General features: G+C 48.2%; 6 protein-coding genes and 1 pseudogene across 14 annotated transcripts in view; 3 read left to right on the forward strand and 4 right to left on the reverse strand.

Moving 5' to 3' along the window:
• Window positions 1-1,109: 1,109 nt before the first annotated feature.
• On the reverse strand, window positions 1,110-6,605 carry Hapln2 (hyaluronan and proteoglycan link protein 2). Of its 3 annotated transcripts, none has more exons than XM_090339850.1 (7): window positions 6,482-6,605; window positions 5,887-5,964; window positions 3,355-3,465; window positions 2,573-2,926; window positions 2,297-2,413; window positions 2,007-2,189; window positions 1,110-1,607 (listed from the first exon to the last, which is right to left on the reverse strand). In XM_090339850.1, the coding sequence occupies exons 3-7, from the start codon at window positions 3,443-3,445 to the stop codon at window positions 1,324-1,326; spliced, it is 1,029 nt and encodes a 342-aa protein (XP_090195976.1). In that variant the 5' UTR covers window positions 3,446-3,465; window positions 5,887-5,964; window positions 6,482-6,605; the 3' UTR covers window positions 1,110-1,323. The 3 variants fall into 3 exon arrangements, with proteins under 3 accessions (XP_090195976.1, XP_090195975.1, XP_090195977.1); XM_090339849.1 differs by having other exon boundaries at window positions 5,887-5,988; XM_090339851.1 differs by lacking the exon at window positions 5,887-5,964.
• Window positions 6,606-17,880: 11,275 nt separating this feature from the next.
• On the forward strand, window positions 17,881-23,237 carry Gpatch4 (G-patch domain containing 4). 3 transcript variants are annotated; one of them, XM_090340729.1, is made up of 7 exons: window positions 17,881-18,008; window positions 18,855-18,928; window positions 19,027-19,119; window positions 19,216-19,302; window positions 21,211-21,302; window positions 21,751-21,801; window positions 21,995-23,237. In XM_090340729.1, exons 1-7 carry the CDS (start codon window positions 17,930-17,932, stop codon window positions 22,821-22,823), a joined length of 1,305 nt encoding a protein of 434 aa, XP_090196855.1. In that variant the 5' UTR covers window positions 17,881-17,929; the 3' UTR covers window positions 22,824-23,237. The 3 variants fall into 3 exon arrangements, with proteins under 3 accessions (XP_090196855.1, XP_090196856.1, XP_090196857.1); XM_090340730.1 differs by lacking the exon at window positions 19,216-19,302 and having other exon boundaries at window positions 21,995-23,236; XM_090340731.1 differs by lacking the exon at window positions 18,855-18,928 and having other exon boundaries at window positions 17,905-18,008; window positions 21,995-23,234.
• Window positions 23,238-23,941: 704 nt separating this feature from the next.
• Naxe (NAD(P)HX epimerase) lies at window positions 23,942-26,194 on the reverse strand. The gene is made up of 6 exons (XM_090340732.1): window positions 25,973-26,194; window positions 25,782-25,890; window positions 25,539-25,649; window positions 25,343-25,456; window positions 24,520-24,667; window positions 23,942-24,195 (listed from the first exon to the last, which is right to left on the reverse strand). Exons 1-6 carry the CDS (start codon window positions 26,152-26,154, stop codon window positions 23,993-23,995), a joined length of 867 nt encoding a protein of 288 aa, XP_090196858.1. The 5' UTR covers window positions 26,155-26,194; the 3' UTR covers window positions 23,942-23,992.
• A 1,751-nt stretch (window positions 26,195-27,945) lies between these two features.
• On the reverse strand, window positions 27,946-36,788 carry Ttc24 (tetratricopeptide repeat domain 24). Its single transcript, XM_090341627.1, has 11 exons — window positions 36,734-36,788; window positions 32,576-33,276; window positions 32,201-32,404; window positions 31,169-31,297; window positions 30,893-31,005; window positions 30,471-30,569; window positions 29,335-29,408; window positions 29,097-29,188; window positions 28,425-28,521; window positions 28,137-28,292; window positions 27,946-28,066 (listed from the first exon to the last, which is right to left on the reverse strand). Exons 2-11 carry the CDS (start codon window positions 33,270-33,272, stop codon window positions 27,985-27,987), a joined length of 1,743 nt encoding a protein of 580 aa, XP_090197753.1. The 5' UTR covers window positions 33,273-33,276; window positions 36,734-36,788; the 3' UTR covers window positions 27,946-27,984.
• Window positions 36,789-42,603: 5,815 nt separating this feature from the next.
• LOC150058114 (prefoldin subunit 4-like) lies at window positions 42,604-43,232 on the reverse strand (annotated as a pseudogene).
• Window positions 43,233-44,124: 892 nt separating this feature from the next.
• Window positions 44,125-86,722, forward strand: Iqgap3 (IQ motif containing GTPase activating protein 3). Its single transcript, XM_090340733.1, has 37 exons — window positions 44,125-44,204; window positions 46,027-46,183; window positions 47,137-47,214; window positions 48,259-48,335; window positions 48,957-49,024; window positions 49,109-49,222; window positions 49,377-49,555; window positions 50,264-50,342; window positions 52,022-52,185; window positions 53,487-53,574; window positions 55,370-55,533; window positions 59,631-59,788; window positions 61,570-61,691; window positions 61,848-62,011; window positions 64,104-64,194; window positions 64,624-64,791; window positions 64,880-65,019; window positions 65,108-65,278; window positions 69,697-69,780; window positions 69,900-69,971; window positions 70,064-70,133; window positions 73,457-73,665; window positions 75,150-75,302; window positions 75,569-75,732; window positions 76,100-76,324; window positions 77,041-77,181; window positions 78,107-78,191; window positions 78,534-78,766; window positions 79,286-79,418; window positions 79,501-79,603; window positions 80,097-80,220; window positions 82,220-82,307; window positions 83,072-83,284; window positions 83,977-84,143; window positions 84,446-84,547; window positions 85,121-85,229; window positions 86,181-86,722. The coding sequence occupies exons 1-37, from the start codon at window positions 44,140-44,142 to the stop codon at window positions 86,292-86,294; spliced, it is 4,836 nt and encodes a 1,611-aa protein (XP_090196859.1). The 5' UTR covers window positions 44,125-44,139; the 3' UTR covers window positions 86,295-86,722.
• Window positions 86,723-104,820: 18,098 nt separating this feature from the next.
• The window catches only part of Mef2d (myocyte enhancer factor 2D), a 34,556-nt gene continuing 29,997 nt past the window's right edge, over window positions 104,821-109,379 (forward strand). For 4 of the 5 annotated variants that reach the window (XM_090340737.1, XM_090340735.1, XM_090340739.1 and 1 more), the window contains exon 1: window positions 104,821-105,154. The gene's annotated coding sequence lies outside the window, so the exon portion shown is untranslated. Of the gene's footprint in view, window positions 105,155-105,276; window positions 105,386-109,379 lie in introns of those variants that run through there. The other variant, XM_090340736.1, reaches the window with a different exon arrangement.

The following is a 109,379-nucleotide window of genomic DNA, read 5'->3' on the forward strand; positions in this document are numbered from 1 at the left end:
ATACACAGGAAAAGCTGGAAGTGGCTTTCTGTCCAAAAAAAAAAATTCTGAACAGCTGTATAATACATTTCAAGCTAAGTGTAGAAATGTTTACAAAACTAAGCTAGGTTAGTTGTTTTGCTGTTGTTCTTGTTTGTTTTTTCCAGTTCTGGGGCTTGAACTACAGGCCAGGGCACTGTCACTAAGCTTCTTTTGCTCAAGGCTTGCACTCTACCACTTTAGTCACAGCACCACTTCCGGCTTTTCCTGAGGAATCAAACCCAGGGCTTCATGCACACTAGGTAAGTACTCTACTATTAAGCCACATTTTTTTGGCCCTAGTTTAATTTTTTTTTTTTGGCCAGTCCTGGGGACTGAACTCAGGGCCTGAGCACTGTCCAGTGCTCTACCACTAAAACCACAGCACTACTTCCAGCTTTTCTATATATGTGATACAGAGGAATTGAACCCAGGTCCTCAAGCGCGCTGGCAAGCACTCTACCACTAGGCCAAACTCATGGCCTCTAGTTTATTATTGGAGAAAGTGTTTTATGAATGCAGAGTGATCTACATGCCCAGTGTTATGTGGTTTTTGTTTGGTTTGGTTTTGGGTGGGTATTGGGGGTTGGACTCAGGGCTTTAAACTCTCACTTGGCACATTTCCCCCCCAGTTCTGGGGCTTGACCTCTGTCCCTGAGCTTCTTTTACTCAAGGCTAGTGCTCTACCACTTGAGGCATATTTCCATTTCTGACTTTTTTTGATAATTTGTTGACAGTAGTCTCAGGGGTTTTCCTGCCCACACTGGCTTTGAACTGTGATCCTCGGATCACAACCTCCTGAGTAAGCAGGAGCTCCCGGCGCCACCACACCTGTCTTTTAAAACGTTTAGAGCTGTGGCATAGGTGTTAGGCAGGGCTCACGCTGCAGGCAGGGCGGGAAGCTGTGGAGCGTTCTGGGCATGCGTGAACTAGAGCACTCACAGGAGGGCTGCGGCGCCCCCGCGTGGCGCCCGGCGCAACCACAACCCGGATTCTCCAGCGCGGGCTCGCGCGCCGGCCGCCCGCCTTTTCAAATCCCAGAACCGCCCCAAGCCAACCACCAACAAAGCAACCAACACAAAAGGGCCTCACGTTGTTTATTGCTGTCCACCGAGGTCAGTTCATGCTCCCGGATGTTCCACAGGTCCCGCGCGCGCCGCTCCTCCTGCGCGGGGCCCGCAGGGGTCCGCGGCGCGCAGCCGCCGCTGGGGAGGCCAATCTGGGATCCCCAGAGACGACCCCACCACCACCACCACCGCAACTCCCGAGGTTTGTCTGGCGCGCTGGAGGGGGTACGGCGGCCCCCTACTTCTCGGCGTAACAGTAGGTCCCGTAGGCGGCCTGCTGAGGCTGCGGGAAGCCGAAGCTGCGCACCCCGGGGTCCGGGAGGCCCCCGCAGCGCGGCCGCGGCGTGGTGATGGGGAAGCGCACGCTGCCGTCCGCCAGCCACCCCCCGTCGCACTGGTCCAGGCCAGAGAACTTCCAGGCGGCGTACAGGTGCCCGACCTTGGCCACCGCGGCTCCTCGCCGACGGCACGCGTCGTGGGCTTCAGGAAGCGTCAGCCGCCCGGGCACGAAGAACACTTGGCCTAGAGACGACCCGAGCGCGCCCCTGAGGGCCGAGACCAGAGAGGGGCAGCCGCGGGAGGAGGGGAGCGGGGATCGCGGAGCACCGGGCTGAGCTTGGGCGGCGGCGGCGTGGGAAGGACGAGGCAATGGGGTGCACGTGGGTTTGGGTAGCAGGTGGGTGGACGGATAGAAGGGGCGATGGCAGGGGTTCGAGGCGTGGCTCAGGTGGTAGAGCACCAGCCCAAAAGCGAAAGTGTCGGGTACTGAGTTCAAGCCCCAGGACCGACTGAGGGAAGAGAGAGGGCGGTGCTTTGGGAGAGACCGGCGAGTCGGCCCCCATCTCTCGCCCCCCTCCCAGACTCCCTCTCCACCTCCTCCCCTACTTTTAAGACGAGCCCCCAGCCCAGGTCTTGGCTCACCGGCCAGCGCGGAGGTGAAGCAGAAGGCGTCGTAGCGGTCCCGCCTGCGGTCGCGGGGTCCGTAGCTGCGGATGCCGGGCCGCCCTCGGCCGCCGCACGGAGCGCGCGCCGTGAGCACCGGGTAGCGCACGGAGCCGTCCAGCAGCCAGCCCGCGTTGCACCAGTCCAGCCCGTCCGTCCATGCTGCGGGAGGGAGCCGGAGGAGGCGGGCGGGAGAGCGGCGGCTGAGGACCCGGCCTCAAGCTTCCCCGCGGCACGCGGGCTGGGGCTCCCGGGGCTGGGCCGCTCACCCTGGTACAGCTGGCCGTAGGTGGCCAGGCGTCCGTCCTGCTCCTCGCAAGCTTGCTTCGCCTCGAAGTAGTTGAAGTGATACCGGCCCCGGCTGGGCTGGTAGGGGAACACCACGCCTGCGGGACGGCGGGGAGCTTGGGGAGGGGCGCGGGCGCAGCGGGGCCGGGGCCGGGGCGAGTTTGGGGACGGGTGTAAGCGCAGGCGCGCGCGGGCGGGGCGGGGCGGGGAAGGAGCCAGGCCCGGGAGGGCTTGGGGACCGGCGCGGCCGGGCTCACCCTCCAGGCGCAGGCTCAGCGCCACGCTCTCGTCCTCGATGCCGTTGACGAGCTCGCAGCGGTACCGGCCCTCATCTTCCAGGCGCACGCCGGCGATCACCAGGGAGGCATCCAGCCGGTGCCCCCTGCGCATCCTGGCGCGACCTCCCAGAGGCCCATAGCCGCGGGCGTGCAGGCCGTTGGTGATGAGGATCAGCGTTTCCCGGAGCTCCCCGGGCTCTACTTTGCTCCAGCGCACCTTGTAGCTGGGAGGCGAGGCGCCCAGGACGCAGGGCAGCGTGGCCGTGGCCCCACGACGAGAGTGAATGACCTCGTGGATGGGGGACAGGAGGTAGTGGGGGCCCGGGTGGGGTGCTGAGCAGAGGGGCCACAGTGGCAGGAACCCCCAGATCTTCACTGCCCCCGCGTGCCCACCCAGATCTTGCTCCCCTAGCTGCTTGTGTGTATGTGCTGGTCCTGGGATTTGAACTCAGAGCCAGGCCCTGTCCCTGAGCCTTTTTTGCTCAAAGCCAGCACTCCACTACTTGAGCCACATTTCCATTTCCAGCTATTTTGTTTTGGTTTGGTTTATGTACCAGCTGGGGCTTGAACTCAAGGCCTTCAACTAACACTTGGCTTTTTGGCTCAAGACTGGCACACCTCCACTTCCCCTCTTGGCTCCCCCAAACTTCTCCTTCCACTCAGTACAGGCTCTCCTTCCCAGTATACCACCAACAGCTGTCCCCACTGTTGGAGCCTCTTCCCTAGTAGGCTCCAGGTTCTGAATCGGGCTGGGCTCTTACCTGGGTTTCCCAGGGCTGTGTGGAAGATAGTTAAGACCCAAGGGAGAAGAAAGCGGCAGGGTGCAGATAGCGTGAGTGAGCCTAGCATCATGCAGAGTCAGCCAGCACTGTCTGCAGGGTACAAAGAATGGGCACTCCTTAAAATCAAATGAATAAGAGAGATGAGGAAAGAGCAAAGTTGAGGATTTCTAGAGAAATCTGTCCAACTTATAGTCAAAGGGTCAGGAAAATGGCCTGGTGAGAACAGAAGGTAAAGGTGCGGAGAGGAAGTAATGAATAACCTCAGCCCCTCTGCACTAAATGCCCTCAACTACTAGATGGTGATTTATCTACTCCTCTCCCTACAGTTATCTCACCCCAGGTGTTACCTCCCAGGACTGCCATCACAATGTCACTGTCATTTCCTGTCTGAGTGTTCCCCCAATACCCTTTCTCCATCCCAAAGCCAGAAACAGTACCTCCTCAGGGCCCTAAGAATCCAATCCAACCTCCTAACCACAGCTTTCAAAGCACCACTGGTCCAGTCTCTCCCCCCACACAGTCAACAACCCCATGTCGCCCCTCCCCACCTCACTCTGCCCTGGGCTCCAGAAGGGGAAGACTGATGACAGGTCTCCCAAACCGTCCAAGGGCAAGCTCACTTTCTGTTCACAAGAGTGGGCTTTACTCTCACCTCCTCTGGGAAACCATTCCTCGTCTCTGTTTGCCACCATGTAATGCACTGTGGTCTACTAGACTGGACCGGGGGACTGCTTTTCCCCCTTAGAAGTTCTTTTTTGGACATGCAAACTGAATTTTGAAAGTAACCCATGCAGACTATATTATTGAGATATTCTAGAAATTATAAAGTATGAACCATAAAGCTATTTCTGGAAAGTATTTCAAGGTAGGCGCTTGTAATCCTAGCTAATCAGGAAGCTGAGCTCCAAACGTTTCAGTTCAAAGCCAGCCCTGGTTAAATTTATCTTTAAATAAATATCAAAGAAGCTGGAAGTTGAGCTGTGGCTCGAGTGATAGAGTGCTAGCCTTGAGTGAAGAAGCACAGCTACAGCACTCAGACCTGGAATTCAAGCACCAACACACACACACACACACACACACACACACACACACACACACACACACACACACACACACACACACACACACACAAGTTTCAAGGGCAATAATCTATTCTGGCAGTTGATTCCCCTCCCTATTTTACTGTATTATCATCTTGACTTTTAAAAATATTGGACTGAAAAACCCCTTAAGCCAGTTTATTCTTCATATCCCATCCCTCCACGTACAAATTGTATGAATTTGAACAAGTCACTTAACATTTCTCTCCTCATCAGTAAAATGTGTATAATGGCATGCTGCCTGCACTGAGTAGCTGCAAGAATTAAACTAACAGTATACATATAAAACACTTAAGATAATGCAGACCAAGTGCTAGGTCTGTGTTAGCTGTTATCTCTAGATCTAGCATAGTTCCTAGCACACAACAGGAGCTAATGTGTGTTCATCTTTATGAAGGAACTCATATTGAAGCATTATGGGAGAAGACAAAGAGTACTGGGAGAAAGAAACTTCTCTATAGAGTAGACAGAAATCTAAGGAGCTGAGCTTCATCTTGCAATAGGAGAAACAGGAGCTAGGTAACAGAACTTTCCAGTGGTTAAAAGGAAAGTGCCTAGGAGATATCATGAGAGCGAAGTACTTCTTTACTGGAAAACGTCATAAATAAAAGTGATCATGAGGGCTGAGATTGAGTCAGGGACCAACCACAATGACAGCAAGCATGAACGTGTTTGAATGTACTGGACACTGCTCTGAGCATTCTTTTGTGTGTGTCCATAGTGGGGCTAGAACTCAGGGCCTGAAGCTCTTGCTAAGATTTTTCCACTCAAGGCTGCATTTCACTTGAGCTCCACTTTACAACCATTTGCTGGTTAGTTGGAGATATCAATCTCTCTAGTTAGTCTGGGCTGCCTTCAAACTTTTTTTTTTTTTTGCTGGTCATGGGGGTTAACTCAAGGCCTGGATATTGTCCCTGAGCTTCTTTTGCACAGGATAGCACTCTACCACTTAAGCTATAGTGCCACTTCTGACTTTTTCTGTGTATGTGGTACTGAGGAATCAAACCCAGGGCTTTATGCATGCCAGGCAAGTACTCTGCCATTCAGCCATATTCCCAGCCTGCTTTCAAACCTTGATCTTCAGATTTCAACCTCCTGATTAGCAAGAATTAAAGGCATAAGCCCTGCTGCCCTGCATTAAATCTAGTATATTTACTCTTCCTAGCCTTCCTGTGAAGTAGGAACTAATAAATCCTTTGTGACATCCTGAAACAAAGGCCCACACATTTCAGGAGACTTTGTCTTAGTCATACACCTAGTGAAAAGGCAGGATCTACTGAGATATGAGCCCAGATCTCACAGGCTGAAACTCAATGACTAATTTAAATGACTATTTCAAAACAGGTACACAAATACCATCCTCAGAGCCCTTACAGAAAATGACACAGTAACCAGCAGCTCTGTCACCTACCTTTTAGAAGCTGGTCTCTTTCCAGGGATGAAGGGAGCAATATTTAGCAGCTTTCTGTCTTGCTTAAGGAAGAGGTTCCTGGTAAAGATGTTTTCTGAATTCCTGGGAGTTAAAAGCACCTTAATCCCTGAGTCTTGAGCACTTGGTCAATGTGATTGCTCCTTTTATAGCTTTCCTGTGTCTAGCAATGTAGCTAGGTATCAAGATCTGTGGCCTCTCCCCATCCCCATTATCAAGCCACTAAGCCAGACCCATATTCAGCCCTGTGATTTTTATCTGTAGAGTTCAGTGTCCTGGGACCAAGAGGGAATGTGAGGGGAGCCATGAAGGAAATGGAGAAAAGGAGGGAGGTGGCCCAGGACTGGTCCCCTAGAAGAGAGCAGAAAGCAGGTGCCTATGGCTTCTGGATTCTCTTAGATGGAAGCGGAGTGGATTGGTTGTTCAGTATGAGAGGGACAGCAATGAAGATGGCAATAAGCTATATGAAAGTGGCTAAAGATCCACAGCTGCCAAACTCCAACGACCTTTACATTTCCATGTGGGCCCTCATCTCAGGGGCACCTGTGTCTCTCCTGCCCCCCAATAAGGTCCTCACCTCTGACTTCCGGTGCCTGGATGCGCATTGCCGTTGGGAAGAGGCTCACAAGGTGGAGAATTTCAGAACTTCCAGTTGCCTCAAGGAACCTGACCCCTTCTGCCCATCCCCTCTGTCCGCCTGTCTGTCTGTCTTTCCTTCTCTGTCCCCTCCCCATCGGAAGCACAATTTCCCATTGTCTCTGTTTTTTTCTCCTATTGTTGAATAACAGGGCCCCTTTCTTTATCTTGTGGGTAATGGCAATGAAATGTCAACAGCTGGGGATGTGGGATGCAGGACAGGCTGGCACATACCACCGGAAAAAGATGGGGGGAGGGTGGGCGCAGGGCAGGAATGGACAACCAAGGGAAAGAAAATGGGAGGAAGGGGAGAGAACAGATGGCAGGAAGGTTGAAATGGAGCCCCCCTCCAAACTGTAAGACTCTTAAAGAGTTTTGTGAGGCCAAGAGAATGGTCTGGCTTCGTGGAGGGCAGAGGGAATGGCTGCTTCTGTTATAGGAAAGATGGAAATTGTCCTCAGGGAAGGGACATGGAGATTTCTGAGGATGGAGGGACTTTGAAAGGTTCTAAAAGATTGGTGTTTTTTTTTTTTTTTTGCCAGTCCTGGGCTTGAGCTCAGGGCCTGAGCACTGTTCTTGGACTTTCTCAAGGCTAGAGCTCTACCACTTGAGCCTCAGCACCACTTCTGGCTTTTTTTGGTGTATGTGGTACTGAGGAATTGAACCTGGGTATTCATGCCTGCTAGGCAAGCACTCTACCACTAGGCAAAACTCCCAGCCCCAGATTGGTGATCTTATTTGCTCTCTAGTTTCCTGCCTCTTCCTTGAACAGACTCACTCCCTTGCAAAGAAATTCACTTTCTCTAAAGTCTTTCTTGCTAGCTTGACTTGTGTACATAACTCAATGAATTTTTTTCTTCTTATTCTTTTTTTTTTTTTTTGGTTGGTCCTGGGGCTTGGACTCTGTGCCTGGGTGTTGTCCCTGAGCTCTTCAGCTCAAGGCTACTGCCCTACCCCTTGAGCCACAGCGCCACTTTTGGTTTTCTAGTCCTTAACTGGAGATAAGTCTCACAGACTTTACTGGCCTGGCTGGCTTTGAACCTCTATCCTCAGATCTCAGCCTCCTGAGTAGCTAGGATTGATAGGCATGAGCCACCGTGCCCAGCTAATGATATTTTGGGGGTCAGTCACAGGGTTTGAACTCATGGCCTAGGCACTGTGCCTGAGCTCTTTTGCTCAAGGCTATCACTCTACCACTTTGAGCCACGGTGCCACTTGCAAGTTTTTGGTGATTAATTGGATATGAGAGTCTCACAGACTTCCCTTCCTGGGGCTGGCTTGAAACTACCATCATTGGATCTCAGCCCCCTTAGTAGCTAGGATTACAGGTATGAGCCACCGCACCTGGCTTCAATGATTTTTTTAATCCTGTGTATACACCAAATATGCAGGTGATTTACATCTAGACATGGAACATTTTTTTTTTCTAGTCCCAGGGCTTGAATTCAAGGCCTGAACACTGTCCTTGGGCTTTCCTTAAGGCTAGAGCTCTGCCACTTGAGCCACAGCATCACTTCTGGCTTTTTCTATGTATGTGGTACCAAGGAATCAAATCTGGGTCTTCATGCATGTTAGGCAAGCACTCTAGGCCAATCTCCCAGCCCTAGAACATTCTTAACAATTCAGAATAATCCCAAGTTTTTGTTTGCTACCAACACAGATTGACTTCTCATTTGTCCCCATAAGTAGTCATTTAAAAATGTGTGGAAGGTTGGACTTTGTAGTACTCATCTGTAATCTCAGCTACCCTGGAGGTGGAAACAGAAGGATCTCAAATTCAAGACCAATCTGACAAAGGTAGCAGGGAGACTGTCTCAAAAACATAAAAGGGCTGATGGCATAGTTCAAGTGGTAGATGCTTACCTAGAATGCAAAAAGCCCTGGATTTATTCTCCAAAACTGCCAAAAATAAACATAAAAAGACAACAACACAAAATTTAGAGCTTTAAACTCCTTAACCATTTTCTCTTCTCTACATCAGAGCTTTGAATTTTAGAATTATAAACCATCTCAATGAGGTGTGGAGAGGTGCTCAGAATGTACTGGATTGCAGCATTGACTGAATGAAGGAGATGGGAGAGAGATGGTTTGTATCAAATACCGTTAAGTCAAATCTGAACATTTTTCTGCTTTATCCCCAGTTTTCCTCTGTCCCTCTTCATGACCAAGTTTGATAAATCCCAGGTTTTTCACTTGGGCCATACCCAATAACAAGGACCCACACCAACTATATTTTTCTGGGGTTAGATTGGCTAGCTTCCTGTTTGTAAGTCTTTCCCTCCCTCAAGAACTGCTCTCACTAGAGAGGACAAATAGTCTGCTGTCTCTTTGACAGGGACACCCTGATCCAGTGCATCTGATTGGCTTCTTCCCAACTCAAACAGAGGGAAGGGAGGAGATCATATAATGGCTGGGTTGGCCTCTTCTCTCCTAAATCATTTCTGAAAGGTGATTTGAGATTCTCTGGCATATGAAGCCCTGAGGGCTGAATGTGGCAAGCAGGAAGGCCTATTTACTTGATACAAAAGGAACCTTATGAGGATGAATGAGCAATGAACAAATTGGAGTAACTTAGAATAGTCTAATTTTACTTTGCTCAAGGCTACCTTTCAGGCTGTTTCCTCCAAGACTGTGGAGTAAGGCTCTCCAGAGTAAGACTGTCTCTGGCTAGGTACTGGTAGCTTACACCTGTAATCCTTGCTACTCAGCTCTGGCAGAAGTCTGACTCTTATCACCAATTAACTACGAGAAAAAGAAAGCTGGAAGTGGAGTTGTGGATCAAGTGGTAAAGTGCTAGCCTTGAGTGAACTGTCCAAGAGCCAATGGCCTGGCCCTGAGGTCAAGCTCCAGTAACAGCTCTCCCCCACAAAAAAAAGTGGGTTAGTGGATGATGCTTGAAACCCATCACCCTCAAACTAGCCATACCCTCTAAAAAACAAGCAGGTCTCATGGGAGGGAGGAAAGACGGGGAGGAAGAAAGGAGGCAAGGCAGAAAGAGAAGGAAGGGAGAGAAAGGAAAAAAATTGAAGGGCTGGGAATTTGGCCTGGTGGTGGAGTGTTTGCCTGGCATGCACAAAGACCTGGGTTCGATTCCTTGGTACCATATACATAGAGAAAAGCTGGAAGTGGTGCTGTGGCTCAAGGGTAGAACTCTAGCCTTGAGAAAAGTCCAAGGACAGTGCTCAGGCCCTGAGTTCAAGCCTCAAAACTGGCAAAAAAAAAAAAAGGGTTGCCACTTGCAATCCTAGCTACCTAAGAGGCTGGGTGTGAGGATCACAGTTCAAAGCCAACCCAAGCAGATGAAGCTGAGTCTGTCTTCAAATAACCAGCAAAAGTCAGAAGTGGAGATGTGATTCAAGAGGTAGAGTACTAGCCTTACGCAAAAAAGCTAAAGAAAAACACAAAGGCTCTGAGTTCTGTAATATCCCAGTCACTTTGGGGTCCTTGAACCACCCACCAATAGAGTCGCTAGCACTCAGTGAGCTGAGGTAGGCCTCCGTTTAATAGCAGCCCAGCAACTACTCTCCACCTTCAGGGCTGATAGAGAGCAGCTGCCACCCTCAATGGGGCTGAGCTTTTAAAGGTAAACACCACACGCAGGTGGTGGTCACTGGATGACGTCACCTTAAGACGCCCATAGTTAATAACCACAGGATGAGACCACACGCAGGTGTCATAACAACTCGAGGGTGGTCGAGCAGGTTAAGCAGTTTTACAAAAACAAAAGCCTGCCAGGTTATTACAAGTTCAAGCCTCATTGCCTGAACACACACACACAAACCCCATAAGTTGTTTACTCTCCCAGGGAATGCATCTGTAGTCATAGGATGTTTGATAAATTATCTGCAGCTAACAAAGGTGTGGCAGTTAAAGAGTACAAATTGCTAAAATGTGAGAGTTTTATTGCCTCACAGATAAATTAACCACAAACGTATTTTGGTTTTGTTTTGGAAAGTTAAGCTGTGTCCTATCTAAATTAATAATCTTATTTCAATACTTGGGTTTTTTTTTGTGGGTCATGGGGCTTGAACTCTGGACCCGGGCATTGTCCCTGAGCTCTTCAGCTCAAGGCTTCTGTCCTACCCCTAAGCTACAGCCCCACTTCTGGTTTTCCAGTGATTAACTAGAGGTAAGAGTCTCACACTTAGTGCCCAGGCTGGCTTTGAACCACAATCCTCAGATCACAGCCTCCAGAGTAGGATTATAGGTGTGAGCCACTGCACTCAGCTCAATACTCCTTTTCTTGTTGGCAGTATAAATCCTTGCTCCTCTTTTGTCTTCTTGTTGGTTCTTAAGTATAACAAATAACTCCAATTATTTTTCCACTTGTTTCCTGGGGTGAATGGCAGCACAGGAGCACTCTCACAGAACCTTCCCCCCCCCCCCCCCCGACAGGACCACCCCGCTTCTGGTGGTACTGAGTTTCGAGGGAGACTACAATTCTCTCTTAGGGCCACTTTGTATCACCAACAGTACGCACCAGAGGAAGTGGCCGAAATCAACAAGGTCCGGTGCCTTCTTGTAGTTCAGGACATCCTTTGCTGGCTGCTGCCCAGGGGTCACCAGTCCGATGTAACATCCCAGCCACTTTGGGGGGCAGCTCCTGAATCCCCCAGCGATAGAGTCACCAGCACTCAAGTGAATCGAGCTAGGAGTTATCTTAATAGCAGCACAGCAGCTACCCTACATTTTGGGCTCATAGAGAGCAGCCCTGAGCTTTTAAAGGTAAACACATGGTGATCATAACTACACACAGGTGGTCGTCATCATATGACGTCACCTTACGATGCCCACATTCAGCCTCAAGGATGGGACCACATGCAGGTGGTCTAGCAGGTTAAGCATTTTTACAAAACAGAAAGAGGGGCTGGGAGTTTGGCCTAGCGGTAGAGTGCTTGCCTAGCATGCATGAAGACCTGGGTTCAATTCCTTGGTACCACATACATAGAAAAAAGCCGGAAGTGGTGCTGAGACTCTAGTGGCAGAGTGTTAGCCTTACAGAAGCCGAAGGACAATGTTCAGGCCCTGAGTCCAAGCCCCAGAACTGGCAAAAAAAAAAAGAAAAGAAACAATTTGGCAACTAAGCTTGCCAGATTATTACAGTAGCTCTGTAGTTCTATTAGTAGACACATTTGTGCCTCCTCCAGGGAGCCTTCCTACTGGAAGGTGAGCAGCCTCTCGCCTGCCAGTACTAGGCATTCAGAACGGTCTGTGGAAGTTGCTTTCTTATTTTTTATTTTATTTTTTTTTTGTGGGTCATGGTGCTTGGCCTAGGCACTGTCCCTGAGCTCTTCAGCTCAAGACTATCACCCTACCCTTGAGCCAAGCCCCACTTCCCATTTTCTAGAGGTTAATTGGAGATAAGAGTCTCAGGTCCTTTTGTGCCCAGGCTGGCTTTGAACCTTGATCCTCAGATCTCAGCCTCCCGAGTAGCTAGGATTACAGGTGTGAGCCACCTCGCCCTGCTGCTTTCCAATTTCTTAACCAAAATGCATGGCATAGTGGCTCAGGTCAGATCCAGAAATTTAATAATGGCTGAAGTAGAACCATTAGGGAGAGCTGGGGATGTGGCTTAGCATTACAATATTTACCCAACATGCCTGAGCCTCTGAATTTAATTCCCAACACCACTAAAAGGAAGAAATAGTAGTTCCTGGGGAATGAGAGGAATTACATTATTTTTTTTTTTTTTGTCGGTTGTGGGACATGAACTCTGGGCCTGGGTGTTGTCCTTGAGCTCTTCAGCTCAAGCCCTACTCCTTGACCCACAGTGCCACTTCTGGTTTTCTGGTTGTTAACTGGAGATGAGTCACACAGACTTTAGTACCCAGGCTGGCTTTGAACCGAGATCCTCAGATCTTAGCCTCGTGAGTAGCTAGGATTACAGGTGTGAACCACTGTGCCTGGTGGAATTACATTATTGTTCAATTAGGATTAGCTAATTCTGGGTTTGTTTTTTTTTTAACACTTAAAGCTGCTGTGAACAGGACCACTGAAGCTTGGGCTGCTATCTGCCTGCAATTAAACTGACTCCTAGCGCCGTTCACTGAGTGCTGGCGACTCTATTATTGGGAGGGCTCGGGGACCCAAAAATGGCTGGGATCTTACAGTTAGCTGCTGTATGCATGCTTTTTTATGAACAGATTAAATGGAACATGACTTTTCTGTTTTTGTTGTTTTTACCAATCCTGTAGCTTTTTTTTTTTTCCACTTCTAAACTTTTCTGTTTATGTGAAACCCAGGGCTTCATGCATGCTAAGTGCATGAACTGTAACACTGGAACAACCTAGCAGGCTTAGCTGCCAAATTGTTCATTTTTATAAAAATGCTTAACCTGTTCCACCACCTGTGTGTGGTCCGATCCTCGAGGTTATTGACTACTGGCATGTTGTAAGGTGACGACCACCTGCGTGTGGTGTTTACCTCTAAAAGCTCAACTCCAGTAAGGTTGGAGCTGCTCTCTATCAGCCTGAAGGAGTAGCCACTGCATTGCTATTAAAATAACTCCTAGCTCAGTTCACTGAGTGCTGGTGACTATTGCCAAAATGGCTGGAATATTATACCCTGTATATCACCTTAATAATAATTTTAAAAATTACAAAATTTAATGATCCCTTGAAATTCAGCCAACCTCTGTGATTTGATTGTGCTGTCTTTAGTTCTTCTCCAGCCACCTAAAATACATTGGGTGCTTTCCCAAGATAGGCACTGCTAATCTTTGGTGCTGTTTGTAGTCTTGATGTTCCTCTTTTCAGATGCAAATAATGAAAAAGTAGTGTCTATTATTCAGCAAGTAGCTGGCAGATTTGAGATTTATACCTAGAGACTCCACCTGTAGGGACTGCAGTCTCAGACTCTTGTCTCCAATTAATTACACATATACACCTAAACAGTGGAGAAAGGCGGGGGAGTTTTGCCTAGTGGTAGAGTGCTGGCCTAACATGCATGAAGACCCTCAAGTACCACATACATAGAAAAAAACAGAAGTGGTGCTCAAGTGGTAGAGCTCTAGCCTTGAGGAAAGCCCAAGTAGAGAGCTCAGGCTCTGAGTTCAAGCCCCAGGACTGGCAAAAAAATAATAATAAAACAAAGTAACAGTGGAGAAGTGGAGCTAGCTTAAGTTGATAAAGTGCTAACCTTAAGCAAAAAAGCTCAGAGACAGCCCCCTAGGCTCCAGGAACAGAAGAAAAAAAAAGGGGGGGGGACTTAAATGAATGTGCATCTGATACTTTGAAACTTGTGGTCTTCTAAGACATTTCAAATGTAGCAAGCTTACAAAGGATATGGTCCTGCCTCCCTCCCTGCTGTCCCATCACCCCCGACAACCGCATTTGCAAATTCTGGGAGTTAGAAACCCACACAGTGGAGCTAGGGCATGTAGAACAGGGATGTAGGATTCTAGGACAGGTTTTTATCCAAACTGGAAAGAAAGACAGCAACTATGCTTCAATGAGAATAAACTTTTATTTAAATTTATTGTTTCCGTGTGTATGTGCCAGAACTGGGGCTTGAGCTCAGGACCTTGAGCCTTGGACTTCCACTTTGGGGTTTTGTTTGATGATTAATTGAAGATGAGACGCTCAGAGAGTTTTCTGCTTGGGCTGGCTTCAAAACTTGATCCTCAAATCTCAGCCTCCTCAGCAGCTAGACTTATACAGCTTTGAGCCTGCTAGGGCACAACTAAAATAACTTTTTTTTTTTTAAGCTAAACTCGCATTAGATGGCAGCAGAGAACAGGAGTTACATTGCAGAGACCTCTTCTTCCTCAATTCTCTTCCCTGCTCTGCCGGATCCTCAAATTTCTTACATACCAATCGAGGCAATTACATATGTACAATGTAGGATAATGGTGAAAATAAAGTTATCCCTCTGCATCCACAAGGATTGGTTCAGGACCTCTCAAAGAGACAAAAATAGCAATTCTCAAAGCCTTTATATAAAATGGCACTGGGTTTACACATAGCCTATGCACAGCATCCTGTACACTGTATGTCATCTTTAAATTACACTATTCATTGAAACTGAAATGCCATGTAATGTTTTCTTTTTTTTTAAGAAATTCCATTTGTTTTGGGTTTTTTTCCTGCTTTTTTTTATTGTAATTAATAAAAGGGTCCATTATTTTCACCAGATAAGAGGTGCATAACTGGGCCAGGAGTTTGGCCTAGTGGTTAAAGTGCTTGCCTAGCATGCATGAAGACCCGGGTTCGATTCCTCAGTACCACATATAGAAAAAAGCCAGAAGTGGTGCTGAGGCTCAAGTGGTAGAGCTCTAGCCTTGAGAAAATCTAAGGACAGTGCTCAGGCCCTGAGCTCAAGCCCAGGACTGGCAAAAAAAAAAAAAAAAAAAAAAAAAAAGAGGTGCAGAACTTCACCAACATTGATACGCTTTCTCATGACATGGTCCCCATTTCCCTCCTACCCTCCCCCCCCTTTTTTTTTTTGCCAGTCCTGGGCTTGAGCTCAGGGCCTGAGCACTGTCCTTAGATTTTCTCAAGGCTAGAGCTCTACCACTTGAGCCTCAGCACCAGTTCCGGCTTTTTTCTATGTATGTGATACCGAGGAATCGAACCCCGGTCTTCGCGCATGCTAGGCAAGCACTTTAACCACTAGGCCAAACTCCCGGCCCCACATAATGCTTTTAACTCTATTTAAAAATTCCTCCTGCGGCCGCTCAGGAAGCTGACACCGAGGTTCCTCCTACGGGCTCGCGTGTGGACCCTCTGTCCCCGCGGCCGCCCAGGCCCCTGGCCGTGGCTGGGCTGAGGGCCCCTCGAGTCTCACGCGTGCAGCCTGCGTCCTCACAGGGACAGGCCCTGCCACGCCGCGCGGGGAGAGCGACCACCGCGCTGCGGCGTCCATGCCCGTGAATCCCGGCGGACGAGCGGCCGCCTCCTCGGCCCCGCCCAGAATCGCCCGGCGCCCCGCCAGCCGCGTCCGCGGCCCTGCGACGGGGAGGGAGCGGTGCGTCCCGGAAACCGGCGGAGGGACACGCCCCCGGGCCCGTTTCTATGGTAACCGCGCTGCGCGCCCCTCCCCCCGCTGGGTTCCCCGGGCGGGCGGGTTCTCTGGGGAGGACTCGGATTCAGGTTCCCTCCGGCGTCTCTATGGTTCCGGCTGCCTAGACGGACGGGCCGGGCCGGAACCTCACTTCCGGGAAGATGGCGGCGCGCGGGTCGCTGCGGCACGTGAGCTCGTCGGGAGGAGCCCTGGGTGAAGGTAAGGGTGCCCCTTCCTCCCCGCGCCCACCCCTGTCATTCCTCCCAGCCCGGGACGAGCTGAACGCGTCTGGACTTCTGACGCTGCCCCCAGTGCCGGGCTCTGGGGAGCGGAGCCACCGAGGAGGGCAGTTTGGAGCTCTTGAGCCCCTGTGAGTGCTTTCCCTGGATCTCTACCCAGCAAGCAGAAGGAGCGGGTGGTGAGGCGGTGAGGCCCGTGGTATCCAGAAGCCCCAGGGAGTACATTTTTTCATTCAACACTTTCCTATTATCAGTTAGATTGTTAGGTTATCGTTCTTCACAATAGACATGAGAACAGAAAGGTGTCTTCCTGGATTTCCTTGTCTTTGTACCTAAAACGAGTGCTCATGACTTTTGTTTGTTTGTTTATTGGTGTTGGAACTAGTGCTTAACCTCGGGACCTAGGCACTGCCCCTCAGATTTTTTTCCTTGGGGGAGTAGAAGTCGTGGGGCTTGAACTCCAGGCACTGTCCCTGCGCTGTTTTTGCTCAAGGCCAGTGCTGAACCACGTTGGGCCAGATCTCCATTTCCAGTTTTCTGGTGGTTAGTTGGAGATGAGTCTCAGGGACTTTGCTGTCCTGGCTGGCTTTTAACAACAGTCCTCAGATCTTAGCCTCCTTGAGTAGCTAGGATTACAAGTGTGAGCCACCAGTGCCTGGCTTACCCTTAGATTTTTCACTCAAGGTTGGCACTCTGTCACTTAAACTACAGCTTCTTCCAGCTTTCTTTCTTTTTTTTTTTTTTTTTTGGTGGGGGGGGTGATTAATTGGAGATATTCTCACAGACCTTCCTTCCCAGCTGGCTTCAAACTAAGATCCTTGGATCTCAGCCTCCTGAATTACAGGATTACAGGTTGAGCCTCTGGTGCTAGGCACAAGTTAACCCTTGTGAGCCAACAGTGGTAGTCTGAGTGCTGGAGGTATGACTCAAATAGTAGAGTGCCAGCCTTGAGTAAACATCGGTAAATCTGTTTTAAATGTCTTGCCTGATAAGCCATCTTAACCCTTTCACAATATGTTTGTAAGTTTCACAGTGTGTAAGTCAGATAATGTCATTCTGGGTCCAAAAGGAGGAATGTACAAATTACTGGAATAGATGCCACTCGTTGATGATGCTATAGAGGACCACTGTAAAGTCAGGCAATTTGGGCTTATATCTATTTCTATCTCTTCGTATTTATTAAAGATAGTACCTATCTCACAGGACTAAAAAGGTTAGATAATATAACAAATGTAATCCACCCCTTACTGGTTAAATTCTCAGTGAATGTCCTTCCTAAGCTGGACAGTTTCAAGAGCTGCTCCTACAAAACTGAAATACAGGGCCGGAAGTGTAGCCTAGTACTTGTCTAGCATGCACAAAGCCCTGGGTTTGATTCCTTGGTACCACATACACAGAAAAAGCCGGAAGTGCGGAAGTGGTGCTATGGCTCAAAGGGGTAGAGCTCTGCCCTTGAAAAAGCTCAAGGATAGTGCCCAGGCCCTAAGTTCAAGCCCCAGGACTGGCCAAAATAATAATAATAATAATAAAACACTGAAATACAGCAGCATTATTGGGGAAATGGGTTGTCATGTAAGACTCTTACCAAGAGGACAGTTAAGTGCTGAGGCATAAGCACAGGGCATAGGTTGTCCTAAATAGTATTATTTTACTACTCAGGTTGCCAAGGATCTCCAAACTTCGTTTTTGTAAGGTGGTATATTTTGGAGATGTCATGATCTGATGGCAAAGTGAGGACTCTGCAGACGATCTGCCTAGTTTGGGCTCTACATGCCATAACTGTGTGACCCTGAGCAGATCACCTAATCTCTAAATTTAGTTTCTTCATTTGTAAAGTGGACATAATTATACTTTTCCAGATACAGGGGAGAGTCCACTGAAATGATTTATACAAAATCCCAGCATAGCCTCGTACATAGTAGACTCTTCTTTTAGATAACCAGTATTAGCATCCGTCTTCCCTCACCCCAAGGTATGTTAGTATCAGCCTCCGTAGCCAGTTATGGAGTCCCAAAACCAAGGCCTCCTACTTCCTGACTCTTCTTAGGAAAGAGAATTATAGTCAACATGCTTTAGGCACTTTTTTGTCTCTTTTAGAAGGACAATGCCAACTTTCCTGGTGAAAGCCTGAAGACAGAGCTTTGTCCACCATGAGTGTCACTCCAGTGGTCAAGAGTCATGGAATGAAGTTTGCTGAGGAGCAGCTGCTAAAGCATGGATGGACTCAAGGTATTCTCATAGGGCCTGTGATCCCTTGAGGCCTCTTCCACATCCCTAACTCCTAATCTAGGAAGTATCTTGGATTATACCCTCTGTATATTCTGCCAGAAGGGAAGCTAGTTTTAAGAGAATACATTTTCTGACTTATCTAGAAAAGAGAAGAAAGGGAGAAATTCCTAGGTTTCCTAGATAATGAGGAAAAAATGGTTGAGAAAACTGGAGGAGACAGTGACGGACACAAAAGTGATATGACAGAAACAAGCCAGGTTCAATGGCTTACGCTGCAATCTTAGCTACTCAGGAGACTGAAGTCAGGAGGATCACTGCTCAAGGCCAAGTTAAGCAAAAAGTTCCTGAGCTACATTCTCGACCAATTGCTGGGCACAGAGGAGCATGTCTGACATTCCATCTGAGACTGGAAAGATCAAGGTTGTAAAGCCAGCCTGAGTTAAAAAAAACAAAACAAAAAAACCCTCCAAATTCAGAAAGCTGGGTGAGGTGGTATGTGCCGGCCTTCCTAACTATGGCAGGAAGCTTAAAATAGAGGGTGGGAGGTCTAGACACATGCCCAGTCAAAACAAGACTATTTCAAAATGACTAGCATGAATAAAGGACTGGAGGCATAGCTCTGTGGCAGAGCACCTACCTACCAAGCATGAGGCCATTGCTTAAACCCCAGTATCTCCAAATGAGAGAGGCAGAGAGATAGTGATATGACAGAAATGAATGTTCAGGCCCAAAAGGAGGTTGCTTAGAGCTGGGAATGTTTCTGAAAACATCACTAGATGTGTGGAGTGTCTGGTGAGTCTTCAGGGCAGGCTACAGAATATGACGCTCACTAACTATCCTTTGCAGGCAAAGGCCTAGGCCGGAAGGAGAATGGTATCACTCAAGCCCTCAGAGTGACCCTGAAGCAAGACACTCATGGGGTGAGGCTGGGGACACTATTGAGCATGGATGGGAGCTGGATGCTTGAGACAGGTTGGGGGACAGGTGGTACTCAGAGCTCATACTTACTCCTTGACAGGTGGGGCATGACCCTGCTAAGGAGTTCACAAACCACTGGTGGAATGAGCTCTTCAACAAGACTGCAGCCAATCTGGTTGTGGAAACTGGACAGGTATGAACTTGTTAGGTGGGCACACGAAACATGCGGGTCTGGGATGGGGCTAGGGGAGACATAGCATGTCGTCTACTCACTGATACTTTCCTTCAGGATGGAGTGCAGATAAAGCGCCTTTCTGAAGAGACTGCCAGTCGAAAGTGCTCCAAACCTAATTTATTGTATCAGAAGTTTGTGAAGGTATTAGAAGCTGGGTGAGAATCCATCCTCCTTTTCCCCCTTTTCCTGTCTCCATTAGAATCGGAGCAATTGCCTTGAGTGTCTGCTCAATTCTCAAGATGTGCTAATATACTGAGATCCTTTGCCACCTTTGCTGTGCTTGCTTAGACTGCCTATACCCTCAACAACAACCAAAGTCTGCAGGTTCCACAGATTGCCTGCAGTCTGCCAAGTAAATAGCAGGGAGTCCAGGTCTGGAAGGTAGAGTATAGTCCCTCCAGTTAGGAGCTGCCAGAGAATGCGTGGGTAAAGAATGGGAATATGGTGCCTAATTTATAGGATTTAGAAGCCATAGGGGACCTGAGAGTTTATTTTATTTGTGTTTAATTTGCATATGTGGCCCAAATAGTGAATCTTGGCTTGCCAGAGTTTACAGCTGGCTAATAAAGACAGAACTAGACACTAGGGTTTGGACTGTCTTTTTACTATACCAATAGAAGGGAACATTTAATGGATGCTAAGACCTTTAAATGTTATCTAGTAAATGTTTCCCATTTCTGTTGCCATCTATTACTGCAAGACAGTTTTCCTTTCTTTAATAGCCTCCCTGCCTCCAGTCTTACTCCCTACCCCAATCAGTTCACTCCTTCGCAAATTATCCAGAAGGATCCACAAATTATTTCTTTTTGACCTAGGATGACTTATCTACATTTATTGTGATTTTTTTTTTTTTAATCATGATTCTTACATCAACCTTTATGCCTTGTCTGCCTTCTCCAGGCTGGTCTTGCCCTTCCTCTCTTTGACTGTTACACTTAGCAGAGTAGGCTGTTTCATTTTCTCCCTCACTCCCCCTCCTCCTTTTTCTCCTTCTCCTTTTGCCAGTTCTGGAGCTTGAACTCAGAACCTGGGCACTGTCCTGAGGTGCTGCTACTTCTTCCTCTTTTTTTTTTTTTGGTCAGTTGTGAGACTTAGACTCTGGGAATAGGCCCTGGTGCTGTCCCTGAGCTCTTCAGAGCTCAAGGCCTATTCCTTGAGCCACAGCCCCACTTGGGTTTTCTAGTGATTAACTGGAAATAAAGAGTCCCACAGGCTTTAGTGCCCAAACTGGCTTTGATCCTCAGATCTCAGCTTCCTGAGTAGCTAGGATTACAGGCATGAGCCACCATGCCCTGCTGTCTCTGAATTTCTTTTGCTCAAGGCTAGCACTCTACCACTTTGAGCCAGAGCACCACTTCTGGTCTTTTCTGTTTATATGGTACTGAGGAATCAAACCCAGGGCTTCATGTATACTGGGCATGTACTCTACCACTAAACCACATTCCCAGCTCCTTTTGTTTTTTTTCAAGACAGTTTTTTCTTCCATCCTCAGGCTTTGCACATGGTATTCCTTCTGCAAGGCCATTTCTCCCTTTGCTCTTTTCCTCTTAGCTTTTTATCTTCCACACTCATCTTACAGATAGTTAATTGTAGAAATCACTCCTCAAACCCTCTATAGGAGGCAAGGGAACAATTCTGTCTCATTTGCCCATGTTCTTTCATACTCCCTTCTCCCTTCCACTATGCACTTCCGTCTGAGCTGGACCCACCTCATTCTACACCACCCTCAATTCCTGATCCAAAGTAGATTCGCAGTTAGTCTAGTTAAATAGGTATGATGAATAGGTCTGGGGTAGGGGCTAAAGTACCATCTCTATAATCAGTTACTGGCACCTGTAACCACTGAGAAAATTTCATGACCCACAGCACTTTTCTCCCTGTTTGTTCTGCCCACTAGCCAGCTGTGAGCCAGACAGGCCAAGTTGAAGTATGCAAGCTGCCACATCTTTTTGTAAGGAGATGTGTTGAGGGCCTCCAGATTCCTGCCTTGGGAACAGGACTAGCAGAGGTTGTTGAGTGAGTTTTGTCTACTCCTGTGATTCCTCCTAGACAGCCACACTGACTTCAGGTGGAGAGAAACCAAACAAAGACTTGGAGAGCAACAGTGATGAAGATAACCGGGGACCCATACCTCCAAAGATGTGAGACTTCATTTCAGTACATTTTACCATGTGGGAGGAGATGCTTTAGAATCTTAAGAGGAAGGGCCAAATCTATTTGCATGACTGGGTTTCTTTTTCTTTCTTTCTTTCTTTTTTTTTTGTGCCAGTCTTGAGGCTTGGACTCGGGGCCTGAGCACTGTCCTTGGACTTTCTCAAGACAAGCACTCTTACCACTTGAGCACAGAACCACTTCTATTTTTTCTCTATATGTGGTAGCGAGGAATTGAACCTGGGTCTTTGTGCATGCTAGGCAAGCACTCCCACTAGGCCAAACTCCCAGCCCAATGACTGTTTCTTGAGTAGGTTGTACTACTTTTTGTAGTCCCAGCACCTCATAAAATGCCAGATCTCAAATGACAGGTGTTGAGGGGAGGAGAGGGCACTCCTTCCCACCTTATCAGTTGGTAACTTCTCATCTGCCCCCCAGTCTGACAGATGAAATGCTGCTCCAAGCCTGTGAAGGGCGAACAGCACACAAGTAAGTAGTGGTCTCTTTGGACTGCCATTGCGTATAGTCTGTCCTCTCTGACTTCTTTTCAACCCAGAAAAATAATTCCTGATATTGACCCATCCACTGCCTGAAAATATTCCCTGCCCCCAATTTTTCCTGAAGGCCTAAGATTAGGTGTATTTACTAACACTCTCACCGACTTGGACCCCATCTATTTCAGGGCTGCCCGTCTTGGGATTACAATGAAGGCCAAGCTTGCTCGGCTAGAAGCCCAGGAGCAGGCATTCTTGGCTCGTCTTAAAGGCCAGGGGGGCTCTCAACCACACACGGAGAGCGAGCCTACCCCAAAAAAGAAAAAAAAAAGGAAGCAGAAAGATGAAGAAACTGTGGCAAATGAAAATTCAGGTGAAGAGTACCTAGAACAAAATAACCACAGCTTCAAGAAGAGCAAGAAGAAGAAAAGACAGTATCAGGAACAAGTTTTAGAAGACAGAGAAGGAATAACTGTAGGGTATAAGGAGGAAGAGGCTGTAGGACCAAATGAGCTTGAGAAACTAAAGAGCAGAGAACAATTCAATTGGTCCCTCAGGAAAAAGAAGAAAAAGAAGAGGCAGCACCAGGAAGAGGAAGTGAGAGTCTTCAGTGAAGAAGAAAGAGGCAAGGAAGCTGCAGATAGTGTCAGTACAGAAGAGGTGGACAGCAAAGCACACACTGACCTGCACATCAGAAGCAAAAAGAAGAGGCATCGTAAGCAAGAGGACTTGAACACAGAGGAGGAAGGAAGGCTGGAGACTGCTTTAGATGGCAGGACTAAGGAAGCAGAAAGCCGAGCCGGGAGTGATGGCAAAAGCAAGAAAAGCAAGAGGAAAAGACAAAAACATCAGGAAGAGCAGGAGGAGGTTTGGGGTATAAGTCATGAACATGAGGATGACAGGACTAGGGAAGAAAAAAGCAGAGATAAAAGACAGCGGTCACTTCTAGAGGAGGAGAGAGCTGGAGTCACCTCTGACCAGAGAGTCAAAAAGAAAAAATCAAAAAAAAGAGACTGAAGGTCTGGTCAGGTGGTGCTCAATCAGTTACTTTCCAGTTGTAGCATCCAGAGAGCTGGGATGAAGCAGGACTTTTGTTACCCATCTCATTTCCCAAGGAGGAAATTGGAACTTGCTGTCTGCTGAGAGAATCAGTGATACGCCTTTGCTGAGAAGTTCTATTCTTAACATGTCCTAACGGAGTCAGGAAGCTAAAAGACAAGGAATGCTGGCAGCTGTGGGAAAAGGATTACAGACAGGGGCATATATACTTGCAGGAACATCTATGTTAAAGAAGCCAAAAATGTACTCTGTGTGAAATGTATTCATTTTTTACTATCTTGAAGGCTAAGGAGAGCATAAATTCAGATCTGTGGGCTAGATTCAGGCCATACCAAATGATTATTAATAAATGTCAGCTCGAGCTTAGTGCCAGTGGCTCATGCCTAGTTTCTCAGGAGGTTGAGTTCAAAGCCAGTCCAGGAAAGAAAGCCTGAAACATAACCTGTAAGCCACCAAAAAGCCCAAAGGTAGGACCTAGGGCTCAGTGGTGGAGCACTAACCTTGAGCAAAAATCCTCAGGGACAGTGCGCAGATCCTTGAGTTCAAATCCCAGTCCAAGCACCAAACTTAAGGAAAAGTCAGTTTAGACTCCTGGCTTACAGATTAAGTTCCAAAACTACCTGCATTCCCAGCCTGGGAAAGACCTAAATACAAACTAAGAGATTTTCCTCGAAGAAACTTGAAGAATTTTCTTTTAATCTGGAATCTTCATGGCATAAGTGAAAGTAGTTTAGTGCCTAATGGATTAAGAATCTTAGCTAGGTGCCAGTGACTTATGCCTATAATGCTAGCTGCTCAGGAAGCTGAAATCCAGAGAATCACAGTTTGAAGCTAAGCTGATTATAGAGTATGCCTCAAAGCTGAGCAAGCAAGAGGTCCTGAGTTCAAATCCCTGGTACTTGGAAAGGGGGAAAGAAAGAATCCTATATAACGGATATCATGCCTTAGGTGTTATCTAACTTGCCACAGCAACCTCTTGCCTGTTCTGTTTCTGATGGAGTTACCGTCCAGTGTTGTTCTTTGGCTCCTACCAATCACTAATCTTTATGGCCAGAAGAGCTTCTGGGACACCAAAGTTTGGGGAGAGAAGGCACTAAATCTTTATTGGAATGAATGCCCATCCTTTCTCACTGTAGACGGTAGACACATTCAGTGTCAGGATAGGGTGGCAGGTTCAGCTGGTACTTCTTCTCCAGAGCAGGTGGAACAAAACGACCCCCCAAGTAATGATACCGACCAGTAAACTGAGATGCAGACTTTTTAGGTGCCGTCAGGGAGATGAGTAAGTCTGGCTGGATTCCTCCAGAGTTTCCCTTCTCCACATCCCATCCTGAAAAGAGTGTGGCAATCAGCACTGGAAAAGCTACATGTCTAGTCCCCTTCTACACCTTCCCTTGTAAGTAGTCTTAGCGTACCCCCTAGATGTTGCCTTTACTTTGGTCCTGGGTTTCTTCATGGGCCAGCCTATGAAGTGGACTTCGAAACTTTGCTCCACAGCCCTAATGTGGGATATGGAAAGGTGTGTTCTCTCCCACCCCCACCCCAGATGAATTGTTTCAAGCTTAGTTTAAACAATAGCTCAAGAATCAGGATGCTAGTGCCTTGAGAACAGTGTAGGGCCCAGTTTCCCTCCCAACCTTTTGAGTCCCAGTACCTGAGGGAATGTCAATGCTGGCAATGGGCACAGTGATTCCACTCAGGACATTGAGAACACTGCGGAATGGGTCCCGAACGTCACCCTTGAAGCTGAAGCCGAAGATGGCATCCACCACCAGGTCATACAGCTCATCAATCATCATAGGCTGTAGTGGAGCAGAAAAAGGAAAGTCAGAGCTGTCATCTGCACAGAGAGCCTTATCTAGGAAGATCTCTCTACCCAGAGCCCACTCAAAGACACACAGTGGTATCTCTGTCAAAGGACATCCTAAGGTCTAAGGTATAGAGTCAAGGGAAGATAACCACAAATTCAGGCCACCCTGAGTCCACATACATTATCCTGAGTGTCTTCCTGCTACTGGGAAGTCAACATTGTGGGTGAGCCTCAGACTAGGAGTCAAGAAGGCCTGATTATGTTCTCTGCTTTGTGAAGATCCAATCCTGTAACTAGGCAAACCAGTCCTCTGCACCGAGTGTATTCATTCATCTGTGGAAGGTTTTGTTTTATCTTAAAATTTCCACCCTCAATTCTATACACCTACAGAAAGGGTTAGACTGAAGGCAATCACTTCAAGCTAGGGGAGGGGGGGGGCAACTGCTAATTGCATGCTTGAGAGGACTACTGGACAGAGGACAGAGCCTCAGGAAGTTTCTGAGTTAGTGGTGTTCAGTTGATATTCATGGAGCACACCTTATGGAGAAGTTGCACCACTTTTATTCATATGGCATCCCTCAAGGATTGGTTTAGTGAGTTTGTCCTAAAAATGTGGAATGCAAGGCAGTGATTGAGGAGATGGAGGAAGTAAACTGGAGCCACCTACCTCTGGGGGCATTTCAGCAAGGAAAGGGATGTCCATTTTCTCACACTGAGTCACCAATCCAGTGAAGAGTGATTTGTTAGGTCTTTTGGGGTAAAAGATGCATGGTTGGTAGCCCTAGTTAGAAACAAATTGGCCATTCAATCCAGATTCCAGAATCCTCGCCCCCTTCCCTGACAGCCTCTGCCCATATACTCACAAAGAGTTTGAGGTGCCGGGCACAGACTAGGCCATCTCCTCCGTTATTTCCGGGGCCACAGATGACCAGGACAGTAGGAGGGCTCCTGGACAGGGAGGTGGGGGGATACGCCTGAAGGCAGAGGTAGAGGAGTTTCAGGCGGTTAACAGCACGCTGGATCACTTGTCTTTCCCTCCCCTTTGTGCCTAAGCCAGGAGGCTTGAACAGCGGCTCCTGCCAAACGCTTCACGTTGTACCACTGACCTTGGCAATGGCTGTGGCACAGCTCAGCCCAGCCAGCTCCATAAGTTGGTCCACGCTGAACTGGTACTCGTTAAATAGCTCCTGGTCCACGGCCTGGGCCTCCTCCTGGCTGTGAGAAGCCCTGGACTGAGTCCCCGGCCCCGGGAGGGACCCGAGCGCCCTCGTCCTGCCCCGCGCGCCCGCTCGCGTACCTCAGGTACTTGACTGCTGCGCTCGCCATGACCTCTGAGCTCCGGCCGCCACTCAGGCTCAGACGCCGCGTTCCCCACCAGGTGGTTCCCGCGATGCAGACGCCCGCCTGGCTTCTGACTCGCGTCAGGCGCGAGCCCGCCACCAGCAGCCCAAGCCCCAGCAACGCCCGCAGCCCCGACATCCAGCCCGCCGGGCGCGCGCCTCCGGCCCGCCCCCTGCGCACGCGCAGCGCTTGCTCCTCCCCCTCGAGGGGCGTGGCCACCACACGCGATTCCGGAAGTGCCGGTGCGCGCCGAGCGTGCGGATTCCCCGCGTTTCTTGACCGACGGAAGCCCCGGACGTGCAGCCGCACTTCGCGGGTCAGTTCTGGTTTTGTAGGTCCTCAGGGAGCCGAACACCTTAGCGGGTAGCCGGGATTTCTTCTGCCCCACCTCCTGCTGGGGGGTGAGCTTGGTCACGCGTGTCGGCTTCTCCGCTGAGCACCGGGATAGGGTGGAGATGCGCGCAAAGACGTCCCAGACAGCTGCTGCTCCCCGGAACGAAAGCCAAGGCTCCTCCCTACCTCACGACGTGCTTTCCTAATTAGGACCGCTCTCTACCATGGTTTTCACCACCGGACCGTCGGTCGGTACCTTCCTACCATAAACCTTCAATAGGTCAGATGTGCGATAGTGAAAAGTGTAATCGAGGGCCGGGAGCGTAACCTAGTTACAGAGTGCTTGCCTGGCATGCACGAAGCCCTGGGTTCGATTCCTCGGTGCCACACACATAGAAAAAGCCTGTATCGCTCAAGCTGGCCGCAAAATTTTCTTTTGTTTGTTGTGGGGCTTGAACTCATAGCCTGGATATTATTCCAGAGCTCTTTTGCTCAAGGCTAGTGCTCTACCACTTGGAGCACAGAACCACTTCTGGTTTCCTGGTGGTTAATTAGATTTTCCTGCATGGGCTAGCTTTGAACCATGATCCTCAGATCTCAGCTTCTTGAGTAGATAGGATTACAGGATTACCTCAAGCTTCGAACTTTTTTGTTGTTTTTTTTTTTGCCGGTCCTGGAGCTTGAACTCAGGGTCTGGACATTGTCCCCGATCTTCTTTTGCACAAGGCTAGCACTCTACTACTTGAACCACAGCACTACTTCTGGCCTTTTTTGTGTATATGGTACCATAGTATCAAACCCAGGGCTTTGTGTATGCTAGGCAAGCTCTCTACTGCTAGGCCATGCTCACAGCCCCAAGCCTCAACCTTTTGATCCTAATGTTCTGCCTACTAAGTGCTGAGATTGCAGATGTACTCCATTATGTGGAGCCCCTTCTTTTCCTTGTTTATGAAAGGGATAGTAATAGTAGCTCATAAGCTTTTATTTCCTTTCTGGATCCAAATCTGATGGCTTAAGCCCTTTCCAGTTTGAAAAACTGCTTCTTGGTTGGGGGCTTTAGAGACAGTGGCTTCCTAGAGAACTCCTGAGTATGAGAAACAAGGATTCAAGGCTGTAGAAGATAGCTTAGCCAACACATGACTCAGCTTCTTCCGGGAAATAGCAATGCCCCAATCACTGTGGCCTGCAGACAACACCTAGGGCAGCAACAACAACTCCGAGGTGACATTTATTAAACATTAAACACATGTTCCACATACTCAGTGTCTTACAAGTGTTGTCTTATAACAAGCTTATGAGGTACTGTTATTGCACATAAGAATTTTATTTTTCAGACTGGAAGTTTTGCCTACTGGTAGAGTGCTTGCCTAGCATGCACGACGACCCAGGTTTTATTCCTCAGTATCATATACATAGAAAAAGAAAATAATAATTTTGTTTGTTCGTTTGTTTTGCAAGGATGTGGACTGAACGCAAGGTCTTGTGCATGCTAGGCAAGTACTGTACTACTGAGCTACATCCCTGTGTTTGGCCTTTTGTCCATACTGGTTGAACAAATGGGTTGAGCCTTAGACTTTAGAAATCAGTAACGTGTGTGTGTGTGTGTTGGCTGTGGCCAGCTGGGGCAAGGGCAGGTCACAGGATCATGCAGAAGCCAGATTGGAGGATTCTCCTCTGAGGGTTCCTGCTGAGGGTTTCTCTGGGCCATTCACTGGACCTAAGACAGGCATGCATGTTAGGGTTTGCCCTTCCATGCTCTAGCTTCCCATACCCTCTCTGGTCCTCACCTCTGTTTGTGGGCTCCAGTACAGGAGGCAGCAGCCCCAAGCTTTCTTCCCTCCCTTTCTTCACGATTCTTCCTTTCTCTAGCTCCTACAGTCAGGCCATGCAGGCAGCAGGGCATACTGTGTGCCTCTACAGCTAGATGAGGGTTGTTCATGTTACTGAAGGGCAAAGACAAAGAGGCTCAGGACCTTAGCACCAGACTTCACCTTTCCCCCACTCATGCTCTATTAATCCAAGCCACTTCCTCTTCTACTTCTTTTGTCAGTTCTCCAGGCTCCTCCCCTCCTCACCTATTGGCTTGGTGGCCATTGGGTACCAGGATGTTAGGGTACTGTACTCTGTGGGGACTTGGGCCTCCAAATGGAAGAAGGGCACTGGGTCCTGGACCTAGATGGAGAGAGTCAGATGTTCACCACAGGCCTCTCCATACCAATAACCATCATGGTGGGAAAGAGAACAATCTGGGGGAAGAACGAGGACGGTGGTGACTACATGGCAGGTGTTTGACTAACATGGGCCTGGAAGGGGGCATATGGAAAACATGTCAACAAAGTAAGTCATTCAGGCCAGTTCAATGAACAGCCAGGAACTCTGCTCCCAGAGTTGAAAGCCTTTGAGGGAGAATCTAGTGCACTGTGAGATGGAATAAGAAAAGCACCCAGTATAATATCTGGCAAGTAGTAAGTTCTCAATTAACCAGAGTGCCCTAAGCTGTAATGTAGAGGATGAGAAAGCTGGGGAGCAGCAAGGAGAGGGTGAATCTGGAAAGAGTTTGGGGGAAGTGGGTCAGGTCCATGAGAGGCAAGCTGAAATGTGGGGAAGGCTGTTGTAGGGGTTGGTAATATAAAAGACAAGGTTGGGGTAGCCCAAGGGCAAACCTGGGTTGAGAAGACCAAAAGGGAAGGAACAAAATTTCATTTGAAGGAAGCAGGGCACAACCTGGACAGCTTTCTTCCACTCACACTTCAGCTCCAGTCTTGGAAGCCCAGACATTGCAGGAATATTCATAGACCTTTCCTCCTGCTTCTCTTCATCTTCCCATCCACAAGAAGGTCTTCAGGGACAGGGAAGGGGACACGTTTAATAGAGGGCAGCTGCCTGGACTACTCCTCTATGGGAATCAGAGGAGGCTCCGCCCCCTGCCACACCTCCCAACACCTCAGAGGCCTGGCTCCTTCCCATCAAAGCTGCTTTGTTTACCCATGCTGAGCGGCTGCTGTGCTGCTTTGCACCTTGGCTGAGGTCCCTGCCGTTTGGTGGGCCTTGCCTGGAGCCTGGAATGAAGAATACAAGAAAGTGGTTTGAGAAAAATGGACACCCAGCTTGTGAATGTGTGTGCTGGAGCTTGAACTCAGGACCTCATGCTTGCTCTTGCTCAGATTTTCACTCTTTTCTAGTGCCTACCTCTTAATCCACACCTTTTCTTTATTTTTCCCAGTCCTGGGACTTGAATTTAGTGCCTGGACACTCCTTAGCTTTTCTTTTTCTTTTCTTTTTATTTTTTTTGTGGGTCATAGGGCTTGAACTTGGCCTGGATGCTGTCGTGAGCTCTTCAGCTCCAGGCTACCGCCCTACCCTTAAACCAAGCCCCACTTTTCTAGAGGCTAACCGGAGATAAAGAGACACTGGTCCTTTTATGCCATGAGGGCTTTGCATCTTGATCCTCAGATCCCAGCCTCCTAAGCAGCTAGGATAGCTATGTAGCCTGTAATAGGCATGAGCCACACCACACCCAGCTTCCTAGAGCTTCTTTTGCTCAAGGCTAACACTCTTATCACTGGAGCTACAGTGTCACTTCAAGCCCCCAGAACTGGCAAAAATAAATAAATATTGGTTCCTGGGGAGAGGTTTTCTAAGGGTATCTTGATGTGGGGAGGCAGTTGGAGAGCCAACCTAGACTGAGAGGTACAGTGAGGGGGAGAAAAAGCCCAGAAATGAGGAAAGTGAAGCCCTACAGATGGGCGAGTGACTTCCTTGGAGTACTAGCTCCACCCAGTGGCCATGTGGGAAACTGCAGTCTTCTCACATTCATAAAGAGGATTCTTTTTTTTTTTTTTTTTTTTTTTTTTTATAAAGAGGATTCTTGATTGTATTCATTGGCCTTATTTCTTCTTAGCCAAGGTCTTGAGACTGCACTCCCGGAGATGTGCCATAATCCCCACCCACATCCCTGTGTCTGGGAACATGATATATATCCCACATGCAAGCCAGGGACAGATGGACAAGATGGACACAGATGAGCAGTTAAGCATGTCACCCCTGAGGCCTGCCCATAGCTACCTCCTTCTAGGCAGCCTGTCCCCACCCTCAGCTCCTTGTCTCAAGTGTCATCTCACCTTGGCACAAACCTGGACTAATCCCACCTGGGCTAAGTGGGTCTTCATGGCATCTGCCAGTTTGGCCACAAGCCGTTCTCGCACAGAAACTGGCTCTTTCTGGAGACAAAGGGGAAAACGGAAAATGTAGGAACTGAGGAAGGCCTGGACTTTGAAGCTCTCAGGGGATTGTGGGGAGAAAGAAACAAGTCAAGGAGGGATGGAGGAGACTCCCTCTCTTCTACCCCATCCCATGCCACTAAGCCCAGAACTGTGTACAACAGAGACCACCTCTTCTTCATATCCCCGATATCCCAGAACTAAACGCACAAATGTGTCTAGTTCATATGTGATAAATGAACAAGGAGTGTGAGGGGGGGCAGCTGGAGAAGGCTTTGAAGGGAAGGCCAGTAGGAAAAGTTGATCTAACACAGAAGTCTCACCTGACATTGAGCCAATGCCTTCTTATAGTATTTCAAAGCCTGGTCATACTGCCCCAGTCTGGCTGCAGCAGCCCCAAGGCCCTCGTAGGCCTGCCACTGTCCTTTCCTGTCCCCTGCGAAAGACAGCCTGAAAGGTCCTCTCATCTTTGTCCCATGGACACTCACCTTCAGAAATATACCCCCTCAAGTCCCCCCATTTGCCTCCCCACCAACCTCAAGAATCTTCAGTCTCTGGGTAACCCCACCCAACCCAAATGGTACCCCCCTCCTGCTCACCGGTATCCTGGGCAGCCTGCAAGGCATGCAAGTAGTTGTCTCTGGCAGCTTTGTGGTCCCCCAGCTGGCTCAGAGCAAATGCCAGGCTGCTGAAGCTCCGTCCCTGTTCCCACCGCTGCCCAATAGAGCCTGACAACACAGCACAGCCTGTACTAGGAGGAGGCTTTACTTGTTGGAGACCATACCCCCTGGCAAACAAGGGAGGGTTCTTAGATGTTGACACCTCCAGGTGGGCTACAGAGGCCTGAACTCTGAGTTACGGTCTAAATGTCTCCACTGGCTAGTATGAGCCCTGCAACGCTCTTGAGGCTCCACTTTTTTTTTTTTTTTTGCCAGTCCTGGGCTTGAGCTCAGGACATGAACCCTGTCCTTGGACTTTCTCAAGGCTAGAGCTCTACCACTTGAGTCTCAGCACCACTTCCGGCTTTTTTCTATGTATGTGGTACTGAGGAATTGAACCCGGGTCTTCGTGCATGCTAGGCAAGCACTCTACCACAAGGCCAAACTCCCGGCCCATTGAGGCTCCACTTTTATACGTGCGGAAACTAGTTCAGAGAGAACAAGTGATTTGCTACTTTTTTAAAAAATTTCTTTTAGTGCTGGTACTGGGGCTTGAAATCAGGACCTGGACAATATCCTTTAGCTTTTTCTCTTGTGTTCTGCCACTTGAACCACAATTCCACTTCCACGACTTTGCTGGAAATAGGAACTCTCTTAGACTTTTCTGCCCGGGCTGGCTTGTAACCTTAATCCTCAGATCTCAGCTGCCTGTGTAGCTAAGATTGTAAGCGTGGGCCACTAACACCTGTTTCATCAACAACAGTGGGAGGTTCTTCTCCAGGCCCACAGCCTCCATTTGTCTGGCTAGTCTATCTCCTCTACTCCCAGCCCCTAACCCACTAGCTCTGGTCTTCCAAGCCCAATAAATAACTCATCCTAAAGATCCATCCATCTTTATTGTTCTAGAGCCCTGGCAGGAATTTCCTGTTAATTCCTTGGTTCCAATTCTATTCTCCAGCCCCTGGCACTTACCATGCAGGCTGGCAGCCTTGTGGTTAAAATCCTGGGCTTCTTCATAGTTGCCAAGGGCGTTGTGAGCCATCCCAAGGTTTCTGAGCACCGTCGCCCGTTCTCCAGGCTCCTGGCACAGGGGAAGAGCCTGAAGGAAGGCCTCCACTGCCAGAGGGAACAGCTGGAGCTGGGCATAGCCCAGGCCGAGGTCATTATAGAGTGGCCCTAGAGGACACAGCCAAGATCACGGGTAGCCAATTCAGTCATGTCTTAGTGTGTACAGGGACAGCCCCCAGTCCCACATCTCCTGAGTTCCTCAGCTTCTTCCTAGGCCCTCAGGGTACCACCAGGATTACCTCTTTCTGGAATCCCACCCCTCTCAACCCAAAGACTCACCCAGCAGTCCTGACTCGGTGCTCCTCTCAGCAAGCTTCCGGCTCTCCTCCAGCACCTGTACCACCTCACCCACCCCATGCTGTCCGCTCCTCAACATACACCCAGCTGCAGCCCCCAGTGCCAGAGCTGCAGCCTGGGGCTGGCCTGCTAGGGCATAGGCCTGGCTTGCTTCTTGCAAGCAGTGGACTGCTTGCTCAGGCTGTCCCAGGGCCTGGTAACAGTCTCCCATTTTTGCCTGGGTTTCCCCCTGGTTACCTTGTGGCTGGTAATGGCCCAGGGCTTTGTGGTACCAGTTCAGAGCTTGGGACAGGTCACCAAGAGCGTGATAGGCTAATGCCACATTAAAACACTGGTCCCCGTGACACTTGCCCTGTGGGTTTTGTGTAGGCTGGGCTTGTAGAAGCAGCTCGAGGCCTCTGGCTGGGTCCCCGGTCTCCACATAAGCAGCCCCCAGGTTGAAGGCACAGGCTTGAAGCACAGAGATGTCTTTGGTTCTTGGGGCCTTGGAGGCCAACAGGAAGGCCTTCTGGAAGCTGCTCAGGGCCTCCTGGTTCCGGCCAGCTTGCAGAGCCCCGTGGCCAGCCCGAGTGAGGGCTTGGATGCTGACCTCTTGCTGCAGCCACTTTCTCTTCTTTTTTTTCTTGCAGTTTGGGTAGTCAGGCTCTGGGGGCATAGCCTCAGGATTGGGGGAAGACATGTGGCTGACAAGGGGGAGTACAGGGGTCGTGTGTCAGCCTGGGCTTCCCTCACCGCAGGACCCCTTGAGGGCACTTAGTTCTACCTCTACTAGTGTAATGGTCAAGGTTCCCAAGATGTCTCTCTTGATATTTCTCCTCAGTTCATCTAAGGTAGGGAGCTCATCCATCCCTTCACTCTGAGGGCTTTATGGCAGTTTTGTTCGTTTGTTTTCCTATTGCTGGGGCTTGAACTCAGGGCCTTTGTGCTCTTGCTTGGCTTTTTCACTTAAGGCTGGCACATAATTCATTCCTCCACTTTCAGACTTTTTGCTGGTTAATTGGAGTTAAGAATCTCTCAATTTGTTTGCCCAGGCTGGCTTCCAATGGTTGTCCTCAGATCTGTCTCCTTAGTAGCTAGGATTATAGGTGTGAGCCACCAGTACCTGGTTTAAGGACCTTATTCTCCCCCCCTCTATTTTTTTGGGGGGAGGAAGTGGGGCGAAGCAGTCCTGGGGCTTGAACTAAGGCCTGGGCACTGTCCCTAAGCTATTTTGCTCAAGGCTAGCACTCTACCACTAGAACCCTACCACCACTTTTAGTTCTGGTGGTTGATAAGAGATAAGAGTCTCAGCAACTTTCCCCACCTGCTTGCTTCAAACTGTGAAATCAGTCTCCTGAGATCTCAGCCTTCAGAGCAGCTAGGATTACAGGTGTGAGCCACCAGCTCCTGTCAAAGACCTGATTATTTTAAATTCTCCTCAACCAAGTAACAGCGTCCTTCAGGAAGCTCCTTCCCATAGGTTTTGTCCAAACACTGAAGATGATGATGATGAAGAAGAACAAAAAGAGGAGGAGGAGGGGAAAGAGGATGAAAGGGAGGAGAGGAGAAGTAGAGGGAAAGGAGAAGAGGGGAAGGAAAGGGTAGGGAGGGAAGGAGAAGTGAAAGAAGAGAAGGGAGGGGAAGGGAAGAAAAGAGCCTCCTTCTTGCAACCAATTAGGGACTTGTGTGGTCCCCAGGAATCTTATGCAAATATTTATGGCATGTATCACACTGGGTTAGAGATGCTGACATTCCTGTCTGTTTTTTTCTCTTACTAGATGTGGAGCAACTTTAAGTTTATTGAATAAAATAAAAAATTGGCTGTGGTGATGGTAGCACAACAATGTGCGTATACTTGATGCCACTGAGCTGGATGCTTAAAAATGGGTAAGTCAGGTACTGGGGCTTGAGCTTGTAAATCCTAGCTACTTGGGAGGCAGAGATTAGGGATCTCAGTTCAAGGTAACTGAAACAAAAAGTTTTTTTTTTTTTGCCAGTCCTGGGGGTTGAACTCAGGGACCAGGCACTGTCCTTGGGCTTTCTCAAGGCTATCTCTCTACCAGTGGAGCCATAGCACCACTTTTGGCTTTTTCTATGTATGTGGTACTGAGGAATCAAACCCAGGGCTTCCTGCATGCTAGGCAAGCACTCTACCATTAGGCCAAACTCCCCGCCCCAAACAAAAAGAATTTAAGAGACTCCATCCTAACCAATGGGTGGCTGGGTATCGTGATGTGCTTCTGTCATCCCCACAAGGCACAAATAGGAAAACTGCAATTCAGGCCCAACATAAAAGCAAGATCCTATCTTCAAAATAATGCAAAAAGGGATTGGTAGAGAACCTGCCTACCAAGTATGAGTTCAAACTTCAGTACCACACACACACACAAGGTTAAAGGTTAAAAACTGGTGGACAGGGATAGTTCAGTGGTAAGCAATTGTCTAGAATGTGAGAGGCCCTGGACACACAGTTTGAAAATGGTCATTTATTTTTTGATGGTTTTGGGTCTTGAACTCAGTACTTGAGTGCTATCTCGCTATCTCTAAGCTTCTTTTGTTCAAGGCTAGTCCTCTACCACTTCAGTCACAGCTCCACTTTCAGCTTTTTTTTTGGGGGGGGGGTAGCACATTGGCAATAACAGTCTCATAGATTTTCCTGCCCAAGCTGGCTTTGAATTTCCAGCCTCAGGTCTCAGTCTCCTAAATAGCTAGGATTACAAGCATGAGACACCAGAGCCTGGCTTAAAATGGCAATTTTTCTGACAAAGACAGGACAACATTTACATTCTCCTTTCCCTCCTTCCCCATGACAGCTTTACCCACTCATAATGTTGGAACTCCTGCTATCTAATTCAAGATGCAGTTCAGGTCAGTGACTTCCTGCTACATGCCAGGATCCGTGCTAGGCACTGGGAAGTCAAAGCTGAACAGGCTGTTGATTATGAGGGACGCAGCCCCAGGAGGGGAGTCCTGGCCTAGCATAGTTTGCCTTCTCCCTACCTCTGTTTCCATCTCTATTTTCTGTCTGCTGGATTGTCCTAGTTCCCATATTCTGCTGTTTCCCAGCATTCATCTCATCAGCATGTGTACTATGTAAGTATCATTCCCCTCCAGAGGCCAAACCTTTTCTGCATTTTCCTCCCAGGAGACAGAAAATAAGGGTGGAAAACACCCAGGCTTGGACTGGGAATGTGACTTAGTGGTAGAGTGCTTGCCTAGCATGCATGAAGCCCTGGGTTCGATTCCTCAGTACCCCATAAACAAAAAAAGCCAGAAGTGGATCTGTGACTGGGGGTAGAATGTTAGCTTTGAGCAAAAAGAAGCTTGGGGATAGTGCCTAGCAGCCCCTGAGTTCAAGCTCCAAGACTGGCAAAGAAAAAGAAAAAACAAAACGAAAACAAAAAACAAAAAAACCCTACTAGGCTTTAAGCTCCTGGTCCCTTCCATCATCTGCTTTTTTCCTGAAGCCAAGATCTCAGTATGTTAGTTGAGCCTCAAACTCCAGCCCCTCCTGACACTACCTCTGGAATATTGGGATTGCAAATATACACTATAATGCTTGCCTGTTTTTCTTCTTCTTTTTTTCTTTTTAAGAGGGCCAGGTAGCATTTCCGTAAGTGATGTATTGCCTTTTTCATGAAAGTCTCTCTTGAAGTGGGGCATAGTGGCTCATGTCCTTAATCCTTGCTATTTAGGAGGCAGAGTTCAGGAGGATTATAATTCTAGGCTAGTTGGGGCAAAAGGTTCAGAAAACTCTATCTCAACCATAAAAAAGCTAAGTACAGTGCACACCCATCATCGCAACTCCTGGGAAGTATAAATAGGAAGAATGTGGTCCAAGCCAGCCCATGCATAAATTCAAGACCTAATTTCAAAAATAATGAAAGTGAAAGGGTTGGGGTGTGGCTGAAGTGGTTGAGCCCTTGCCTAAGTAGTACAAGGCCCTGAGCTTAGAAAAGCAAACAAAAACTATCCGCAGAATTGGGAATTTAGCTTAGTGATTGAGAGCTTGCCTAGCAGTCATGCTAGGTTTGAGCCTTAGCCTCAAGCCAGGAGGGGGGGTTCTCTTCTAAAAACACCCAGAGATCCTGACTTTTTGACCCAGAGGCATTTCTGGTTGCACCCACCCAGTTTTAAGGGCCCTGTTTCAGGATAGCTTACCTTGTTAGCTTTTCGCTCAGCAATTGGCTTTCTGGAATGGTTCCTCTGTCTTGAGTTACTTCCTCTAGCTCTTAGCTCACAGCCCCTAGGGTTACTAGACAACTGGCTACCTCCCTCCACTCTTGGGGTGGGGGTGGGGAGAGTGGGAGGGTGTCCCTTGACTGACAGCACAAGTGGCCTATCCTAGTGCTAAACACACAGACACCTGAGTTCTATTTCCCTTTCTGCTCAGTTCTGACTCTGACCTCTGCAGATATTACAGCAAGCTTCTCACATCAGGTAATAAAGCATTACATGCTGGGATCACCAATCCTGTTGGGCTCCAGGCCTTGAATTCAAGTCCCAGGACCAGCAAAAAAAAAATCATTAATCTCATTCCTTCATTTCATAGAGTTAAGAGTCTGCTGCTCAGAGAGATGGTATGACTTGCTCAAGAACACAGAGCCATCATGTGGGTGGAATGAAACCACAGTTTTCTGGCTAGCCTAGAGATCCTCTCAGTACAGGGTGATGAATAATTTTTTTTGGTTGGGGGGGCAGCATTGTGCCAGTACTAGGGCTTGAACTCAGGGTCTTGCCCTCCCATTTGGCTTTTTCACTCATGGGCTAGTACTTTTACTGCTTGAGCCACATCAGCAGTTCAGCATTTTTGCTGGTTAATTGGAGATGGAATCTTGTGGACTTTTCTGTCTGGGCTGGTTTCAGTTTCAATCCTCAGATCTCAACCTCCTGAGTAGCTAGGATTTTAGGCATGAGCCATTAGTACCTGGCTAATTGATAGTTTAAATGGGTTTGGGCTATCTCAGGAGTGAACCTTTTCATATATGCACTCACATTCTTCCATACTGTGCTCTGTGTGACAGTTTCACATTTGGACATAGGGTAAAAGGTTGATGATCATAAAAGGCCTGAAGATCAGAAGAGCCTCCCCAACACTGGGCTCCATTTCCTAACTTCACTGATCTCTATCCTCCAGGTTGGCTTAATGAGAGGATAGCAGGCCCCAGGACCACAGGGACCTAATGACCCAACTCCACCAGGGTGGCCTGCATCAGAAAGCAAGTGTCCTCATTTGCTTAGATAAAGGCTTCTTTTAAGTAGAGAGGCCTATGCCAGGGAAAAAAACCAAAAAACTATAAGGAAGTAGTTGGGCTTCCTAGTGTTTGTTCAGCAGCCTTTGCCATGAGCCTGCCATGTTCAGGGGGATTGCGAGGGTACCATGCTCCAGCAGGCTCTCCAGCTGCCTGCAGTTACTTCCCATGGGCAGCCCTCAGGATGCTATCAACACAGCCTGGTCAGGAACAGATACACAGTTCAATCCATCCTTCACTCAGCATGCTTTCCTTTAGGTGAGAGGATGATGGGGAGGGAGCAGGCACTAAAGATCTGCTTTCACCAACATTCCAATGACCTGCCAATGATCCTGTGATCACTTCTGCATTATTTTCCGGTTTGATCCCCACATGTATCCAACATATCCTTGCAAGTTCCTCTTTTCATCTTTTCATTTGGTTTCTGTCACTCATTATGGCTTGACTCTTTCTTTGTCAATTTCTGTCCATTCCTTTTCTTTATTTTTTTTATTTTATTATTATTTTTTTGCCAGTCCTGGGCTTGAGCTCAGGGCCTGAGCACTGTCCTTGGACTTTCTCAACGTTAGAGCTCTACCACTTGAGCCTCAGCACCACTTCTGGCTTTTTTCTATGTATGTGGTACCGAGGAATCGAACCTGGGTCTTCATGCATGCTAGGCAAGCACTTTAACCACTAGGCCAAACTCCCAGCCCACCTTTTCTTTCTTTTTTTAGTTTGAGCTGGTACTGGGGTTGAACTTGGAGCCAGGATGCTGTCCTTTAGTTTTTTTTTTTTTTTATGGGTCATGGGGCTTGAATTCTGGGCCTGGGCTCTATCCCTGATCTCTTCAGCTCCAGGCCACCACCCTAGCCCTGGGCCTGGGCGTTGTTCCTGAGCTCTTCAGCTCTAGGCTAGCACCCTACCCCTAGAGCCTCAGCCCCACTTCCTATTTTCTAGTGATTAATTGGAGATAAGAGTCTCCTGGTCTTTAGTGCCGGGGCTGGCTTTGAACCGAGATCCTCAGATCTTAGCCTCCTAAGCCGCACCCAGCTTTCCTTTAGCTTTTTATTTTTGGCCAGTCCTGTGACTTTGGCCAGTCAGGGCCTGGGCACTGTCCTGAGGGCTTCTTTTGCTCATGGATAGCACTCTACCACTTGAGAGCCACAGTGCCATTTCTGGCTTTTTCCATTCATGTGGTACTGAGGAATCAAACCCAGGGCTATTTTCTCTCCCTTTATATATTCTTCTAAGAAAATTTTATCCACTCCTGTGATAAGCCAATGAAATGTATACCTGTAGACTTGTCCAAGTGAAATTTTCACTTATCTACAGTGATATTACTTGACTAGTCTACTAGGCTAAAGATCTAGGAGAAATCAGAAAATTAGAAAATACACAGGCTAGAGATGTGGCTCAAATGGTAGAGTGCCAATTGTGAGTAAGCAAAGCTGAGCCCTGACTTCAGTCCCCAAAACTGAGTGTGGCTTTGTATAAATGTCAAATAAAGAATATTTAACACTTGTCACATTTTATAGTTGGTTTGTTAAGTTCAGATACTTGTAAAAGTGACCATGATAGATACAATACAGAGTTTATTTTTAATTCTTTACTAAGACAAAATTATAATTCAGGATTTTCTTTATGCAGCTATTCAGAAACACAAAATGGTGGAACTACTGTGTATGTGTGGTGCTTTTTGCAAACTTCTTAGAGAAAGGGATTGTAAATGATGTGGCCATAAGACTTAAGGTAATTAAAGATAAATATTACATGAAAAATATTAGTTCAGGGGGCTGGGAGTTGACTAGTATGCACAAAGTCCTGGGTTCAATTCCTCGGTATCACATACACAGAAAAAGCCAGAAGTGGTGCTGTGCTCAAGTGGTAGAGCTAGCCTTGAAAAAAGCCCAAGGACTGGCAAAAAACAAAAAACAACAAAAAACCAACAACAAAGAAAAACTAGTTCAGGAGTATCTGAGTATCTGTTTCTGTGCTGCTTCAATAGCCTCTCAATTGGACTTTGTCCCTAGTCTCACCCTGCTCCCAACTCTACTGCAAGAGGAATCTTTCTAAAACATAAATATGCCCGTGACCTAAGTCTAAAGAATTGCTTGGGTGGTGATTGCTTACCAGACCCCATCTCAGTGCCTTTGCACAGTGCCCAGCACTGTGGGACTGAGCCTGGGTCTCCAGGCTACCTTCCTGCCTCTTGGTATCTGATCTTTGTTCTCTCCACAACTGAAATTAGTTTAATTTCATCTCCTTGCACTTGCATATGCTGTTTCTACTAGCTGGAATGCCTTGTTCCTTCAGTCTAGTAAATTCTCTTTCACTTCTCAACATAGATTATCTGCCAGTTCCATCTTTCATTGCTATAATCCTTTCCCTCTGTGCATCATATATCCTGTGACTATATATCCTTTTTTTTTTAGATGTTCATATTCAACATTGTATTCTTTCTTTCCTATATTTTTATTGTAATTAATAGAAGGGTTACATTATATTCACCAGATAGAAGGTGCATTACTTCACATACATTGATACCCTTTCTCATGTCTACATATCCTTTTTACCAAAACATCAAACTCCTTTGTGCTTATCGATCTCAGTATCCATCACCTAGTTCAACGCACAATACTAAGTAGGCCCACGAATTGGGGAGACACAGAAACACTGTGGGAAGTGGGGCAGGTTAAGGGGAAGACTAGCTCAAGGCCGTGACTATTTGGAAAGCAACAACAACGACAACAAACAATTTAGCTTGTTGGAAGTCAAGCAGAAAGCCTACCTTTTCCCACCTGGGTGGCCAGCCTCTGCGCCCCCGAACTACAAACCCCAGGAGCCCCCGCGGTAAGGACCGGAAGCGTCCCACCCCGGTAAGGGGCGGTGGCCCAGTGGCGGGAGATTCAAACCTGGAAGAAGAAGGAACATGGAGGGGACAGGAGCAGGCTCGGCCCGGGCCGCCTGTGAGTGCTAACGGGGTCAGAGGAGGGTCCAGCAGGGTTGCGACTGGTGGGGGGCTTGGTTACTGCGGGAAAGGTCAGGTCAGGGGCTGCTAAGCTGGGAGATTGGGAGAAACCACCAGTCCTGTGCCCGCGGGCCAAGAATCCTGGGCCAGATTGCCCTGCTGCATCTCAAAGTTTTCAGGGAGCTTTCTCCCTTATTCCCAAATTCTGGGTTTCAAGGGTCGGGAGAATGTAGGTGGTCTGATGGCTCCTTGCAGTTCAGTTACTGGCGGCTACCATACTTGCCCAGCGCTGCCACTGGGACAGGATTCCTAAAGGACCTGGAGAATCCTTGACTAGGAGATGCCACTTTGGGACAACGTCCCTCAAATTTAATAGTGCCTACAATTCATGCGCAGGCTGTTTAAAATGCAGATCCTGAGCCTTTATCCTAAAGCTTCGGCTCTAGTAGGTTTGGATTGGAGCCCATATTCTGCATTTATAAGCATTACTGTGTGTCACCCACCCCTCCACCTCCCCCCTCCCCCCCTCTGTGACTGATACTGTTAAGTCTTTTTTAAAACCCGGCTTTAGCGAGATAGGTTGGTGTTGACAGGTTGGGAGGGTAGAAAATGTCCCCTGATCCTTGAATGAACAGCAAAACCTGCTCCTTCCCTTCACTACTCCCACCTCTTTTCCCTTAGGATTCAAAGAGCAAAGTCCTTGAAGGAAGCTAGTTCCAACTTTAGAGCAGGAAGATTATTTTGTAACAGTTTTTTTGAGACTCTGGTGTTGTGTACAAAACCCAGCCCATCTCAGTCCTCTAGAGTCATAACTCTGAGGTGATGTCACTCCTTTACTGGTCTATTTTCCATGCTTAACAACCAACACTTGTTCCTTGTACACCCCCGCAGAGGAACTGATGGTTTTCCTGTGGTTGGGCAGCACTTTCAAATCTTTACTTGGAAATGTGTATGGATGTGTGTTAACTTTCATAACTGCCAATTCAAATAAGCCCTGCCCTCTTCCAAGTCATGTTGCAGGATATGCAATATAAAGAAAATAAAAAGTGTGAATTACATTAAGTAAGTCAAAGATAGTCTCTGAAAGGTCTCCTAGTTTATTTTCCTGGTAGGTGTATAGCTTTCTCCTCACCTGTGTTTTCATTTTGTATTGTTTTTCCTAAAGAGACTAGAGAGATATAAAAGAAGCTTTGAAGCCAGGTGCTGTGGCTCACGCCTGTAATCCTAGCTACTCAGGAGGCTGAGATCTGAGGATCATGGTTCAAAACCAGCCTGGGCACTAAAAAGTCTGTGAGACTCATCACCAGAAAACTGGAAGTGGTGAAGTGGCTCAAGGGGTAGTGCGGTAGCCTTGAGCTGAAGAGCTCAGGGAAAGCACCCAGGCCAAGTCCCAAGACTGACAAAAAAAAAAAAAGAAGAAGAACCTTTGACTAAGGCAGAGTGTCATTTAAAGGATACTTTATTCTTCACCCCTCCCAAGTTCCATTAAATATTCACAAAAAAGGAGATTTTGCTGGGTGCCTATTCATTATCCCTGTATTCCTACTCAGGAGACTAAGATTTGAAGATCACAGTTCAAAGCCAGACCAGGCAGGAATGTCTATGAGACTCTTCTCTCCAGTCAACTACCAGAAAAGCCAGAAATGGAGCTGTGGCTCAAGTGGTAGAGACCCTTGAGCAAAAAAGCTAAGAGATAGCACCCGGGAAACAAGTTCAAGCCTTATGACCAACACCAAAAAACAAGCTTTCTTTTCAATATCATTTGAAGAAGGGAAGTTATTTTTTTAAACACTACTCGTTTACTAAAAAATTTAAAAAGTGTAAAATATTTAACTTTCATCAGTTTCCAGGTTTACATTGCTGCCAAATTTCACGTACAACTCAACTTTCACATCTGCTAACACCTGCTAAATTGACTTCACTATGGATTCTAAGGTGTCAATTTCTTCTTGTGAGTTTTCCTTCTAATATTTCTTGGGTTTCCTTTTGAGAATGGCTAATGAAAACACCTGTAATTTGATAGGCTATCATTAAGCAGTCGTTATCTGCAAGCATGATATCATCATAGGCATCTTCTAAATTTTGGCTCTTTTTCTTTCTTTCTTTGTGGGTCATAGGGCTTGAACTCAGCCTGGGCTTGAACTGTTCCTGAGCTCTTCAGCTCAAGGCTACCACCCTAGCCTTGAGCCAAGCCCCACTTCCCATTTTTTAGAGGTTAATTGGAGATAAGAGTCTTAGGTCCTTTTGTGCCTGGGCTGGCTTTGAACCTTGATTCTCAGATCTCAGCCTTCTGAGTAGCCAGGATTACAAGCATGAGCCACCCTGCCTGGCTCTTTTTTACTAATTTCTCCTTTACCTCTATGATTCTACTCATATTCCGTGCAAATTTGATTATTTTTGGTTGTTATTCATAAGTAATGTCATCTTATGCAGCTGCCTTCTTTATGGTGGCTGCCATCTTGACAGGATTATCTGTTCTTGAGTTTGAACATCTTTGTCGGCTGTGGGGCTTGAACTCATGGCTTGGACACTGTCCCTGAGCTTTTTCACTCAAGGCTAGCACTCTACCACTTGAGCCACAATACCATTTCCGGCTTTTCTGAGTAGTTTATAGGAGATAGTCTCACAGAGTCAGATGAGAGGTTCAGGGACAGTGCCAGGCCTGAGTTCAAGCCCCAGGATTGGGGAAAAAATTAAAAAAGTATTGAATGGTGGATGAATGAATGGCTGCTGCATGATAAATCCCAACTGGTGCTGAGGCATCTGACCAGGATGACAGCTCTAGAAGAAGTCAGCATATAATGAAAGATAAGATAAAGAACTAAGCCCCCAGCCAAAGACTGCTCTAGATACTCCTACCAAGCAGCACTGAGAGAAGGGCGTGAGGTGGACTTGGGAAGGAAGCAGAGGACAAAACATGGCTTCAGAGGAATGAGAAGAAATACCTCAGCCCAGAAGGAAGTCCCTGATAATGGGTGACTTAAGAACAGCAGCTGGAAGACATGTGAAAGGGTGTCAATGTATGGGAATTAATGCACCATCTATCTCAGTGCTGAGACTTTTTTTGTGTGGGTCATAGGGTTTGAACTCAGCCTGGGCGCTGTCCTTGAGCTCTTCAGCTCAAGGCTACCACCCTACCCTTGAGCCAAGGCCCACTCCCTGTTTTCTAGAGGTTAATTGGAGATAAGAGTCTCAGGTCCTTTTGTGCCCAGGTTGGCTTTGAACCTTGATCCTCAGATCTCAGCCTCCTGAGTAGCTAGGATTACAGGCGTGAGCCACCGCGCCCGGCTAGTGCTGAGACTCTTGACTAATACTTCCTTCTTGACCATCTCTCTTCCTCAGATGAACGCCTCACGGCTGAGGAGATGGATGTGCAGAGGCGGCAGAACGTTGCCTATCAGTACCTGTGTCGGCTGGAGGAAGCCAAGCGGTAAGCAGAGTCCAGAAAGGTAGATTCTTTCTAGTCTGCCTTTCCCATCTTTCCTATCCCATGCACCTTCTCCCAAAGCACATGCAATGAGGCAAGGGGAAGGGTAAGTTGAAATAGCATCCTCTGTTTTGTAAAGGAAACCTCAAACATCACACCTTTTTATCTCCCTACAACCTTCAATCCATATTCCTAAAATGTATGGATATCTGTGTACATAATTCCCAATTAAATTATCTGTAAGTCCCTGGAAATAGTATACAGGCTATTATCAAATCCTTCTGATGGTCTAAAAAGAAAATCTGGCTGGATGCTTGTGGCTCATGCCTATAATCCTAGCTACTCAGGAGTCTGAGATCTCAGGATCACAATTCAAAGCCAGCCCAGGTAGGAAAGTTCATGAGATTCTTATCTCTAATCAACCACCAGAAAACTGAAAGTTGTGGCTCAAAGTGGTAGAGCACTAGCCTTGAGTGCAAAAGCTCAGGGACAACACCTAGGCCTTGAGTTTGAGCCCCATGACCAACCAACAAAAGGGAAAAAAAGATTTTCTAATGTCTTCTCCAAAATAGATAAGATGGAGCAGATGGAAAATCAGGTATTTATGGCAGCAGTGGTGTGCAGTAATGTGTGACTGGCTTCTTTGCTCAAGGGTAGCTACCACTGGAGCCCCACCTCTTATTTCAGACTTTTTGGCAGTTAATTGGAGATATGAGTTTCACAGACTTCCTTGTCCATGCTGACTTCAAACCATGATCCTCCTATGTAGGATTATAGGCCAGCAGTGCCTGGGTTAATAATAATTCTTTTAAAAGTTGAAATGTGGGGCCGAGAGTATGACCTAGTGGTAGAGTGCTTGCCTAGTATGCACAAAGCCCTAGGTTCGATTCCTTGGTAGCACATACACAGAAAAAGCTGGAAGTGGTGCTGTGGCTCAAGTGATAAGAGTGCTAGCATTGAGAACGCTCAAAGACAGTGCCTAGGCCCTGAGTTCAAGTCCAGGACTGGCAAAATAAAAAAAGTTGAGGTGTTTTCACAATCGTTAGCTCATTGACTCTGGTAGCTACCTACTGAAACAGCATTATCCTCATTCTTCCAATTATATAACTGAGTCTCATAGGTTAAATGAGGGACATGGAAACTGGGCCTTCTGACTTCTGACTTCTTTCTCTTCACATTTTCCCAGTCCATCAGCCCATGGGATCCCTACAATCCTTTTCCTCATTGAAGCTGACTGGTGAGCTATAAAAAGTGTTATAGCAAACATGGACTTTCTTTTTCATTTTTGCTGGTTGAGGGACTTGAACTCAGGACCTGGATGCTGTCCCTGAGCTCTTTTGCTCAAAGCTAGCACTCTTCCATTTTGAGCTATGTCTGGTTTTCTGGTCATTGATTGGAGATAATAGTTTCATGGAACTTTCCTTCATGGGCTGGCTTTATACTGCAATTCTCAGATCTCAGCCTCCAAGCAGGTTTACAGGCAAGAGCCACCAGCACCTGGCTCAGACAAGGACTTTCTGTACCCAAGTTCTTAGAGAACAGTGCAAAATGAAATAACAGAGTCAGTTTGGTTCAACAGTTAGATAGGCAGCCAGGCAGATTGAGAGATTCTGTTCCATGGTAGTCTGTGTAACTCTCCCATAAGATGGACAGGTACAGTGTCCCTTAGGAAAGTTCTTCTCGGTGGATGAAGTTGAAGGTTGATCAGTCCAGGCATTTGGAGCAGCTTGGGAAGAAGGGGGAAGAGAAAAGAGTTGATGGTGGAGTAGAAATGGAGAGGAGACAGGTCCTGTCAAAATGAGTGACACAGGGTTTGTGCCCACAGCTGGATGGAGGCCTGCCTGAAGGAGGAGCTTCCCTCCCCTGTAGAGTTGGAAGAGAGCCTCCGGAATGGAGTGCTGCTGGCTAAGCTGGGGCACTGCTTTGCTCCCTCTGTGGTCCCCTTGAAGAAGATCTATGATGCAGAGCAGCTGCGGTACCAGGTGGGTATCGAGTACGTCAACTGTTACATTCTTCCTCTCAAGCTACCCCTGCTCCCAGCTGTGAGGGTACCATTGCCATAGCATTTATTGTTCAAACTCGGAGACTTCTGAGGATGAGAGCAGATGCTGTTAATCATCACTCTGGGGCCAGAGACAGGGACCAATTTGTATCTTTCAATCAGGTAGATGTGACTGTCCTCAGCACAAGGGGCACTTGCTTTAAGGTGAGCCCTGGGATGTGAACTGACCGGAGATTTTCCTCTCATGATCTACACAGATACTCCTGTGTTTTGTCACCCGAAGGGTCTTTCCACCATGTGCCCCTTCCCCGCTCTTGCCAGCCCGACGCTCCTTTCCTCCTATGCCACCTGGGGTTTTCCCTTTCTAGAAGTCTTTCTACACTCTTAGCCTTATCCTATGTTGTCCTTCCAAATGTCCAACCAGCCCATTCATTCCTGGTGGTCGCTGCTGCCTGTTTTTCTAGCCTGGAGGGGTAGGAAATCCACAGGGTGGGGTCCTCTGCCTCGGTCCACCCTTCCTTGATTCTTTAGTCATGGTCTGGACTTTGTAGAAGGCATCCAAAACTGGGGAAATGTCTTCCTTCTTTTCTCTCTCTCTCTCCCTCTCTCTCCCTCTCCCTCTCCCTCCCTCCCTCTCCCTCTCTTCCTCTCTCTTCCTCCCTTCCCCCCCTCTCTTCCCCCTCTTTCCCCTCTCTACCCCCTCCCCCTCCTTTCCCAGTCCTGGGGCTTGAACTCAGGGCTTGGGCACTATCCTTGGATACTTTTGGCTCAAGGCTAGCACTCTGCCACTTGAGCCTCAGCGCCACTTCCGGCCTTTTCTGTATATGGGATACCGAGGAGTTGAACCCAGGGCTTCATGCATGCTAGGTGAGCACTCTACCACTAGGTCACACTCCCTGCCCCTAGATTCTTCTTTCTTTTCTTCCCTTTCAGGCAACGGGCTTGCATTTCCGTCACACAGACAACATCAACTTTTGGCTGTCTGCAATCGCCCACATCGGTCTGCCTTCGGTAACAAACCCTTCTACCCCCACCCAACATGCTCTGTCTCCCTGGACCCTTTACCTTCACTTCCATGTATCTTCTAAACTAATTTAGTCTAAGAGAACAGCTCCTTGGAGCTGTATGTCTTTGAATCAGGTTATTTGGTTTCTGCCTGTACTTCTCTGTGGATGAAAGAAGGTAGAGGTCACTTGGGCTAAGTCGCATCACCACCATTATGCAGTGAGACTCCCATGTAATACAGGAGACGGGGCTTACAACATCAAGCCACCTTTCCACAGGATTTCAGAGTGAAATAAGGATATACCCTTTCCTTAGGTGGTAGACTTTAAGATGGAAGCTGAAGACCAAGATCCCAACTAGATCCATGATACATGTCCTTTCCCTCGGTGAATCCTACTTCGTTCTCAGATGGGGTAGTTATCCCTGCTGTGTCTGCCTCAGAATGTTAGCAGAAGAATCACATGATGAGTGTGAATTCCCTTCATAAATAACTAGCCAAATTAAGACATGATAGGATGCTGCAGTGTATGAAGTTAGGCCTGATGGCAGTTGCTCAGTGACATGAGGAGACATGCCTAGGGAACTCAGTTTTAGAGGGGTCTCTATGGGTCAGAGGTGCCTCTGACCTGGAGATAGGTGTATCATATCCTGATGCCTTTGTGGTCCTTGATAACACATACCTCACTGGTCCCTGCATGGGAGCAAGACCAGCTCCTTACCTTTCTGACAAGAGTCTCAGATAAGGGCACAGGCTCACTGACACTATAAGTGTCTGATTTGGGGCCTGATTTTCCTGGAGCATTTGGCTTTCATTCAGTAACCTCTGTAGCCTCATCTGATGTTCAGTTAATCCAGGTCACATGTGACCGCAGCTGAGTTTTATCTTAGTATGTGTCCTCACTGCCTTTTTAACACTGGAATTGGCGGGAGAGACTGACTTAGAAGGCCCAAGCAATGACTCAAGTTGGAGATGATATATGGCTCAGCCTTCTCTATCTAGGACTCTTTGAAAGGTCCCCAATTGCAATAACAGGCTGTTTTCCTATCTAGACCTTCTTCCCAGAGACCACAGACATCTATGACAAGAAGAACATGCCCCGGGTAATCTACTGCATCCATGCTCTTAGGTGAGTGATGCCAAACTTGTGTCATCCAGCTTTCTCTAGGTGGATATAACTAATAATCAACAGCAATAAAGACAGCAAGAGGGAGGAGGGGTAGTCCACAATAAGTACTTCTTGGGAAAGTGTGTGTTTAGATTTGATCACTGCAGGTGAAAGGAGAAGGCAGGCAGGATAAGATCTTCAGCTTGTGACTGGGGTATAAAAGAATCAGCATAGAAACCATTAAGAACATCACATGAGAACCCCTTATTGTGAATAGGGAAGGCTTGCCAGCAGCGGCTAAGTCAGTGACAGTGACTGATCAGTTCCTGTGCCCACTATCATCTCTTCCTGTCTTCCTGTGTGATTTTGTACCTCCATTCCTGGGCTTAGCAAGTCTGCTGCTTGCTGGGTCTTTTCTACTGCAGTATGTTCTCTGTGAAGCCTTCCCAATCCCCACAGGCCTCCTACTGGATTCATTTCCTGTTTGTAGCTCTTGCCTTAGGCTGGTAAATTAATATTTCCTTCTGTGTATTGAGGGCAAAGGCTGACTGGTCCTCATCTTGGGGTCCCTGTAATCTTTCCTACAAACCCACTATGCAAGTGAGTGGTTCCAGTGACACCCAAGTTCCTATTCTTTCCCAGTCTCTTCCTCTTCCGGCTGGGATTGGCCCCTCAGATCCATGATCTCTATGGAAAAGTGAAGTTCACAGGTAAGCACAATTCCTTCTTCATCTACCAGTGAAGAGTCTTGGGATTTCTGGGCCTGATTAAGAGCACTTGTGGTGTCATTGCAGCTGAGGAGCTCAGCAACATGGCCTCTGAACTGGCTAAGTATGGCCTCCAGCTGCCTGCCTTCAGCAAGATCGGAGGCATCCTGGCCAATGAGCTCTCAGTGGATGAGGCTGCAGGTAGGAGTGGGCTCAGGCCACTTGTAATATTTATAGTCAGGCTAGTAAGGGTGCCTTTCTCTGATTGATATTAGAGTGGTCTGCTACTGCTTTTACTCGGGTCTGCGGTCTTTCTGGCCTTCTGACCTTGTTTCCATTCCCTCCCTGCCCCCAGTCCATGCAGCTGTTCTTGCCATCAATGAGGCAGTGGAGCGAGGAGTGGTCGAGGACACCCTGACTGCCTTAAAGAATCCCAGTGCTCTTCTGGGGAATCTTCGGGAACCTCTAGCAGCCATTTACCAGGAGCTGCTGGCCCTGGCCAAGATGGAGAAGGCTGCCAATGCCAGGAACCACGTAAGGAGGAGTCTAGGGTTGAAGGGGTGGAAAAATGGCATAGTGTAGAAAGTCTCAAATGAATCCAAAATTTCTGTTCCTTTTGTCTTCAATTTCAAAGATGCTTCTTAGCAACACTGTAGTTTATCTGTGATTTTAGAGAAGTAGGAAAGGAACTTGGAAAAACTATGAATTCATAAGAGATAACTGGAGAAGTTCAAGGGGAATGTCTTCAGGGAGGCATTGTGTGTGGTGGGGGGGAGTGTGGGGGGGGTCCTAGGGCTTGAACTCAGGGCCTGGGCTCTATCCCTAGCCTTCTTTTTGCTCAAGGCTAGGGTTCTACCACTTGAGCCTCAGCTCTCTTTCTGGCTTTTTTGGTAGTCTGGTGGAGATAAGAGTCTCAGAGACTTTCCTGCCCAGGCTGGCTGCAAACAGTGATCCTCAGATCTCAACTTCCTCTGTAGCTAGAATTGTAGGCATAAGCCACCAGTGCCTGGCTTCAAGGAGACTTGAGAGCCCTGGAGAGTGGAGTAGGATGAGATTAACCTGAAAATTCTAAAGATTGTATGGCTTAATTATGTCAAGTTTTAGATACCATAATTTCTTTAGTCCTAAATAGACTGACCTTTGGTCCTGGGAAAGTCTCCCTAGAAGAAGAAATGGGCAGAACAGAATAGGAAATAATTACATTGGTTTTCCCAGATTCTCCTCTCAATCTAGTTTCTGCAGGATGACCGAGAAGGCCAGGACATCTATGACTACTACCTAACGCAGGCTGAAATCCAGGGCAACATCAACCATGTCAATGGTAAGATACAGGTACAAGGGGTTGAGGTACTCTCAGAATAACTGTCTAGCCAGGCAACAGTGCCTCATACCTGTCATCCTAGCTGCTCAGGAGCTGAGATCTGAGGATCATGGTTCAAAGCCAGCGCAGGTATGAAAGTTACTGAGACTCTTATCTCCAAGTAACCACCAGAAAACCAGAAGTGGCACTGTGGCTCAAGTGGTAGAGCTCTAGCCTTGAGTTGAAGAGCTCTGCGACAGCCCCAGAGTTCAAACCCCATGACTGACAAAACAAAAAGAAAAAGAAAAAATAACTCTCTAACCTGGGAGGTTTGGAGATGGCTTTTCGCAAATGGCTATGGCCTCTCTTGGGCCAGCTCTTACATCAAAGAAAGATCAGAGTCCAAGGGAATAAGTGTTTTGCTGTCTGGCCATTGATACAGAATGGTATTTGGCAGAGAGGCTTCTGTTTATGTGGAGACCCATAGGGAGGATAAAAGCAAAAGTGTAATGCCTTTCCACGTTTAGTGCTGGGGGACGGGTGGGCAACTGGACAGGGGTCTTTCAAAAAAGAAGTATGTCGGTCGGGGAGTTTGGCCTAGTGGTAGAGTGCTTGCCTAGTATGCACAAAGACCCGGGTTGGATTCCTTGCTACCATATACATAGCTGGAAGTGGTGCTAAAGCTCAAGTGGTAGAGCTCTAGCCTTGAAAAAGTCCAAGGACAGTGCTCAGGCCCTGAGCTCAAGCCCAGGACTGGCAAAAAAAAAAAAAAGTATGTCATGTCTGGGGGACATGTCTGGTTCAAATCATGCACCTGCCTAAAGAGTGTAAGGCCTTGAGTTCAAACCCCACTGCTGCCAAAAAAATTTTTAGAAGGCAGTACATGTAGGCATGAAATAGTATCTATCCCAATATTTGGGAAGCTGAGGAAGAAGAATGTCACATAGTAAGACCCTGTATAAGAAAAAAAAAATAGGGCCGGGAGTTTGGCCTAGTGGTTAAAGTGCTTGCCTAGCATGCATGAGAACCCGGGTTCGATTCCTCGGTACCACATACATAGAAAAAAGCCGGAAGTGGTGCTGAGGCTCAAGTGGTAGAGCTCTAGCCTTGAGAAAGTCCAAGGACAGTGCTCAGGCCCTGAGCTCAAGCCCAGGACTGGCAAAAAAAAATAAAAAATAAAAATAAATAAATAAATAAATAAAAAGGAGCTATGAGAAAACGAAAAGTCTAAAAGCATATCTCAGTGGTAAATGTGCTTACCTAACATGCAAAAGGCCCTGGTTCAACCCTCAACACCACAAAAAGAGGACCCTGTTACCGTTAGGGTGGCCTCAGGGTCTATGATGGAGAGATGGAAAGGCTGTGCATGCAAACACAAAGAATTTGGCCAGGTGCCAGTGGTTTATGCTTTTAATCCTAGCTATTCAGGAGGCTGAGATCCGATGATTAGGGTTCAAGTTCAACCCAGGCAGGCAAGTCTGTAAGCTGGAAGCAGAGTTGTAGTACCAGTGGAAGAGAGCTAACCTTGAGTGATAGAAGCTCAAGAATTTGGGCTCGACTATATGGACCTAGGAACGAGTGAACAAGGACAGGGGTGACTCTGGACAAGCAAGAAGAAGGTCAGATTACCAATGCTGGACTGGGGACAGTGAAGGTGGGCTTTTCTACACTGTTCCTCACTGACTCTTGGTCTTCTTCAGTCCGTGGAGCTCTGGAAGTTGTTGATGATGCTCTGGAAAGACAGAGCCCTGAGGCCTTACTTGAGGCTCTTCAAGATTCTGCCTTGAACCTCCAAGGGGTGAGGAGAGATTTTGCTGACTGGTACCTGGAACAGCTGAGCTCAGACAGAGAGCAGAAAGCACAGGTCAGTCTAGCTCTTACCTGCCATCTCTGTCTGAGTGTAGGATGGACAGGAGCCTCTTACTTAGGCGTCACTACTGTCAGTCCTTGGTATTCAGCAAGTGCTGACTCCATGTTTAAATGGTTAATTACCCCAAAGCCTAGGAGACCATACTGTTCAGCTCTGCTCTTTGAGTCCCTCAGACTAAGAGTGAGCCAGGGCAATCCCTAGCAATGATATGCTTCCTTGTTGCTGAATTGAGTGCCTCAATTAGCAATTTTATTTTCAGTGCTTTGGCTTTGTTTCTAATTTTACTCATACTTGTACTGTCTACATTGTAATTTTATATGTTTGCTTAGAAGAAAGTAAAGATGAGTGGGCCAGGCCTAAAGGTAGAGGCAGAATTGAGGATGAATGGCTGAGTGGACCTGGAGCTCATTTAGCATCTCTCTCTCTCTCTCCCTCTCTCCCCCTCTCTCCCCCTCCCTCCTCCTCCCTCCTCCTCCCTCCCTTCCTCTCCCTCCTTCCCTCTTTCCCCCTCCCTCCCTCTCTCCCTCTCCTTCCCTCTTCCTCCCTCTCCCTCTCCTCTCCCTCTCCTCTCCTTCCTCTCTCCTCTCTCTCCCCCTCTCCCTCCCCTTCTCCTTCTCCCTCTCCCTCCCTTTCCCTCTCCCTCCCTTTCCCCCTCCTCTCCCCTCTCCCCTCTCCCCCTCCCTCTCTCCCCCTTTCTTCCCCTCTTTCCTCCTCTCTCCTCTTCCCCCTTCTTCCCTCCCCCCTCTCCTCTCCCCTCTCCCCCCCTCTCCTCTCCCCTCTCCCCCTCTCTCCCCCTTTCTTCCCCTCTCTCCTCCTCTCTCCTCTTCCCCCCTCTTCCCTCCCCCCTCTCCTCCCGCCCCCCTCTCTTCTCCCCTCCCCCCATCATTTGTAGGGCTTGAATTCAGGGCCTGGGCACTGTCCCTGAGCCTCTTTGTGCTCAAGGCTAGTGCTCTGCCACTTGAGTCACAGCATCACTTCCAGTTTTTGAGTGATTAATTTGAGATAAGAGGCTCTCACGGGAACTTTTTGTCTGGGCTGGCTTTGAACCCTTATCATCAGATCTCAGTCTCCTGAGTAGCTAGGATTAGAGGCATGAGCCATAGCACCCAGCAGGATTCTCTGTTTCTCTCTCTCTCTCTCTCTCTCTCTCTCTCTCTCTCTCTCTCTCTCTCTCTCTCTCTCTCTCTCTCTCTCTCTCTCTCTCTCGTTGTATGGGGTTTGAATTTGGGGCCTCATGCTTCAGCTTCACCTCTAGTTCTTGAGGATTCCCTTCTGCATCTGATTCCCTCTTTCAGGAACTGGGCCTGGTGGAGCTTCTGGAAAAAGAGGAGGTTCAGGCTGGTGTGGCTGCAGCCAACAGGAAGGGTGATCAAGAACAAGCCAGTAAGTCATCGCTAAGCTGGAAGTGTCTGACTGTCCTTGCAAGAGCATCTGCCCCTTGGCTGGCTTCTGTGTTGGGCATGGCCAACTGCTGCCCAGTTCCCCAGCCTGGCAAAGACTTCTCCCCTCTTCCAGGCTCTCTGGAAGGACACTACAGATAAGTTCAGTAAGGCCTTAGAGATGAGACCCTGTCAGTACTACACAGGGCTGGACCCCTGGGCAGCTTTCTTTGTGGTAATTCATTCTGTAATTTTTACAGTTTCAACTTGCATGAGTTTTGGAGGGCATTTTGAAATGTGATTTCCCAGGTAAGAATGAAGCTCATTCTAGTAACTCAGTTCCCCTTAAAAACGTACACAGATATAATCATGTATTCAAGATTGGTTCATTATCAGCTCCCTTCAAGAGGCTGATCTGTCTAGCAAGAATGGAGAAACGCAGAGTTCTCAGGCACATTGCATCAACCTGTCAACACCACACCTGTTACCGTTGCTGGACAGTCTTGACTCAGTCAGATTTGAGGTAGCTCAATAACAGTTTAGTATAACAGCCTTGGACCGCCACATCACCGTAGCCCCTAGGCTCCTCCTGGCTAGCTGCCTACCTTATCTGCTCACTTTGTTCTTCTTGGCTGTTGCCACAGATCTGATCTTATGTTAATCTCCCTTGTTGAGCATCTTTTTTTTTTTTTTTTTTTGTCCTTGGGGCTTGAACTCAGGCCCTGGGCATTGTCCCTGAGCTCCTTTTGCTCAAGGCTAATGCTTTGTGCCACTTCTGGTTTTCTGGTGGTTAATTGGAGATAAGAGTCTCATGGACTTCCCTGCCAGGGCTGGCTTCAAACCTGGGTTCTCACATCTCAGCCTCCTGATGACAGGCATGGACCACTGGTTCGTGGTGGTTATTAAACATCTTTAGATCTTCTTGGATTCTTCCATTATTTCCCCTACCTTCAGTCCTATGTCCTTGGTGTGGCAGAAGAGACCTTTCCTGAGTTCTCCCTCATCTCTTTTATGTTCATCCAACTCAGCTAAACCAATCTGCCCTTTCTGCCCCGCCCCCATCCTCCCATTCTCTTCCCCCCTCCCATCTTTCCCAACTACCAAGCCCTCTGGGCTTCTAGATTGCATTTCTCCCATATTTTCACCTGTCAGGAGCAGGTGAAAGCATCCCTAGAGCTGTATCAGACTTCTCTGTGAAGTCTTTTTCTCACCCCCAGCTAGAATCCCTCCTCCCCTGCACTGCCATTGCATCTTGCCTGGGGTAGTGAAAGCATTTCTAAAATGGCATTGACAGTTATGCACTGTAGGTATTTTTGTGCCCTTATTTCTTCCCCGTAGATTGCATGCTCCTTGAAGCCAGTGTCCACATCTGCTGGGCATTTTATAAGCTCTAGAGTTTGTGAGCTCAAACTACACCCATGAACTGTATCCTTTTTTAGCCAGAAGCTGGTTTCTTATTCCTCTGTGCTGTCACCAAGGGCTTGGTCCCTGGAGTCCCTTGACTCACCTCATCTTAGTTATACTCCATAGCCACCTGTCAATCTTGCTCTCACCTCTGCCAAGACAGCCACTGTGAGTTACATGCTGAGCTACTCAACTTCTAGTCCCAATAAACTGCTGCTTACAGAGCCGCCTCTTAAAGTGACCCAGCCCCTTTTCCTCTTGAACATTTAGAGATTCATTATGAATTAAGCAGAATGGCTTTCTCAAGCATTTATAAAGCCATCTCCTTTCAGAGGAGTCTAGGAGAGAGCACAGAACGCCCAGCCTATGTAGTCTCTTGATCTCCTCCCCTGCAGTGCTCCAGGCTGTGCTTCGGATCAACAGAGCCATCCGTAGGGGAGTGGCTGCTGACACTGTGAAGGAGCTGATGTGCCCCGAAGCCCAGCTGCCCACAGTGTACCCATTTGCTTCCACCATGTACCAGCAGGAACTGGCAGTGCTCCAGCGGCAGCAGCAGGGGGTAAGCCTCAGAAATGCTGGACCAACTTTGGGGTTTCCAAGCAGCCAGAGACTCAGGGGCAGTCCATCCTCTCAGGGCTGGCCAGAGAGTTGGATGGAAGAGGAGAGTCCATGTTGCCTTATTTGACCATTATGAAAGCCAGTATCCATGAGCAAACATTATGGCAGCAGTTAGTCCCTGTCAGGAGAATATTTGAGAGATAAGAAAACAGGTGTAAAAGTTGTCACTTGCCCCTCCATTTGATTGGCAGCACTTGGAGTGAATGAAGCCAGATGTACTTGAAAATGCTCTTAAGCCCACACTGTCCTGCCTCGAGGGTGGCCCTTGCTTAGGCTTCCCCCCCTCTGTCATAGGACAGTACTTAAGACTCCAGCTGAGGGGCTAGGGAGAGAGGAAGGAGAGTAGATCATACAGGCAGATCAGGGAAACAGAGCTGGGAGGCTGGGAAGCCTTCTTGGAAGAGAGAAGACTCAATAGAGAACAATAAGCATTTATGAAGTGTTTAGGCACACACTAGATAGGGGTACTACCTTGAGGAGAGGGATAGTCATATGTACGAGTAGCTATGGCATAAACAAGCATCCAACAAGTACCAAAGGTACAAGTGTATTAAAGTGGTTAAGGTAGTCTTTAGAGACTAAAATCTTAGCCATGCGTGTGATATTGGGCAGGTTATTTACCTTCATTACCCCTTAGTTTGTTCATATATAAAATCAAGAATAGCCAGGCATTGGTAGCTCACGCCTGTAATCCTAACTACCTAGGAGGCTGGGATCTGAGGATCACGGTTCAAAGCCAGCCTAGGCAGGAAGGTCCATGAAACTTACCTCCATTTAACCACCAAAGAAACGGAAGTGGCACTGTGGCTCAAAGTGTTAGAGCACTAGCCTTGAACAGAAGAGCTCACAGATGGCACCCAAGTTCAAGCCTCACAACCAACAAAGAAAAATTACAATTGGGAGTAATTGCCCTGAGTTCAAGGCCCAGGACTGGCAAAAAAAGAGAAAAAAATTGACATAAAGACTCAACCAATTTGCACACAGCTATTAAAGAAGAACCTGGGGGCTGGGAGTTTGGCCTAGTGGTCAAAGTGTTTGCCTAGCATGCATGAAGACCCGGGTTCGATTCCTTGGTACCACATACATAGAAAAAAGCCGGAAGTGGTGCTGAGGCTCAAGTGGTAGAGCTCTAGCCTTGAGGAGTCCAAGGACAGTGCTCAGGCCCTGAGCTCAAGCCCAGGACTGGCAAAAAAAAAAAAAAAAAAAAAAGAAGAAGAACCTGACATATAAGCATAATATCCCAGACATTTTGGGGGGACCTGAACCCTCCCAGTAATAGAGTCACTAGCACTCAGCCAAACTAGGAGTCTTTTTTTGGGGGGGGTGGGAGGTCATGGGGTTTGAATGGGACTGGGGCTTTTCAGCTCAAGGCCACTGCCTTACCCCTACCCCTGGGTCTGGGCATCGTACCTGAGCTCTTCAGCTCAAGGCTATCATCCTATCCCTTGAGCCACAGCCCCACTTCCTATTTTCTAGTGATCAATTGGAGATAAGGGTCTTATAGTCTTTAGTGCTTAGGCTGGTCTTGAACCTCGATCCTCAGATCTCAGCCTCCTGAGTAGCTAGAATTACAGGCGTGAGCCACCATGCCCAGCTTAGAAATCATTTTAATAACAATGCAGTGACTACTCTCTACCTTCAGGCTGATAAGAGAGCAGGCCAGAGCTTCAGTGGGGCTGAGCTTTTAAAGGTAAATACTACATACAGGTGGTCGTCATCTTAAAGTGATGTCACCTTATGATGCCCAGTCAATAACCAGTGATTGAATCATACACAGGTGGGTGAGAAGGTTAAGCATTTTTTTTTTTTGCCCTGGAGCTTGAATTCAGGGCCTGAGCACTGTCCTTGGGCTTTCTCAAGGCTACAGCTCTACCGCTTGAGCCTCAGCACCACTTCCAGCTTTTTCTAAGTATGTGCTACAGAGGAATCAAACCCAGGTCTTCGTGCATGCTAGGCAAGCACTCTATCACTAGGCTAAACTCCCAGCCAGGTTAAGCATTTTTACCAAAACAAAAAGAATTTGGCAGCTAAGCTTGCCAGGTTATTACAATAAGTTTTAGCCATCATTCTTGTTACTACAACATTCTGTAGGAAACAAGAAAGGTGCTCCTAATACATGGAGCAGATAAATCCTCTCATATTTCAATAGGAGGGAGAACCAGGCAGGGAAATAGGGCCAGGACTTTGTGGTGTGGATTGCAGTGAGGAGGTAGCCACTTCATCTCTATCCAGGCCCTAATTCCTTTGTGGTTGTTACTCTTTAAAAAAAAAAAAAGTGCCGGGAGTTTGGCCTAGTGGTGGAGTGCTTGCCTAGTATGCACGAAGACCCGGGTTCGATTCCTTGGTACCACATACATAGAAAAAAGCCAGAAGTGGTGCTGAGGCTCAAGTGGTAGAGCTCTAGCCTTGAGAAAGTCCAAGGACAGTGCTCAGGCCCTGAGCTCAAGCCCAGGACTGGCAAAAAATAAATAAATTATATATATATATATATATATATATATATATATATGCACACACATGTACATATGTATTATTATGAAGGTGATGTACAGGGGGGTTGCCATTTCATATGTCAGACAGTAAGTTTTTGTTTGGTTATTTTTTTTCTTTGTCAGTTATGGGGATTGAATTCAGGGCTTGGGTGCTGTCCCTGAGCTTTTCTGTTTACAGATAGCCCTTTACCACTTTGAGCCACAGCATCACTTCCAGTTTTCTGGTGGTTAATTGGAGATAGGAGTGCTGTGGACTTTCTTGCCTGGTCTGGCTGAAACCATGATCCTCAGATCTCCACCTCTTAAGTAGCTAGTATTATAGGTTTGAGCCACAAGGGTATAGTGATGTACAAAGAAGTTAGGGTTAAGACTACATTTCTTTTTGGACAGTATTACCCCCTTCCTTCATGTTCTCCTAGTTTTCTCTCTCTTTTTTTTTTTGGCCAGTCCTGGGCTTGAACTCAGGGCCTGAGCACTGTCCTTGGACTTTCTCAAAACTAGAGCTCTATCACCTGAGCCTCAGCACCACTTCCGGCTTTTTTCTATGTATGTGGTACCGAGGAATCGAACCCGGGTCTTCATGCAAGCTAGGTAAGCACTTTAACCACTAGGCCAAACTCCCGGCCCTTTCTCTCTTTTTTTGAAATGGGATCTTGTTATATAACCCAGGCTACCTATGAACTAATGATTGATCCTCCTGCCTCAGCCTCTATGGCTGGGATTGCAGGTATGTACCGCCATGCCCAATCCCAGTGTAGTCTTAGTGTGAGGTGTGGTCCAGAGGTTGCTGGCAGAGCTCACTGGTTAAGTGTAATCTCTGGTCAGGCACGTAGGTTTAACACATTATGGGCCCTGTATTGACCTAGGAAATGGAGCTATTAATGATACCTACCTCATTGACTTGTTAGAAAAATTAAATATTATGTTTGAAATCTCTGTACATGTGTACATGGACAAAAGTATTGAGTGTTTTTACTGTTAGTATATGAATGTGGATTTTACTGGAAATGGAGATGGGAGTGTTGAAGAAAGCTGGGGAGCCTGGACTAGACTGTGGACTAGTGATAGAGTGCTTGCCTAGCATGCATGATGCCCTAGGTTTGACGCCTTGGTACCATGTACACAGAAAAAGTAAGAAGTGGTGCTGTGGCTCAAGTGGCAGAGTGCTATCCTTGAGCAAAAAGTGCTCAAGGACAGTAATGACCAGCCCCTGAGTTCAAGTCCCAGGACTGGTGCTCCCTCCCTCAAAAAAAAAAAAAAAAGCTAGACTACTTTGCGCCAGGAGTGTGGCCTAATGGTAGAGTGCTTGCCTAGCATGTACGAAGCCCTAGTTCCATTCCTTGGTACCACATACACAGAAAAAGCCAGAAAGTGGTGCTGTGGCTCAAGTGGTAGAACAACTCTGGCTTTGAGAAAGCTCAAGGACAATACCCAGAACTCACAAAAAACAAAACAACAAAAAAACCCCCACTGGGTCTGGTTGCCCATTTGGCTCCTGGGCAGGCTCCAGTAGCCCCTTTGAAAATTACCCTCCCTTCTCCTGCAGGAATTGAGCCAGGAGGAGCTTTTTGTGGCTGTGGAGATGCTCTCAGCTGTGGTGCTGATTAATCGTGCCCTGGAGGCCAGGGATGCCCGAGGCTTCTGGGGAAGTCTGGTGAACCCTGCTACAGGCCTAGCCCAGGTGGAAGGAGAAAATGCTCAGCGGTAAGACAGTTTTACCTGTATGTTGGGGTACAAGGATAGAGGGAATGTGGCTGAGATCCAAGTCGCCTCCTTATCATTATTTTTTTTTAATTTTTCTTTTTGGTCAGTCATGGCGCTTGAAATCTGGGCCTGGGCCCCCTGTCTCTGAGCTCTTCAGCTCAAGCTAGTAGTGCTCTACTACGTTGAACCACGGTGCCATTTCTTGTGGTTAATTGGAGATAAGGGTCTAACAGACTTTCATGCTGGGGCTGGCTTTGAACTGAGATCCTCAGATCTCGGGCTCCAGAGTAGCTAGAATTACAGGTGCACTGCTTCCTGCTGCTTTTTTTGTTGTTGTTCCAGTCCTGGGTCTTGAACTCAGGGTCTGGGCACTGTCCTTGAGCTTTTTCAAGGCCAGCACTCTACCTCTTGAGCCACAGCGCCGCTTCTGGCTTTTTCTGTGTATGTGATACCAAGGAATTGAACCCAGGGCTTCATGAATGCTAGGCAAGCACTCCACCATTATGCCATACTCCTGGTCCTCCTGCTGCTTTTTAACTGGACTTCTGCAAAATTCCCTGTTCTTGGGCCCATGGTCACCTCTTAGTCTGTTCACAGTTCCTTGGTATGTGTTACCCCCTTAGAGAGGGTGGACTCATGATCTCTCTCCTTTCCTCTGCTGCTTTATTCTTCTCCAGAAAATGTTTGAGTACCTATCCATGCACCAGATAATGTTGTCTGGTGCTGGGAAATACAGAGAACAAAACAAAGTTCCTGCTGTCATTAACTTACTTGTAAGTGGAAGGAGGCTTGAGCAGAAGGGCAGATAAGTTATGAGCAAAAAATCAAGACAAAGGGGAAAAGGATGGGTACATACATACAAGTTGGGATCATTAGAGAAGGACCTAAGGGACCCAAATGATTGCCAGGAGGCTGTGTAAGGCAGAGGACTGAGAAGAAAGTATGCAATATAGAGAACACTGGAAAGGGATCAAGGTATAGCTCAATGGTGGGGCACTTGCTAAGTGCAAGGGCCTGGGTTTGATCCTCGGCACTGCAAAATACACACACACACACGACCACGCACACGCACACACACGGCTTCCGGGATGGGAAGAAGAATGAGGGTAAAGATGGAGTAGCAGACCCAGACCAAGGAGGCCTCTGGCTTTTCTTCCAAGTGAATAAGTAATTGAATCAGATGGGATTGAATGAGGAAGGAACTGGTCTGACCTACTTTAACAGAATTATTTTGCCTGCTGAGCTGAGAATCGACTATAGGGGCGCAACGGGAGAGACAGGGAGACCTGTTAGACAGCTAGTAGAGTAATCCGGTGTGGATGACAGGGGCTTGGCCTAGGTTGGCAACAGCAGAAGTGGTGAGAAGGCACCAGTGTACAAATGTGTTTTGAAAGCAAAACTGACAGGTTTTGGTAGCGGACTGATTTGGAGTCTGAGAGAGAATAAAATCTGGTAGGACTTCTAAGGTTTCTAGTAATAAAGAGAGACAGGAGGGCACAAAGGTTGATGAGAAGTAACAGGAGTTCAAGTTTATGGGACATTTACGTGCAGATCTTGGGGCTGCTGGAATATATGAAATCTCTAGGTGTCCTCTTGGGAGTCATTAGCATATATCATTGAAAACCATGAGATTATATGACAACTGTTAGGTATGAGCCTGGAGGGAAAAAAAGGCTGGAAGCAGAAAGTTGGAATGTCCGTATTTAGAAGTTAGTACCCATCTTCCAGTTCTCCATACATGGGCCACTCATCTTGCTCATTCCCTCTCTCCCTGCTGCTAGGTACTTTGATGCTCTGCTGAAGCTGAGACAGACGCGTGATGTAGATGAGGTCTTCCTGAGCTGGAATGACCTGCAGGCTACTGTGAGCCAGGTCAATGCCCAGGTCCAGGAAGAGACAGATCGTGAGTGCAGTCTGTGGGTGACTGGGATTTCTTTTTTTTTTTTTTTGGGGGGGGGGGAAGATGTCAGCCCCATCTGGGCAGTCCCTTCCCTTAGTTTAAGGCTGCTACTCATCCAGATTTCTTCTCTCCTCTCTCTTCCCCTATCACCCCCTATAGAGATTCTTGCAGTCAGCCTCATCAATGAGGCTCTGGACCAGGGCAGTCCAGAGAAGACTCTGTCTGCCCTGCTTCTTCCTGCTGCTGGCCTGGAAGATGTCAGCCTTCCTGTTGCTCCTCGATACCATCTCCTCCTTGTGGCAGCCAAAAGGCAGAAGGCCCAGGTGAGATTAAGCTGGCCAGGTTGTTTATAGCAGATCAGGAAGGGCAACCCTTATGAGTAGAGCTTGGCCTGGCATGCTTTCTGGCAGAGCTCCAGCCTGATGGATAATTATAGTCCCTTCCTGGGGTAGATGAGGCATAAGCAGGTTTCTAATGTGATGGGAGAAGTATGATCCCTCCATTGCCTGAGCACTTAGAAGTGTAGAAAGAGCACAGGAAAACTTGGCTGGATTCCTCACTCAGATCCTTGGTGGTCACCTGACCTTAAGCAAATCATGGTGTCTCTGAGTTCTGTATATTCACTTGTAAAATATTGTATTCCCAACAGGCACAGTGGCTCAGGCCTGTGATCCTAGCTACTCAGGAGGCTGAGATCTGAGGATCATGGTTCAAAGCCAGGCACTAAAGTCTATGAGACTTATCTCCATTTAACCACTAAAAAACCAGAAGTGGCACTGTGGCTCAAGGGTAGGCCTTGAGCTGAAGAGCTCAGGGACAGTGCCCAAGCCCAGAGTTCAAGTCCCACGATGGGGTGGGGGGTGGGTGGGTGATACTACATTCCCTGCTCTGAGCCATCTCTCAGAATGAGGGAGAAAAAAAAATCAAGGGAGTTGACAAACATGGCAGGGATTTGAACCTGTAATGCTTTGAGTATGTGGCGGCAGAGAACATGGTTGAGAACTAGGAGTTTGCAGTCTGACTGTGCAGTATTACTCGCTGTTTCCTCACCTGCAAACTTGTGATGAACTTGTTTCACAGTTACAGGATCGCAGTGAGGTACTATGACAGTACAAGCTGACAGTTCTCACTCTATGCCAAGCATTGCTTTATATACCTTGCAAATATTCATAAGTAAGTGTTTTAGAATAGCACCTGGCTCAATAAAATGTTTTCAAAGTCCATTACTAATGAGGAGAGCTGGGAGGGAATAGAGGCTGAGTTGGGTATCACACTGACAAAGTGACAGGCATGGGATTACTTGGCCTAGGAAATTACGTAATCATCCAGAGCCTTGTGGGATCACAAGCGGAACAAGAGTAGAAAGAGAAGATTTTTACACCTATACTCCTAGCTACCCAGCAAGCTGATACCAGAGGATTGCAGTTCAAAACTAGTTCAGGCAGAAAATTTTACAAAAGTCCAACTAGCAAAATGTGGGGCTGGAGACTTGGTTCAAGTGGTATAGCACCAACAGAAAATAAGTAAGCCCAACAAGCACAAGGTCTTGAATTCAAGCCTCTACCCATCAATAAAACAAGAAGAAAGAAAAAGTCAAGTCAAGGTCATGTTCACTGAGATGATATGATTGAAGCCTAGGAAAAAGGAGCGTGAAAGTGAGCAGGTGTAGCCTCCAGAGTGGGCATAGCCTCCAGAGTGGGCATAGTCTCCAGAGTGGGCTATTCTGGGCATGACTGAGGCACAGGGGTTGGGGATGGAGCTGCTGGGAAGGCAATGGGTAGGATTGGAGATAGAGCTTAGAATGTGTAAGACCCTGGATTAATCACTAGCTATCACTGGAAAGAAGGGTGGCAGACACTGAGGGTATAAGAAGCTAGAAGGTAGGTTGAGCCCTATGGCCAAGCTCAGTTAACGCTTGGACAGATGAAAGCACAGAGTGCCTTCTGAGTCAGATGCTGGTGGCTCATGTCTGTGGAGGTTGGAATCTGCCAATCATGGTTCTAAGCCATCCCAGGCAGAAAAGTCAGAGCCTCCATCTCTAATTATGCAGTAGAATGTGCAGAGTGGAGACATGGCTTAAGTGGTAGGATGCCAGCCCTGTGTGAAAACAGCTGAGCAAGAGCATATGTCTTGAGTTCAAGACCCTGTACTAGTGTAAAAAAGAAAACATGCGGCCGGGCACCAGTAATCCTAGCTACTCAGGAGGCTGAGATCTGAGGATCAAGATTTAAAGCCAGCCCGGGCACAAAAGGACCTGAGAAAAAAAGTCCTCTACACGAGCCACAGGTCATGCCTACACAGGCAGGAATCAGGGAGTAGAGATTGCCAACCCCTTGGCTTCAGTGTCTGCCTGAAGCTTGGTTCTGCTAGGCAAGTTGGCCAGGGGTCTTTTTTCCATCTCTTTCAATTTTCCAGGTGACAGGGGATCCTGGAGCTGTACTGTGGCTAGAGGAGATCCGACATGGAATAGTCAAGGCCAATCAGGACACAAATGCAGCTCAGAAAAGTAATGGGCCAATCAGGAGCACTGGGTGGGGAGGGAAGGATGAGGGCTTGACAATAGCCCAAAGGACAGTGCTACTCTCTTGCCTCTCCTGAAGGAGAGGCAGGACAGAATCAGAACAGGAGGGTTGCTGCAGACCACAGGGTAGATTTCCTAGCAGCAGCTGGCAGGAAATTCCCAGGAGTTGGGAGCCCATAGTGCATTCGCTGCTTCCTTCTCTGTCTTCCTATGGGCATTATCCCTGCAAAATGCACCACTGCAATTTTGGAGGCCAAAAATCCATCCCATTTCTGCTGCTAGCTTGAGTTTATATTCCAGCAATTTTAATATTGGGTGGGGTAAAAAAGGATTGGCAGAAATTTGGGGAAATAGAACCAGTACAGCAGACACTAGCGTGCAAAGCTGAATGCTGTTCTCTCCGATGCCCAACAGTGGCTCTTGGTGTAGCTGCCATCAATCAGGCCATCAAAGAGGGTAAGGCAGCCCAGACAGAACGGGTGCTGAGGAACCCCACTGTGTCCCTCCGGGGGATAGTTCCCCACTGTGCCAATGGCTACCAGCAGGCCCTGGGAGATGCTATGGCAAAGAAGCGACAACCAGGTAATGGTCCCAGCCTGACTTTCCTCATCCCTGCCCGCCCCAGCCACCTCTTGCCTCCCATGAGCCTTTTCTGCTTACCCCTTCTCAGGGGACACAGCTTTCTGGGTCCAACATGACATGAAGGATGGCACTGCCTACTACTTCCATCTGCAGACCTTTGATGGGACCTGGGAACGACCCCCTGGCTGTCGCCTTAACACATCCCACCTGACCAGGGAGGAAATACAGGTTAGCAACGCCCCTGCCAGGGTGGGGGATTACATGTGGGGTATGCCAGTCACCATAGGGCTACTAGCTGTCTCTTCTGCCTCCACAGTCAGCCATCACCAAGGTCACTGCTGCCTATGACCGCCAACAGCTCTGGAAAGCCAATGTCGGCTTTGTCATTCAGCTCCAGGCCCGCCTCCGCGGCTTCCTGGTTCGCCAGAAGTTTGCTGAGCGTTCCCACTTCCTGAGGACCTGGCTCCCAGCCATCATCAAGATCCAGGTGGCATTTCCGGTTTTCTCAGTGTTGAGGTCCAGGTAGATTGGAACTGCAGAGGCTTCCTCTGCACTGAGTATGGTTAGGGTGATATTTGGGCCTCTGCATAACAGTGGTGAAGGACACAAACTGTGGAGCCAAATGACTGAGGTTTGGACTCCAGTTCCACAGCTGTTGTGTGACCTTGTAAGTTACTCTTTGCCTCATTGTTCTTCTCTGAGAAATAGGGATAATGATAGCATCCACCGCATGGATGGTTATGAGGCTTGAGTGAGGTACTAGCTAAAGTATTTATATGCAGTGCCTGACAGGTAAGTAAAAACATGATATAAGCACTAATTCCCATCATCACTAATCAGAGAGTCCAAGAGCTGCTGTTTTGGTCTTCCAAGGGAAGAATGAAATGAGATTTGGTTCAATAACAGGAGAAAGCCCTGACTAGAACAGGACTCTCCAGAGGGTGCTGGTGATTTAGCAGGAAGGAAAGGACTGTCCCTTAGTGGGTGATGCAAGCTACGTACAGAACTTCAGTAGTCTGTATGTAATGGTGCTCAGTAGCTAGTCCTTTCCATTTCTTTCCTCCAGCCTGTGGCCTCTGAAGCTGGAGTGTGAAGTTAGTTGGTAAGATAGCTGGGCACTGAATAATCTAGGAGTGAGGGGAGCCCTCTCCAGGAAGGAGTGATCTGAAGTGCCTTGTGGAGCTGTTGGCACAGTGTAAAGACCTCTATTTATTTAATAAGCATCTCTGAATGCCTCATACCAGCAAAGTATATCACAGGCCAGGATGGGAAGTGAGCAATGGATGTGGCTAGCATCCATAATCCTAGCTACTCAGGAGGCTGAGATCGGAGGTTCAGTCCCCCAGCTCAAGCCGGAAAGTCCATGATACTCTTATTTCCAAAAAGCTGGGAATGGGGCTATAGCTGAATGGTAGCATGCCAACCTTGAGCTAAGGGACAGCACCCAGGCCTGAGTTCAAACCCCAATACTGACTATCAAACAAACAACAACTTTACAGTTGAATGGTCACAAGCCACATCTCAACTGAAGGACAGTCAATGTTAGATGCTGTGATAGAAGGTATGCAAAGACAATACAGAAGATCTCAAAGGAAGATTTGCATATGTCCTTGATCATGCCATAGGGCTTGTGGTTGGTCACTGAGGGCTCACATTTTGGAGTCTGGAAGCTGGTGTTTGCCTCCTGGTACTACCACATCCCAGTTACAGTCCTGTGCACCTCACTTAATCACTCAGCTTTATTCATATGATGGTACTCACCTCCTAGGTTGATTATGAGGATTAAGTAGGAAAATTGCATGTAGCATTGAGTGTGGTAAGTGCTACATTGGTAGTCACCATTATGTAGTACTGTTATCAGGGAAATTGATCCCAGAACTTAATACAGAACTTTACTAATCTGCATGTGGTGGTCTGAATCATAGGAACTCCTCCCAGGAGCCCAGACTGGAATTTCACACCTAAGGCAATGTAAAACCACATCAACAGTGGGAGAGGAGATGCAGTCTGGGAGCATTCACCACTCATCCCATGGACTCTGGATCCCAGGATACACACGTACCTAAACTGAGATGACCCAGAGCCTCAGGCTACTTGCCTTCTGGTTATGGGGGTATGAGACAAAAAATCAGGCTGTCTGGGTACACAGCTTTAAACTCTTCTGAAAACTGACCCTAGGAATTCCTGCTAGGATCCCAGGGAGGGACCCAGGATTCTGAATTCTGACTAATCCAGATTGGGAGGCATTTTTGTTTGTTTGTTAAGGAAGAGCCTGGTGAGGCTGAGAAAAGGGTAAAAACAGAGAACAGATAATTCTGCCCTGTCCTATAGTAATTTCCAGAGGCTGCATCAGGAAATACTTCAGAGTAGGAAATGTTGAAGGCATACATGGAAATAGGGCTTCCTGGCCTTAAGGCTCCAACATAAACAGCTGATGTTTGGACCAAGTTGACTCTTCCACATCCAGTCCCAGTAGAAGGACAGGATAAGTCTTAAGAGGAAGCCTGGCTGGGATAACTGGATTTAGGTGGGTGAGGACAACTATGTGAAGGAATGCTACTTTAGTTTTAGTTTAGTTGTTTGAGACAAGTTGGCCTAGTCTGGCCTCAAGCTCTCAGTCCTTCAGCCTCTGTCTCCCAAAGTCTGGGATTACAGGTGTGAATCTGGCAGTGAAAGGAAGTTCTTAAATCTTACCACACTGCAACAGTGTCAGGGTAGGATAAATAGCTCCAGGTCCTGCAAGTGGTTTAGCATGAGTCCTAAAAGAAACAAATTTCACCGGGTAGAAATGGTGTCAGGAACTAGGGTAGACATAGGAAAGACTCAAGGGCAGTACATCATAAGACATATTCAGAAGAAAGTGAGATGTCTTAGGAGAGAAAACTCTCTAAGGAAATTACTACTATTTTGTTCCGGTACTGGTACTTGAATTCAGGGCCTGGGAACTGTCCCTTAGCTTTTACTCAAAGCTGGCACTCTGCCATTGCACTTTCAGCTTTTAAGTAGCTAATTGGAGATAAGAGTCTCACAGATGGTACTGGGAACATGGCCTAGTGGTAGAGTGCTTGCCTAGCATGTACAAAGCCCTAGGTTCAATTCCTGTATACCACATATATATAAAAAGTTGGAAGTAGTGCTGTGGCTCAAGTGGTAGAACGCTAGCCTTGAGAAAGCCCCAGAATGGCCACAAAAAAAAAAAGAAAAGTCCCACAAACTTTCCTGCCCAGCTGACTTTATTATACTGAGATCCTCAGATCTTAGCCTCTTGAGTAGCTAGGATGACAGGAGCTACTGATGCTGGCTAGGAAAATTTAATTTTATTAATTTAAAAGGAGAGAGACTCCTAGGAAGGAGACCAAAACAGAAGGAAGTCATGACATTTGTGCTTCAGAGACCAGAGGGAGGGTCTAGTGAACCCTTTCTAAGAACAACCCCTTGGTGTCATATAAACATGAGAGACCTGCTACCCAGGTAGCCACTGGGAAAGATGGGCACATAGCTCTGTCCACATCCTGTAGCTGGATGCCCCTCCTGATAGCTGTCTTTCTGTGCCCCTGAGGGAGGTAAAGCATAGAATAAGGAATAGGTGATCTACATACAAGTGTCTTGAGTATATTGGGGGTTGGGGGGAGCATGTGTGGTTCATGCTTTGGTGCTTTAGGGAAATTATTGCTATGCTTTCATGAAGATGAGTAGGTATAGGTTTTATTAATATTGCTTAAGCCTATGTCTCACAGTTGAGTTTCCATGAGGAGGTATTGCTTGTGTGTGTGTGTGTGTGTGTGTGTGTGTGTGTGTGAAGATATATGAAGCCAGAGTAGTGACTCATGCCTATAATCCTGCTACTCAGGAGGCTGAGATCTGAGGATCAAGGCTCAAAGTCAGCCTGGGCATTCAAGTCCCTGAGACTTATCTCCAGTGAATCACTAGAAAACCAAAGAAGAGCTGTGGCTCAAGTGATAGGGTGATAGCCTTGAGCTGAAGAGCTCAGGTACAGCACTCAGAACCAGAGTTCAAGTCCCACAACCAACCAAAAAAAAGATTCAGCAGAACTGGGGCTGGGAGTTTGGCCTAGTGGTAGAGTGCTTACCTAACATGCACGAAGACCCTGATTGGATTCCTCAGTGTCACATACATAGAAAAAGGTGAAAGTGGTGCTATGGCTCAGTGGTAGAGCTCTACCCTTGAGAAAGCCAAGGACAGTGCCCAGGCCCTGAGTTCAAGCCCCAGGACTGCCCCCTCCCCCAAAATAAAAAGCTGGGTGCTGTGGCTCATGCCTGTAATCCTAGCTACTCTGGAGGCTGAGATTTGAGGATCGAGGTTTAAAGCCAGCCAGGCACTAAAGTATGTGAAACTTATCTCCAATTAATCACTAGAAAATGGGAAGAAGGGCTGTGGCTCAAGGGGTAGGGTGGTGGCCTTAAGCTAAAGAGCTCAGTGACAACTCCCAGTCCCAGAATTCTAGCCCAATGACCAAACCACCTCCCCACTATGTATATGGCAGAAGGCATGTCTGGCTATGTCCAGCCATTTGGTTTTCCTCATAAAACTAAAAGTTTTCCTATCTCCTTCCTCCCCTTCCTTGGAAAGCCGGTGCAGTGGCTCATGCCTGTAATCCTAGCTAGCTAACTGAGGAGGCTGAGAGCTGAGGATCGAGGTTCAAAGCCAGCCCTGGCACTAAAGACATGAGACGCTTATCTCCAATTAACCACTAGCACTGTGGCTCAAGAGGTAGGGTGGTAACTGAGCTGAAGAGCTCAGGGAGAACACTCAGGGACAGGTCCAGGCCCAGAGTTCAAGCCCCACAACCAATACACACACACAAAAAAAGCCAAGGATATGGATGTTCTAGAAGCCACTTGCATCAAAGTAGACCTGCTAGAATTCCCTCTTTCCACCCTGCAGGCTCATTGGCGGGGCTATAGACAAAGGAAGATTTATCTGGAGCGGTTGCAGTATTTTAAAGCAAACTTGGATGCTGTAATCAAGGTAGTATAATGGTATAGGCAGACTCCTGTTTCTTGAGAAACCCTCCCCAAATTTGGTCATCTCCTTACCTTCTTGTGACTTCGGGGGTTGGCTCAATTGCTCTGGGTCTTTCCTCTCAGATCCAGGCCTGGGCCCGGATGTGGGCAGCTCGGAGACAATACCTCAGGCGGCTGTGCTACTTCCAAAAGAATGTGAGTGTCACCTTGCCCCCATGTGCAACCTTTACTTGTGAAACCAGAGCAAGGACAGCCAGCCACCTTGTTCCCTTCTTTGTGCCTGGCAGATTGACTCCATTGTGAAGATTCAGGCATTTTTCCGAGCCAGGAAAGCCCGGGATGACTACAGGATGTTAGGTGAGCTGCCTACGATGGGAGAATGGCAAATCATTCTGTATCTTCCCCTTGTCATGCTCCTCCCAGCAGAGCCCTCAGATCAACTACTTCTGGGCAGCTGGATTCTTTCCAGCTTGGCCCTTTCTTTTTTCTTGCTATTCCACTAAGACCACAGCTCTGGCCAACCTTTATCTTTTTGTTCCTTAGTTCAGTGTTAGTGGAAGAACTGTTCTTTCCAATGCTTTGCCCCTTACTTGCTGTGTGTAGCCCTAGGCAGGTTACCTAATCCCTATAGCCCAAATTTCCTCCTTTATACAATGGAAATAATGTGATAACACAGGTGTACAAAGTGAGTTCATTTCTGCATCCCATTCAATCTAAGATGCAATCTTTTTTTCCCCTACTCTTCACTTCTCCAAGAACCAACCTTCTCCAAAACCAGATTAATCCATGGTTTTGCCAGGCTCAGTTGATTGTACTCCAAGCTGCTCTGGAGGCTGAAATCTGAGGGTCACAGTTCAAAGTCATCCCAGGCAGGAAAGTCTGTGAGACTTTTATCCTCCTCAGTCATGGGGCTTGAACTGGGTCTGGTTGCTGTCCCTGAGCCCGTTTGCTCAAGGCTAGCACTCTACCACTTTGAACCACAGCACTACTTCCGGTGTTCTGGTGTTTAATTGGAGATAAGGGTCTCATAGACTTTCCTGCTCAGCTGGCTTTGAACTGTAATCTTTAGATCTCAGCCTCCTGAGTAGCTAGGATTACAGACGGGTGCCCCCATCTCAGAGAGGCTCTTATCTCCAGTTAACCACCAGTAAAGCCTGAGGTAGAGCTGTGACTCAAGTGGTAGAGTGCTAGCCTTGAGCAAAAAAAAAAAAATGCCCTGAGTTCAAGCCCCAGAACCCCTTCCCCGCCTCAGCAAATATAATAATAGTACTAATATTACTAATTGTGGTTTTTGTCGCTTTCCTCTTTAAGAGTTCCAATGGGTTGGGTGCAAATTAGCTAGATCCCCATTTCCAGTCAGCATGGTGGTACACAATGGTCACCCCAACTACATAGGAAGTATAGGTTGGAGGATTACAGTCCAAAGCCAGTCACTAGGTGAAAATGCAAGACCCTATCTGAAGCAAAAAGGGCTAGAGGTGTGACTCAAGTGCCTGCCTCGGAGGGTTGAAGGGAGGGTTCCTTCCCTCCCTAGTGGGAGTGGGGGCTGCTTTGGCTTCTTTAAACTTGTTACTCCTCTCAAAGAACCACTCACTAGCCAGTGCTGCCCCGCCCGTGGCTCAGCCTGTAATCTTAGCTACTCAGGAGGCTGAGATCTGAGGATCTTATCGCCAATTAACCTGTAGAAAAGGGAAGTGGGACTAGGCTAGGGTAGAGCAATAGCCTTGAGCTGAAGAGCTCAGGACTGTGCCCAGCCTGAGTTCAAGCCCCATGACCCACCCTCCCCACCCCCCCCCCCAAAAATAAAAGAACCATTCACACTATAGGGAATTGTGACTGCCTTTAGAGACAGGAGCAAGGGTCATTTACCTTCCAAATTTGACACCATTCATTCATTCATTACTAGCTGTAACCCAGGTCAAGTTACGTACTCTTTCTGTGCCTCAATGAGTTCTTCAGAAGGATGGTTATAATGTCCTGACCTCACAGGATTGTTTTAATACTTACAGCCACGTTTGTGGTGCATGCCTTTGTCTTGTTTTGGCCAGGCCTGGGGCTAGCACTCTATCACTTGAACCACAGTGCCACTTCTGGCTTTTTATGTGGTACTGAGGAATCAAACCCAGGGCTTCATGCATGCTAGGCAAGCACTCTACCACTAAGTCATATTCCCAGGCCTGCCTGTCACTTTTTTTTTTTTGCCAGTCCTAGGCTTCAACTCAGGGCCTGAGCCCTGTCCTTGGACTTTCTCAAGGCTAGAGCTCTACCACTTGAGCCTCAGCACCACTTTTGGCTTTTTTCTATGTATGTGGCACTGAGGAATCAAACCCGGCTCTTCATGCATGCTAGGCAAGCACTCTACCACTAGGCCAAACTCCTGGCCCCTGCCTGTCACTTTTTTAAAAATACATTTAGGGGCCGGGAGTTTGGCCTAGTGGTAGAGTGCTTGCCTAGCATGCACAAAGACCAGGGTTCGATTCCTCAGTACCACATATATAAAAAAAGGCTGGAAGTGGGGCTGTACTAGCCTTGAGAAAAGTCCAAGGACAGTGCTCAGGCCCTGAATTCAAGTCCCATGACTGGCAAAAAAAAAAAAAAAAGACAAAAAACAAAAAGAAAACATTTAGAGCTGTGTGGTAGCACACACTTCTATTCCTAGCAGTTTGGAGCCCACTGTAGGAGCCTCAGTTAAAGACTGGTCATATAGTAAGCCTGGGCTACGTAGAGGAAGGCCTTATTTCAAAAACTGAAAATAAGCTGAATCACAGTTGTAATCCTAGCTACCTGGGAGATAGATCAAGGGATCAAGGTTTGAGGCCAGCTTGGCAGAGGGGAGGAGGGAGATTGAGAAGACACTCTTGGTAGACACCCTCTTAGTTGGTGGCAGGATATTGTGGTGCATGCCAGTCATTCCAGTGACAAAAAGATTACAATATTGTGATCTAGGCTGGCCTAGGTATAAAGTAAGATCCTATCTTGAAAATAACCAATGCAAAAGGTACTTACTGGTAGAGTGGCTCAAGTGGTAAAGCACCTGTTCTAGCAAGTGTGAGGCCCTGATTCAAAGCCACAAATAAATGAACCAATTAAGAAAAAAACATTTAGAACATCATCCATTCCATAATGAACACTGTGTATTGTTTTGCTTTTGTCTGTGGCTCAGCTTAGGAGCTTATTCCCCACCCTTCCAATATCAAATTACCATCTAGCTTTGACCTCATATCATAAAGACACTGACTGTCTAGTCTACCTGTGCCACAGCCCAATCACAGTCACTCCTGGCAGAGACATGGTGGGAAGCAGATGGCTAGTGAAGGCTGATAGGCAGGAAGATAAGCAGCAGGTTGGCCCAGCAGGATAGGAGAGTGGATGGGGTAGAAAGGGGAGGCTGGAAGGAGCATCAGAGGGAGTGGAGGCTCTGGCTTGAGTGTAGAAATGTCATTGGGAAAGGTCAGGGGCTGGGGAATGCATCTAGGGGCAGAGGGAAGGCAGGTCTATATTCTCCCCAGCTGTAAGACAGGAAGTCTGGGGCAGCCTGGCTGGACAGCTGCAAACAGAACTAGTTCAAAGAGACCTGAAGTTGGAGAGCTGCTGGCCTCAGAAGGAGGTCAGAGCTGGTGCAACTTTCCTAATCCAGTACCTCCTCCGTCCTTACATCCTCCATCCTTTCCTCCTGCCAGTACATGCACACCACCCTCCCCTCAGTGTTGTGCGCAGATTCGCCCACCTCTTGAACCAGAGCCAGGAAGACTTTTCTGCTGAGGCAGAGCTGCTAAAGCTCCAGGAAGAGGTGGTCCGGAAGATCCGGTCCAATCAGCAGCTAGAACAGGACCTCAACCTCATGGACATCAAGATTGGTCTGCTGGTCAAAAATCGAATCACCTTGCAGGTGAGGCCCCCTGGTCTACTCTCTTAAATCCTTCTCCCTCTGGAAGAGAATGCTGACTATTCTATGATTGCAAATGAATTTTTCTTTTTATGAATATGTTTATTTCTAGAGGCTAGCTTAGTAGTAAAATGCTAAGTTCAAACCCCAGTACTACGTGCATGTGCGCACGCCAAAAAATATGTTCATTTTATCACCTGGCTTAGGGCTTTGTCCCTGATTGGAGATATGTATAATAGGAAAAACCCTAGTAGAATTGGTAGATGGGACTACAGATGACAGTTTTCTTTCATTTTTATTTTAGGTAGCACTGGGGATTGAACCTAGAGCTTGCAACTGCTAAGCAAGCACTCTATCACTTGAGCTACTCGCTAAGTTCTATATGCAATCCTTTAATGTTGAAGTCTGCTTCCTCTTTTTGGGGGGTCCTGGGCCCTGTCCCTGAGCTAGCACCCAACACTTGAGCCATAGTGCCCTTCTGGCTTTTTTCTTCTTTTTTTTTTGGCCAGTCCTGGGCTTGAGCTCAGGGCCTGAGCACTGTCCTTGGGCTTTCTCCAGGCTAGAGCTCTACCACCTGAGCCTCAGCACCACTTCTGGCTTTTTTTTTTCTATGTATGTGGTACCAAGGAATTGAACCCGGGTCTTCGTGCATGCTAGGCAAGCACTCTACCACTAGGCCAAACTCCCAGCCCCCCCTTCTGGCTTTTTTTGAGTAGTTATTGAAGATAGTCTCATGAACTTTCCAACATGATCTGGTTGAACCATAATTCTCACATCTCAGCCTCCTGAGTAGCTAGGATTACAGGTATGAGCCAGCACCTCGCTCTGTTTCTTCTTTATAAAACAGAATGATGAATATTTACTTCCCCAGGCCAGATGCAAGGAAAGATCTGAAAGCTCCTTAAATTGCAAATTCCTTACAAATACTCAGTGACGGTCTAGTAGTAATGTCGCTACCTTGTGTATCAGTCCAATAAGAAATAATAACAAGCTAGGTGTCGTGTTAGTAGCTCACATTTGTAATCCTATCTACTCAAAAGACTGAGATCTAAGGATCGTGGTTCGAAACCAGCCCAGGCAGGAAAATCCATGAGACTCTTAGCTCCAATTAACTACGAAAAAGCTAGAAATGTCACTGTGGCTTAAAGTGGTAGAGCACTAGTCTTGAGCACAAAAGCTCAGGGTCAGTGTCCAGGCCCTGAGTTGAAGCCCCAGGAGTGGCAAAAAAAAAAAAAAGAATAGCAAAACCAAGTAGATATGGGGCTGTAGCCTGGCAAACAAGTCTTCTTTGCCAACTCTCCTCTGTGAGTACAGAGGTGCCAGAAGGGGGTCTCAAGGCAGTAGGAAAGAACTGTTGAGTTCTCCCAACATATACCTGTGCCTTAAACAGCAGGAAACCCTAGCTCTTACCAGTGCGGATTCTAGGCCATGTTTCCATACTTAGTACTGGGCTGGGCTGGTAGTATTTCCCACTTTCTTCCCTGCAGGAGGTAGTCTTCCACTGCAAGAAGCTGACCAAGAAGAATAAGGATCAGCTGTCGGATATGATGGTTCTGGACAAGCAGAAGGGATTAAAGTCACTGAGCAAAGAGAAACGGCAGAAACTAGAAGCTTACCAACACCTCTTCTACCTGCTCCAGGTGAGCAAAGGACTTCCAAAGAAGTCTCTTCTACCTCCTTGTGCCTGGGATCTGAAGGCCTTGTCTGTGCCTGTTCCCTATGCAAAGTGTTCTCCTTTCCCACAGTCCAATCCCTGTTCCTAGGGATTGCTCCCTGATGTCTGGAATGCTTCCAGACCCTCTAGGAAGGTGTAACAGTGATCTCTCCACTCTAAGCTTCCCTCAGGAAAGCTTTTCCTTTCCTGGAGAGCTTCATCCGCTCTGCTTGTCTCCCCAATCGCTTGCAGACTCAACCCATCTACTTGGCAAAGCTAATCTTTCAGATGCCACAGAACAGAACCACCAAGTTCATGGAAGCAGTGATTTTCAGTCTGTACAACTACGCCTCCAACCGCCGAGAGGCCTACCTCTTGCTCCAGCTCTTCAAGACTGCACTCCAAGAGGAAATTGAGTGGGTTCTCCTGATTCCAGGAGTGGATGTGGGGGAGGAATGTGTTCACAGGGGTGCCCCTGTGGTCCTCCATGGGACGAAAGCTCCTTGAGATGTCACGATATATTGGCACCAGAAGATTGCTCTTCTCTGCCTCCTGTGGAGAGACAAAGATGTCTGTGGGGCAGTGGGGTGGGTGGACTGGGGCTGACATGATAGCAGAAAGGATACAACAAAGATAGCAGGATGTTGCTTAAGATGGGAACACACAAAAAAAGACAGGGACACCAGACTAGGATTTGAAAAGCCAAAATCACAAAAAAAGAAAAATAGATATTTGTCCTATCTCAAGGCCTGAGACCACCTTCACTGACCTCTTGAACCGCAGGTCAAAGGTGGAGCAGCCCCAGGATGTGGTGACAGGCAACCCAACAGTGGTAAGGCTGGTGGTGAGATTCTACCGTAATGAGCGTGGACAGAGTGCCCTGCGGGAGATCCTGGGCAAGGTTATCCAGGATGTGCTGGAGGACAAAGTGCTCAGCGTCCACACAGACCCTGTGTACCTGTATAAGAACTGGATCAACCAGACTGAAGCCCAGACAGGGCAGCGCAGGTGAGCAGATGAGAATGGAACGGCTCTCTTTGATCAGCTCTGGCATGAGTGTGTTTGAAGATGACATAGAAGCAACCATGCCAATTTCTACAAAGATGACACCAGCACTCTAGGAGTAAATAAGGTAGCCTTTTAGCCTTCTCCATCCCTACTCCCCCAATTAACAGGGCATTGTTATAACGGGTCTCAGACCTAATGGATATCACATAAGATGAATATGCAAATGTGCTTAATCACTATATCAGGGCTTATAAATGAAGAGTGAGGTTTGTTAGGAGTTACAGGTGATGACTGATAGGGGTCTAGATGTATATTCAGATTTGTACATATCAATAGGCAAATGAGATACTGGGAGATACAGGTTGGCTCTCTAGGTTGGGGATATTAGGTACATAGGTACAAAGACAACGGTGCCACTGGAGAGAACTGATAATGCTGGTGGCTGCTCTGGATAGCATGAAAGCCATCAAAGATTACTTGTCTGTAGCCCTCTAGTTTTTCCCAGTTTCCTTAGGAGTCTTTGCACAGATTCTGGGTCCTCTGTTCCTTGGTGCACTTGGCCAGCCTCCCGTAGGTACAACTCTTTCTACCTCACCTTCTATCCACATTGCTCCAGGCTTCCCTGAGTCCAAGCATGTCTGTATGAGACCCTGTTGTTAGAGAGAAATCAAGCAGGGAGGAGCCTCTAGTTTTACCTTGTATGTCTCTGCCCACAGCCATCTTCCCTATGATGTCACCCCTGAGCAAGCCTTGAGCCACCCTGAGGTCCAGAGACGGCTGGACATCTCCCTGCGCAACCTCCTTGCCATGACTGAGAAATTCCTAGTAGCCATCATTTCATCTGTGGACCAGATTCCGTACGTATGACAGCTTTGCCCTGGGCTAGACATGGAATGTTGAGAGGGAATGGGCTGGGAGCATAGGCTCAGTGACAGAGCATCTGACCTCAAGCATTGAGGTCTGAGTTCAAACCCCAGTACTGCCAAAAAAAGAACAAGGCAACATGGGGAGAGCAGAGCAAGGGAATAGTCTTAAAGGAGTAGAAAAATGGAGCTATAGGTGCTCAGAGGGGGGGATACTCAAAGATATTGTCAAGGTGCTAAGCTAGGGGATAGCAGGCAAGCCTCTCTGTGACCCGTCAGGATTCCACTGGAGCCAAAGGAGGGAACCTAAAGTCAGGATGAGGACATATTGTCTGAGAACAACTAGAGATAAAATGGGACTCCTCTTTCGTTCACAAAGAGAAGAACAGGAAGGAAGTCTTCAAACCTGTAAAGTACTCTATAGTTCTCTCCTTACTTAAAATCTATTCAAGACGTGTTTTGTGAAGTCAGGTGCCAGTGGTTCATACCTGTAATCTTATCTACTCAGGATGCTGAGATCTGCGGATCATGGTTCAAAGCCACCCATGCGCAGGAAAGTTTGTGAGACTGCTTCTGGCCTTCTGCTGGTTATTTGCTTTTTGGAGATAAAAGCCTCTGATTTCTCTGCCCTGGGCTGACTCCAAACTGATTCTCAGATTTCAGCTGTCTGTATAGCTAAGATTATAGTCATGAGCCGCTGATGCCTGGCTCTATGAACCTTTTGTAGATGACAGGACATAGCAGTTAGGCCCAAAAGGAGAGAACTTCAGCAGAGAATCAGCTGTGGGCAGCAGAGAGAGTGCTTGGGTTCAACTCTGGTGTGGCTGAGAATAGGAGAGGAGGCAGCCAGATACTCATGCCCTGAGTCCTGGAACAGAGATGGACAGACCCAAAGAGCACCTATTGCTTTGCCCTCAAGGTATGGGATGCGGTATGTGGCCAAAGTCCTAAAGACTACCCTGGCAAAGAAGTTCCCCAATGCCACAGAGAGTGAGATCTATAAGGCAAGTATTGTCTCACCTCCTCCCTCCCAGACACAAGAAGAGAACAAAATATGTTCCACTCCATAAACCAAGTTTAGCACAGCCGGCGTTGGGTGGCTGATGGGAAGGGAGGTGGGATAGGAGCTCACCGGACAGCCCTGGGCTTCTAGTCCCAGCTCTTGCTCAAGTTTGCTGCATGATTTTGAGCATTACCTACCTGCTTGGCATCTGTTTTTCCTTCGGTCTGAGAGGACTGGCCCTGTGGCCCCTTCATCCTTTCATGCCTTATGAACTGGTCATGTGAAGCCCCCAGCAGTCTAGGTGGCGTACGGGCCCCTCTGAAAGATTTTCCTCTTCTCTCAGGTGGTAGGGAACCTCTTGTACTACCGATTCCTGAACCCAGCTGTGGTAGCTCCTGACGCCTTCGACATTGTGGCCATGGCAGCCGGTGGTGCCCTGGCTGCCCCCCAGCGCCATGCCCTGGGAGCGGTGGCTCAGCTCCTACAGCATGCTGCAGCGGGCAAGGCCTTCTCAGGGGAGAGCCAGCATCTGAAAGCCCTCAATGGATATTTGGAGGAGACTCATCTGAAATTCAGGTCTGGGGTCCTATCTTCCTGGCCCTAACTGTATCTCTCTGCTTCTGGCTTACATCCCATCTTGCCTCTCCCCCACCCCTGAACCCATGAGGAAGTGGAGGGGGAAAAGTTGGAGCGTAGGTTATAGAAGGCCTCCCAGCAGAGGAAGTTGTTTGGATAAGACATGGGACAGAAGTAGGGGAGGACAGGGGCTGGGAGTTTGGCCTAGTGGTAGAGTGATTGTCTAGCATGCATGAATACCTGGGTTTGATTCCTCAGTGTCACATACTCAGAAAAAGCTGGAAGTGGTGCTGTGGCCCAAGTGGTAGAGTGCTAGCCTTGAGAAAGCCCAAGAACAGTACTCAGGCCTTGAGTTCAAGCTCCAGGACTGGCGGAGAAAAAAAAAAAGTGTGGGGGGAGGACAAAGTGGAACTGGAGCTGAGTAGAGTTAGAACTGGCTTGAGCAGTCCTGGAGGGGGCTGAGGAAGGGAAGATGGGGATATAACAGAGGGCTCTGATGGGCTCTCCCTCTGGTGTTAGGAAGTTCATCAGCAGAGCCTGCCAGGTACCAGAGCCAGAGGAGCGTTTTGCAATGGATGAATACTCAGACATGGTGGCTGTGGCTAAACCCATTGTATACATTACCGTGGGGGAGCTGGTCAGCACACACAAGGTAAGAAGTGGAAGGGCTGGTAAGGGGGTGAACGGTCTAGAAGCAAGGCCCCTGTCCCTGCATGTCCCTCTTCCATTTGCAGCTTTTGCTGGAGCATCAGGACTGGATCGCCCCTGACCACCGAGACCCCCTACACCAGCTCCTGGAGGATCTTGGGGAGCTGCCCACAGTCCCTGACCTCATTGGTACATGCCCTTCTTGGCATCTGGGGGCCTGCAGGGAGGGATTGACAGCCTGGGCCTGACCTGTGAGCATGCTTGCATATCCATGTTACACTCCCTCTCCCTCTCCCTCCTTGTGGTTTGAGATGGACACAGGAATGCAGTCTGATAAAAAGAGAGGAGACAGACAGTAGAGGGACCCAGACTGCCATATCAATGGTCAATTAAGAGCTATGGGGGGATGGAGCCTTTTTAGTTCCTTATAGATTTCTCTGATAGTAGCTGCCAGGCCTGTGGAATGGGAGGAAGCCAGCTTACCAGGTAGAACATTAGTATTGAGAGCTAGCAGCTCCAAACTGTTACCCCTGGTAACCAGACTGAGGACATGAGGAGTCACAGGATTGATAGGGTACCACAGGGTAAGTTTGGGAAGGCTTCCTGGAAGAAATGTGAGGAAAAGACCTGCACATGTATACATGCACGTATGCCTGTTCCTCTCATCCTCACCCCACCTCAGGGGACATAGCTGCAGATGGACACATAGATCTGAGCAAGCTTGAAGTTTCCCTGACACTTACCAACAAGTTTGAAGGGCTAGAAACAGACACTGATGATACCAATACCCGGAGCCTGCTTCTGAGGTAGGTGAAATCGGATGGCCCCACTCTGACAGGGCCATTCTACCTTTTTGTTGAGCCCTCTTATCTCTTGGGAAGTTTTCTCTAAAAATCTAACCCTCATTCCCTTTACTGTACTCTCAGCTATTCTCCTGGCACATTTAACTAGATGGACAACAACTGTTGACATGTTATTATACCATTTACCAAAATGCTTTTTTTTCTTTTTAAAATGGATCATGGGGCTTGAACTTGGCTTGGGCACTGTCCCTGAGCTCTTCAGCTCAAGGCTACCACCCTACCATTGAGCCAAGCCCCACTTCCCATTTTCTAGAGGTTAATTGAAGAATCTCAGGTCCATGGGGCCGGGAGTTTGGCCTAGTGGTAGAGTGCTTGCCTAGCATGCACGAAGACCCGGGTTCGATCCTTAGTACCCCACATACATAGCAAAAAGCCAGAAGTGGTGCTGAGGCTCAAGTGGTAGAGCTCTAGCCTTGAGAAAGTCCAAGGACAGTGCTCAGGCCCTGAGCTCAAGCCCAGGAATGGCAAAAAAAACCAAACCAAAACAAAAGAATCTCAGGTCCTTTTGTGCCCTGGCTTTGAACCTTGATCCTCAGATCTCAGCCTCCTGAGTAGCTAGGATTTACAGACATGAGCCACCACGCCCAGCAATGCTTTTTTTTTTTTTTAAATGTGATAAGAATGGTATGGGTCTCTGCTTCCCACTTCTGTAAACATGAGGTAGGAAGCAAGGGAAGGGGTGACATTGACTAAGAAGCATTATATTCATTACCTGACTTAGGGAATTGTAACTCCTTTGCACAACTCCTTAATAATAACAATAAAAAAATATTAATTGGGGCTGGGAGTGTAGCCTAGTGGTCAAGTGCTCACCTAGCATACATGAAGATTCCTTGATACCATATATACATAAAAGGCCAGAAGTGGCACTGTGGCTCAAGTGGCAGAGCACTAGCCTTGAGCAAAACATGTCCAAAGATTAGTGCCCAGGACTGGGGGGGGGGGGAGAGAAAGAAGAAGAAGCAGAGTTGGGTGCTGGTGGCTCATGTCTATAATCCTAGCTACTCAGGAGGCTGAGACCTGAGGATCACAGTTTAAAGCAAGCCCTGGTAGGAAAATCTGTAACTCTCTAATTAACCACCAGAAAACCAGAAGTGGCACTGTGGTTCAAAGTGGTAGAGTGCTAGCCTTGCAGAAAAGCTCAGAGACAGCCCCCAGGCCCTGAATTCAAGCCCCATGACTGGAAAAAGGAAAAATGGTGAAGCAGGCTGGGCTGGGCTGGTCATTTGGGCAGAAGAGGAGCCAAGTGACCAGCTCCATCTCCCTGTCAACAGGCAACCCTTCACCCACTCACTGACTCACTAAACAAGCAGCTGGGTACTATACTTTTGCCTACTGTGGAAGGACTTAACAATGGGGTAGGACTGGGTTAAACATAATGGCTGGGAATGTGGATTAATGGTAGAGTGCTTGCCTAGCATGCACAAAGTCCTAGGTTCAATTCCTTAGTATCACATAAAAAGAAAAGACCAGAAGTAGAACTGTGGCTCAAGTGGTAGAGTGCTAGCCTGGAGCAAAAGAAGCTTAGGGACAGTGCCCAGGCCCTGAGTTCCAGCACCAAGACTGGAAAAAACAAAATGACAGTCTCTCGGGGGGAAAAAACACAAAGGTACAATGCCTACGTACCTCTATTCATATAAAAGAATACTTGAAATGAACTCCAAGGGATAAGTGTGACACACAGACAGGAGAGAGTCAAGTGCATTAGCTCAGGATAATGGATTCCTGGGAAGAAGTGCACACTTTTGCTGAAGCCCTCAAAAGAAACTAGTTTGAAGGGAAGCGTTCTAGGCAACTTCTCCCCACCCTCACTCTCTCCCACTCCCAAGCATCGCTGGCAACCACCACATAAGGCAGGACACACTTAACCCTCAGATCTCTGGTCAGCCCGTGTCCAGTCCCTTCTTAGCTCCTCACCTCTCACCATTGTCCTCCTCTGTAGCACCAAGCAGATGCTGGCTGACATCATCCAGTTCCACCATGGCGACTCCCTCAAGGAAATCCTGGCCCTCTCAGCTTCTAGAGAGCAGGTCAGTGCCTGGCTACCCTACAGGATCTATCTCACATACCTCACTTCACACTAGCTCTGCTGATCTCTCTCTCAGTGCCTGGGCTCAGCAGTTAGGAGTAGTCTGAGAGCCAAGCCTCTGGCCTTCATCTCAGAGGTCACAGACTGAAAGAACAGCCTAGCCTCAGAGCAGAGTCCTGGGCCTGCATCCCCATTCCATGATGGGCTGAGAACCTCTGTGTCAACACTTGGTTTGTGGGGATGAGGAGGGCCAAGGGAGCCATTCTGAAAACACCAAGGGCTTCTCTCAAAAGATGCTGGTCCCAGAGGCAGGAGAGGGTTGGCAGTGAGCAGGGTCCAAGGTCAACTGGGCTAGCTGGGGTGAAGACAAAGCCAGAGGTTTCCCAAAGAAGGTGCCCAGTGGCTACTGGAGGCATGTGCCAAAATAACAGGAAGGGAAATGCTCACACACACGCTGCATTTGTCACAAAGCTTCATTGTTAGGAAGCCTTAGCTAGCACCTATCTGGATCCTGTGTGCTGCAGCCTTTGTTGGCGTCTTCCTTTAGGCTCCTCCTCTATATCAAACCATGTAGTCTCCTGCCTCAGTGTACTTCCCCAGCTGTCTCCCCTACCACTCTTTCCCTACAAACTAAGCTCAGAAAAGTGAACAGGGCTCTCTTTGTTGGTGCTGCCTCAGTGGGGTCGGGGTGGGGGGGGGGGTCTAAACTGCTTCAGGACAGGCAAATAGGGCTACTAGCCCTTGCAAGTGTCTTCTGCCCCTCAGGAAGTGGCCCACAAGCGGCTGATGTGCCAACGCCAGGCCAATGAGGCCCAAACCCCAGAGCCACTACGACGACATCGCTCCCTGATGGCTCACTCCCTCCTGCCACTGGCAGAGAAGCAGCGGCGCATCCTGCGAAATCTGCGTCGGCTGGAGAGCCTGGGGTTGGTCAGCGCCAGCGATGGCTATCAAGGGCTGGTGGATGAGCTGGCCAAGGTATCAACGCTGTGCTCCGTATGTCTGCTGTAGGCACATCCCTGCATGAATGAGTGGATTGGTTGTTGGTGTCTTAAGGGTAGGCCTCTCCCTACTGTCACCAGCTAGAAGAAAGCTTCAAAAATTAGCCAGGAAAGGAGTTGTTCTTACAGCTCTTTTCCTGTATCAAGACTTGACCTTAGGGCTTCATGCTCTTGTTTGGCTTACCTGTACATGGCTAGCATTGCACTCTAACATTCTAGGACTTTGCCCAAGCTGGCTTCAAACCACCAGGTCTTGGCCTCTTACGTAGTGAGTATGACAGAAGTTAGCCAAAAGGACCTGACCAGCTGTTCTTTTCCTGAAACACAAGAAGCCTAGAAACTAGTTACTCCTGTGTTGGAGAGAGGCCTTAAAGACAAGCCTTGAGGATCTGATAGCATCCTTGAATTTATCCTAGGAAAAAGTCTTCCTGCTTTGATTTGCTGAGGTTTTTTATTGTTTTTGGTTTTGTTTTGTGGTGCTAGGTATCAAATCCAAGGCCAAGGCAAGCACTCTGGCTATAAGCCTCACTCCCAGCCCCCTTTTCCTGCTTTTTCTAAACATTCTCCAAGTGAATTAGTGTCTTGTTCTTGGACCTGTGTCAGACAGACCTTGAAGCTGACTGGTCAAGAAGAACCAACTGATCTCCTCTCTGGGTCTCCAAATTCCAGGACATCCGCAATCAGCGCAGGTACCGACAGCGTCGGAAGGCAGAGCTGGTGAAGCTGCAGGCCACATTCCAGGGCCTGAGTGCTAAGACCACCTTCTATGAGGAACAGGGAGACTACTACAGCCAGTACATTCGGGCCTGCCTGGACCACCTGGCCCCCAGCTCCAAGTAAGTGCTGCCACCCCCCTCCTTCCTACATAGTTTCCTAGTGTCCTCACTGCTACCTGAATGGACCTTTGCCCTGTCGTCTCAATGTTAAAGAAGAAATGTAACCCCAGTATAGCACAGTCCTCTCCTGATTAGTGTTTGAGTTCATTTCAAGGTCTTTGGAGGAGGGTACAGCCTCTTCTCTGTCTTCTATCAGTGAGGATTTTTCTAGGGCCCACTTTCCTTTCCCCAGCTACAGGGAACTAGTGTCTTTGGTTGTGAAGATGTGGTGGATGAATTCTCTGGGGCCTTCTTTTACTCAGGAGTTCTGGAAAGGGGAAGAAACAGCCGTCCCTTCATTACACTGCTGCGCAGCTCTTGGAGAAGGGTGTCTTGGTGGAAATTGAAGATCTCCCCACCTCTCAGTATGTGCCTTTGGAAGGCAGGATGTGGGACCTTTTCTTCTTCCTTGGTTGGGGGTAGGGGCAGCTCTAGGGGTAGATCTCTGGGTGGAAGGGAGGGAGGAGCACATTCCCTGCCTTGTAAGAGCTGCTAGAGTGATAGGGAAGACTGAGTACCTCCAGACAGGGAGCTGATGACAGTGGACCGAGTCTAGCACAGTTCTAGACACCCAGGGCAGAGGATGCCAGAAAGCACCAACAGCTGGGTAGGTTGGATCACACAGATAAAAGGGATGGTATAAGCAGCAGTAAAATCTGGAGAAGACGGGTGGGCCCTGAAAGGAGCAACAGAGAGGGAACCTAGACTTCAGTTGACACTTAACCACTGCCTGATGAGCAGCAAGAGCAGGGTAGACTGTTGAACTAGAAAGAGATAATGGATGATGGGTTCCTTTTTTTTTTTTTTCCCCAGTTGTGGGGCTTGAACTCAGGGCCCTGGGCACTGTCCCTGAACCTCTTGGGCTCAAGGCTAATGCTCTATCACTTGAGCCACAGTACCACTTCTGATAGGTCCCTTTCTAACCCTGTTCCTGACAGCTTGAGAAACGTCATCTTTGACATCACTCCTGGAAACGAGGCAGGAAAATTTGAAGTAAATGCCAAGTTCCTGGGTGTGGACATGGAGCGGTTTCAGCTTCACTATCAGGTAGGGAGGACACCGCCTTGAACCCTCAAAACTCCCTCTGGGCTTTAGGCTCTGGCTGACCAGAATGTTCTACTTCTCCATGGGCCTCAAATGACATAACTCCATTACTTTCCTCACCCTATTAGTGTTGTCTGTTCCTGGAGAGCAGCTCACGCTCCCTTCCCCATGCACAGCCCCTACTGCCATGTATCAGGGAGTGTCATGGTTGGTGGTGTCAGAAGTGAGATTAATGTTTAAAGCACTATCACATGTCAGGGGCTTTACATGTTACCTCATTTAATCCTCCCCACAGTTCATGGCCATTATCCCTGTTTTATTGGCTCTGAGGCTAAAAGGGTAAGGAACTGGCCTCATTCATAGCCAGTGTTCAGGGGAACAGTGATTTTAAATCTTGGGGCTTTTTTTTCTAAAGACTAGAGCTCTGACACTTGAGCCACAGCACCACGTCCAGCTTTTCTATGTATGTGGTACCGAGGAATTGAACCCAGGTCTTCACGCATACTAGGCAAGCACTCTACCACTAGGCCAAGCTCCCGGCCCCTTAAATCTCTCTTTTTTTTTTTTTTTTTTTTTTTTTCCCTGCCAGTTTGCCTTTTGAGGAGGAAGACTGATTTCAAGTCCTAAGTCTGCTGGAGTTAATATTTGGTTGTCACTGTATCTCTCCCTCTCTCTCTCTCTCTCTCTCTCTCTCTCTCTCTCTCTCTCTCTCTCTCTCTCTCCCTCCCTCCCTCTCCCTCTCCCTCTCCCTCTCCCTCTCCCTCTCCCTCTCCCTCTCCCTCTCTCTCTCTCTCTCTCTCTCTCTCTCTCTCTCTCCCTCCCTCCCTCTCCCTCTCCCTCTCTCCCCCTCTCCCCCTTACTTAGTTCCTTCATTTCTGGAGTGGATTAACAGCCTTTAATAGATTGATGGGCCATAACAAACTCTTAAACCACCTCTGAACCCTTCTCTCCTAGGACCTTCTGCAGCTGCAGTATGAGGGCGTAGCTGTCATGAAGCTCTTCAACAAAGCCAAAGTCAACGTCAACCTCCTCATCTTCCTCCTCAACAAGAAGTTCTTGCGGAAGTGATGGAGACAGTGGGTGCCACCCAGGCCCAGGCTCCTCTTATCTCCGTAGATGCTCTTCAACACTAATTCACCTTTCTGCTCCCCTGAAGATATAGAGCGTCCAGGCCAGAAGAAAAGATCAATGACCCCTTCCCTGACTGAAAGGAGTTTGCCTAACTTGGCCTCAGTTTGCCAAATTAGCTGAAGTGGACCTTGCCCAGACCTAGCTATGTGGCTTCTACCACATGTGATAGAGCAGTGATTACCCAGCTAGATGGTGGATATTAAGCAAGGCCTACTTAGGCTACTGCCTTGGCTGTGCTCACTCCAATATTACAAGCACTGCCTAGTGGCCTAGTTTCCTTCTACCTACCTCTCTGCACACTCCAAAAGCCAGAGTACACTTCCTCCCCTGCTTCCTACTTCATCAGCAATGGGTGGTCTTCCTCTGCCAAAAGCCTAGGCCCCTCCACAGCTGTGACACCCCCCAAACCTCCACACCAAACAAGGAAGGTGTCAGGGTGCTGTTTGCCCATGTGACACTGGTATTGTCACCCTCCATGGCAGTATGGGCAAGATGACCTTCCATGAACCTCAAATCTTGTTCCCTCATTTATATGTCTGTTTTATATGTGGGTCACTAGCATATTTATTCTCTCTTCCCAATCCTACACTCTAGATCATTGTGCTACCTTAATCATGGTTTTAATTCTCTCATCTTTCTGAGGCTAAATTCAAATTAACATCCATGCCACTCTTTTCTACTGTGTATTAAAGTCACTTTGGGTCAGGGCACTAGGGTCCCTGTGTGAGAGAGCTCATTATCTCAGCTTCCTGCAGGAGGAAGAGCAGTCTTTCCCTTTTCTCTTTCACCCTCAGGACTTTTCCACCCTCAGAGCGGCTCTTCAAGGTAGTTTTCTGCCTCTGCCTCTGATTCTGTGTCCAGTGCACACCTTCCAACTTCCTGTCCCTGTTGCTCTTTTGACTTCACCTTAATAAAAGCAGCCGTTATCCCCATGTCTGTTGTTAGTTCTTCACTGCCTGCAGCGCAGGCCTCGAGTTCGTGAGCCTCTCTCTCCTAGAGAGACCTGGGGGATCCATCCCACAACCTCGGGTGTGGGCCCACTCAGCCTGCCTGAAAGTTTAATGAGATGTCCCTCTCTCACCCCCCCTCCCTTTCTTTCTCTTCTCCCAGGGGACAAAGGAGGAAGGAATGCTTAGGTTTCGATTCTGTTTTTTATCAGCCTCTCTCAACACTAAAGCTAAGAGGAGAAACCAGTCTCATTTCTTCCCTACCCATTCTGTGCACAGTTCCAGCAGGGTGAGGCCTGAGCCATGGATGACAATCCATACTAAAGGTGCTTGAGCTACAGCTGTTCAGAATTGTAGATTCTACACCTGCTTAAAAATCTGTCTTCCCTTCCCCCACCACTTTCCTTCCTACTTGCAGAGAGGGCCTGTGGGGGAGGGGACAGTACAGACACCTGCCCTAACATTTGAACTCCCCAGCAGCCTCTGTTTGCCTGGTGCAGCCTGCCTCCCTCTGCTCTGTTCCATTCTGTCACTCAGGATCTGTCTTGCTGTCACATTCAATCTCAGTCACAGTCTCTCCCCCCCTTAACATGTCACAGCAAAGACTTCAAGTACTGCCTTGCTCTGGGTGACAGTGACACATACCAGTGGATCCTAGTTTCTACACATGCTCAGTCATCATTAACAATCTCACACTCACCAAATGGTACCATGTAATGTTCTCCCCACAGTCTTGTGAGCTAGCTACATATAGAAATATTTCCTGTTCTGGGGGCTGAGATATTTACCTGTGCTTGCCACTTACAACAACCCTATAAAGGGAGGCAGTTATCTTTGTTTACTAGAGGATGGGTAAATGGCATTTCTGAGGGTTAGATAACTGCCCAAGGCCACACAGCTAGTGCCTCTTCATTTAGTTCAAATTTACTTGCAGTATCTATGTATTTATATTGCCAGTCTGGGGTTTGAACTCGGGGCCTGGGCACTAGCCCTGAGCTTCTTTTGGTTAAGGTTTGAACTCTACCACTTGAGCCACAGTGCCACTTCTAGCTTTTTCTGTGTATGTTATATTGAAGGATGGAGCCCAGGGCCTCATGCATGCTAGGCAAGCACTGTACTACTAAGCTACATTCCCAGCCACCTGTAGTTTTGTTGTCTATTTTATTAGTTGTGGGCTTGGGCTCAGGATCTAGGTGCTGTCCCTAAGCTCTTTTTTTTTTTTTTTTTGCCAGTCCTGGGGCTTGAACTCAGGGCCTGAGAACTATCCTTGAGCTTTCTCAAGGCTAGAGCTCTATCATTTGAGCCACAGTACCACTTCTGGCTTTTTCTGTGTATGTGATACTGAGGAATCAAACCCAGGGCTTCATGCATTCTATGTGAGCACTCTACCACTAGGCCACTCTCCCAGCCTTCCCTGAACTCTTTTGCTCAAGGCTAGCGTTCTACCACTTTGAGCAACAGTGCCACTATGGGATTTTGAGTGGTTAACTGGAGATGAGTCTCATAGGAACTTTGCTGCCCAGGCTGGCTTCAAACCTCTAACCTCAGATCTCAGCCTCCTGCATAGGTAGGATTACAGGCATAAGCTACTGGCAATGGCTACCTGATTTTTTTTTATGAAAAATAATTTCATATACTTCAATATACTCTTTCAGTTTCACCCCTATCATCCATCAAGGATAATGGTCCCCATACATTATATTTATATGATTCCTTTCAGAGGAAATGTCCAAAATAGGCAATTCCCATGACTGACAGGAACAGAAAGTAGACTAGCAGTTACAAGGTCCGGGGAAAAATGGAAAATGAAGCCAGGCACTGGTGGCTTATGCCTACGATCCTAGCTTCTCAAGAGGTTGAGATCTGAGGAGTGAGCTTCAAAGCCAATCTGGAAGGTCCATGAGACTCTTAATCTCATGAGTGCATGCTTGTGAGAATTGTGTGTATTGAGTTGTGCATCATGTGCATCTGTATGTAGTGCTAGGACTGAAACTCAGCCTTGTAAATGCTAAGCACATGCTGTACTATTCAACCATACCTCCATCCCTCATTTTCACTATTAAACAATTCTCTAGTCAGGCAATGGTAGCTTCATGCCTATAATCATAGCTACTCAGGAAGCTAACATCTGAGGGTTACAATTCAAAGCCAGCTCAAGCCAAAATGTTCATGAGCTGTGCTTGTTTTCCCAGCCCCTGGGAAAAGGTTAGGCTGAGGGCCATTGCTAGGTGTCTATTAGTTCCTTTCACTTAGCCCGTGATGGCAGAAAAGATGAGGCAAAGTAGAGATGCATATCCTTGGGCATACTACTGGGACCAGGTACCAAAAAAAGGCCCAGACTTCCCTGGTGCTGGTACCTCATGCCTGTGATCCACCTAATATTCTCAGGGGGGCTGAGGTAGGGATCAAGAAAGAAGGGAAGAAGAAACCTAGGATTTATTTTTGTGCCAATGCCAAGCTAATATTCTTCATCTCTTTTTGTTCAAGGTTGGTGGAGTCAGCTCCACTTCTGGCTTGATGGTAGTTAATTGGAGATAGAATCTCAGACTTTTCTTTCTGCCCTGGCTGGCATCAAATGGTGATCCTCAGATCTCAGCCTCTTGAGTAGGATAACAGACTTACTCCACTAGTGCCTGGTAAACCTGGAATTTTCTTGTTTCTGAATAGTTCCGTCTATGAAAACAGACTAATAGCCTCATCAAAACCAATGTCAAGGGCTGGGAGTTTGGCCTAGTGGTAGAGTGCTTGCCTAGCATGCACGGAGACCTGGGTTTGATTCCCTGGTACCACATACATAGAAAAAAGCCAGAAGTGGTGGTGTGGCTCAAGTGGTAGAGCTCTAGCCTTGAGAAAACCCAACGACAGTGCTCAGGCCCTAAGCCCAAGTCCAGGACTGGCAAAAAAAAAAAAAGTCAAGGGGCCAGGAGCGTGGCTAGTAGTAGAATGTTTGCCTAACAGGCATGACTCCCTAGGTTCGAATTCCTTGGTACCACATACACAGAAAAAGCTGAAAGTAGGGGCCAGGAGTTTGGCTAGTGGTAGAGTGCTTGCCTAGCATGTACAAAGAACTAGGTTTGATTCCTTGGTACCACATATATAGAAAAGGCTGGAAATGTTGCTGTGGCTCAAGTGGCAGAGTGCTAGCCTCGAGAAAGCCCAAGGACAGGGTGGGGGGTGTGGGGGGGAGGGAAATGGGTACCAAGACATGTGAAAGGGTATCAATGTATGTGAATTAATGCACCTTCTATCTGGCAAATATCATGTAACCCTTTTACTAATTACAAAAAAAAAAAAAAAAAAGAAAGCCCGGGCTGGGAGTTTGGCCTAGTGGTTAAAGTGCTTGCCTAGCATGCATGAAGGCCCAGGTTCGATTCCTCGGTACCACATACATAGAAAAAAGCCGGAAGTGGTGCTGAGGCTCAGGTGGTAGAGCTCTAGCCTTGAGAAAGTCCAAGGACAGTGCTCAGGCCCTGAGCTCAAGCCCAGGACTGGCAAAAAAAAAAAAAAAAAAAAAGCCCAAGGACAGTGCTCAGGTTCTGAGTTCAAGCCCCAGACTGGCAAAAAAAAAAAAAAAAAAAAGTTGATTCCTCATAGACCTGAAGTGACCTGTTTTTTTTTGTTGTTTGTTTTTGGCCAGTCTTGGGGCATAAACTCTGGGCCTGGGCTCTGTCCCTGAGCTGCTTTTGTTCAAGGCTAGCACTCTACCACTTGAGCCATATTCCCAGCCCTGTACAGAGTAGTCTTGAGAAGACTCCTCACCCAAACTTATAATACCATGAGCCTGAGTGACAGTCACCTAGCTGAGCTGTCAATCTCCCAGCCATAAGCCATCCCAATACTAAGCGTGGTTGTTTTTTAAGTCACTAAGTGTAGACATATACTTACCCATGCTTATTTGCATAAGTAGCTTGCTATTCCCCAGAGTGCTCTGACACTCACTTATTCCACTGAACAGCTCGCCTTGGGCTGTTCTGTGTCAGTGGGCCCAGATCCACTTCGTGCTCCATTCGGCTGGGCTGCATTCCACAGCACAGATGTTCTATAACATAGCACAGATGATTTTCAAACAACTATGCCTGTAGCCCAGCTCTTGAAAGCTAGCTTAGCCAGAAACTTGATGCATAAAAATAAGAAAAGCTAGGAATGAAGGCAGGAAGGACCCCTGCCCCAATCATACCCTTTCTAGCCCTATCAAAGAAAAGGTTCTAGAAGAAATCTACCTTTCAAAAGCACCTTTAATAGCACTCACTTTCTGGGTCCAGGAATACACTACAGTGGTGAAGTTTCATAAGTCTGCATGTATACACACTCAGATGAGTACATACGTACTAGGACTAGTACTTGAATGTAAGGCCAAGGCACTGTCCCTTGCAAGTTTGTTTTTTATTTTGGTACAATCCTGGGGCTTGAACTCAGGGCCTGGATACTGTCCCTGAGCTTCTTTTGCTTAGTGCTAGCACTCTACCACTTGAGCCACAGCACCACTTCTGGCTTTTTCTGTGTGTGTGGTACTGAGGAATCAAACCCAGGGCTTCAGGCATACTGGGCAAGCACTCTACCACTATGCCACATTCCCAGGCCTCCTTTAACTTTTCTGCTCAAGGCTGGTGCTCTGCTACTTGAGTCCCAGCTCCACTTCCTGCTTTCTGATGGTTTCTTAGAGATATGAGTTTCCCAGACTTTCCTTCCTACCTAGGCTGGCTTCAAACACCATTCCTCCAGACCTCAGCCTCCTGAGTAGCAAGCAGTATTACAAGTGTGAGACACCAGTGCTCAGTTTAACCTATTTTTACCCAACCTTCCAAAAGTAAAGCCTGTGGGGATTAAAGCCTGATGCTTCCAAAATATCCTGCACCCTTCTTAAAGATTAGAACCTCCTATCTCCACCTCTCTTAAAATTCCTTACCCTCTAAGAACAATGTCACCGTAGTCACCTGTGCCAGTTCATCTGAGCCTGTTGCAAACTTCATGGGGTAGAAACAAACTCACTAAACAAGTAAGGCTACAGAATTTATCCTCACCTTTCCAGGACTTGAGTTCTCTTATTTCCCTTCTCACCTATTTTAAGAGAGAAAATAAGGAGTTGAAGTAATGTTTCCATCATCCATCACCATTACTCTTCTTGCTCCCATTGAGAAGCCAGACTTTTGGCCTTAATAGGTTGACCCTAAACATGACCTCCCCACCTCTGCCTTATTGCTGCCTACCATGGGAAGAAGGGGAAAGTCCGGGGGTGGGGGGGAGGCAGGTAGAGGAGAAGGAAGGCATTTACTGTTCTTCACAACCTCTCTCAGGCTTTGGGCTTGAACACATGGCTTTCTTCTGCAGGGAATAGAAAGATAGATGCCATCCATCTTGCAAGGCCACAGAGCACTGTATAGTGTCTAATGTAACAGTCACTGCGGTAGTATGCGGAGCGCTGCATAGTGTCTAATGCAGCAGTCACTGCGGAAGTATACGGAGCGCTGCATAGTGTCTAATGCAGCAGTCACTGCGGAAGTATACGGAGCGCTGCATAGTGTCTAATGCAGCAGTCACTGCGGTAGTATACGGAGCGCTGCATAGTGTCTAATGCAGCAGTCACTGCGGTAGTATACGGAGCGCTGCATAGTGTCTAATGCAGCAGTCACTGCGGTAGTATACGGAGCGCTGCATAGTGTCTAATGTAACAGTCACTGCGGTAGTATACGGAGTGCTGTATAGTGTCTAATGTCTACAGCTCTTTATAAGTAGCCCTCATAGTATCATTGAGGAAATCAAGGTTCAGAGAGGATCAGTGACTCACCCAAGGTCTCACAGCTAGAAATGACTAAGCTGGGACTGGATTTCAGGTCTGCCTGACCTGGCCTTCTCTCCTATCTGTCTCTGAATCTGAGCAATCCCAAAGTGCCTGGACGACTATACTATCTTTCAGTGCCACATTGGTCAGCAGCTCCTTAATTATGAATTTATAAGGATATTGGTCCTAATGTTAGGGAGTTTCCTCTTCCCTGTGTGGAATCGTGACTCCCATTTGGTGTTCCTCCAAGCAAAAAGTCATGGGTCCCTTCCTTGGCCATGGGGGTAGAGACACAGAGCTGTGTTCTTCCTTGACCTTTGCCTTATGGCAGGGCAGACAGTACTGGGTTGGAATCCTATGGCCACTTCTTGCTAGTGTACATGAACATGCTTAGCCGCTGCAATGTAAGCCACTGTCTGATTATGAAAACTGCACACCATTCTATTCCAAGTGTGATCCCACAAGCAGGAAGAAAAACAAAAGGAACCAACACACTGTGGCTCACACCAGTAATTTTAGCTACTCAGGAGGCTAAGATCTAAAGATGGAGCTTCAAAGCTAGCCCAGGCAGAAAAGTCTCTGAGACTTTTCTCCTATTAACCCCTCAAAAAGCCACAAGTGGAGCTGTGGCTCAAGTGGTAGAAAGTCAACCTTAAATGAAGGAGCTAAGAAATAGCACCTAAACCCAGAATTCAAGCCCAGTGCAGGCACAAGAAAGGAAGGAAGGCAAGCAGGGAAGACAAAGCTGAATGTGACGGCTCACACTTGGAATCCTAGTTCGCAGAACACTGAGATTAGGAAGGTCAAGGTCTCATCTCAACAATTGGATAACTAGGTGTGGTGATATATGGCTGTCATTTAAGCTATGAAAGAGGAAAAGATAGGAGGATTTCTAAGCCAGCTCAGCCAAAAATAAGACTGACCCTATGTGAAAAATAATGAAATAAAAAAATAGGAGAGCTAGGTGATGGTGGCTCATTTTTGTAATCTTAGCCACTCAGGAGGTTGAGATCTGAGGATCACTGTTCAAAACCAGCCCAAGCAGGAGAACCCATGAAATGCTTATTCCAATTAACCCACCAAAAAAGCCAGAAGTGGAGCTGTGTCTCAAAGTGGTAGAGCATTAGCCTTGAGCACAAAAGCTCAGGGACAGGGCCCAGGCCCTGAGTTTGAACCCTGAGACTGACAAAAACAAGAGAATGAGGCACGGCTCAAGTGGGACAACATCTACCTACCAAGCTCAAGGCCTCTACCACCTGTCTTCTCAGCAATCCAGTCCTGGGGCTAAATCTGGAGAGTATGAGTTAGAGAACTTGAACTTCTAGCCCTCTCTGGGAAGAGGAAGAGGAGACCGAAGCACACTCAATCCCCTGCAAACTGTGGGGATCATGCCAGGATGGACAGCACAAAGCTGTTAACACAATATGAGCTATAAGTGGTCATTCTGCCATGTCTGATCGGTGAAGGGAGCTGCTGAAGTATCAAATACCAACTGTCTCTGTGGAGAAGGGATTAAGTTTAGGCCCCCATGCACTCTCCAGCATCTTTCTGGCACTTCCTAGGTACTCAGTGAGGTTCCTTTCTTCCATAACTGGCTGAACAACAGAGGAAAAAAACAGGAAAAGATCCAATCAGCCTTCCCTCCTTCCCCTCTGTCCCTGTCTCTGTCTCTGTCTCTCACCCCTTCCCCCCTCGCTGGCTTGCTGTCTTGTGCCAGTTCTGGGGTTTGAACTCAGGGAATTTTCATTCCTCCATTCCTGCTTACTGTTTTTGTTTTTGTTTAGTAGTCCTGCGGCTTGAACTCAGGGCCTGGGCACTATGCCTGAGCCTCTCTGTGCTCAAGGCTAGCACTCTACAACTTGAGCCAGAGCATCACTTCTGGCCTTTTCTGAGTAGTTTGTGAGATAAGAGTCTCACGGACTTTCCTGATGGTGCTGGCTTTGAACCATGATCCTCAGATCTTAGCCTCCTAAATAGCTAGGACTGCAGGCATGAGCCACTGGCACTCAGCCTGCTCAGCCTTTTTTGCTTGAGGCTGATTCATTGCCTTCATTTCTGTCTTTTTTGTCAACTAATTGGAGCTAGAGTTCCTATGATTTGTCTGCAAAGATTGGCTTGGAACTTTAATCCTCAGATCTCAGCCTCCTGAACAGCTAGGATTTCAGGCATGAACCACCAGTGCCCGACTCAGACATTTTCCCAAGCATCTGCTGAGATTTTTTACCTTTTAAAAGACAGAGTAAGTCCAACACACAGGTTCACACACACAATTACAACATCCTGGAAAAGGATCTCACACTTCCTCCTCATGCTCACCCCTGAGAACCCTCAATGATGGTCCTACAAGTGTCACACAAGTTCACACACACAGTCACAAGCATCCGGAAAAGGATCTCACACTTCCTCTTCATTCACCCTGCTCTGAGGAGTACATCTCTCCTCTGTATCTGTCAGAGAGAGGATGGGAAAGGAAGCCTGAGCTTTATCCAGCCTGCTCCTTTTCTGTCTCCCCAGTACAAATGGTGCCAGGCTCCCCTCCTATGCCCTCCAGGTACGCAGCCTCTTGTTGCTTAGCAACGAGGCCTCATCCCCATACTTCAGCAGCCTCCCCTGGTAGCTCTAGTAGCAGCACTGTGGGGAGAATCAGGCTGGACCTTGTAGGATCTGCTGTTGCAGCTGCTGCCAGGTAGCATGTGGGAACAAGCCCCAAAATAGGACGTGGGTGTGAAAGCCAAGGCTTTTTCACATTCAGGTCCCACACTGACTCTTAGAAAGTCCTGCTGTGCCTCTTTTCTCAGCCCTGGCTCTCTGGGTCTGCTCCTGGGTTATCTTCCCCTGCTTAGGACTCAAGTGTCACACTTGCTGACCTTTGTCCTCTGTCTATCCACATGAACGCCTCCCTGGCTGCCCCGGCCTCTCTTGCACCTATTCCTGTCAGACTGTGTAGTTGCTGGTCCCCCTTCACTGACATACACCTCCTGATTGCCTAATTCCAAGGGCCAGTTAGTCACCATGGCCCTCATTCCCATCTTCCTAGACCAGCCTGTGGTAGGAGGGGTCAGCGAGGACCCCCCCCCCCCCAGGGAGTTCTGCCTTCTCACAGCCTGGCCTGGCCTTCTGCTTCAATGGAAACTGACACTGGACTTCGGGCCAACTAGACAAGGACTAGGCCCAGAAAAGAAAGTCCTTCTTGTGGCCTTTCCTCTATGGATTCAGCCAGGATGGCAGAGTTCCCAAGAGGAGCTCCAGAGAGGCTCAGTGCTGGTGACAGCCAGGAAGCGCCCTGCCCAGACCAGTGCACTCCACCTCTCCTCCCCTCTCCTCCCCTCCCCTTGGTTGGCTGCCAACCAAGTCCTCCAAGGGCATGACACCAATCCTCCTGTTTCCACATCCACCTGACTTGTCCTCTGCCACCCCATTTCCCTCAGTCACAGGTACTTGCTGAAGGAAGTTCTTGCAGAGTAAGGAAGATGGAATGAAGGCGAGTTCCCAATCAAGACAGGGGCTAGATGGCTGCAAAAAAAAAAAAAAAAAAAAAGAGCACGAAGGAGCTTTAGGGAGGGAGGACTGAAATCAGCCTTCTAACTGAGGAAGCAGTCAAACAACAGAAGGAACTTTCAGGCAGAAGGCGGGACCAAGTGACCTCACCCAAACCCTGTGGTCTGCTGTTGTTGCAACCTGGCGAGTCTCCCAGCTCTCCTGGGTCCCCAAGTAGGAAAGCTTTTTATAGTTCACTCCCCAACTTGAGTTTAAATAATTAAACAAGATGAACAGAAATAGCAGCCGGACAGTGAAGACAGGTTATTTTGGGGTTTTCTGGAACACAGTGCTCCTGGGTGTTACCCTACCCTTGCACAGGGTGGAGCTAGCATCCAAGCTGCTGGGAGACTCCGGTGAGGAAATCCCACCCACATGCCCTGGGCACTTTGGCTTGATGAAGTCACTTTCAGCCCCTAGAGGGTCTCCAGTTTTGCCTTCTCTTCAAAGAAAAGAGCATTTTACTGCCTTCTGACCCTAGCTGCTCCTTGAAGGCAGTGACTTCTGTTGCCTGTTAGGCCTTTTACTCCCAAGATGGTGACAGATACTGACAATCAGATCCATAAGCAACTGAAGACAGGCTGAACCAGGACAAAGTAACCACTGGCCAGGACCCCCTCTGGCCAAGGAGATGGAATCAGCTGATATAAAGCCTTGCCCTCTCCCTCACTATCACTATAATAGGGAAACTGAAGAGAATGATGGCTGGACTGGGGAGTAGGAAGCTAGGAAGAAGCAGCGTTAGAGGATGGATAGGTGAGTAGGATTTCAGAGAAGAATGAAGGTGGGTTAATGTCTGAGCAAGAAATTCTCAGTTTTCAGTTCCCTTTCAGTGTCATTTGCCCCTAGCCGAACCCCAGCCTAGGTTTCCTGGGATAGTTTTTCACTAGCTGCACTGGGGACTTGGAAAAGTGGTCATCTCTCCCCTACTCTAAGTCTTCCTGCAGACCAGTCACTTGCTACTGGTTGTTCTAACTACAGAGATGAGCCTCAACTTTACATTGAGGCTCTACCACAAAACTTTAACATCTGAGCATTGAGGAGGCATGAGAGGGCACAAGAGGAAAATTCATATAGGAATGGGTATTTGGAGTTCAGTAAAAACTGAAATTTTTATTCATTCTATAAACATTTTATTTTTTGGTTTAAAATCATAGCCTAGCTAAACGAGTGCTCTATCACTTGAACCACACCTCCAGCTCTCAATAAACATTTTTTGGGGGAGCAGGTCCTGGGTCTTGAACTCAGGGCCTAGGCACTGTTCCTGAGCTTTTGTGCTCAAACCTAGTGCTTTACCACTTGAGCCACAGCTCCATTTCCAGCTTTTTGCTGGTTAATTGGAGATAAAAGTTTCTTGGAATTTTCTTGCTTGGACTGGCTGGCTTCAAACTGCTATCCTCAAATCTCAGCCTCCAGAGTAGCTAGGATTATAGGCATGAGACAGTGACATACAGCTTCAAAACACATCTTAAAAACACTGGTTACAAATTCCATATTCTGCTTAGAGTTGAGAATAAATCAGTATGGCATAAACTTGTAAATTCATGTTTTCCAGAAACTCACAGTTTGGAGCCCCTAATGGTACTCTTAAAATCTACCCCTGGGGAAAGGGGTATAGTTCAAGTGTTAGAGCATTTACCTAGCTTACAGAAAGATATAGATTATTCCCCGGTACAATTAAAAAAAAAAGTGGGCTAGTAATGTGGCTTAGTGGTAGAGTGTTTGCCTAGCATGCATGAAGCCCCATATACACAGAAAAAGCTAAGAGTGGTGCTGTGGCTCAGACAGTGTCCAGGTCCTGAGTTCAAGCCCCAGGACTAGCAAAAAAAAAAAAAAAAAAAAGAGGTGCCTTATGACTATAATCCAAGCTACTTCAGGAGGCTGAGATTTAAAGCGGGTCCAGGTAGATAATTCTGTCGGACTCATCTCCAATAAACACCATAAAGCTGGAGGTGGAGCTGTGGCTGGAATGATAGCATGACAGTTTGAGTGAAAAAGCTAAGAAATGGTGCCTAGGCCCTGAGTTCAAGCCCCACAACTGACCACAAAAGAGGGGGGAAGCCCCTATGCCTTACAGATCCAGAGTGCTTGCTTGTTATATAATAGGTATTCATACAAAACAAGAGCCTCATAGAAATTACCCTACTTATTGTTCACAGCAAATATATTAGATAACACTGGCCCCAGCAATTATTAGATGATATGAAAGCTGGGTATGGTAGTATACATCTCTAATCCCAAGACTTAAAAGGCAAGAAGGTTTTCAGTTTGAGGCCAGTCTGGACTATGTAGAAAGACTCTATTCCTCTCTACACCCCACCTTCACCCTCAGAAGCAAAATATGGAGATGTGCCAAGGTTACTCAACTAGTAAACAGTATAAATCTAGGTGGAATTCAAGTTGATAGAATTCCAGATTCTGTGTTCTTAGCCATTGTCCCATGGACTTTAATACATCCAAAGTAGAGACAGGTTCATTAAGTCCTATAAGTATTCAAAAGAATGAGGTTGTCTTTAGCTAAGTGGCTAAGTACTGAATGTGCTGGGTGGCCCATCAGGGAACACCTCCTAAAGGAGGTGTCTTTGAAATGGAATAAAAGTATTCACTCATTTCACAAATACTTAGGTTAAGGACCTACCACCTCTACTGAAGACAGTAGGGACCAAAGTCCTTGAGCTGTGGACTGGCTGTGCCTTGGGAGGGATAGAAGATTGGAAATCATGAGTCTTAAAGGCTACCTAACTTTACCTTCTCAGTGTTCTGCTCCTGGACTTCTTTCTCAGGCTCAAATAATCAAATTTTTCTGAAATCTACAGGCAAGGGTTTGAGTCGGTTGCCTGTGGCTATGCCTGTAATCTTAGCTACTCAGGAGACTGAGATCTAAGGACCCTTGTTTAAAGTTGGCCCAGTGAGGGAAAAGTCTGTGAGGCTTTTTTTTTTGCCAGTCCTGGACTTGAGCTCAGGGCCTGAGCACTGTCCTTGGACTTTCTCAAGGTTAGAGCTCTACCACTTGAGCCTCAGCACCACTTCTGGCTTTTTTCTATGTATGTGGTACCGAGGAATCGAACCCGGGTCTTCATGCATGCTAGGCAATCACTTTAACCACTAGGCCAAACTCCTGGCCCCTCTGTGAGGCTTTTTATCTCCAATTAATGACAAAAAAAAGCAGTAGAGCTGTGGCTCAAGTGCTAGAGCATCAGCCTTGAGTAAAAAGTCCAAGGGACAGCACCCAGGAGGTGCTGAATCTAAGCCCCAGTACTATCTCCGCCCTCCACCAAATAGTAATAATAAAAGCGAAGTCTGAGTCGGGAGTGTGGCCTAGTGGTAGAGTGCTCGCCTAGCATGCACGAAGCCCTGGGTTTGATACCTCAGTACCACATACACAGAAAAAACCAGAGTGGCATTATGGCTCAAATGGCAGGGCGCTAGCCTTGAGAAAAGCCCGAGGACAGTGCTCAGGCCCTGAGTTCAAGCCCCAGGACTGGCAAAAAAATAAATTAAATAAATAAATAAATTATATATATATTAAAGAAAGAAAAGTCTGGCTCTGAGTCCACTTTCCTTGGGAGATGTAGGTCAGTGATACTGTGCTTAGCATGTGCAGGGCCTGGGTTCAATTCCCAGCACTAAAATAAAGAGGTACAAGCATACCTAACCTCTACTCTGGAAATCCTTCCTGATGTCGGTATATATTTATTCCAGATTCAATATATTTTCCCGTATTCTCATTTTTCCTGTCCAAGGCCAAGTCTCGGAGCAGGAGCTCAGCAGGCCGTGAGCCGCGGGCCCTTTAAGGCAACCTTCTCCCCACGTGCCGTCTGGTTGGGCTGGCGATGCTGACGCACGCATGACGTCAATGGCAGCTGGTGGAGTCTGGGCACGAGGAGCAAAGTTGGGATGGGGGTGGGGGGGAAAGGAGAGAGGGAAGGCAGTTAATTTGCATTTAAAGGGGCCTCTGCCAGGTTAATGAGCAGGACTTTAAGGAAATGTGTATTGAGAAAACTTTCTGTCCCAGGCTATGAGTCAAGAAAATGGCGCGTTACTGCTGAAGTCGGTGGTGACTGAAGTTTGCAATGTCAATTATGTCCTTCCGCGGAAAGGGGCAAGTAGTCCGTTCACCAGTGCCTAGGCTGGGAGCACGTGACCAGGAGGAGGGGCGGATGGGGGAGCCAAAGAAGAGGGAGGAGCTGGGGAGAGGACTGTCAGGCTGCATTTCAGCTGCCCCCACCCCCACATCCTGCCCACCCTCCTGCAGCTGCCACCACATCCTGCCCAGAGCGGGGCAGGGAGCTTATGTGGGGGGTATGCACTGACCCCGACCCCGGCTTTGGCACCACCACCCTCAGCTCTCTTCGGCTCCAGGGTGGGGCCTCCGCCCTTTGCCCCAAGGTCTGGCCCTAGGCATCCTGGCACTAGACTTGGGGCTCTGCTTTGCCAGTACATCCTTGGACAGCTCTCTTCTGACTCTGCCATGCGTTCTTCCAACTCTGGTCTGAAGTGAAACTTGAAGGAACTTCAAGACCAGAAGTTCCTTGCAGATCCTTCATTTCTGGGCTAGTACAGTTACTAGTGGGAGAAATGAAGTTGTTCAATAAAGGTTTCATAATCTTAAATACACTACTGCACACCCGAATGCACATACACATTCAGATTCATGGATACATTTGCTGAGTGCAGTCTATGCTGGTTCTGCAAAGCTCAGAAGACATGAGCTTGAGTTAAATCTCAGTGTCTCAAGGAGCTCAGGTTCTGGTGAAGAAGAGTAAGTTTGGAAACGAAAAATATCAGTGTAAGTATACTATGGTATGTACTGGGGAGATAGATGATATAGAGTGGAGAATGCTATGCAAGTTGGCACAAGGCAGCACCAAGTCAGTGATGAGAATATATACACCAAGCTACCATATAGTTTTACAAGCAAGGCAACAGATGATGGGGAGAGAAACTGGGGATCACTCAAAAACTTTAGCGACAGTGATCATCAATCTGATAAAAGAACAAAATGGATGGTGATAAAGCATTGAGATTGTTCTGATGGCTTGTGGAGAAGGTGAGAGAGGCCAGTCAATCCCTACAGATTGAGGACTTGACCAGCAATAACGACTTCCCTGGATTATACTTGTGATAAATTGTATAAATTTATGGGAGGAATTTACACAACCTGTTCTTTTTAGGATTTTGGTGGACATCTAAATGTCTGACCACAAGGGACTTTATAGCAGTTTAGGATTATTAGGTGACTAGAAATGATGGGTGGGCAGTTTGAAGTGGGGAGGAAACGTAAGACCCCGGGTTTTTGATCCTGGTCAATTATTCTACATATGAAGATTCTGGGATAGAAGGTCTAGGGAGCCATTTAGTGAGTCACTTTCAGGAAGTACTCATTTCCCTCGAGCTTTCCAGCAGCCCTTACTTTAGAGATTTTTAAATCTTCCTCCATGGAAATCAGGATCATTGTGCATGTTATTTTACCTCTTCCCTAAAGTTTGCTGTAGATTCCAAATTAAGTCCCATTAACAGTATCAGCATCTCCTACTCTGCTGTCTAATGAATTGTCAAGTGAACATCTCAGGGACTAAGTCACTTGCTCTGGCGCTCACTCTCTCTCATGGAGCTCTCTACTTCGGTCCCTTTACCCTCCAGCTCCTGGCCCTTTAATACCCTCCCCAGGTGACTCAACCTTCCTTCCTCATTCCTTTGTTAAGGACTCGACATTCCTAGACTAGGAGGACCAGCCAGCCAATCATAGCTCTGGCCCGCTTGCTTCTGGCTTGAGATTGGCTGGAGTTGTGATTGGCGGGAGACTCACCACGCTTATCTACAGAGATTGGGGAGAGGGGTTCTGGGAAATGGCCCTGGGAAAAAATTTGTTATGGGACTGCTTATGTTTTTTTTGAGAGAATCTTCAAATAGAGCTCAGGCCAGAGGGCCTGGAGAGCTTCCAGATTTGAGGCAGGTTGAGAACTTAGCCTCCTTGGTCTCCTGGGGACTTGGTTGTCTCTTTCCATTCTGTCCACCTCCCCCGCTCTGATTTGGGACCCAATGGACTGAAAGCTGCGTTCCCAGGCCTGTTCCTAAGAAATCTTTTCCAACAGTCTTGGATCTCTCCAGTCTCAACATTCTGCTTTCCCGACGTCGGAAACAGCCGGAAAATAAACACCCTGATGACTAAACGGTTTCTTCAGCTAGAGCCTGGGGAAGCACTAAAAATAGAGGCCACAAGTGAGGGGAGGTTCCCTACTTTGGGGGGTGGGCACTTTCCCATACTGCTACTGCCACAGTGTCAGCACAAAGCTCCATGTCTCCAAATCTGTGGGGAAGGGTTAGGTAGAATCTCCCTGCCTACACTCCAGGTTTTGGGGCAAGCTAACCTTGCCTGGTACGGAGAACTTGCTCTGATGCTGGGGGCCCCTCCGCCCATACCCGTGTGGAATTAAGAAGTTTATACTTGGGGGACAATGTAGGACATTGTATAAATCAGGTTTCCTTATGGAGGGGCCAGGTAGAAGGGCTGGAAACTGAGGCCAAGGAAATAAGAGCCTGCTGGCTTCCAGTTCAAGGGACAAAATAAGCCTTCAACCTGTTTGGAAAACAATCCCATGCTCTTCCCTTCTTAGTCTTGCCTGAACTAACTGGGAACTGAAGGATTTTTTTTTTTTTTTTGCCAGTCCTGGTCTTGAGCTCAGGGCCTGAGCACTGTCTTTGGACTTTCTCAAGGCTAGAGCTCTACCACTTGAGCCTCAGCACCACTTCTGGCTTTTTTCTATGTATGTGGTACTGAGGAATCGAACCCGGGTCTTCATGCATGCTAGGCAAGCACTTTAACCACTAGGCCAAACTCCCGGCCCCAAGGGTTTTTTTTTTTTTTTTTTTTTTTCAGTTCTTTTCCCTTGGCCCCAAATCCTAAGTTATAATGCAATCTACCACACAACTTTGGTGAGCTAACTTGACTTTCATGCCAAATGTACGTTAGGTCCTATTATCACCATTTCCATTTTACCCTGGAAGATAATCAGGTAGAGGAGAATTAAACAATGTGCTTGTTCACAATCGACAAATGGTGGAGTAAGGATTGGACTAAGACAGGTTGGCTGTAAAACTGCGGCATGATATGCTTCCTTTCTCTGTACATACTGGTCTAAGTACTAACCTAGAATCGGCGATTTGTCCAGTATATTTAGACCCAGCCAGATAGACATCAGGGTGTGTGAAGAACCGAGTGCCCTCCTTCTGTTCTACAAGATTCTTTGAGATCTATGCCGGATCCGATCATTTTCTCAAGCTTCAGGTAGAAAGCCGTTTTTCTTGGAAGTATCAGGAATGTTGGATGATAAGAAGACAAATGGGCTCCACTGCCCAGGAACCAGGCACCTGCACTCTTGATGGGCCCTTAAAATTAAGACCGGCGACTGTTTCTTTAACAAGATGCTTCTAGGTGTTTCCTGGGAGGGCTGGGGTCGCGCCCTTCAAATTGCCCCCTGGCCGGTCAGTGCGCTGGGGGCCGCGGCCGCGGCAGATTAGGTCACCCGAGAACCATGAGCTGTCGCTTTAAATTGCCGGGCGTCTGCCGAGCAGGGGCCAGGAAGGGGAGGGGGCTCGTCACAGGTAGGGGGAGCCGTTGAGCCCCCCAGGTAACCTCCGAGCGGGGAACGTGGTCCTGGAAGTGCAGCTTTGTCGCACATGAAGTGGGGGAGATGGATTCTTCCCATCACTTGCTCTCCTCTTCCTTTTTCTACTTAAGACTCCTTCCTACCTCCCAACTCTCCCGGGGCTGGGGTGTCAAGGTAGCGTGACGCGCGCGCCGCCCGCGGGGCCTCGCGGCGGCAGCGCCCGGCGGCGTCCGCGAGCTCGGAGGGGCGCCGCGGGCACGGGACGACCCCTTCCAAGGCCTCCCGAGTCTCGCCTGTCTACTTTGCCTCGCTCGGTATCCACCAATCTCCCCCCCTCTCTCTCTCCCCTTTCCCGCAGGCGGAGGGATCTGCCGCTCCCCGCGCCGCAGCCAGCTTGGGAGGGTGGCGGGGTGGGGGCTGCCGGCCCGACCCGGCCGGCCCGAGGGAAGCAAGAGGCGGGGCCGCGCCCCGGACCGCCCCTGCCTGGCCCCGCCCCTCCACTCTCACGGGTCCCTCCTATTGGTCCCCTGCCTGTCCGTCACTTCTGGTCTCCCTCCCTCCTCCCCCCCCTCTCCTCCCCAGCTCTCAAGCTAGGCTGAGCTGTGCCTACGTCGGCCTCGACTCCCGGGGGCTGGAGGAGTTACCTTTAGAGCCCGAAAGGAGGAAGGAAGCAAAATATCAACAACAGTCGCGGCGGCTCCGGCGCTCGGCCCCGGTCCTCGTTTGCCCGCCGCCCGCCTGCCCGCCCCCGCGCGCACCACGGGGGCCCAGGCCCCCGGCGCCGCCCAGGGCCCGCGCGGACGCCGGCCTCATTTATTATTCCCCCCGCCCCAAGCGGCGGCTTCCCGCTGTGGAAGATACCCCGGACCTGTGGCGAGGGCCGTCCCCTCCCTGCTGTGACACCCCATTTCCCCAGCGGGACTGGTGAGTACCGAAAAATAGTGCGTCTGCCACTTTAAGAGGCCCCCTCCCCCACCCCGCCCTGGGGTTGGGGTGGAGGTGGTCGAGACCGTCCCCGGAGGGGTGCCGTGGGGTGGCCCCGGGGCGGGGAGGAACTCGGCGGCGCGGACCGGGGGCTACGCAGAGAACTGTCGGTGTCGGGGAGTCGGCTGTGGGGGACAAGTGGAGCGGGTCGTGATTCCCCGGGGTGCTGAGGTGCGGGGTGGGGACGGGCGAATTGGGGGCGCGCCGACCTGTTCGCGTCCGAGGGTCGGAAGGGCCTCTGAGTGGTCTGGGAAAGGGCACCATCCTCACTGGGGGGTCTCCGGTGACAGCCTGGAGCGACTGACATTTTAACAGCCGGCTCTCCCTCCCTCTCCCTCCTCTCGCCGCCTGTTCCCTCCTCCTTGGCCCGAAATGGTGCAGAAGGGGGCCTGGGAGGGCGGTGAAGGGTGGGGGCGGGGGGAGCCGCAGCTGTTTGGGAAGCGGGGGAGGGAGGGGGGATGTTGTTCAGATGACACCGGGGTGGTGGGTTGGGGTGTGAGTGCGGCTCCCGGGCCCCGCGTTCGCCTTGTTCGCCGGCTGTCTTTTGGAGTTGGGACGCGGAGTCGCTGAGGATATGGGCGCTTAGGACCCTCCTCGGAACATCCTAGGCCGGGTTCCTAGACCCCTGTTGTCGCTTGTCAGCAAACCCCACCCCCCCACCCCCCGCCAGAAGTTTGCAGCTGTTCAACATCTGGGCCGAGGAGTTCTCCAGTCTCTCTTTCCACCTATGGCAGGCTGAGCTGGGCTAGGAGTGGGGTCTGCCTGGGGAGGAGGGGTGGGCTTTGGGGAGGTTAGGCCTAGGGGCTTGAGATACACTTAGTCTCCCACGACATTCTCAGCCTTTTCACATGGGGGTCGTGTGTAACAACGGAAAGTACTAAATCTGTGGTGATTCACACTGACCTGGCAGCAGTCCTTTAGGAAAGGAAAGGAAAGGCGCCCCAGGAAAGGAGGCCCCCCCCCCCCCCCCCCCCCCCCCCCGCGGCATGGGCTCACTTGACCACTGAGTAGGTTATGCCAGGTTTGTTCTGAGTGTGAGGCCTGGCCGCCCTTACCTCGTGTTGCTGGGTTGGGGGATGGTATAGTGGGTGGATCCTGTGCCTCCTTCCCTGTGCCCAGCACCCCCATATATGACTTTTATTCAGAGGCTTAGTTTCTTTGGTTTGAGAGTAGCAGTTATTCACCCTCCCCTCATTCCCTCAGTGGGTCTCCAAAGCACTTCAGGGGCTAGCTATGGGAAGTTTGCCGGCTGGGGCAGTGACCTTGGGCTGCTCTGGCCTGGAGATAGAAGGGGAGCCCAGGCCAATATAAGATTGGGTGTATTGGAGTTAGTGCTGTACACTTACCACTCCCCTTCAAGTCCCCTCACAGGAGGTCTCAGTGGAGAAGAGCAATAAAAAGACACATGTCATTGTCCACAGATGCCCACTGCTGGTGATCATACCAGCCTCAGGACTCAGCCTAGTTCTTCCATCCTGGCTCTCCCAGCTTTCACAGCCTGCTGGGGAATGAATTTCCTTCCGGTGGTTTCTCAGTGTGCTGTAGAGGAGATGAGGGTGGGGTGGGATCTGTGTGGGAGTGGCTGAGGCACTTACTGTATAGGGTGGTTGGGGGACACTGGAACTGAGTCTCTCCACTGGTCCCAGTGTGTGTGTTCCAGCTCTTGGATCTCAGTAGTCATATTCTCTTTGTTGTAAATCCCCTGTCCTCCCAACATACTCTGTATGCTTGCATGCATGTATACATGTGTACATTTGTAATAAGCTTCTCTGGAGAGGAGAGGAGCTTTTACTCACATTACTGTAGAAGCCAGAGAGGTTGAGCTTTTTACCTCAGAACACAAAGCAAATCTGTGTCAGAGCTTTAGTCCTTCTGCTCTTTCAGACCTAGCTTCATAGCAAGGACAGGCTTCAAGGGAAGACGGGCAAATGAACAGTGGTTCAAGAAGAGAAGCAGGACCTAGAAAGCATGGCAAAGCTTGTGATGGGGGAAGAACATGGGGGGGTATTAAGGCTAGAGCTTCTGTTACAGTGCCTGTAACAGCATGGTAGAAGATTTGGAAAAGTAGCAGATACTACCCATTGTCCATCCCACTCTGTCTGGTGGCCCTAGACTGGAGGGGTTGGGCATCCCAGCTCTGCCCCTCATAGCTCCTGGCTCTTCTTGTAGGCTAGGGATGTGCTCATCTTTCTGACTGCTGTTATATAATCTCTCTACAGCAGTGCTTTTTCTTTCTCTCTCTCTCTCTCTCTCTCTCTCTCTCTCTCTCTCTCTCTCTCTCTCTCTCTCTCTCTCTCTCTCTCTCTCTCTCTCGCCCCGTGTGTGTCTGTGTCTGTCTGCCTCTATCTTTCCTGAGAGATGTGATAGAGAGAAGGTATAAGCAGATTCCCTAAATTTTAGGTTAGAGAGAGCAGCAGCAGGAAGCTGAGGGGTTCCATAGCCCCAGGGGGGAGGAGGTTAGGCCCTCATTGATTGTGACCCACTCTTCTCTGATCCTGCCCTGGGAGGTTCCTCTGCGGTGCATGTCCTTGGCCCTTGTGCCCCCAGAAAGGCCTGAACCTCTGTCTTGTCAGCCTTCTCTTCCTGGACAGCCGGACCCCATCCTTCCCTAATTAGCACTGAGTACAAAATCAGTGTTTATACTGGCCTAGTACAGGCACTTGTTGAATGAACACTTTGCCATACACCTGTGTACCTCCTTGGGGGGAGAAGGGATTCCAGGGTCAAATGGGTAGATCCAGTGTTGTCATAGTTGTATTTAAGCTGATTCGCTGCTTCCCTTCTGTCTTGTCTGGACAGTGGTAGCCTTACTGGAAAAGAGCAGTTGGTACAGATCTTCCTCTTGGACACAAATGCAACTGTTCAGCCAGGTTCTGGAAGGGGCATGAGAGTTCCATGCAGGCATAGAACCTATCACTTAGGGTCAGATTCCAAGACTATGACCATGGTGTTTGGTCTCCCTTGGGGACCATGGCTAGGACTCTTCACACTCTCTGAGGCTGGTCTGAGGCAATTAGCTCTCTTTTACAGGGAAGAGGGAAGGAGGAGATGGTGGTGGGGCCAGCACAGCCTCAGCATCACTGTAATCGTAGGTGGCTTTTATGAGCCAGTCATGGGGCCAGAGTCCAGCCAAACCTCTGTTCTGTCCCAGTTCGGTGACTTACTCATGGGAGGAAAGGACAGTATTAGGACCTAAGAGCTCTGTTCGGGAAGCAAGCTGGGCATCTGACTGTGTGGTGGTTAATATTGTCCTGTTTAGTTACAGCAGGCAGAATGGAGCTTAGAATTCAGAAAGAGCTTCCCAGTGAGACTGGGTTGAGGAGAGATGGATTTTAACTTGGCCTGGGAAAGGTGGGGACCTCAAAATACTTTCTTAATAATATTCCTCCTCCTCCTCTACCTCTTCTTCTGCCTCCTCCTCCTCCTCCTTCTCCTCCTTCTCCTCCTTCTTTTTCTTGGCCAGTCCTGGGGCTTAAACTCAGGGCCTACGCTCTGTCCTTGGACACTTTTTGCTCAGGCTGGTGCTCTGCCACTTGAGCCACAGCACCATTTCCAGCTTTTTCTGTGTATGTGGTACTGAGGAATTGAACCCAGGGCATTGTGCATGCTAGGCAAGCACTCTACCACTAGGCAGCGCTCCGGGCACTTAGAGTAATTTCTTCAGTGGATTTGCTAAAAAAAAAACAAAAAACAAAAAAAAAAACCCACCTTGACCTTTGGCCTAGTGGAGTTGATGCTGTTTGGCTCCTGGAATATTTATTTTCTCTTCTCCCCACTTGCCTAGGACAAAAAGTATTCTGAGGTGAGTTTGTGCTGAAGCTAACCTTTGAGCTTCTTTCTCCCAGCAAGAGCCCCAGGTGTGGGAGGGGGTCTTTTGTAGACTGGCAGGTCCAGATGCACCTGGCAGGCCTACAGCATTTAGTGTCATACATGTATGAAGGTGTGTGGTGCATACTTGGGTGTGTAGACACCCACAGAGCAGCTGCTACCCAGCGGGAGTGGGGGTAGTGAGTGGCAAAGATGATTAAAGGATTGGAGAGTGGAGATGGGGTGAGGGGACTAGAGACAAGAGGCGAAGGGCATAGAAGAACTCTGAAGAGAGAGGTATTGGCTGGAGCAGGAGGGATTGAGGTTAGACCACAGATGGGCAGAGCCCTGTCTGCGA

This window comes from Megascapheus bottae, chromosome 10 (genome assembly GCF_031878675.1).
Source record: "Megascapheus bottae isolate mThoBot1 chromosome 10, mThoBot2.hap1, whole genome shotgun sequence".
Taxonomy (NCBI): Eukaryota; Metazoa; Chordata; class Mammalia; order Rodentia; family Geomyidae; genus Megascapheus; species Megascapheus bottae.

Coding starts and splice junctions, on each gene's coding strand:
- Hapln2 (XM_090339851.1), bottom strand. CDS start 3,445: ATGATGCTAGGCTCACTCACGCTATCTGCACCCTGCCGCTTTCTTCTC. Junction 2,414..2,572: donor GCTGAGCCTGCGCCTGGAGG/GTGAGCCCGGCC, acceptor GCCGTCCCGCAG/GCGTGGTGTTCCCCTACCAG. Junction 2,190..2,296: donor CTACGGCCAGCTGTACCAGG/GTGAGCGGCCCA, acceptor TCCCTCCCGCAG/CATGGACGGACGGGCTGGAC.
- Gpatch4 (XM_090340729.1), top strand. CDS start 17,930: ATGAGTGTCACTCCAGTGGTCAAGAGTCATGGAATGAAGTTTGCTGAG. Junction 18,009..18,854: donor AAAGCATGGATGGACTCAAG/GTATTCTCATAG, acceptor TATCCTTTGCAG/GCAAAGGCCTAGGCCGGAAG. Junction 19,120..19,215: donor TGGTTGTGGAAACTGGACAG/GTATGAACTTGT, acceptor ACTTTCCTTCAG/GATGGAGTGCAGATAAAGCG.
- Naxe (XM_090340732.1), bottom strand. CDS start 26,154: ATGTCGGGGCTGCGGGCGTTGCTGGGGCTTGGGCTGCTGGTGGCGGGC. Junction 25,891..25,972: donor GCAGCAGTCAAGTACCTGAG/GTACGCGAGCGG, acceptor GGCTTCTCACAG/CCAGGAGGAGGCCCAGGCCG. Junction 24,196..24,519: donor CAGCATTGACATTCCCTCAG/GTACTGGGACTC, acceptor CACTCTTTTCAG/GATGGGATGTGGAGAAGGGA.
- Ttc24 (XM_090341627.1), bottom strand. CDS start 33,272: ATGTCTTCCCCCAATCCTGAGGCTATGCCCCCAGAGCCTGACTACCCA. Junction 30,570..30,892: donor AGGCATTGGCTCAATGTCAG/GTGAGACTTCTG, acceptor CTTTGTCTCCAG/AAAGAGCCAGTTTCTGTGCG. Junction 28,522..29,096: donor TCCAAGACTGGAGCTGAAGT/GTGAGTGGAAGA, acceptor CTCTCCATCTAG/GTCCAGGACCCAGTGCCCTT.
- Iqgap3 (XM_090340733.1), top strand. CDS start 44,140: ATGGATGTGCAGAGGCGGCAGAACGTTGCCTATCAGTACCTGTGTCGG. Junction 64,792..64,879: donor GGCAAAGAAGCGACAACCAG/GTAATGGTCCCA, acceptor ACCCCTTCTCAG/GGGACACAGCTTTCTGGGTC. Junction 77,182..78,106: donor TCATCTGTGGACCAGATTCC/GTACGTATGACA, acceptor TTTGCCCTCAAG/GTATGGGATGCGGTATGTGG.